General features: G+C 42.3%; 11 protein-coding genes and 1 non-coding gene across 28 annotated transcripts; 4 read left to right on the top strand and 8 right to left on the bottom strand.

Moving 5' to 3' along the window:
* Positions 1-16,304: 16,304 nt before the first annotated feature.
* dhps (deoxyhypusine synthase) lies at positions 16,305-25,318 on the bottom strand. 2 transcript variants are annotated; one of them, XM_086185565.1, is made up of 11 exons: positions 25,194-25,318; positions 23,828-24,027; positions 23,588-23,734; positions 23,365-23,486; positions 22,207-22,303; positions 21,975-22,061; positions 21,508-21,613; positions 21,319-21,422; positions 20,800-20,925; positions 19,718-19,816; positions 16,307-18,236 (listed from the first exon to the last, which is right to left on the bottom strand). In XM_086185565.1, the coding sequence occupies exons 2-10, from the start codon at positions 24,020-24,022 to the stop codon at positions 19,721-19,723; spliced, it is 1,080 nt and encodes a 359-aa protein (XP_086041691.1). In that variant the 5' UTR covers positions 24,023-24,027; positions 25,194-25,318; the 3' UTR covers positions 16,307-18,236; positions 19,718-19,720. The 2 variants fall into 2 exon arrangements, with proteins under 2 accessions (XP_086041690.1, XP_086041691.1); XM_086185564.1 differs by having other exon boundaries at positions 16,305-19,816.
* A 728-nt stretch (positions 25,319-26,046) lies between these two features.
* fbxw9 (F-box and WD repeat domain containing 9) lies at positions 26,047-32,597 on the bottom strand. Its single transcript, XM_086186093.1, has 8 exons — positions 32,200-32,597; positions 31,782-31,908; positions 31,549-31,690; positions 30,404-31,415; positions 30,093-30,241; positions 29,489-29,692; positions 29,338-29,403; positions 26,047-29,088 (listed from the first exon to the last, which is right to left on the bottom strand). The coding sequence occupies exons 2-8, from the start codon at positions 31,886-31,888 to the stop codon at positions 29,014-29,016; spliced, it is 1,755 nt and encodes a 584-aa protein (XP_086042219.1). The 5' UTR covers positions 31,889-31,908; positions 32,200-32,597; the 3' UTR covers positions 26,047-29,013.
* On the top strand, positions 26,496-27,211 carry LOC147245243 (guanine nucleotide-binding protein G(I)/G(S)/G(O) subunit gamma-12-like). Its single transcript, XM_086186094.1, has 2 exons — positions 26,496-26,705; positions 26,789-27,211. The coding sequence occupies exons 1-2, from the start codon at positions 26,613-26,615 to the stop codon at positions 26,912-26,914; spliced, it is 219 nt and encodes a 72-aa protein (XP_086042220.1). The 5' UTR covers positions 26,496-26,612; the 3' UTR covers positions 26,915-27,211.
* A 624-nt stretch (positions 32,598-33,221) lies between the features above and the next one.
* On the bottom strand, positions 33,222-48,150 carry LOC147245240 (transportin-2-like). Of its 3 annotated transcripts, XM_086186090.1 has the most exons (26): positions 48,007-48,150; positions 46,498-46,597; positions 45,980-46,055; positions 45,314-45,463; positions 45,001-45,107; positions 44,102-44,235; positions 43,742-43,823; positions 43,530-43,652; positions 43,172-43,290; positions 42,885-42,945; positions 42,471-42,642; positions 42,214-42,366; positions 41,588-41,813; positions 41,232-41,403; positions 41,038-41,124; positions 40,845-40,952; positions 40,582-40,740; positions 40,404-40,491; positions 40,193-40,291; positions 38,304-38,339; positions 37,424-37,519; positions 37,226-37,301; positions 36,965-37,064; positions 36,778-36,852; positions 36,429-36,564; positions 33,222-36,220 (listed from the first exon to the last, which is right to left on the bottom strand). In XM_086186090.1, exons 2-25 carry the CDS (start codon positions 46,594-46,596, stop codon positions 36,457-36,459), a joined length of 2,706 nt encoding a protein of 901 aa, XP_086042216.1. In that variant the 5' UTR covers position 46,597; positions 48,007-48,150; the 3' UTR covers positions 33,222-36,220; positions 36,429-36,456. The 3 variants fall into 3 exon arrangements, with proteins under 3 accessions (XP_086042216.1, XP_086042217.1, XP_086042218.1); XM_086186091.1 differs by lacking the exon at positions 38,304-38,339 and having other exon boundaries at positions 40,181-40,291; XM_086186092.1 differs by lacking the exon at positions 38,304-38,339 and having other exon boundaries at positions 33,224-36,220.
* LOC147245241 (small nucleolar RNA SNORD41) lies at positions 46,703-46,770 on the bottom strand. The gene has a single exon (XR_015110276.1). It is a non-coding gene; the product is annotated as a small nucleolar RNA SNORD41 (small nucleolar RNA).
* A 253-nt stretch (positions 48,151-48,403) lies between the features above and the next one.
* On the bottom strand, positions 48,404-59,555 carry il12rb2l (interleukin 12 receptor, beta 2a, like). 4 transcript variants are annotated; one of them, XM_086185758.1, is made up of 15 exons: positions 59,423-59,555; positions 57,739-57,837; positions 55,350-55,497; positions 55,115-55,266; positions 54,789-54,931; positions 54,151-54,295; positions 53,967-54,043; positions 53,028-53,265; positions 52,491-52,679; positions 51,605-51,709; positions 51,357-51,491; positions 51,097-51,261; positions 50,873-50,942; positions 50,193-50,298; positions 48,407-49,648 (listed from the first exon to the last, which is right to left on the bottom strand). In XM_086185758.1, the coding sequence occupies exons 2-15, from the start codon at positions 57,809-57,811 to the stop codon at positions 49,319-49,321; spliced, it is 2,076 nt and encodes a 691-aa protein (XP_086041884.1). In that variant the 5' UTR covers positions 57,812-57,837; positions 59,423-59,555; the 3' UTR covers positions 48,407-49,318. The 4 variants fall into 4 exon arrangements, with proteins under 4 accessions (XP_086041886.1, XP_086041884.1, XP_086041888.1 ...); XM_086185759.1 differs by having other exon boundaries at positions 49,605-50,068; XM_086185760.1 differs by lacking the exon at positions 59,423-59,555 and having other exon boundaries at positions 48,404-49,648; positions 55,436-55,497; positions 57,739-57,839.
* A 1,641-nt stretch (positions 59,556-61,196) lies between these two features.
* On the bottom strand, positions 61,197-61,735 carry rln3a (relaxin 3a). 2 transcript variants are annotated; one of them, XM_086184916.1, is made up of 2 exons: positions 61,576-61,735; positions 61,197-61,471 (listed from the first exon to the last, which is right to left on the bottom strand). In XM_086184916.1, exons 1-2 carry the CDS (start codon positions 61,733-61,735, stop codon positions 61,197-61,199), a joined length of 435 nt encoding a protein of 144 aa, XP_086041042.1. The 2 variants fall into 2 exon arrangements, with proteins under 2 accessions (XP_086041042.1, XP_086041041.1); XM_086184915.1 differs by having other exon boundaries at positions 61,197-61,480; positions 61,582-61,735.
* A 2,483-nt stretch (positions 61,736-64,218) lies between these two features.
* rfx1a (regulatory factor X, 1a (influences HLA class II expression)) lies at positions 64,219-76,742 on the top strand. 5 transcript variants are annotated; one of them, XM_086185274.1, is made up of 19 exons: positions 64,219-64,359; positions 66,156-66,536; positions 68,023-68,132; positions 68,227-68,322; positions 68,584-68,850; positions 69,030-69,127; positions 69,218-69,599; positions 70,297-70,478; positions 71,229-71,348; positions 71,448-71,581; positions 71,797-71,915; positions 72,133-72,239; positions 72,345-72,496; positions 73,515-73,612; positions 74,145-74,294; positions 74,633-74,841; positions 75,734-75,887; positions 76,002-76,047; positions 76,130-76,742. In XM_086185274.1, the coding sequence occupies exons 2-19, from the start codon at positions 66,176-66,178 to the stop codon at positions 76,288-76,290; spliced, it is 2,946 nt and encodes a 981-aa protein (XP_086041400.1). In that variant the 5' UTR covers positions 64,219-64,359; positions 66,156-66,175; the 3' UTR covers positions 76,291-76,742. The 5 variants fall into 5 exon arrangements, with proteins under 5 accessions (XP_086041400.1, XP_086041399.1, XP_086041398.1 ...); XM_086185273.1 differs by having other exon boundaries at positions 69,218-69,650; positions 70,303-70,478; XM_086185272.1 differs by having other exon boundaries at positions 69,218-69,650.
* A 1,967-nt stretch (positions 76,743-78,709) lies between these two features.
* On the bottom strand, positions 78,710-87,174 carry LOC147245236 (far upstream element-binding protein 2-like). Of its 4 annotated transcripts, none has more exons than XM_086185118.1 (18): positions 86,861-87,174; positions 86,218-86,320; positions 86,067-86,126; positions 85,857-85,893; positions 85,652-85,704; positions 85,462-85,533; positions 84,756-84,813; positions 84,467-84,638; positions 84,218-84,316; positions 84,041-84,139; positions 83,742-83,844; positions 83,409-83,530; positions 82,842-83,126; positions 82,627-82,742; positions 82,449-82,537; positions 81,899-82,096; positions 81,475-81,677; positions 78,710-81,291 (listed from the first exon to the last, which is right to left on the bottom strand). In XM_086185118.1, exons 1-18 carry the CDS (start codon positions 87,152-87,154, stop codon positions 81,283-81,285), a joined length of 2,172 nt encoding a protein of 723 aa, XP_086041244.1. In that variant the 5' UTR covers positions 87,155-87,174; the 3' UTR covers positions 78,710-81,282. The 4 variants fall into 4 exon arrangements, with proteins under 4 accessions (XP_086041244.1, XP_086041246.1, XP_086041245.1 ...); XM_086185120.1 differs by having other exon boundaries at positions 83,430-83,530; XM_086185119.1 differs by having other exon boundaries at positions 81,487-81,677; positions 86,861-87,173.
* A 2,362-nt stretch (positions 87,175-89,536) lies between these two features.
* On the bottom strand, positions 89,537-95,025 carry LOC147245235 (GTPase IMAP family member 8-like). Its single transcript, XM_086184861.1, has 6 exons — positions 94,914-95,025; positions 92,516-93,238; positions 91,730-92,443; positions 90,835-90,956; positions 90,048-90,738; positions 89,537-89,974 (listed from the first exon to the last, which is right to left on the bottom strand). The coding sequence occupies exons 1-6, from the start codon at positions 95,008-95,010 to the stop codon at positions 89,688-89,690; spliced, it is 2,634 nt and encodes an 877-aa protein (XP_086040987.1). The 5' UTR covers positions 95,011-95,025; the 3' UTR covers positions 89,537-89,687.
* A 1,335-nt stretch (positions 95,026-96,360) lies between these two features.
* atad5a (ATPase family AAA domain containing 5a) lies at positions 96,361-109,070 on the top strand. The gene is made up of 21 exons (XM_086185429.1): positions 96,361-96,777; positions 97,446-97,509; positions 97,618-99,317; positions 99,428-99,500; positions 99,597-99,758; positions 100,469-100,598; positions 100,674-100,934; positions 101,045-101,193; positions 101,424-101,574; positions 101,820-102,198; positions 102,289-102,368; positions 102,446-102,582; positions 103,081-103,258; positions 103,335-103,502; positions 103,576-103,809; positions 103,893-103,957; positions 104,407-104,596; positions 104,690-104,853; positions 105,960-106,789; positions 106,950-107,108; positions 108,337-109,070. Exons 2-21 carry the CDS (start codon positions 97,459-97,461, stop codon positions 108,413-108,415), a joined length of 5,340 nt encoding a protein of 1,779 aa, XP_086041555.1. The 5' UTR covers positions 96,361-96,777; positions 97,446-97,458; the 3' UTR covers positions 108,416-109,070.
* Positions 109,071-109,572: 502 nt separating this feature from the next.
* Positions 109,573-116,054, top strand: adap2 (ArfGAP with dual PH domains 2). 3 transcript variants are annotated; one of them, XM_086184180.1, is made up of 11 exons: positions 109,575-109,794; positions 110,710-110,834; positions 110,927-111,018; positions 111,212-111,300; positions 111,439-111,551; positions 112,616-112,765; positions 112,854-112,937; positions 113,112-113,174; positions 113,975-114,052; positions 114,143-114,371; positions 115,267-116,054. In XM_086184180.1, the coding sequence occupies exons 1-11, from the start codon at positions 109,716-109,718 to the stop codon at positions 115,293-115,295; spliced, it is 1,131 nt and encodes a 376-aa protein (XP_086040306.1). In that variant the 5' UTR covers positions 109,575-109,715; the 3' UTR covers positions 115,296-116,054. The 3 variants fall into 3 exon arrangements, with proteins under 3 accessions (XP_086040308.1, XP_086040305.1, XP_086040306.1); XM_086184182.1 differs by lacking the exon at positions 115,267-116,054 and having other exon boundaries at positions 109,573-109,794; positions 114,126-114,348; XM_086184179.1 differs by lacking the exon at positions 115,267-116,054 and having other exon boundaries at positions 109,574-109,794; positions 114,143-115,191.
* Positions 116,055-116,463: the final 409 nt, after the last annotated feature.

The raw sequence follows: 116,463 nt of genomic DNA, 5'->3' as shown, positions 1-116,463 counted from the left end.
GGTGGTCACTTTCTGATTAGCCTGTTTGAGTCCAGGCAGCCATTTCTACTTACTATTGATGATAGATGATTGCTAATCTTGCACCCCAGGTTTTTGCACAACATTTTCAACAGTTTTCAAACCTGTTTTTATTGTTTTTTTTTTTGGCGGTCTCGCATTTATTCTTTTTGTGTCTTTCCGTCTTTTTTACCACTCTTCGATTTTTCCCAGTATCTATGACCACATCCCCACCCTTCCTCCACTATCCCACCCAAGTTAGAGTGCCACCCATTGAACGGTGCCAGGGCTGCCCAGGATGCAGCGGTGCCCGCAAGGAGCGAGAAAACCAGAGTCTGACAGGGAGGAGGAAAGAGAGCAAGAGAGAGGGGGAGAAATAGAGGGGGGAGCGTCCCCATAGCAACTGTATGTTTTTGTTAGCGCTCGTGAGTCAGACAAGCAGTGACTCACAGTCAGGAGGAAACACACACACACACACACAGTCACATTCATACTCACACTCTACTCACTCAAAGGGAAGCCAAATAAGGACAGTTACACCAACACGCACAGACAGTGTACGCGTGAGGGCAGAGAAAATAAACCAGAAGAGAACGAGTTGGATAGTTTGTACCAGAAAAAGCAAGAAAGAAACAAACAAAAGGAAAAGTTAGAAGGAGGAAAAGAGTAAAGACCTGGAATAGAAGTGGATCAAAATGGAGGGAAGCCGAGGAGCCAGAGGGCACGAGTGCATGTAGACACATACCCTTTCCTAAGAGCACCCATCGCATGGGTGGGGGTAACGGAAAACACACACCCAGTTTGTGCACACCTAGGCTTAACATACTTAACCACCCATTTATTGTCTGACGCCTACGCCTTCACAGAGGCCACCTGGTTTTGCTCAACAAACAATGCATTTGTTTGATTTTGCACATTTTTTGTGACAAACTAGAAAGGTGAAGAAGTGTGTGTCTTTAAGAGTTCGCTGACGAGAGCTGGTCATGATGGTTGATTATTATGTTCGTCATCTCGGCCCCTGCGGACCGGTGGGTTTATTTTCCCGCAATTTGTTGAGTGCTACACAGCAACAATCTTGGTTCGCAGGCTATGATTAACCTCTAGTTATGACCTGCATGTCATGTATGTTTTGGCTACTGTTGACCCTGACTAACACGAGAGTGTGTGATTGTCAGTTTACCACATAGTGAGTATTATACATCAGCACAAACCCAAGAAGACCCCTTTACCCCCCCCCTTTCCAAATCTTTTTATGCCGTCGTAAAACACTGCCAGTTGTCACCGCTGCACTTCAAATCCACTCTATCATTTAGCTGTAAACACCAGCCCCAATTCAAAATCAAACGTACAATGGCAATCAAATTTTTTCTTTGCTTGGTGCTTTTTTCTCTTCTCTCTTTACATCCCTAGTGGATTAAGTTATGTTCAAACTGGCCAATCAGAGAAAAGTGTTTATTACTCTTCTTGTCAGGGTTATCACTACAGAGATAAGACTAAAAAAATATCACCTGTCCTCCAACGGCTGCAGGTTGCTTCAAGCAGACATGTAAGAGCAGACTTTGAGACTTGTCCTCCCCCTGTACAGCAGGTGAGCTGCAGGATGCAGGTGGAGAAAGCGTGGCTGTGGCTTAGAAGGGGGAGAACGAGGAGAGTCAAAGGTCACCGTTAAGCAGGCCGGCAGCTGGGAAACAGAGGTTAATGCAGGAGTCGGGAAGCTAACGAGGGAGGGCGGAATGTGGTGGCGAGCTGTAAAGGGTGAAGGAATTGGGGAGAGAGTGTTTCTGTGTGTGTGTGTGTGTGTGTGTGTGTGTGTGTGTGTGTGTGTGTGTGTGTGTGTGTGTGTGTGTGCCTGTTAACACACAAGTGATTAATGAGTTGGAGGAAGTCACTTGGCCATGTGTCGCTCCAGATGATGTCAGGAGTTGAGCAAAGGAACAGAAACGCCATGTGGTTACAGATAGGCTTCCGCTCACATTGATCACCACATACACAGACAAAAACATACAGTGCGTAGTTTTGGAGGTTTATTTGTTTTTGTTTAGTTCCTCAAACAAAATTTTTGGACTTCATTTCATTTTCAATTACGATTCCTCTTTTCCCCTCTCTTCCTGCTCTCACCCCCCCCCCCCCCCCCACCCAAACCGCTCAAGGCAGATGGCCGCTCACTTTGAACACAGGACGATGTTTCTGCCTGTTAAAAAGTTTTGTTTTTTTGCCACCACTGTTGCAAAGTGCTCACTCAAGGGGGAACATGGTCATTCAGTTTAAAAAGAGGCCAGTGAGTGGTTCATGTCATGTTTTTCTACAAATATATCCAGCAACACCCTCTTTTCCAGTGCACATCCCCACATACATGCAGGTTTTTAAAAAAAATAACTGACCCGCTTACCGTTGTTGTACCAAGTTGCCCCTGATTGATTTTTTTTCTTAAGGTGCGACATTGAAAACATGGTAACCCACAGTATACTAGCAAATAACATGGAGGGCAGTGATTGTGTTTCCGTGGTTACTATCATATATTGCTCCAGTCTGTTTTTCATACTCAAGGCCGGCTGAATATTAGAGAACACGCATCATAGCATCATTCCAAATAAACTCTTTCCCATTGCAGACAAAAGCCAGATGTTAACGGGTGTTAGCAGGTTTTTTTGGCAGGTGGAAAAGGGGTTTAAGTGTTGCTGCCATCAAATTCAATTTTCATGTTCCTTCTGACAAAAAGATGTCACTTTGCCATCTTTTTTTAAATTCTCCCCGATTCGTCTCTCACCCAAATTCACTATGAGCTCACAGCAAGAAAATCCACCTCGCTTTTGTTTGTGTGTCCTGAGAACTCATCTGTTCGCTGTGTTTCACCACCAGCCACATCCCGATAGCTGGATAGAGCGCTCTTCATCTGGCCAGCTGGCCGGTCTGCCGGCTGGGTGGTCAGCTGGTCGGTCAACAGACTGGCTAGTTGAAATGTCTGACTGGCTGCCCTAATGGAAAGGTAGATGGATGGATGATGGGAAGACTGGCTGCCTATATCAGCAGAAATGCCAAGCAGCCTCGGGGGACTGGGAGGAGGCGCCACTATCAGAGACAAGTGAGGGTACATAGGAGTCAAAAAGACAGAAGACAAAAGAGCCACATCACATCAGAGAGTTGAAGAGGGCTGGATTATGCTGGATAACAAAGTGGCGACGAGTGCAAAAAGTGAACAACTGAGCTGGAATACGGTGAAGAAGTGAAGGGTAGAAGAGAAAGAAAAGCAAGCGGAGGGGGGGTGTAAAGGTGGTCTTGCCTGGGTATTTTTAGCATGTGGAGAGGGAGAGGGCGGTATCTTCTCAAGGGGTTTTTCCAGTGGAGTATATTTAGAGTTTGGATGTGTAAAAAAGACAGAGGGAGAACAGGAGGGATGTGCACAAATGCCAGTCTGATGTAAGAGGCTGCAATAGGACCACACACATTCCTGCTGCTTACTCATTTACCTGCTGACACGCTTTATCATAAACAGAACACACGCAGTATGTATGTCATGCCCCACCCGTATATATGTATATTCTCATCCCCAATGCTCCTCCTCACCCTTTAATTCACATACAACACACTCCAAAACATACACACGCATTCTTGACCTAGTTTTGAAACATGGGAACAGTGACAGTGAACGCCCTGTGGACAGGTCAAACACTGAAACGGTCGATGCTCAACATCTTTTCAGCACATCAACTAACACCAGCCCCTCCAGACACCGCAAATCAGACAGCAATTTTCCAAATACAGTTGAAGAGGGAGAGGGACACAGCTGAAAAAGCAATGCTAATAATAATGAGAGAAATGAGAGAGAGAAGGAGAGTGCAGTGTGGTCTCCATATAGCTTGCTAAGGATAATAGCATGCACGCTGGCTGGAGCAGACACAGATCGAGAGAGAGAGGAGAGCGAGAGCAGAGCCGCAGTGACGCCATTGTGGTTCCACAGCACTTCCTGTCTACCGCCACAGTGTTTGTGTGTCTTGTCTCCACAGTAACTGCCAACACATAAATACCAGAGAGAGAGGGAGGGAGCTGGGAAGGAAAAACAAGGACAGACCAATCAAAGTAAAGTGGATCCGTTCAGAGTCTCCAAGCCGGCTGCACTGAGCTCTGAGAAGGCGTGCATATCTTTTTGTGGACTTTATGACCAATATTCTGGGTTTGTTTCTTTTGAAATGCTCCAGGATGGATGACGTGTAGAAAAGTCATGACCTCAAATATCCCAGTACTGGGTCAATGGGGGCCTGGGGGAAGACGAGGCCAGAGAATGGGACTGCTTTTGCAGGGTGGAGCTGAAGATGAGGAGAGGGATGAGGGGTTGACAGGTTGATCTGCAAGGCCACCTACTAGCTGGAAGGTTGCTGGTTAGAAACATACTTTTAACATCAGTTTGTTCTACTGAGTGTCATAAACTATTAACTGTAAGGAAGATCAAGAATGAGAGAAGGAGCACTCAGTAAAATCTTATTTTGAAATAAACACCTGAACCGCTTTGCTGGCTGCTCTTAAACTGAGTAGTTTAAGCAAAATGCTAAGACTAGTAGGGTGATATTCACGTATTCTGATGTTAACCAGATATATGTTATTTAATCATGACCATGGTTTTTGCTAAGCATGGTTGTATGCTAAAATCTGCTAATTAGCACTAAACTTTGAGGCTAATGAAAATTTTTTAGGAAGTGGAAGTAATGGAAGATTTGCAGGTATTTGTTAGTTGTAGCTACTGATGCTACATCAACTAGCTCAGCACTGCTAGCAGGGATGGTTAGCTTGCGGCTCCTATTTTGCTTGAAATTTTGTCCCCATGTGGCGCCCTCAAATGACGTCGTGTTTACTCCCACCAACACTACCACCTGCCCCTTAATAAAATTGCTTTGAAAGCTTTGAGTTCATCAGTTGTAATGTTAGTGGCGGCACGGCTCAAAGGTAGTGTGGCCGTCTGGCAACTGAAAGGTCGTTGGTTTGATCGTCACTTCCCCTGGTGACCACGTCCAAGTACCCTTGAGCAAGATACTGAACGCCTAATTGCTCCTGATGGCCCTGCGATGGACTGGCGACCCGTCCAGGCTGAACCCTGCCTCTCCCCTGCGACCCTTGACAGATAAGCGGTGCAGAAAATGGGTTGATGGATGAAAGTTTTGATGTGTTTGATTAAGTTTTTAGGGACAAGGGAGCTCATGGACTTCAGTTTTTCAGAGGATCAATTGATTTTCTTATGTTACTTTGTAAGATTTTTATGGTGAATGAAAATGTTGATTCCATGAACGGCCTTATCTTTTCATTTGCCTTTTATTTACGAATTTATATTAATATTCCGTGAACAACAGCGACTTCTAAACTCCAAAAATGAAATTAGCCAACTTAGCTAATATGATCTTTTGACCAACATGGCCACCAACTGTAATCTGACCTCAAATATTTTATATATTTACAAAGCAACATTTTGGCTTCCATGTTTCCTTTGCCTAGCAACCGTGTTCCGCGGTTGCCACTTGAACACCAAGACTTTTTTGTAGAAGACTTCAAGAGTTCCATTTCAAGGCCACAATTGTCTGACTCATGCTGTCTTTGTGCCATTTTGAAGTCAGGCCAAAATCATTAATGTTAAAGTTATTTAGCATCACCATTATTTACTTAGCTGCAGCCATATGTAAATTTGCCTCTAGCTATGACGTTGAGACGTTGTGCTTTAAAAAATGTGGCTTCTCTAACGGAAATCTCTGTAAGATCAAATATAATTCATTCTCAAGGGTGCTTGCGTGAAAAGGCTCAGAAAGAGAGCACACTCCTGGCCCACAACAAACAGACGTCAGAGCACCCTGGGGTAATGCGCTGGAAGAGCTTCTCCCTGATCAGCAGCAGAAGAATCCTGTCAAACTTGGGAAGTGTCAAACCGTGGGAATGTTTCGTGCTGCTCTGCCTCTTCTTGTAGAAGCAGTTGATGTTACTGTGAATTTGCTTGTAGCCAACATGTGGTCAAATAAGGGTACGGCTGATACCTCCTAGATCAGCTGGCACAACCTGAAGCTCTGTCTCTCCTTTTCCTGCGTTTCTTGGTCCCTCCAAACCCATTTTCCACTGCTTGATGCATAATTCGATCTGACTCTCCATGACAACCGAATGGAAGATGATTTTTTTTTCTCCCAGACCCTGTGGCCCAGAATAGAGTCACTTACTGTTGTCTGACTCACTGTCTAAGATGGTCACTCAGCTGAATATCACATGTGACTGGCTGACACACACACACACACACACACACACACACACACATGGAATACACACAGTAATGTATAGCACAAAAATACAACAGAATAGAATGTATTCATATACACGCAAACACATCCTCTATCCAAATGAAGTCTTGAGTAAAGCTGATCCAAGCAGATCGTGATGTTACAGTTTTACCCACAATCCTCTCTGGGAATTGTGATCAACTGATTTTTATTAATTCAGAGATCATGGGTGCAATGCATGACTTACAGTAATAGCGTGAAGCACATTGTTTTTGTAGGCCAAGGCGGCCTCGACCTAAACCAGTGGGATGTGTTGATTCTGTTCGTCACAATCATCTGCAATAAATCAACCCTGCTTTCATGAGTTTAAAATCATAAAATATATCGTTAGAAGCACAAAGCTAACATGTATGAGACGGACAAACTATAACGCCAATGCATGACTTCAGCATCACCACAACTTGCTTCACGCTCCCTCAGTTTTTGGTGTGATGACGTTTATTGTCGTTGGCAACCTCTATAGCCTCGTTAAGCTGTTTGTTAGCATCTACTGTTTTTAAGACACATAAAGGCTGCTAAATTCACAAGTGTGGTACCTACTGATGTATGTTATGCTGGGAACTTAACTAATTAAATCCGAGACGAGTGAATCGGACGCTCGTAAAATTTTATTCATGTCCAGGTTTTAAGACTCATCACAAGATCTTAGCACACACATGCACCTGATGATTCATGCAAATGCAGAAACAGATGCTGCTACAGGTGCACTTGTCACTATTATCTCCCAAAAATAGCCTCATCCTTTGAAACACTATCAGTGGGAACATTCACAGTGATGCTCGCATCTCACCATGCTTTTCATGGAACAGATAATATTTCATAGAACCTTCAAGAACAGAGGCCTTAGGCTAAGTAGAAGCACAGAGCTTTCTTTCAGCACCATTTTTCCAAATACCACTACGCCCACTGCCAGGAGGAATGATTGCAGAACACTGTGCACCAAAGCTGACACTCAGTAAACTGGCATCACTGGAAAAGTTGCCTCCTTTTTTTTTTCTTTGCATATTTTAATGTAAGGTTTATTTGAATCATTCTTCACACAGATTGAAAGTACTGCTATAAGCCCAAACTGGGAGTTGCCTCAAGTGTTCTCGTGACGACAAACTTTGGAGGCCATTTTGGTTTCCACTCTGTGTCATCTGGGTATTCACAGTACTGCTGATTGCCATCTATGAGGCTCAGTATGAGGGGAGTGTGTACAGCATGCATCAGGGTTTTGGCCACACAATGGAGATGGAACCTTTTTTTTTTTTTTGGTTTTCAAATTCACCAGTGATGAGTTGATAAGATTGACAACTGGTTTAGAACTCTGTGAGTTCATCCAGTATCGAGTCTCATTACTGTACGAGATGATGAGAGTTCACACTGTAATTCAGACGTAAGAGTGGTTATTCATCACATGTCATGTAACTGCGGCTTTTTTGCAAAGCGGTTTAATCCTCTTTGAAGACAACATAGAAACTGAGCTCCATAAACAAAACACCACCATCCCATCTGAAGATAAACACATCGCGGTCATGTGTGTTCCTGGCATCGTTGATTCACTAGGCTTAGATGCATGTGTTGCTAAGAGACGCTTTTGTGTGTGTGTGTGTGTGTGTGTGTGTGTGTGTGTGTGTGTGTGTGTGTGTGTGTGTGTGTGTGTGTGTGTGTGTGTGTGTGTGTTTGGGTGGAATGTGTGACGTCCTCTCATTTGCAGGGGCGTGATTGTCTGTGCGGGACTTTGTTGCTCACACACATACACACACACACCCAAAGGCTTCAGGGAAAGAAGGGGAAGTCGTAAAGCCTCTAATGGCACCTCTCATGTTGCTGTTCCTCTGTGTGTGTGTGTGTGTGTGTGTGTGTGTGTGTGTGTGCGTGTGTGTGTGTGCGCGCGTGTGTGTGCGCGTGCGTGTGTGTGTGTGTGTGACAGGTGCAGATCAAACTGAAGCTTGGATACAAGCATCTACAAACACAATAGATTTACTCATATCTTAACTTTCAGAGGGTATAACGATGCCAGGGATTCGCGGACACGTTGCTGTTGGGTCACCTGACCCCTCACAGTTACATACATCTCAGTCAGCAAGGTGACGACATCCTGATCTCATTATCTCAGATCTACACTTTCATACACACCTGTTTATTCATGCCAGTGGCTGTCTCTATGTGAAAGTTACTTCCAGGCTTATCTGGAAGAACTATCCATACATTCCTCTTCTCTCTGTCACCAGAAAGTTTACATTTACTTCTGAACTACTGAACTGATCATTCCAGGGCTGTAGAGTAACCCGGCTGTATCTTACAAAAAATATTTTGACTTGTCTCTAAACCTTGTTAGTATATTTTTTTCTCCAGTGTTTTTTTAAAAGTACAAAACAGGAAGTACTCAGGGAATCGTCAACCTGGTTCTACATGGATCCAAAATGATCAAAATCCCAGGACCACAACACGATGACCCATTTCACACGGCTGCACGGGATCAACACTTTGATCCAGATCATCTCCAAAAGTTGTGTCCTAGAATATTGCCAGTCTTTCCACAGTATCAATATTTGAGTTATCCTGCAAACAAACAGACAAAACAGGTTATCATATTAGCAACCTCATAAAAAAAACATGAATACACTCCCACACACATAATTTACAGATTTCGAAACAAAAAAGTTACAAACATTCCCTATCATTTTTACAAAAGGGCACTGAAAGCCTTTTTTCATCATCATCATCATTGTCATCATCTCCCACATACAAGGCAGCGTACCAGTGTGTTTGTCCATTGAAACACTGCACATTTAGCTCTTCCTGTCTGCTATTGACTCAAACGGCCTCTGCTCATTTATTAGCAGCTGTATGGCCAATTATCCCCCTGCCCCCTTTCCTGTGTTCTAGCAGCAGCCTCAGCCATGCACAAGGGACGGGACGGGAAGGGGGGGGGGGGCTGGAGGAAGGGGGGGGGCAAGGAAGGGGAGGGCTCCTCTCCCTCTGACATCGTCATAAAGGAATCCCCTGGACTGGGCTGGGCCCGCCCACTTGCTTACTCTCACCCTGTCTGGCTCCCAGACACACTCGCGTTCACACACACTTCTGTCTGCACAGCTGAAGGAGAAACAGACTACCAAGAGAGACAAAGAGAGAGAGAGAGAGAGACAGTGTGAATGTGTATCTGTGTGTGTATGTGTGTGTATGAGAGAGAGAGAGAGAGAGAGAGAGAGAGAGAGAGAGGGAGGGAGAGCCAGAGAGAGAGAGAGAGAGAGAGAGAGCACGAGGGACTGGCAACTGTGAAGTTCAACTAGAAGAGCATAAGGAGAATGAAAAGGAGTAAAAGGAGTATTAAATGTCCTCTCAGGTACGTCCAACACTCTTCTGAGAATACTTCCATTGTTTTTATGAGCCAGCAAATTTTTGTTCACACTTTGACTTTTTAAAAAATCTTTTATCTTGAACCGCTGGTCTTCCACAGAGCGACGCTTCACACTTGCTTCCCAGCAACTCCTGCAACCTGTTGATCAGGAGAGACACTCGTGGCGAGTGACAGTAACCTGTGCCTGCTGTTCAAATGTACTGTATTACTGGAGTATAGTTGGAGGTCTGTCACTGTGGACTGGCTCCATTACAAAGGTCAGACGTAAATAGTTTCTTTGAATGGGATCTGACTTGTCTGTCTGCCTGTTTCATTTAGGGATTATACCTCCACCCGTCTGAATAACTTGTGCTCTGCCTTCTTGTCTGCAAACACTCCTGTGTTTGCGTGTGTGTGTGTGTGTGTGTGTATGTGTGTGTGTGTGTCATCTGTTTGTCTGTCTGTCTGTCTGCACATCCATCATTCTACATGCTTCTATGTGTGAAGTGCCACCGGCAGCAGAGAGCTCATAAAAGTGGTAGAAAAGCAGGCACGAGATGTAATGGTAGAGGTGAAGCGAGGCCGGAGTCACTCAAACATTCCTCTCATTGTTCAGAGGCCCTGTAAGTCTGCAAGTTCCCAAACCTCCATGAAAGGAAGGGAATCCAGCTCCGCTACTGTTGCTAACCCAGTTTCAGATGCAGCTCGGGGCCGCTGTCTCGGTCTTCCTGTCCGTCATCCGGTCTGATCCCCGAGCCCTCCAGGAGTGTTTTTGTTGACTAAAACAAGCAAAGTGACGTTAAAGGAGGATAAGATGAAAGTGAGGAAAGAAAGATGAGATAACAATGAAATCATTTGTGACCAACTTGAGAAAAGCTGTGAACCAGAGGAGAGAGAGAGATGTTGTGAGGAGTCATTAAGGTTGGAAATCTTGCAGGTAAAAACATATGATGGAGGGATGATTGGATGGATGTAGGAGAGGAGGATATAGAAAGAGGAGAACCTTGGCTTTGGTTGGTGTTGCTGCTTGTGCCCAGCAGCAATCTGTAGGAATGGGCACAGACTCAGGAAACCATGGCGTAGTGGAATAAAAAGTGTGTGTATATGCGAGCCCAGTTTCTGCATCCATTTGTGCATATGTGGTTCAGTGGCAGCAGGGCGGCTGTGGACTAAGTACAGGGCTGGTGGTGGTAAGGGTGTTTGGCAACGAATGGGACTGGGGATAGGGTTACACACACTGGGCTACAGGGAGCGAACCACGAGCTTGGGCTGGGCTCTTCACTGCTGAGGCTAGCTTTACAACCCCAAAAAGACTTTGAGTTTTTCCTCTCTCTCTCTCACTCACTCACTCTCTTTTTTTCAAAATCTGGAGCTGGAAATACTTTTTTCTTTCTCTTTTTTTATAATCTTATGTCCCACATGTGGCACGTTCCACTGATTTCAAGTCAGCCAATGAACATTGGTCTTTGATTGAGGGAAAACTCCAGAGAAGGCGTATAGTATATAGCACAAGTCCTTGTTTGAATGTCAGTGAATGTCACAGCCTCAGCAATAATTACAGCCTCACACGCAACATGAAACGAATATAATCTCACTCACATGCGCACACACATACCCAGACACACTCTGTCTGGCAGCCCAGCCGGCTTGGGTGTGGTATGGTAAGGTGTGTGGGTTCAAAGATCTTTGTGTGTGCGCATGTGTGTGGTTTTGTGTGTGTGTGTGTGTGTGTGTGTACAAGGTGATTCTCAACTTAAATAAAATCAGATATGACTTCATCAGCATCCATGCGGTGGATTTTAGAAGTAAAAACATGCTACTGCTGCACTCGCAACACTGTTTTGAACAATCCCTTTTTTTTTCTTCTCCTCTTCCAGCCATTTATCAGTGTTTTTCAGAGGTGTAATGGATACGACAGCAATTATGAAAAGCAAACACGAGGGAATTCACATGATATTGTAACCCTTGTGCAATGTTGACATAATGTCTCAAACTATTAGACCTATTGATTTCACAATGGAAAGCTATAGGAGCAGCACATGCTTGCATTTGATAAATAACTATTAATAAAGAGCACAATAGCAGTGTTTGCTCTGCACAGCACCTTCCAGCCTGTAGGTGTCAATGATGTCAGATTGGTATGTATTTGCGCTATTTCTGGTTTATGAGACAGAGTGAGAACCCGGCAAACGCACACGCCGTGTTTGCCCAGCAGCCTACTGACATAACTGTGTTTGTTTATTGATAGTGAGCATATTGTATGCACGGACAGCCAGACTGGCTTGCGTGGATTTCTTAGTGTGCTTCTGTGTATGAGTGTGTGTGCACAAGGACGCAGGGCAAGAGAAGATATGTGTTGAAACAACAAGGGCTTGAGATCCAGCTGTCTCAACAGAGGCTTTTCCACTTAACCGTGTGCCCTTGTATAAATGGCAAAGTCAATTCTGAGCTCACAAGAGGAGAGACGGTTAGAGAAAACAGCCAGTGGCCACGTCTACACTTGAGTATCGACATAGTAGAACACACACATAGCGTAAACCATAAAGTCTCGGAAAGAGGTTTAAAAACAGACCCACTCGGCTGAAACACTAACACACAAAAGCCATGTGTGCACTTTTTAAATCTGCTGGTGATCGTCACTCAGTAATATTCCTAATTCTACGCCTCCGTCAACACGTCGGCACGATTACCAGCCAATAGGTCACAGCCATGTGAGTATTTCTAACCATTTTGTGAGTAGCTAATGCGTCACTTTGCTCCAACCAAACAAACAAAAAGAAAAACACATGTAAAAGTGAAAAGACATGTTGAGGTCCTTGCAGCGAGCGTTTGAGGTGAGGTGTTGGACAGCGTGCGTCAACCAGAATGCCGTCATTACAGGGGGAGGGAAGGAATGAGCCCATAGACATTAACAGCTGCGGGTTCGACAGGGGGAACGCGAAGGGGAAGAGAGAAACCGATGGAAAAGATGAAAAGGCAGAGAAAATAACACACAAGATGAGCCAGTGGTAGATGAAAGGATGGCGGGATGGAGGGTTTTAGGTTGATGGAGGAGAGGAGTTAAAGAGGAGTTAGCGTGTTGTCTTTGATGGGTGCTGGGACCTTAAACGACCTTCGTTCTTAAGACAGCGTCTGTGATTGGGACCATGTGGAGACAAGAATAAACTGCATGTCCCATAAAACCCAACAGCATTCACAGGCACGAGGGGAAAAAAAATCAACTTAAATTTAATGTAGAAATGAACTTTTAAAAAACTTTCTTTCCATAAAAAAAAAAACACCTTGCAAATTATGAGCGGGGGGACAGAAACTGAGTAGAAATACTTCTGTACTTTACTCTCTACTTTATTATATTTGCCTGGAACTTATGGATTGTCATGTATTATTTCTTCCCTTAAACACCAAGGTTTTGTGAGAATATAACGTACAAATACACACCATATGAAGTAGGAGAACTGGAAATTATTAGATAATACACAGTTAAATGCTACCATCAATGCTAAAAAAAAAAAAAGAAAGATGTACTTTCACTTGTACTTCCAACTTTATGATTGTCAAGAGGCTAATCCTTTCATTTAACCTTGCAGACACTCAGTATTTTGTCAATATCGAGTTATAAAAGAACTTCTGATGACCCGGGCTTTAACCGTGTTGGGCCTCTAAAGGCCTCTTCGAGAGTGAGAGAGAGAAGAAAGAGAGAAAGAGTTTTGTCATTTCCTCGGTGAAATCACTTCTTGATCTTCACAGCTGTAACTTGGTGTTATTGATTGATTGAACCACAAACTGAGAGAAACCAGGGGGAAAAAAAAAGTTCTTTTGGCACTTGGTCAAAGTCTTGCAATTGGCTTTTTTTGTTGTTGTTTTTTTTAACAGAGAACATCAAATAAGATGGAGGCGGCTTTAACTATTTTGGGGATGCATTTCTAAACTCACAGTCTTGGCTGCAGCATATTTGTGATACAGCGAGGGGAGATAGCGCCCAAGTTCACAGTGTCCCTGGCGCCCTACATCGACAACAGACAAACTTATTTAGACTCTGGACTTCCCCAAAAGTGACTCATACCTTGTACATGGAATATTCGTGGCTGCTGAAAATAAGATGACTTATTAAACGTGGATTCTGGAATGACATTTAAATGTATCCTGTCCAGACTTGTAAAAATTAGACTGAGGAATTCAAAATTCAGCTCCAGGGGGCGATGAGTGTATGTGCTCGCTTGGAAAGTCTTAACATACACATTAACATTAAAATACAGCTCCGGTATGATAATCCCTGTCAGTCCCATCAGATGTTTAGTTGCAGTTAACCACCATCCCCCTAAAAAGGAAGGGGTGGGGGGGGGGGGGTTGCCAGAGAGATGAAGGGACAGAAGCAAACGTCTTTTGAAGGGAGTGCCACTTGACTGGCCACTTCCTCCTAACCTAATTCTCCATTCTGTCATTGAAAAGCTATTTTTGTAAGAGGCCAAGGGAAGTCTGGGAGTGGACCAGAAACACTCTCATACAGTACAGACCAGGCCAACCTGTGATACTCTTTCAAACAATTAGCTCACAGTAATTTTTACTACATGAAGTACTACAAGTGATGCTGGGCGGGGAAAGAAGTGTGTGTGTGTGTGTGTGTGTGGGGGGGGGGGTCCTATTAGTAGCCGTCTCAGCACAAACTGTCTCTGTTGACCAGGGGAATTCCTGGCAGAGTGATTTTTGAGACTACAAGACTGAATCACATTGCCAGGGATTTCCAATGGCTGACATGAAGAACGCAACACTTTCTCGCAGGCACACGGTCACACCCAGGTTTCTTATTTGCATGCTGGCACACAAATACGCCCGTCCTGCTTTCTGTCAGCGACAGATGCTGCTAACCTGGCTGTGCGGCAGCAGGACTTAACCCACATGTGAACAGTGAGTGTCGGCCATGTTCACAGTGGTTAAGTTCTGCCGCCACAGGGCCACAGCCTGCAGGAGGGAGAGGGTTGGGTTTGGGGGGGCGGGTGGAAAGGTCAGAGAGGGGGCTGCTCTTGAATACAGAGATGTTGCATTTCACAAAGTTATTTAGCTGCGAAAAAGTGCTTTTGATGGACATTTAGAAGCCTGGCGAACCCACCCTTCCCTACGGAGTGCATGTGTGACGCGTGGTTAACGGATGAGTCACTAGTGTGGCACGAGATAGTTGGCGTGATGGTCCAGAGAGGTTTCTGAGAGCAGGTATCAGTGTCTGTGAGCTTCTGGTAATAACTGGTAATCTGTTGAATTGGCTGAAATTGTGCGGCGTCGGTGTGTCAGTGTCTGCTAAATGTCAGCTGTCTCATTAGTGTCGAAGACCTCCACTGCTGCTCCTGCGGGGGGGTGGAGTTACACACCAGCAGATGTCATCATTTGTACCCACGGCTGCCTGCTTCTTTATGTCTGTGTTTGTTTGCTTTTCCTTTTTTTAGCTTTCACCTGTTGATTTCTGCATGAGAAGCAATGTTGCATCAGTTTGACTTGACTATGCATTTATCTGTGTATGTGAGTGTATGTGTGTGTATGTGTATGTGTATGTGTATGTGTGTGTGTGTGTGTGTGTGTGTGTGTGTGTGTATTCATCTCTATATCTACCGACTAACCCCCCCACCCCACCCCCACCCCCACTGGGTCAGTCTCCTGTGCCTGCTGTGCTGATAATCAGTGTGTGACGTTGGCTGGCTCAGTTCAGCAGGAACAGGGGACTGGTCTCATTTCCACACACACTCTCTCGCTCACACACACACACACACACACACACACACACACACACACACACACACACACACACCTAAACACAGCTCACTTGTTATCACTATAATTTTATATGCATGTTTGGACTAATAAATGTGAAATATGAATTACATTTACAAATGTTTGTGTAAAGGATAAAATACATATCAGATTATATAGATTTGCTGTTTTTTGTTTTACTTTAAATTGTATCTTAAAATAGCACATTCCCAAAATGTCAAGGATATTTTTAAATATTTTTTTTCAGTAAAATATTACCTGTATGACCTAAAAATTACTGCTTAACTCGACTTATGTATCTGTACCAGGCTGAATGATATGTTCCTCTGCCACAAATCAGAGTTCTAAGTTTTTAGGGCTTGTTTTGTTCTTTCTTTTTTTTTGGTCAAACTTTTACTTTGAAATTTTTTTTGGACACGCAAAACACCGATTTCAGGCTCACTGATGAAAAGACGCTATTGTATTTCCTTCAGTAATTTTTAAAACAGAATGCAACCCATAAGACCGCCTGATTAAACGTGAGTGCATAATAAAATAAACTTTTTTTTGGAAAAACAGTTTGTGCCTTGGACTTTTCTCTTTTATATCTTTTTTTTTTGGGGGGGGGGGGGATAAACCTTTTCCATGTGCTGTATCTTGTATAGCTGCAGTGTATTGTGATGATTCTGGTCAATAAACACACTTTTATTCTGATGATAAATCACTCACTATGGTTTTGTCTTTGTTGAGGTCAGAAAAAGGAAATCAAATGAACCGCAAGACACAAAGTCCTTCATCTGTGAATAAAGACGACTTGTGTTTCGCTGGAATGCGTACAGTCATGGCGTTTGGTTGCGTATTTCTGACCTCAATTTTTGATGGTCAAATCAATTTTCACAACTGTTTTACATTGTTGAATCACATAAAACAGATGAGGCTGGCTGGCTCCACATGTACAACTGAAAATCCCAATACAAATTGTTGAAAAAAAAAAAAAAAAACCCTGAAAATAATCAAGTTTTATTGTACTGTTACTGTCTATATAAATAGGTTCTATTTTAGGTGGCTGACTCGTGGGCAGATGAAAAAGAAGAGAATTGAAAGTCCCACAAACACATAACTCATGTATTTATTTTCATTACTATTATTACAAAGAGTACCAATAAACCTCTGCGCACACGAACTAGAACAGTTGTGACGTTGGACCTGGGGCCACGAACGTTTCCATGGAATTCAAATTAGACTTCTATCGAAATTCATGCGAGAAATCAGCAACAACAACAAAAAAACGTGCATCAAGTAAAGGAGGAGGTATTTATAGGTTACACACCATACAAGAAGTTTTCCCTTTTCCCGTTAACTTTTCAGAAGTGCATGTGTATTTTTTTTTAATAATGTTGTCATCATTCTCATATCATTCCTAAAAAAAAAAAAAAAAAGAACCCTCATGTCTGGACATATGAATAATATGCCGGATAATCCGCCTCTATCGAAGATCCACCTCAGGGAAAACAGATGGAAGAAAAAAAATCCGCCAGAAGAAAACCTCAGCGTGACATTCATGCACCTGGAGCTGTCACTGCATTTACTGATTTATTTTCGACAAGTTCTAATAAATACGATTTCATGGGGGTTTTTTGTAAATGGGATCAAGACGGCAAGTCAGCCGGATGTTTGTCCTTGCTGCATGGTTCCTATGGCAACAGTGACACATGGCCATCATCAGCGTCAGACAATGCGTCAGAGGAGGAGATGGCGGCTCCACAGACGACTTCCTGTTTCTCGGAGAGCAGCAACCCGTTTCACTCATCCCCTCTTCTGTCTTCCATTCAAAAGTCGGTCCTTTTGTTTTCCCTCCATATCTGAATGTTTACCTTTCAGCCCCTCCCCGCAGCTCATCCCCCCTCCCTCCCTCCCTTCCCACATACTTCCTCACCTGGCGCTACCTCTTGAGCAGGCTAGCCAATGAGGTGGGAGTTACTGTGGCAACATAACAGGTAAACAGAGGTGGAGATAAGCAGGACCGATGTAGAGGGACTCGCCCTTCCACAGTCACACATTAACCTCATTAGAAGCCATACAAGTATTCAAATCTGCACAAACGTATTTTCTCTCTCTCTCTCTCTCTCTCTGCATGTGTGCGTGTGTGTGTGTGCGCGGCAGGTCAACCCTCTCTCTCCCCTCTTCCTTCTGTCTGGCTCTGTGCTTCTCACCATACAAAAGCTGCCAATTTGGCCGGGAGAAGACATAATTGCCATTATGACTGCTGCGGCCCGGCACATCACACAGGGTACTGATTGTTCCGCACAGGAGGAAGGGGCAAACACTGTCTGCTCTGTGCAGACGCCACACAATATTATCATAGCGTGACTACAGCTCAGACACACACGGCTCTTTCTATAGTTGTGAGACATTGGTACATTCCCCAGACTCTCACACACTCAATCTGAACTTTAAAACTACTCCTCAGACAGCTCTTTGAAGTTGTCGAATATCCTCATCATGTAGAAAGGCCCTGGTGGAGATACTTTCAGTTTGATTGCACAAATATGTAAAGAACACACGCACACAGAGGTCGATCTTTCCATGAGGTACATTTCTATAGAATGATAATCCATACATCATCACAACAGAAGAAAAAAATCCTGAGTAGACACGCACAGTGCCACCACCAATAGGAAATGATAGAAGGAGAGAATGGAAAAGCAGTTTGTACCGAGACAGGAACGCCCAACTCCTGTTAAGTGCGTGTCGCACACGGGACTCAGGTTTTGGGAAAGTTGACCTTATCCCGGTTCCAATTCCACTTCTCAATTTCCGTTTCCAAAAACAAAAAAATGGTCAATATTCCCACTAGAGGAGACGTAACTCTGGAAAGAAAAAAAAAAAAAGAGAGACTAAAACCAGCAGTTTAAATACACGACACCCACATTTCTCCTTCAAGAGGATAAAATTACAAGGTCATAGTTCTGACTGGGTTGTGAACGGTGATGACGGGAAAAGTGATTAGCCACAGGGAATATCCAGTGACAGGACAGCAGACCACTGATTTACACTGGGAGACGTCGTCATCACCGTTACTAGATTATGTGGTTGATTCAGCCAAAGGCGGGCGGGCGGGGGGGGGGGGACGTTGTCTGGGTGGGGACACGTTCTTGTGTCTGCATATGAGCAAGCAATAACCACATAAGTTGTAATGCTCTTGTATCGCCTCTGGCCTGGGGGGGGGGGGGGGGTGGTCAGGGTGCTCTGCAGACACAAATATTTTGCCTCGCGGATTATAGCGCAGCAACTTTGCCGACACTTCTATATGGCGTAGCGGGGTGAAGCTACACAAAGAAGAGTCTTGTCCTGTTAATTAAAAACAGAATTTTCAGAAAAAAAAAAAGTTTCAACGCCGAATGCAAGTTTATAGAGAGATTACACAAAGAATACGTCTTGTTTAGGAATAAAACATATCTCCATCTCATCAATTATGGTTTATGTTTACACTGGCACAAAAAACATGAACAAAGAACCCTGATTAGCCCGCTAAAAAAAGGCCCTGAACTTTCGCACCAACCGTGATACCACTCATTTGGAAAGTTGAGCTCTGTGTTCTTAAATGTATATTTTTAGTATGCTGTCAAAGGAATATTTAGTTTGCTTTCTACATCAGCATCCTTTTTTTTTTTTTTTACACCCATTTCAAATACGACTGAGTTTTTCAAAGTATTTCATGTAATAAATATCATTTTTCACCGGTTCATTTTATACCAATTCAATTTATACCCTTCAAGACAACAAAAATAAGATCCCAGATGTTGTGAAATGAATCAACGACAAACCAAATGTTAAAAACTTAAATACAGAAGAAGGATCCCACAACAGTGTCTGGCTCATATACAAGCTGAGAGCCAACAAGATTTTTGCACATCTCCCACGACAATAATAAAAACAATACCTGTCACAGCTAATAAGTTCAAACTTGTGGTTAAATAACATTTCTTATGAAGTGTGTGTGTTATGTATGTGTGTGTATATGATCACACACATACTCAACAGTCTCTTTGGTACATGCTATAGCATGCTACCATGCTATTAGAGCCATCTGAATGAGAGAAAACAACTGCACTTGTCTTAACAAGTAAATATCGGTATGGAAAGCATTAAGGAAGGAATCCATTGACGCTCATTCACAAGGTTTTCAACTGCAGCATTGTTCGCATGAGAGATTTTCTGGCCTCAGCAGTGAGGGTTTATAAAAGAAAGGTTCAGGGGATCAAACTTTTATATTCAATTAAAAAAAAAAAAAAACAGGAGAAGCAGCAGAGGAACAAGGCTGGTTCCTGTTCCTGACAGAGTGGTTCACCATTTAATCGGTTTTCTTGCCCGCAGTCAGCTTGTCGGCATGGAGCGCGAAGGTCTCAGCCACGATCAGAGGGAAGACCAGCGTGGCGTCTGCGTACACCTGAAAATAACCAGGACAGTGGAACACTTATGAAATATGGTGTTTCAGTCATCCGCCACTAAGAGTCCACTTAACTGAGGCCAGGCTGCTTTTCATTTACATATTTGGTGCTTTGATGCCAGGAGTTCTGGCCCCAGTTACATCCTTCTATTTAATAAGGGGCAAATACTGCCGCCATGAGGGCAAAGATGGGTACTACAACTCCTGGAGACCACTCTTATTTCTTAAACCCAGTCCAAAAACTCCCACTGAGCCCCAAGATCCTGCTCACAGTGCACAATTAGAAGGAGAAATGAGGGCTTGTGTGCTCAAACGTACTCAAGGACACGATCATGTGGTAGTAGCAGAGTACACAGCAAGATTATTCAAAGAAAACATTTCATGCGTGACGGTTTTTCTTTTCAAAAATACATGAGTATAGATTTGAAATATTTTCTTCTCCATCTTGTTTCCCAAAAGTTGCCATTCTTTGCTCTCCCTCCATAGGATCGGTTCACCGTCTGAAACGCCGCTGTGATAAAGGGATTCTGGGTAATAGCCATCCCTGAATGCTTCAGAGACGTCCAGGGACAGAGGAGGTTACCGCCCCCTTTAATGTGGTTTTAAGAGAAATTTTCATATCTGTAGGTGAGGCGGTTCATTCAACTTGGACATCAAAACAACAATGTGTGTGTGTTTTGATGTCCAAAATAACCACGAAAGAACAACTGTCTCTTTGTCAGCTGACTGTGTCTGATGACCATGCGGGGAGAAAAAAAAATCCACATCTGAAACAGTTCAGGTGCATTAAGTGAGAAGTGATGTGGAACGGCATCTGTGAAATTCATGAAAAGACGATGTGAAGCAGAGGAGAGGAAAAAATACTCAAGAATAAATTTTATTATCTTTTGTGTCTGTGTGTGTGGATAGAAAAGCAATAAAAAGAACCTTAGTGCTAATAACACGCTCGTAAGGGTCAAGACTGCTGGGAGAAATACTGGTACCTTGACGGGATTGGCATCACCTCTGATCTTGCCCCAGGACACGGCCTCATCAGGTCTGGCCCCGGAGTCAGAGCCATCAAACTCCTGACCCGTGTTCACGTACACAGAGAAATCAGCGCCATTCCTCTGGAACGACACGGAAGAGGGATGATCATCCAAAGAGAACCGAACCTGTGTGACAGATGAATTTTTTCCATTCGTGCGTGTGTGTGTGTGTGCGTGTGTGTACGTGTGTCATCATGGCAAAATGCGGTCCTGGACACAGTACAGAGGCCTTGTGAGCACTTTGGCAGGTGTTTCTCAGTCTTGTCCCAGCTGCAGCACCACAACCATTCAAGATGGGTGCTGTCCGACACATGAACACTGAGCCCTCATTCTCTCCTGCCATGTTGTAGTTGGACTGTGAGGAAGTTGGTTTTATCGCTTCCACATGAAAACTGTCAGACTGCATCATGTATTTTGATGGCAGCTGTACTTCATCATTCTAGTGATCTATGATGCCCCAAAGGGATGAGTTACCATCAGATTAGCATTGGCGATATGATGCTTCACCAGGCCGCCTCCCAGGATGATCATCCCGGATTTCTTGGCAAACACAGCTTGGTTGTTCATCCTGCGGATATCTGATACATATTTTACATTTATGAGACGACAAACTAATAACACTGAGACAAACATCCGTGCCCAGGAATCTGCTGCTGGTCTCACCTTCCACGATGTCCAGGATCAAACCGGGGTTCTTATAAGAGTGGAAGTACATCATGTCCCCCAGAGAGCCGTCTGTCAGCGCAGGACTGAACACTGGAATATCATTCTGAAACACAGCAACTACACAATTATAGACGACACCACATGCAAACACAGTAAGGACGGGAGGCATCACAAAGGGCTCGTTATCACTGTTATTGCGTTGTCAGACTTGACAAGACGTTCAGGTTTGAGACCACGACTGTCAATGATTCAGTTTCATGAAAAACCTGGTCTTTATTTTTTAAATCAAATCCCATTTTCTGACAAAACATGCGTTGGTTTAAAATTACCAAAAATGTTAGAACTGTGTCTGTGTAGCTTCACGACAATAATGATGACACATTCGATTCTTTCATACTGCAATATCGAAATGTATAATCATAACCAGCTGATAGAACAGACGACCTCCACGAGCCAATGCCCACCTTGTATGCCCAGTAGTAGACTGATTCCTCGTTATTGATCTCCTTGCCCAGCCGATTGATCATTTTGGAAGGAGTCCAACGAACGCCCTGAAACATTTCATTGTGATCGTTTAAAGCATTCCAACTTTACAGCTTCACAATAAATAAGCATATCAGTCTTATCGCTACCATCATTATGACCTGAAAAGAGAGCTGGGTGTGATACACAAACATGCCAAAGGGTGAGACGCACCTCTGTGTTCTGCTCCAACAGCATCTTGTCCAAGATGGGTAATACCCAGTCTTCAAACTTGCAGTAGTTATCGTTGGGCACTAACAGGTTCCCTATCCTGGGTGGACAGAGTGAGACAGAGGTGAACATCAGTGGGTTTAGGAGCGACCAGAACCGAACCTGGACTTGAATTCTTGTCAAGTCCCAAGACAGCTGTTCACCGGGATTGTCTGTAAAAGGAGTACTGAAGATATGCACTTTTTTTTGGCCATCATCTTTGGAGCCAGGCAAGAAGATAGACTCAGTTCAGAAGGGACGGCAGAAGGGAGCTGAGACCCACAGAGACTAGCTAGTGGCTAGTTAGCTTAGCAGACTGAATGGTCGTGGATGCAAAGTGTTAGCTTGCTTCCCTCTTGCCTGCTGGGTTTACCGTAGCTCCTCCTCTGTATATGCCTGTCCAAATAGATCAGGTTCAAACAATCCTCCTCATCCTCTCTAATAAAGTCAGCCATCGCTCGTAGCAGTAGGCACTCTTCCAGTTATCAAATATTTTGTTTTGTCTCAACTCGCCGTGCCCAGTCAGGAAAGTAGTTCTGGTTATGTGTCTTGATTTTAAAATCGCGATGCCTCATAATGTTATTTCATAGCAAAGGTTCTATACAACCTCAGTTCTACTAATACAGAAAAAAGATTGTACTGTGTATTTAATGACTTCTGAGAGTGATATACTAACATTTCCCATTCACTACTGTTCCTTGCGCTAAGCTAAGTAGCAGTCAGCTGGACTCCCTACTACACCCAGAAGAGTGAGGAGTATTCCTATTCTTGTCAGGCTCAGGGGAGTATGGACAACACATGTACTTCCCCAAAAAAGTCAATTAAAAATTAAGCTGCAGACAACAGTGGGTTAGCCAAGCACAGTCAGCATGGAGACTGCGTACAGCTATGCCTGCTAAATGGGCAACGTCAAATAGCTGCATTTTCTCAAAGATTTTAACCATTACCGCACAAACTGACACACACTGATGGCAACGAGTGCAGGCGTCATTGAGAACAGCCTGGGGTTCACTGACTCTGGGACAGACAACAAATATTTAGTAGATAAGTATTGTGGTATTGATGCACTTATTTAAATCTCAGCAAACTGCCCTTAAAGCAGCACCTCATGTCAATGCTAACCTGTTGATGCCATTCTGACGGAGCTCCTTCCCAGGCAGGGTGAAGTCTCCCAGGTATGTGTTACCCAGACACTTGATTAAGTCCTCCTCTATGCCTCCGGCTGTGGTTACAATCACATCCACCTAACAAAAAGCAGCAAAACAAACACGTCAGTAAAGTGTCTGTTTCAGATATTACATGTGAAACGATGGGAACCAAACATGGACAGTTTATGGTTGTGTACCATTTTGTGCTGAACAAGGTAGCGGATACTCTCCCTGACTCCAGAACTGATGAGGTTGGAAGTGTAACCCAGGAAGATGGTGCAGCCCAGGCGGGGTGAGGACTCATCTCCTTCTTCTGCTTCCACTGGCTCGAGGCGCTTCTCTATCTGTGGGTACAAAGTTACCAGACAACGGTGGCCAACATTGGTTTTGTTGCCCAATTACCTCCACAAATCTGTATAAAAATTATAAAACCACACCATGCGGTTTATCTCCTGGATTGCCAAACCCAAGCTGCTGGCCTGAAAGCCTGAAGTGAGGTAAGACTTCAGCACCGCCTGGAGATCGATGCCCTCGTTGAAGTCGTAGCCTTTAATCTTCAGCAAGTCCTTTGGGACGTTGCAACTGGCCTTGAGGACGGCATTTCTGGCAAGAGAGTGGATGTTGTCTGCCATTCCCTCTGCAGAACCAGAAAGGTGTTACCATGGTGATATATTTGTGGAACACTCCACCCCTTCCACAGAACTGAGCACTGTTACTTGTCGGAACAAGACTCCAGACACCAGTCAACTGAACTTGTCTTATTGAGATTCCCCATGAAACGATTTGGCGGAAGAATATGACCTTTTTAATAATAAGTTTTTTTAAATCAATGAGACAAACAAATCACCTCATATACACTTTCCCCCCGCAGCGAAAAATTACCTTTACATTGTAAATCCATCACAATAACATTTGGGTGTCATGTGAGAACAATTCGTTTTCAAACTAAATCTACGAGCGATGCAGACCAGTCAGACCAGCAAAACACACACACACCCACACAGCGCCCCAGCAATTAACTTTTGATACTGTGTGAACGCATAAATAAAACTTAGAAATATATAATCCTGATGACATTATTCCCCAGCTGATGTCTCCTTTTGCGATCCCTCGGACCAGACTGGAGCACTCAGGTGACATCACACAGAAGAGTTGAAAGGGATTACAGAGGATTTGTTTCATGATCAACATAAAGTCAATGAGATCCAGCATTTAATTTGTGGTTTCTTGAGTGTGTTTAGGTCTACTGGCATGAATGAACAAATGAAATGCCTTCAGCTGCTGGGATACAGAGAAATATCGAGAAATATTCCCTGAGACATGATGATACTGAAATGTGGTTCTAATTTAGAGGGAGAAATGTGTTTACTGTGGTTGTAGCCTGTGTCAAGTCCTTACTAGGAGGTGCATCAGCTAGGATGCCTGACACCTATGAACATTTTCCTGCATGACACCCTTTGATTTGAAAGTCTCAAACATGAGCTTTCTAGCTTTTGAAACCTTTTAACAACACAAACTCTAGAGTGAGACTTACATTTCACAACAGAAACAGTTCAGTATGAATATTTGCCTTATTATTTATCATGAACAAATATCCAGTACATAATAATTGCAAAAAAAACATCCAGCAATCTAAATCACTCCCTCGCAACATAGTCAAGCTAAATAAAGGCAAATTAAGTGTTTTAATCTGTAAACAACCTATAACAAAACATAACAAAACATGCTAGCAGTGAGCCGGTTTTATCCTTTCGTCTGGCTTAAAATATTTACTAAACAATAAAAGCAGACGTGAAAACGTACCGTCTTTTAGCTTGGTGATGGGTGCGGAGGGCTGCTGAGCTGTAACTAACTATTAGTAGCGACAGGTTAGACTGTTGGCTAGCATTCCTGCAATCAACACATGGATGGCCGCGAGGAAGTTCTACTACGGAAAGTGCGATGGAACAAAATTAACCAAACTCAATTCCATATCTTACAAATATTACCAAATGAAGGCCTGGATGTAATCTTCAAAACATAAAATCTAAAATATGGACATATATCATGTAAAATGTCTCAAATATGTGAGCGCTTAAAATAAACCTGTATTTATACACCGACTGACCCATACTTACTAAATCGTTTCTGACTTATTTTACTCGTTTTTGTCTATTAAGGCATCCTTGGGTTATTTTTGGGCTAGGGTAATCATTGGTATTGGCCTAGTAATCACATCAATTGTATGTGTTCATTGAATAAAGATAATCCTGAAAAAGATTACACACAAATTTTTTTTATCTTTATATAAAATAACATTTAACAGATTTACAGTTATTCTGAAATGCAAAATTCATGAAATTGTAAAGTAAATCTTGCTCATTAAAAAAAAAAAAATCAAACAAAAGTTATCGAGTGACCCTGTTGGTCTAGAATCTACTGAGTAATGAACTGATTTAGTTTAAAGAAGCAAAAGAATTCCCAATGAGAAAGCATGTGTCTGTCACTTATCACCAGTGGTAGTAGCAGCCTTCGGGCGAGAGGCGGGGTTCACCCTGGGGGTCGCCAGTCTATCGCAGGGCCAACACACATTGACAGACAACCATTGTTGGTATTATCATATACCAGTTGTAATGACAGAAATATTTCTTTGCAGTTCTTTTCATTTTATTTTCATTGTAGGTAATACACATGCCAGACATTGGCAAATGAACTCTTGAGTGAAATGAACAAAAATGACAATAACAATAATACATGAAGCTCTACACTCGCAGCGGTTTCATCAAGTTTAGAAGGTAGATGCCGCTATGAAAGAAGCTTTGGGTGGAGCGAATACATTTCTGCTGATCTCCACAAAATATATTAGACAAAAAAAAACTCAGAATGAAACATTACATCACCAGGAAAGTTTTGAATTCAAGTTTTTCATTTGTAGCTTGACAGAAGGCAGCACAGAATGTTACTTTCACCAATGATCTTTTCATCAGTGGTGCAGTGAAGTGTGATGTTTGTGACATTTAAAGAACTGGAGGATGACCTTTGATATCAGGGGGCCTTTGAACTGCTCCAACAGAGAATAAAAAGGGGTCAAAAAGGGGGAGTCAGGAGCTTTTCTGACCAGATTCACATCCACAGCCTGAGCTGGATCTTTAAAATCGAGCTCACAAACCTTTTCTTTTCACTCTTTGGAGGATAGTGAATAAATATTGGAGGATTTTCTTCTGAGTCTTTATTCAAAAAGTAATGTCCGGGAAAATGTGCAGCAGTAACAGTGTTCTTCAAGCGCAAAAACTGGTGGAGCAGCTTCGTCTGGAGGCGAGCCTGGAGAGAATTAAGGTGTGTATGACTCTCAACATCTATGTGCACGCTAGCTAGACCCGTTTTCTTAACTGTATCCTGTTAATCCTTGGTCCAAGAAGATTTCCCTCACAGCAGCAGACCTGGTCCAGTATTGTCAGGACCACAGGCGCAGTGACCCTCTGCTCACCGGCATCACAGCCTCGTCCAACCCGTTCAAGGAAAAGAAGACATGTGCGCTGCTTTAACAGTCCCGGGTGGAGACGACAGTAAACCTCTGATTGGAATTCATCGACACAAACTACAATCGTCTTCTTTATTTTACTGTGCATAGCGCAGCTCCTGCGTTAGAGCGGCAGCTGACAATTATTTCAAATCACCAAATGTCCCTATGAATTAATATGATCAACCGATTGATCAGTTTTATGATAAAATGTCAAGAAAAGGTGTCAAGTACTGATCACATTTTTCTTTTTTCAAATGACTTTATTCGGCGATCCAGAAGTCCAAAATTTTCTCTCGTAAATGACCAGAAAAAAGCAGCAAATCCTGGAGTCTGGAACCAGCAAATGTTTGATATGTGAACAAAAAAGGACTTAAATGATGAACCAATGATCAAAATAGTCGATTTGTTTTGCTTTGATTTTTTTTGAACTCATGAAAGAGTCGGTTAAGACAGTGGTTTTCAGCCTGGGGTTCAGGACCACCAAAGGGGTCGCAAGATCCGTTCTAGGGGTCACCAAATGGTTGGGCAAAGAATTTTTTACATGGAAATACTCAATCTGTAACGATGCCATTTTTCTGGGTATACTTTTTTTTTGGGGGGGGGGGTGAGAGTCAAATGAAATCTATGAAAATATTTCTTTAATGGCTGTAAAACTATAAGGCTTGTGTTTTTCTCCCAAGTCCAGTTTTCCTTTCCTATATTGATTTGTTTTAGGCCAAATGTACGCCTCGAATGTGACGGTGAAGTTATCAGAACTAATCTATGAAACCCTAAAGAAGAAATGGCATTTATTATTCTGTCTGTGGGGTCATGAACACCAAACTAATTATTTTAGGGGTTTCAACTCAAAAAGGTTGAGAACCACAGTGGTACAATTTGATTTGATTTTGCTTCTCAAACTCGACTAAACAGGTGAGACATGTTTGCGTCTTCAAACTTTTACTGAAATATTCAATAGACGGTTTTGTTAATTGAAAAACAAAGTGGATATTTTTTAAAGGGGTAATCAATTGAGAAAAACAGAATCTGAAAAAGACTGAGACATTTATCTCATCAACCCAGAAAAACAGAGATTTCTTTTTGCCGCAAGCTCCAATTCACCAAAAAGTACAAGCGGTTTCTTCACACATTCTGACGTGTGTATTTGCCTTAAAGAATACCGCTCTGAAATCAGCAGAAATTCTTAGTTTATGTAGACTTGCGATGTCCAACAGCGATTGAAGCTAATAATCTACTTTCCCGTGGTCATTTATGTTTTCATACGTGCGTCTGTGAATTTATTAGACACTAAAACACAACTATCAAGCTTCATGGTAAAGGTAGGGGAAGAATTCAGGACCTGTTGACTGATCCAATAAATACTTCACCAATACCATGGGAGTGTCACAGAGGGTTTATTTCACTGTGCATGACACATCACTAATATTGATCAAATGTCAGTTAATATGAAGTATTGAGTTAGTTCTCTATATGCAAGAGGAATATAATGTCTTTTTAAAGGGTTGTGTACTGGTACGCAAAAATAAAAAGGAAGATGAGAAATAGGATTGAGTGTTATTCTCAGCATATTTCTCACAAAAGTTGTGTGTGTTTTTTTTTTAACAAGTGCATGACACGGGGGGGGGGGGGGGGGGGGCTGCCGTCTATTAGGAGTTCAGGGTTCACTCCACCCCGTCCTTGAACCCGGGTCAGAGAGGTACCAAACATGGCAGCTAGAGTGCAATGACATCCTGTCACTTTCGTACACTTTCAAAATAAAACCAATAATCTATTAAACTTGCAAGAAAGGAGCCTTTAAAAAATAAAAAAAAAGTTGAGGTTGCTTGGCTAAGATAAAATTCAGAAATCATTTTTAACAAAAAAAATAGTAGAACATGAATAAAATTTCCACATTAAATTCTCTCAAAAATTCTCCTTTAAGAGGAGCAGGGTCAGTGCAGCAGAAACAAGGACGGCAACAAGGGGTTCAGTTCTGTTCATTTTCCAGAACGACTACCAAGTGTTCACGTTAGGAACATCTCCTCAGATGTACAGAAATATATCCTCCAGACAGGTATGGCGCTGGTGTCTCCTCCTCTGCTGCTTTACAGTCTTCCCAGAAAGTTTGCTGGTCTTGCTCTGTCATTTTCGAGGCCTCCAGATTTCCACACACGTATCACCTGAGGCTACAGCGAGGACTCCGGCGTTCACACTCAACTGGGCGTGAGAGAGAGAGAGAGAGTGAGTGAGAGTGAGCGAGTGAGTGAGTGAATGAGAGAGAGAGAGAAGCATTTCAGAAATTTAACCTGAATTGGGGAAAAAAAAAATACCTTGAAAACACTTCCCTAAATTTTTATAGATAAAGACTGAATTTCATTTTTAAAGTTACATCTCTTAAATTTAAAAAAGCATAAACAATATTCAATATGTTGATTGTCCATAAAATGTGGTGAAAAGAGCACGAACCCCACTGACTCCACCCTGGTGACGTAGGGTGCATAAAGTCTTTGGAGGTCCACAGGGGATGTGAACCTGCCACAGGTGAGAGAAACACTGATGGTTAAGGGCTCAAACTACCACCGGAGATTATTGGGAGTCATCAGCCGTCTTGTCCTACCTTGACAGTACGATCAGATGAACAGGTGTACAGACACCCAGGGGACCTGTGGATGCCAGTGACCAGAGCCGTGTGTCCCACGTCGAACTCAGACAGGGATTTAAAGACCCCTGCCCGCATGGAAAAGGAGTGGAGCATGCCTTTGTTGTCTCCTCCCCAAATCTCGCTGTCACTGTAGCTCATGGACAGCAGGTAGGAGCTCAGCTGCGAGTGTGCGTGTGCATGTGTACGGGGGGGGGGGGGGTGTTAGTTCTTGAGGTGAGATTCACTTAGAGCCATTTCCACAAGTTTTCTTTCTAAATTACAGAACGCTACTTGCTGTGTTCCTCCTTTTTGGTTTCATTTATTATCGTGCAAATAAAAAAAACTTTTTTTTTAAAAGTTTGTTTGATATTACAGAGCTCTGGAGTGGCTTTAGACAGTTTTATCTATTGTGGGCATAGAGGAATCATATATACATTTTTTTTTTTAACTCTCTCCCCCTCTACACCCACAAAAACTTATCTCCCTCCAGGACACAGTATGATATGTATCATTTCTATTTTCTAAAAAAAAAGAAAAAGAAAGAAACGTGATAAAATGCAATCTGTGTGTTGGCACCTACCCGCAGCTTACTGAAGCCTTTGTCTGCCCTGCGGTCATAGACAGCCACTGTGCAATCTTGACTCCCAGAGATTATGTACTTGTCATCTGCAGCCAGGCACATAACTGCATTACCATGGTGACGGAGGCTTTTCACGAGGGGTTCAGCAGCTGTGAACAAAATTATGACAATCGACCTTAGAAGCCTCATGAAATGCCTCTGTTTATTACTGTAAGCTAAAAAAACCAACAATCCTGAAGCTTGCAGGGAACCACTGCTACACACTTGCATGCTGCACAAGTGAAAGCTGGAGTGAAATGTTGCCCCCTCACCTCTGGTGTCATACATGCTGACCCTTTTGTCGAATGTACCAGCCAGCAGCACATCTCTCTGAAAGGACAGGCAGAGGACAGCAGCACCGGCCCTGATCAGTCCCCTCTCGGCTCCACATGCCTGTAGGTCCCACAGCCTCACTGTACTGTCGAAGCCCCCCGAAGCCAGCAAGGGTCCCTCAGATGCTAAACACCAGACCCATCCTAGATGGGTGCTGAAGTGGCCCTGTGCCCCCAATGTGTGTAGAAGCATGCTAGCACAGTCTGCCTGCAGATCCCAAAGTTTAACATTCCAGTCTCTGGAACCTGTGGCACAGATTTTCCCCCCATCCCCCACGAGGAGGACTGTGTTGACCTGGGCGATGTGGCTTGAAGGCAGGGTGGTACACTCCATTGCTGGAGGTGGGCTAGGACTTCTGGGGGGTTGACACTGCTGAACAACTACATTTCTTCCATCACCCTGTAACCTGGGGTTTGCAAAGTCTTCTTGGCGATTAAGATCTTGGTGAGCATCATCATCATCATCATCATACACCACCCTGTGGTCCCTTTCTCCACCCAGTAGAGCCTCTGCATTATCGTCTCGTCTCTCCTCCAACTCCTCTCTCAATCTTGCCAGCTGGTCTCCACCTTCAGCGGGCTGCAAGTCACCATCCTCACCTTCCAATACCACCCCCATCCTTCCATCAGCACCATTAGCAACCTCTTGAACTGCCACTCCCCCTTCGTCTATGACATCATCTGCACCATCTTCCTGTTGGTCTGCCACTGGTTCCCTTCGCCGTTCCCTCCCTCGCTCTCTTTCCTCCTCATCCACTTGGGTCTGTCTGTCCAAGAGGTGGACTTGGCCCGTCCAGGAGGTTATAAGCTGCTCCATCTCCAAGCAAGCAGTGGACCAGTCAAAGTCCTCCTTTGGCCCCACTGGAAAAGTAGCTCGAGGTCCTACTAGTCTGCGTGCACGGACCTGCCAAGCAGTTCTGTCCTTGTCCACATTACGTAATGCACAACAGACCTGAAAGAGTTAAAGAAAGCAGTTGGATTATTTGATATTATAATCAAGTCACAGACAGCTACACGAAGATGTATTGCATGTACAGCCTGAGGCATTCTATGGAGACGATGAGTCAGCATGTTGTTAAACTAACCTTTGGCAGCACGTTGATGACACAGTGAGCAGGGAGGTGCGAGGCAATGTGGGTCACCATCTCCCAAGGTAAGGACAACAAGCCACTGGCCTCAGGAGAGGGAGAGGGGCTGATACCTGCCAGCGATGCTCCTGGCACAAGACTGAAACGAGGGGAAGACAGGGGCTATGCTTATTTATCTTTTATCCCAATGAAAAAACCCGCTAATAATCGAGAATGGCAGAACGCCTTACCCCTCTAGGTCTGGCTTGGAGGCTTCCTTCTTCACTTGGTCAAGAGATAATCCTGCTTTTTCCCCAACCGTCCCTTCCTCCTTCAGCTCCACCCTTTCCTCGGACATCTCCTTACAACCCCACACCACTGAACCACGCAATTTATATTAGCATGACATTACCAACACGTCTTATCGGTTGCTGTATGTTTTTTCATACTCGCGCCATTAACCGCTGCCTCCTTGCTTTATCAGCTGTGTAAGAGCAGCTACATTGCTAACGTTACAAATGCTACTTAACCGAACAGTCTCTTTTTACACACTGCTGTGTAAGAAATATATATGCTCCAGACGTTTTCTCACAAAAAACATATTCCAGTATAAAGATAGCTTACACGATAAGATAGCTCAAAGGACATACTAATAAATATTAACGTTACCGAGAACAAGTCGAGACTTTCACGGTGCTAGCTTCGTGGTTGAAAGTCGTCGCTTCAGTTAGCGTAAATAATCAATAAACGTTGGACACGGTGTCAGTTCCCCCTCCAGAATAACGCGGATGTGTATATTATGACGGTAGCCAGGGTCGTTTTATCAGCTGATACAAAGGCTGCTGTGGGGCGATGTGAACTACAAATTCAAAATACCGCTTCCGGTAGCAAAAGATGTCATCAGTCTGCGCAGCGAGACAGCGCCGCAGCCTTCACTCGTTTAAATTTTCCATAAAATAAAGTTAACTTTTTGAAACCAAGTCCAAAAATATATATTAATTCAATATTATTAAAGAAGCCATCAAAATAATAGATACATTTGTCGTGTTGTTTTTCAATGCAAACGGATTACTTTGATTTCTGAAAAACAACAACAGATGAACCATGGACGGTTGAGAGAAGACTTAATACTGTAACTTCCGGGAGAAATAAGTCTGGAAGACACAAATCAGAATAAATGTACTGAAAGTACCTAACTTGAAGGTTTACAGTCCAGGAGTTTTCTACACAGAGACCTGGAGTGGCTAGAGAGGAGGAAAACGGCCACAGGCTCAGTGGACTTTTCCAACAGTGAAATCTCCTGTATTTGCTACAAATTGGGAACGAATGCTCAGCGGACAACAGGCTGGTAATGAGCCCCAAGGACTTTGGCCCGTGGATGAACACCGCACACTCACGGTGAAATGGGAGCGTGACAAGCGCCCCCAGTGGGGTAATAGGACTGAAATGATTTAGGGTCATGGTCTGAGCTCAGAAGCTTCTTCAAATTCGAGTTCAGCGTTTCTGGAGATGATACACCTTATTGTTTCAGTTAGATGGGCGCTTGTATCCATTTTATTTCCCATACTCCTACCTTTGATACATGATACAAATCTCCAGTGTTTAAAACTTCCCTTGTACATTTTTGCCAAATATATATATTTGTTTTAATTCTCAATATACAAGGAACATTCCAAATGATGTTATTTGTAAAATGAAGAAATTATTGGATCTTTTCCAGACACATTTCTGTGCAAGCACTGAACAGCCAACTCAAAGCTTAATAGAAAAAACGTTTATTTTCCCCTATTCACAAAATTAAATAAAAATGAGTACATTATCAGATAACATCCCACCTGCACCACAGTTGAGCAAAAAAAAAAAGGTACTACATCAAATTCACTTGCCAGCCTTGATATCAGATAGAAACAAAGTGATGAATTTGTTTTCTTCCCCAAGGTATGCACCAAGCACTGACTCCTTCAGTCCAACCACAACATCAAATGGTCCGCTATAAAACAACGAAAACAAAAATTTCTTTAAAAGAAAAAAAGAAAAGAAAGGAAAAAAAACTTTTAAAGTCCGAAAGATTTTGTGCGATAGAGCACAAAAAATATAAAGTAAAAAAAAAGTTTAAAAAAATAAATAAAAATGTCACCAGCATAAAATATTAAAAAAAAAAAAAAAAAAAAAAAGCTTGGACAACTTTTGTATATAACTTAGTGCATCCCAACATGGCAAAGAGTGGTAAAGCCTCATTTTGTTACTCGTTCTTTGTGGCTGCATTCTTGTCTTCTCAAGCCCATGAATCCACCCCGCGAGTGGCCGCCTCCCATCTCAGTGCTTGCCCACCAGTTCAACACAGAGATGATGTCATTAGCCGTCACCCTTAGGCTCGCAGCAGCTTACAAAAGATCTAAAAATTGCACATTTGTGCTACAAAAAAAAAAAAAAATTGAGGAGAAAACCCAGATAACGCTTATTCTATAAAATACTTAACTCATAAAGCTAGAGTTGATACTGAGGAAAAGACTTTTATTACTCAAGCAGGACTAGATTGCAGTATTTTCCTGTCTTAGGACCTTGGAGCACCCTTGGTGTGATGTTAACTGGCAGGCAAATGTTGATACTCGCAGTGGCCACGAGGGCATAAACCTTAGAGTAGGGCTGGTGCAAAATTACATCACAGCAGTACTTGGGTGCACAACTTTATAACAGGCCAGCAGCCATAACACACATCCATTACAACTGTCCACTATGGACAAATGCCTAAATGATAAAGCTGGATAAAGACCGTCACTCTCAAATAAGCTTACCAGTGTCAGGGGGACGATTACTACTCGGAACTAAGAAGAATCAGTGTTTTCCAGGCTTAACCTACACAGTATCAACGGGTGAAATCTATGGCGGCTGGCAATGACAGTCACTAGTTTGATCAGACGCTTGAGAATGGTACCTTATTAGTCCAGCACAGTTGCATTGCCTTCGACAAAGCTCTTAAGGTCGATCCCTCTTAAGGGACCCATTATAAAATGTCTTAAAAAAAAAAGAAAAGAAAAAAGAAAGGAGTAACACTCATTGAAAAGCATGCAATGTTTATGACATGGAGAAGCCTTTATCTTTCATTTGCAACAGCTGTCACTGAACACAGCGCTGTGGTGAAAGAGACAAACATGATTGACAGCTGCACTGGGGCATGAATGCAAAATACTGTAATTACTTGGTTTATCTTTTCTTACACCCACTTTAATCCATTAAGGAGCTAAATCATGAAATCATGATACTATGTTAAAGATGCCTCAAGTCTTACCTAGCCATTTTTACCATTGCTTAACATTATGCTTACATCAGCAAGCCACACAGTCCTAAAATCATTTATAAAAAAAAAAAAAAAAAACCTATATCTTAACATCAGTATATTATCACTGAATGTCTTACATTTGAAATTCTAAATTTCTTACAAAAAGAAAAAAAAGTGCATTTATACCAGTAAGAATCTATTCATTCTTGGATGTCTTATCGCTCTCGTTATGTCAGTTTGGTAAATACTCTAAAAGGCGGGAAAACAGCAGCAGAAGTATTCTCAACTTGCCTGTAGTATTTGAATTTCTCGTTGCGGTGAGTGACTCACTGACCGGTCAAACGCCGATTCCTGTATTAACCTATAGTGGGTCTTCATGTACAACCTCCATACAACAGGGACACCGATGACACAATATGTATGGATGTATGGGAGGACGACGGAACCAAGCACCTGATAAGTCATGGCGGCCTCCTTATACTGATACTATAAATCAACTTGCACTGGAGCAACAAGACAGATACCCACTCAAACATGCGTCACTGAAAGAGGTGATCATACGCCATGCAATAACACGGTACTGCAGTGGTTTAAACCTTAGCGAACAGACCTACTGCGACTTTTTTTTTTTTTTTTTTAATTTTTCAATCCTCGAATGAGGAGCAAAAATGATTCGAGAGGAATTCAGCAACCGAGGGGGAGAAAAAGGAAGGAAAGGAAATCCAGCTACATGTACATGTGAAAGAGTGAATAAGACCCACGTTTATGCACTCCACAGCAGTTTATGCCATTTGCTGTAAAAAGGTGCAAAAAAAAGTGTGAGCATGTTTCCTGCATTATTACCAAGTAAAAGCGTCTTTGTTTAGCCTCTGGTACGCCCGGAGGTGACACGTAATCGTTAAGTCACGCGAGCATGTTTCAACACATCATCATGTGTGTGTGTGTGTGTGTGTGTGTCATTCTACAGACTATGTGCATTGTGATTTTTGGGATGATGGCACCCTATGCTGGTTCAAATAATTCCTTTTTATGTACCTATCTGCCACCCCCTCCCCTCCCAGCCGTCAACTATCTTAACAAAATAATCGAATCGAGGAGGGGGAGGTCAAAGCCAGCCCCGTTTTTGCCCTCACCTACCTAGGATCCCTGCGGTGCAGTTTGTGAAAGTCACTTTTGAGTGTGTTGGATTTAGTGAGGCGTTAAATCCAAGAGGTATATGTATATCCCTAGTTAACCCTCCCTCACCTCCCACCCTCCCTCACAAGAGACACACAGGGCACAGGGGAGGGGGGGGAAAGCAGGCCATCCACTCTGGGGAGGTTCAAGGCCCGTCACAACCCTCCAGCTCTCGTTTCTCCCCGCGATCTGGGCAGTGCAATGAGTTCCCCAGTAACCCTTCCCTTCGACAACCTGGGGAGGAGACAGACAGGAGGAAGTGTTGAGCTGTCAGAATGAGGAAGAGGCCACAGGATCAACTATGACTGAAACATTCTGGATCAGAAAATATCATTGGGAACAAGATGTATCACTGCTTTTATCAATGAGCTGGGAGTGTCATCATCTCCGGGGGGGGGGGGGGGGGGGGGGTGTTATTGCTTATAGACTTTTTTGAACGTACCTTACAGGTCGGTCCTATGAAGACTTGTTTAGACGCCATAACACGCAGACAGGCGTTCCTTCAACAAAGGTGGGAACTGCTCAGAAAATTGCTGCCAGTTCTCCTCCCCGACCTGATCCTTGAAGCCATGCAAGATCTTTGTGGAGAAAAGAGAAAAATCTAAATGCCGAGCTCCTGGTTCAAGTTTGGAAACTGCTATAACTGACCAATCAGCAAGCTCCACCACACTCAGTCGCTAATCATCCGCACTATGAGTCAGATTTCGAATGTCTAATAAACTCATCATCACAATGTAGCGAGCCGGCTCCGCACATCAGACCAACGCGTTTGACCCGAGATCACCACTGACCTTATAAAACATGTCTCGGAGGTCATCCTTAGGGTTGACCCAAGAGGCCACAGCATCACAGAAGAAAATGAAGTCCTGGACACAGAGGACACATGGAAGTCTGAGCTTCACATCATAGTGAACCGGCAGGACAGTGGTGTGGGCTAGAAGATGACACGATGGACAATAGTCACAGTGAGCTACTCACCTGGACCACTCCCGCAGGGTTCACTCCAATCATCACGCAGATTCCCCGGAAGGCTGAGTCCTTCTCTTCGTTGTCTCTGATATTCCTCAGCGAGGTGCACCTGAGAATTTTCACATCAATTCAGTTTCTCCTCATCAAATCAAGCTTCCTCTTGTGTTAAGTATTTCCTCATATAGCACAAAGGAAGATGGCTCTGAACCCGAAACATACAGAGACTGTGGCGTTTCAATCAGTGCATATACCTCCGCACGAGTGACTCACCATGGTCTGATGAAATTCTGAAGCTGTGGTGCCACTTCCTGAGGACAAACGTAACCCAGTCTACCAATGGTAATGGCTGCACATCAGGGAGGAGAAAATCCACTGAATGCTTCATAACACCCAACGACCACTACCTAACATTTGCAACAACCAACGCTGACTTATTGTGTGTGTGTGTGTGTATAAAATCGTGTGTACCTGTGTTTTCCAGCAGTGTCTTGGGTGTGTTGGGTCTGTTGATGATCTCCACGAGGTGCGGCAAAACCATACCCACGTATGGCTGCATCTCTGCACCTAGACACACACACACACACACACACACACACACACACACACACAAAAGAAAGCAAAAATTTTAATTGGAAACTTGTAACAGGTCTGACTTAAGCTGCCAATGAGGTCAAGCGCTTCAAGGAGCACAACAACAACTTTCTTTGCATACTTGTTCGTCTTGTACTGACTTGGTTCTAAAATTCTTTACAACAGTTTGTCTCCAACCAAAACCAACATTAAACTGGTACGGCATGTAAAAGGAGACCAAAACTACCTCTTTTTGCTGGGTTGACGGCAGCAAAGAGGATGTTCTCTCTTTACTGGCAACCACCACATCCAGCCATAATTATGTCGTCATTGCACATGTAAAAATAAACAGCATTTGCACTTTAATTCACCCGATGAAAACGACTGATCGCAACATTCAAAGAACGTTTAAGGTCCCAATTGTGTCCAGACTTGGCTTTTGTCACCACATCTAAAACTTAACTGTTATTGTAACCAACTTTCCTTTCTATACTCACACCAATCATTGTATAATGTCTTCGTAAATTTGAATCAGATTTTTATTACAAGTTGGTATGTTTTGATCAGGATTACTATATACACTTGCTCATGTGAAGCCATAAGACTAATATTACGTTGTTTGTGTGTGTTGGTAAAACAGAATAAAGGAACAGTGTATTAATCGATTTGTGCGTTCTGGAAACAAGAATCCTAAAAATCCACGACTGCCAGGTTGAATTTCAAACTATTTGACACTCTTTGGTCAACATGATGTCGTTTCCCATGACCCTACGCTCACCTTGACTTTCCTTTGTATGCTGATTGACACTTCTGCCTGTGAAGATACCACACAGAGGGTCAATGGGCAAATTGGATCACGCACAGCAGCTTGTCGGCCATGCACTCACTGGCACACGTTCATGCAACGTGCAGTCATTGGACTGATATAGGCTGCGTCCGAATTGCCAAGTGGCAACCTACATCCTACTGCTACGACCTACCGCTACAGCCTACTCTTACAACCTAAACACGGTGGTACCATTCAGACACCCTAGAAGACTGGTGGTGGAGCACGACCTCTGCTGGCAGAGCACAAATACCACTATTAGGTAAAGAGCACCAACGAAAGCCCCACCTGCTGGCCTGACTGTCGTACTGCACTCCACTCTGAGCGCACCCTTCATTCATTCTCTATTATTAAGCACATTAACACATCTGTAAAGATGTGTTCACACTGCGTCGCATTTGGTGTGACCACACCTTTAGTCATCAACAATGACTATAAATGTTCGTGTCGTATAAGAATAGGAGACTGTTGGTGGCGCAAACTTGGCTTGCGGGTCCACAAGTTTTTAGGGGACAAAGAGGAAGTCGGCGATGCGTTGTGGACCATAGGTTGCTCTTTAGGATGCACCTGAACCGACCTACAATGTGGGCGTGTTTAGGCTGGAATTTAGGTTGCGAAGTAGGTCGCTACTCGCGCCAGTTGTCGTTTCGGACAGCCTACAACCTACGATCCGACCTACTTGGCAATTCGGACGCAGCGATAGTCTGGGGTTGCTTCTCATGGCAAAAATGTTAGGAAATGCTCACACTGCCTGGTTGCATTTGAGAAGGATACACATGTACTAGATGCACAAAATATTCTGCCATTTGTTAACTGAAGACAATGTGCTGTCAAGATGTAACAACCAAGGTTAATTGTTAAAAAGGAAACCAATCTGATGGTTTGGTACATTTTTCTTTGCCCACATCAGTCCCAATTATTGATATGAATGAATATTTACATGGAAAAAGTGACCCCTGAAGTTGGCATGATTCTATCGACGAGAGAAACCGTCACGTTACTTTAGAAATAAGGAGTCGTGAAAGATCCAACTGTGTGAAAATGTAACGATTACAGCAACTAAAATCATCATTATGTCAGTATTGTTAAAACAGTCCGAATGTACCTGCTTCATCATTTCATCAGTCGTGTTTTAGTGTTGTGGAGCCGTCCCCAACTGGCAGTGCCGTCCACCATGCGTTTAACTACAATCTGACACAAACCCATGTTTTTCATGGTTTATCATGAGACCAGGAACCATTTTATTCCCTAAGAGACACTTAGCATTGGTGTTAGGAGGGAAGCATCAGCAGTAACATGATCTGTCACAGGTTTTAATTTTAGCCAGCCAAAGTGACAGTTGGTACCAGTTGAAGTGAGAAGCTGTGAGCAGAATGTTTCCTAGATTGCTATGCTTTGCTAATTGGAATGTTTGGAGTTCAAAGTTTGTACATTCTGTCCACCAAGACATCAGAGTCACTAGCTCTGATGTGCACACAATTTAACAATCACATACATTCACCCAATGTCAGTTGCAACACTGGCACACTGAGGGAGAAACACTAGTAATAATCATAGGATTAGAACAGATTTAGCCAGTACTGATCCTTTGCAATTTATCTGGTGTCACCCTGACAAAGACTAAGGACATTCTTTGTTGCACAGAATCACACACAAGCCTTCACACACGGACTTGCAGACATGAGCCACCTTAACCTTTGAGCAACTGAGGCCTGCTGTATCTGGATCAGAATATATTATGGGAACAAAATGTATCATTTTTGGTCAATGAGCTGGGTGTTTCATCATATCCAGATACTGAGGCAACCAAATTACAAAAGACAAGGCACCTGCTTTCTCACCCATTTGCATGGAGATTTCACCAATGGCCCAGGTGGCGTTGTTACACACAGAGATAAACTCTGGATTGAGGTTGAGCCCCAGGATGGGCATGAATTCAGCTAGAGGGAGGAGAGAGAGCATAGAGCACTGGTTACAAGCGTGGAGTGGCACCTGGTCTTACTGAAGAACCATCTGAGCGTCTATAGCTACAACAGGTATCCTTTGACTCACCGATGCAAGGCTTCACATGGAGGAAGCAGGCCTTCGTCAGATCACCCAGCAAAGCAAAAGAGCTTTGCCTCACTTCAGGCATCGTGTCCTGCAACACAACCAGACATCTTATTACAGCTGCACAGCAAATATTTCACGACCACTCTGGACTAAATGTAAAATTAACAGTCCCTCATACCTGCATGCACTGGAATAGCAAAGTCATGATGTTAGAGCGGGCCACGAGCTGTTCCACATGGGCCCCCAAACCCTCGGCCAAACCACTCAGTAGATCCAGGGCCACAATCATAAAATCCTTGTCGGGAGCCTCATACTGGTCCGGATGCTGGTTGTACATCTGAAAAGACAGGACAGAGCCATTCGCTTGTCTTCATCTCTGCTACAAGATAATCAAATAAACAGCTTTTTTTTTTTTTTTTTAAAGTATGTTAGCATTCTCACCATAGCCTGAGCTAAGGTCTTCTGGACTAGAGTGACACAGCGCTGATAGACTGGCTCACAGTAAGGCAGAAACCCACTCTGCAGGGCAGTGGCTACAGACGACAGACACTGGGGAGAAACAAAGACGTGAATGTATGATTCATAGTTTGTGTGTCTTTTCAGGCACTCCTCTAATAAAAAGTAAGTTTCTTACCTCCAGTAGAGGAAAAAGATCCTTGTCTTCATCCTTCAGCTCATTCCACTTGGCAATAAGGGGGGGCATCAACTTCTGAATGTACTCCTGAGAAACAAATTGGAAACTTCTCAGGGTTTCGGACGAGCTTTGTTGTACTCCTTCAATAAATGAGATGTAGTGCTTCAGTCTGTCTCACTTTCTGGGGCACTTACAGGCTGATTGAGGTGGTGACCCACTGAGTCTGCCAGAGTTCCTATAGCATCGTAGAGAATGAGGAGATTCTTGTGTTGGTACTTTCCAAAGGCGAAGACCAGCGTGTCTAAGATAAAGCTCAGATAGGGAACCAGCTCCGTACACGCCTCCTCCTCCAGGGTGGCAAACGCACTAAGATGGAGGACAAGTGGGTATCAATATCTATTCTAAGCATGTAATTCAAACAACTTGGAAGTGATGAATGAAATGATGTGGATCAGAGAACAATATGGGAACAAAGTGTATCATTGTTATTCAATGAGCTGGGTGTTTCATCATTTCCACATTAGAATGGAGGGAGTGTGAAGCTGCTCACCTGCACGCAGCCTCCTGCACCCTCTTGTTTCCATCCAGGATGCGTTTAAGGAGCTCTGTCATCAGGGGTTTGAGGTAGGAGTCGGGAGGCTGGGAGACCACCCAATGTGCATAACGGCTAAGGGTCCAGCAGGCAATGGAGCGCACCAGAGCCTTCTTGTCACACAGACACTGGATGAGGTGGGGGATGAGCTCAGGCAGGTAGGGCACCATGCCCTGCATGCAGCCTGACACACATGACAGAGGGATAATCACCTTTTTTATTCTCTCGTGTGACAGTTAGGGATTTAAAGCTTTTACACACCAGGGGAGAGACAAATTAATAATGCAAAAATGCTCACATGGAAACTTATATGTTTAGTTAATTGTGTGCTGCATATGCAGCTGAGGGGCCAAACAGGGGGAAAAAAAAAACACCCTTCTGGCCTTTTAGCTGACAGAATCCAACATAACAGAGCCCAGATCTTTACTGATATTAAAGACAACTGTGCTTTAAACATGCATCAGTTTGGGATATTTGTATATTTAGTGTTCTGCCTCTCAGAATTGAACTACATAATTCTGTCGTCAAAAGGGGAGAATTACACTGTACAATAGCTTAGGTGTTAATCAATCTGCATCTCTTACCCTCGGCTATTGCCCCCAACACCAATATTCCAGACTCTTTGATGACCCAGTCAGGGTGGAAGAGCAGGCCTTTCAGGAGTGGCAGGAGGTGGGGCAGTAGCTCATCGCGGAAAACGTTTGCCAACACGTCAAGTGCCGCAGCCGAACACTTACCTGCATTGAAACAAAAGGCTCTATTACAAGCATTCCAAGACCTAGCATTTCATCAATAAGAGTATGTGTTGGTGAAAGCGTTACTGCATTTGTTCCCCACTTACGCAGGTTCCAATCAGACAGTGTGTCATCGTCGTCATCATCGTCGTCCTCAATGTCCTCACCCTCCTCTCCTTCCAAGCCTTCATGCTGCAAAGTGACAGTGCGCGACTTGTGGAAACGAGGCTTGATGTCCTGATCGCTGTCTGGCACGGCCTCATCCTCCTCCACATCTCCCTGCCAACACACGCAAACATGTACTCACCCTTCAAATAAAACCCACAACACTACATGGCAGCAGGGCCAAAGTTTGGGATTAAGTCTTGTTTTATTGATGGCGTTATCTACTAGTGGCAAGACTGTGCTAAAGCATCTGACAACATGGTAGACTTGAAACTGTTTTATCAATGAATTGAGTGATATCTGGGGCACTTCTTTATCATGCGCTGTTTTGAAACTGTCCAACAAAAAGAGCTCACCTTCAATAGAATGATGTCTATCTCTGAATACTTCATTCCATTCACCAAGATAGGGATCAGCCTATGGGAAGAGGGGAAGAAGAGGAATTTCTTGGTAAATATGGCCAACAAATAACATACTGAAGTCATTAAGTGATGACACTGTATCAAACAGAATAAAAAAACGAGGAATTTCATAGCTGGTGCAGAACTACACATAAATAAAGCAAATCATACAAATGATTCCAAAACACACGGTTCTTCAGTCTTTGGCATGATGGGGGGGTCAACTATTATGAGTTACTCACTGCACCAGGTGTCCAGACAGCATCTCTTTGCAGATGGGTTGCTCTGCCAGAGTCAACCAAAACTCACAGGCCTCCAGTGCCACGTTCTCATCTGGGTCCTGGGTCCGCTGAAGCATGTACTGCAGGAGACCAGACAAGAGGTATTTGAGCACAAGACATAACCTTTAAAAAGGCTGGCCACAGAGCCTTAGCAATTCTGGATCAGAACATATAGGAACTTTAGGTATCATTCTAAGTCAATGAGCTGGGTTTCTCATCATGTCCAGGTGTGATCAATCATTTGTTATGCATCTAACTGTGCACACGCGTGTGTTCCAGTGGCAGCACACAGCTGACAGGCCAGTTGTCCAACACTCACCTGGATAATGCTGTGCATGTGCGGAATGAGACGGTCGATGCGGACCTCCAGTAACATGACCAGAGCCCGGCACACATTCTTCCGGACCTCAGGATCCTCGTCAGCAGCCAGTGCAAACAAGCTCTAGTCAGGGGGAGAAGAAATAAGATAAGGCGACTTGCAGAAAAACAGAACTCTTTAGTAAAATCCTTTTCTTTTACTCAAACACTAACCTCAATGAAGGTGTCAATGTTGTCCATCAGGGCCTGGGCTCTGCCAATGATGAATTGGTTCACACAGGCAATGGCATGGGACCTGCAGGGATGAAAGAGGACCAATCAGAGCGTAGTAATGTGGGATGAGCAAGAAACAAGCAAAAAAACATCAACATTGGGGTCGGTCCAACAAGGTTCGAAAATAGCGCAGATTCTGTTTGGAAAACCAAACGTAGACCAATCCAGTTGAGCTAAAAATATTCGGGTAATGTGTCAAGATGTGTGTGGTCATAAGTAAGGGTTACAGTGCAACAGTCAGATCTAACGATATGTCATGCTTTATTGCTAACAGACACAAAAAATGAATCCTTCTTTTACCTAATTTTGGGACTGCAATGCTTGAAGAACTGAAGGAATTTAGGTATCATGATATTGAGCGGCCTGTTTAAAGCGTCGCTGTCCAGCAGCTCAGACGAGTCCTCGCAGATCTTCTGTAGTGCTCCAAACGAGCCCTGAGACACGGACACACACACAGAGAGGCTGTCAAATCAAACGCAAACGTACAAGGACACAGAGGAGAGAATGAGACTGCATCAGAGCAGACAAAGGCAGATTTCCACATGATATTTAGCAAAACTATTCTATTTCGCAACTGCAGATGCCATCTATGTGCAGTCAACGCATCAACTTGCGGTGACTTTCATGCACCACTGCCATATTGCACCATCACGTCAGGGTTGAAGACTCACACAAAATTCACATCCCAAAAATGTTCGTAAGAAAGTACAATTTTGTGTTTTACTCCAAAACATTGGTGTAGCTGCAATACGGTGTAGTTTTAAGAGTGATACTCAGCAAACACTGATACGTGAACAGATCAGTCAATGCATGTAAATAACCCATTTGCGCTAGCAGAATGCATTAATGAAATTTACTTACATCTGCATTCATCCTTATTCTGACTGTAAATTCATGAACTTGTTATCTTTGTTAAGATGTCTAAAACTGCGAATCATCTGTTAGGATAATCATTTTGAGGAAGTTATATCAATAAAAAAGGTTTCTAACTTTTTTTTCCTTTTTTTTTTTAAATCTCACCCCACTGACAAAAGGACTATTTTAAAGTTCCTTGACACTCGCCCTGACTGTAAGTGTATCCATGATGCAGCCTGAGCCCTTATTCCTGTCGTCGCTGTAGTCAGCTATCAAACACATGAAATACGCCCAAACACCTTAAAAGCAAACTTGTACGAGGGCAGATCAAAGCAAGTGCAGACCTCGCATGTGTTGTAATCTTCTGAGTTGAGCAAGTTGCAGAGCTGGGGAAGCAGCTCGGGCCATGTCTGTAGCTCTCCCTTGGAAGCAATAGTAGTGATCAGGATGCCTGGGGGGGTGGGATGACTTAAGTTAGTAAATGACAAAAGGACAGTGAGCATTTGTCTTTGCATGCTGTGCTCAGGATCAGACAGTATGAATACAAACACCCTCACAGGCAGTCAGATGTTTTTTAATGCATCATCTCCAGAGGTTAACAGAAGGTGAAACGAGTAGGGGTGTGCATTCACCCACTCCCTGAAGACAGAAACTCACCAATGGTGGCACGAATGAGCGGTGAGGGGTCTCCAATGTTGTTGAGACATTCCTGCTTGATGAAGTCAGCAACAGCTGAGGGGAAGTTCTGGTAGTGGGCCTTTACATTGTTCTTCAGTATTAGACCACTCAGAGAGCGAGTTGGCTCATCTGTGCAAATGACAATAAAAGGAAAGGTGAAAAAAGTAAAGCGCTGAAAATAATGTTTACGTAGCTGAAACATGATTGCCATGTTGTAAGAAAGCAACATCCGGATTTGACAAGGTACGCGTCTAAATATTTGATTCACTTAAAACTCAAAATCTTTGGCATCACTGTGTACAGGTGATGGGCATACAGGTGATGGGCATACTTGGTAGACAAGATAACCAAGGCGTAACGAAAAATACAAATAACACTCCAACTTTAACAGAGTACAATCCTCCAGTGTTGGGAACTCTGATACATCAACACATTTGGATGTTATGCGGACATTATGACACACTACATAGCACTATTTTCCTACATTTGTTGCCAGATTTTCAACTGCAACGTTAGAACTGTACTTGGAGCAACAACTTGGGACACACCCAGGTACACACATTAATGCCAGGTCTGGACAGGGCCAGTTATCGGCATGTCATGTGTGAATGAAAGATGGAAAACATCTACACTGTATTAACCCACCTTCAGTTTTGAGTCGTGTCAGGACAAAGATGAGATAGTTGTTGAAGTCAGGGAACTGGTTAAGTTGTTCAAGTTTCTAGAATGGTGGCTAAGGAAAATATCACCTTGAGCTTCAAAACCAAGCAGCTCACTTACCACGGGTTGATCGTTTTGCAATTGTCAGAAAACACACAACTGTAAACATTGTTTTCCCTAGATTTGCAGCAGACTAAAATATGAATACCCAGTAAATACTTTATTTTTTCTTCCCACTTTATCTTTTAAATGGTGCTTAACAGTGTAAATGAGACAACTGTTATTTCAATAGTTTGTTCAAAATCTGTTCAATCCTGGTTTTGCATGCCTTTTGGGTGCCCTAAATAAAAAGAACAGGTAACAGTCTGTGACTCATTCAAATTAAAAATGTGCAATGAATGGAAACTCAAGCGCATTTTCACAGAGCCAGTTGCTATTTTCTCTAGCAGGACCTTGCAACACTGCTTGCAAAGTATTGCACTTGTTACACAGTAGTAGGATACTTGTTGGACAGCTCTCTGCGTGACGGTGTTTGGTGACTGTGAGTCCTTAAGCAGCTGGAGGACCTGCTGAAGTCCCTGCTCATCTGGCTGCCACTCCATTCTGTGAAACACACAATTAATCCCATTTTACAGTCCCATACAAGACTTCCGATATTTTCCATATCACAAATTAGTTAGTTAAACAAAAAAGGTGAGCAAGTGGACTCTGGATCAGACAGTATGAATACAAAAACCATCAGTGGGAGTCAGATGTGATTGATGCATCATTTCCAAAGGCCACATGTATGTTCAATAGCTGTCTAGATATCATGTTATATATGGAGCATGGTATGTTTTATCAAACAATCTAATCTGCAATGCTTGTTAATCATTTACACCACTCACAATCCAATGTGCAACAAGTAGATCAATATTTCATGGACCTGCGCTATGACTTTTAACATCCAGGTAATATAACAAACTTCTCACCTGTTCAATAGTTTAAGAAATTTTAGAAATCATTGTGTTGACTTGTGCAATTAAAGGCTAACCGGAAAAACATAATTAGGTTAAAATAGCCTTGGATTTCCTAAATTGGGTTATGTGACATTGAGTAACAGATGTACCCCCTGGTGCCAGGATGCTGGCATCTAAATACCGATTAAAAAAATTGACTTCCGGCCCAAAAAACGAGGATATTAAAAGACACGGCCAGCTAAAATCGTCATGACCCGGCTTAACTGCTTGAAGTTAATCCTGTCCCCACCCCCACGCCACTCGGTAACTTAATCGAAAATGCAAAATTACTTTGTGACCGCATGTTTATTGTTAGGATCATAGCACCGCACAGTACTACACGTGGGCTTACAGCTCGTCGTTTACTTGTGGGGTCACGCTCCGCAACGCTTTGTCAGATTGAGAAAAAATGTCAGATCAACTGAGCTAGCAATGTAGACGTACCGCCTTGTCTGGCTCTGAGTTGGCAATCAGTGTCGTTGTCTCTGCCCACGAGTAATAACGATTATTCTACACCTAACTTTAAATAAGCACAACAGTAATTTAGACAATGCAAAATATATTTAAACAAGAGACCGGTTGCTACTTCAGTTGTCCTCCTTTCCCAGGCCTGGTCGACAGAGCAGTTTTAGGGGAGGTTGTCACAATGTGCCCGGAATTAAAGTAAGCAAATACTGCCATCAACTTTGCTTTAAAAATGTCTAAACCTAGTTAACATTTTAGTGACACCCCACATCTGAAAACCCACGAAAAGCATCGCGGTGAACACCTTATCGTTAGTTAATAACAGGAAAAAAACTTGGTGAACACGTTTTGCAAGGCAAGTTAGCGTTAGCCGCTAAACCGCCTGGACATAGCCTGTAGCTGACATTGCTAATGATGCTAGCAGGGCTAATGCTAAAACACCAACACTTGTTTGATACTCGTCAAAGAACGCCTTACCAAGCGAAGCAGTTTAGTCGATTTCAAACGTTTTTCCACTTTATTTTCAAAATACAAACCTACTGTACGTACAATATTAAGTTCAGAGTTGAATTTTTGGTGCTGGGCCGCTCTTCTGCCGTGCCTTGTAGCGGTTCTTCACGTTCAAATGAGCACGCCGATTGAAATTGGCTTGCGGCGGCTTCCGTTCGACACGAATTTCCTTAACTACGCGAGATCACCACTGACGGGATTTCACGCTCACCGTTCTTCCGTCGTTGGTTGCTTAATGATAAATACAAAGGAACATCCAAGAAAATGATAGAAATTTTAATTGAGATTTTCATACTAATTAAGAATAACAAATTGCAAATGAAATCGACACCAAACATAAAATCACAGACACCCTCAATTACTGTGATTTTTATCATGCAGTCAAAAACGAAAGATCTAAAAGGTCTTAGAATTGGTTTCAAACCTTCTGACTTAAAATAATTAGGGCCTGAGCCCGGAAGTACTCCGGTATGTATGTTGCTCGTTTTCTTTGTATTTCCTAACTATTGTATTGCAGGTCTAAGGTGATTTTATCTATATTTATGCACTTTGACCGGCAAATTTCATAATGCATAGCCTATCACATTATATTTACATACACACTCTGCAACCAATCCTTTTTAAAAAATGAGTTTGTTTATTTCATCATGATTTATAATTTGCATTTTTGATGTCTATTTAACATATCAAAATATAAAGTTCAAGGTAAAAAAAAAAGTCAAACAAAAATCAAATGTGAATAAATTGGTCTTGACAAGGAAGCTATTATACAAAAAACATCCCATGTTATATACTGATATTTACTTTCAGTAAATTTAAAAAACTAAGTATTTCATACATTGGTGTTTCCTTTAAAAAGGTTATAAGCTCCTTTTCTGTTTCACACCTATATACATTCAGTAGCTAATCCAGGAGTTCATGATTCAAAATATAACATTAAACACAGGATTAGGTGCTAATTTCATGTCCCCTGAAGGCATTTTTTTTGTAAAATTCAGGATACTTATAGAAATACACGTGGATTCAAATCATTCCATTCTCTGCATTACTAATAAACTAAATTCTTCATTAATGTGTGGATTATAAAGAAACTACATTCAGTTTGATGATGATTGATGAATCAACGTAACCTAACTGCCAAAGTGCCAAGCGAAAAAGGAAATATGAAAAATAAATGAAGCATTAACCAACTGTATTCAATCAAATTACAACTAAAGAAAGTTACAGCAACACCAGAACAATCCAGACAATAATCTCTACTCATACTACTGTATCACAATGACAAGTGCTTCTCAACATTTAAAAATACAACATACATATGAATGGCCATGGGCCGATTGTGAATATACTATCAAACCCCAAGTATTTCCAAAGCAGTGGGCATGAAGTGTTTTTCATAACCTGATGTGAGCTGTTCTTCCTCTGATGAGCAACAAGAGTCCTCATCTGAGTCGACCATTCTGCTGTACGCTTCTTTAAATCCTGTCCTATCACGCTCCTGTATGACAGCATCTTCCCCCTCATTATGTTGGCAGTCTATCTGTGAGCGGCGATCTTTCACCATTGGCCTGGTTGGTCCTTCAGGGTGGGAAGACTCATCTACCTCAATTATCTCCAGGACAGAGATCTTGGGATGTGGCTCAAAGATGGGAGTGCAGATCCAAGATAAGGGGTCATTCATCTACAGGAGGAACACACACAGAAGCACAAGATCAGTTTTTGTTTTTGTTTTTTTAATTTACGGCAAATTAGGATTTTGGAAGGCGGCACAGTGGTGCAGTGGTCAGCACTGTGGCCTCACAGCAAGAAGGTTCCGGGTTTGAGTCCCGGCTCCAGCACAGGATCTTTCTGTGTGGAGTCTCCATGTTCTCCCTGTTCCTGTGTGGGTTCTCTCTGGTACTCCAGCTTCCTCCCACAGTCCAAAGACATCAAGAGGGGACGAGGCTGATTGATACTCTAAATTGACCGTAGGTGTGACTGTGAGTGTGAATGGTTGTCTGTCTAAGTGTTGGCCCTGAGATGGACTGGTGACCCGTCCAGGGTGACTGAACCCCGCCTCATGCCCAAAAGCTGCTGGAATGGGCTCCAGGCCCCCGTGACCCTTAACAGGATAAGCGTAAGAAAATGGATGGATGGATGGAAATTAGGATTTTGAGACATGAATGAGTGTGTAGCTGTAAACAGGATGAGTAGTTCCCAGTAAAACAGTCAAATTCCCCACTTACCTGATGCTTCATCTGTCTAAAGATGTAGCTGTTGTGGGGATCTGGCACTTTCTCAAAAAAACACTGAGGCACCAGTGGACACGTTTTGCTCTTTCCTTGACAAAACCTGACAGACACATACCAATAAGACCAATAAACACAGTCTCCATGAGTATCCACACATACAGATAATTTTGTAAAATATTTTTATTCAGAATACACCAGAATATTATTAGTTAAGTTAGTCTGAGGCCATAAAATAAATTTCCCTCAATTCACTTATTTTAAAGGCCTTAAGGGAACCAGTTATTTTGAGGGTATGAGATAAAGCTTGTTCCCTCATCTTCAGCCAGGATAGTACATAATATCTCATTCCTTCAATGCTATTAGTTTTTTGCCAGAAAATACTATACGACAAATTGTTTCCTCAATGTTGTGAGGTCTCAAGATATAACTTGCTCCCTCAATGTAATTCATTTGTAGACATGAGATATAATGTGGTCTGTTAATTTATTTAGAAGCTATGAGATATAACCTTTTCTTTAAGCATCAACGTGTGTGTGTGTGTGTGTGTGTGGGGGGGGGGGCACAATTCTTTCATGGTAGTCCATGTATTGACCCACTACAAAGAAATCAACTGTGATCTCTGAAACTGTGAAATATATGAAGTACAACACAGGTTAAAGACATGATTATCTCACCTGAATAAGAAAACAAGACAATATATTATGAGCACTAAACATGCTGGGGGCAGGATTTTAATTAAGTACCCTAAGAAAGAGAAAGAGAGAGAACTGGGATGAGAGAAACATCAAATGATTTGTCATATGAGAAGATTACACACACAAAAATGTAAATTCAAACATTTCATCATACGTCTCATGCTAAGCTCCAAAGGAAAACAATATAGGATGTGATGCAATACCCAAATGTTCGGGGTGCTTTGTTTTCAATCTTATGGTGGTATTGGCTCCAGGCCCGGCTACAGTCACAGCATTTATCCACACCTCGTACTCCTGGCCTGGACTGAGATGCAGGAGCTCAAATGTCTTATTTTCCTGCTGTTGGGATGCGTTCACATTGTACACTACTGCAAAGAGAGAAATGGTTCAGAGGGAAGCACATTCATCAAAGCACAGCTGACACAGACACACTATTGCACCAGGATGAGCACAACCGTCTTACCATTTTTTCTGTTTACCCCTATTTGGTAGTACAGGATCACCCCATTCTGCATGGACAAGGGCACAGGTTCCCAAAATAGGGTCACATGTGTGGCCGCAATGGAATACACCTTGAATGAGCGTACTTTGCTGGGAGCTGGGGCGGGGCAAGTTGAGAAAAAGATATGATGATTTCCAGTGAATTTAAGGAGAGATTATTAATTAAACATGACCTAAAAGAAAAGTCTGTCATAATGCATCGGTGCTTACGTCCTTGGAGGGAGTAGCCAATAGCAGAGGAGAGGCAACGGCTTGTATTGTTTCCCAACACTGTGAACATTGACACCTGGTATGGTGTGTACTTTTGAAATTGACCTGCAGGTGGAGACATACAATACAGTAAAATAATCATAGTGAAAACATCAGGTACGATTCAAATGCCGGAGGAAAAAAAAAACATTAAAAAATGAGAGTTATTTTAAAGGGGCTTTGGAGTAACAATTTAAAAAGTAAGTATTGTTTATCGAGGGATTTTAATTCCAAGATTGGTAAACTGGGGGACATAGTTAAGTTACTTCAATCAAACTTTATTGTTCCTGAGAGGGCAAATTGTGCATGGTAACAGAAACCAGAGCAGATACAACAGCACTAAATCTGATTCAATGTAGAATTTGTAAAAAAGAGTGGAGTGTTGCAAAACCATCCAGTACGGGGCTAGAACCACGTCTGATAGCCATGCCCAATCATGTCAGTTGTCTTTTGATGGAACACAAGGTTAATTATGACACTAAATAAATAGGAAAAACTGTTAAAAACAGTCATATCTTCATATAATAATCCTCCGTCATACATTTCTTTCTTTTTTTTTAAGTAGGTTTACATGTAACTTAACATGGTCAAATGTTACATCATAGGAGAGTTTTCTGAGGAAGTAGAGGGGTACACAGTGGGAGGTTGAATGTTTCAGAAGTTACAGGACTTGAACTGTTTGAGAACCAGTAATTTAATTAAAACCTGATACTTTTGTGGAATTAAATTTGTAGTCATACGAAATATTCAAACATTTCAAGCTGTCAATTTACTTAATACTTGTATTTGTTCAAACATCTACAAAATACCATCTGTATTGTTGCCAAAGAATCCAAATCAAACAGACCTTTAAATGTCTCTGATTGTTTTTTCCTCACTCTGGTCCAATCAAATCCTTGGCCCAGGGGACGTCCTATTTGTTTGTATTGCACCACATATTCCTTGTAAGTGAGGCTGTCGGGGAGCTGAGACCAGGAGACAGTGAGGTTCTCTGTGTTCACCTTGATCTGAATAGCACCGCCATCTTGCTCGTTCCCTTAGCAAGTTAAAAAAAAAAAAAGCCTTTTTTTTAGTCCTGCTAAGTCATAGAAAAAAATATAAGAACAAAACTTAGGAATACCAATTAAGTATCAATAAGAAATATAATAAACAATTACACAATTATTGCAGCATTCTCATTCAGAGAGAGAGAGAGAGACCATAAGCTTTAGTAACATTTTTCACTTAACATAAAGTCAAACTTGGTAAAATAGTCGGATATATTATGGGTAGCTGATCAAAACAAGCTAACGCTTCAAATTGTACACTCCAGACCAACAGAGGGAAGCATGTTTCAAACATCACACTGACTCAGTACTGTTAGAACAATCTAGATGACTGGTACCTGGTGTTGGGAAAGCCACATGAGCAGGCACTGTAGCACCACGGGAGTTGTAGGCTGATATGTTGGCTGAGGATACACCCTTTAGAGAGAAGTTGAGGTAGCACTGCGTCTCATGACACACTAAGCGGCCCAGCAGCTCAGCTGCAGATACATTAATTAGCACAGCTGTGCCGTTATGGTGGGATAGTCTGACTTCATAACCTAGAATGTGGCCACAAGCCTGAGATATAGGAAGTTTCTGGATGGGACAAAGAGAAGAGAGGATAGCGAGGGGTTAGTCTCCATAGTTCCAGGATCAGGTTACATGAATTTAGACAAACTTCAGCAAAATGGTGTCATTGCCTACAACTATCCAGCGTCTGGCCCCAAAATATAAATATGTCTTTAGCGTTTGGGATGTACCAAGACATAGAAAATGTTTACTGACTAGATTGATATGAACAATGTTTCCATTGAGGTTAAGATTTTTTTTTCCCCCAAGATTTCTATGGTTGTGCAGTCTCCAAAAACTGCAACGGTAATTATGATTGCAAATTAAAATTTCTTGGTCCTCCTCCACTAACAGAGACAACTAATCAAGGTCCTACTGGTAGTGATCCCACCCAACACACGGCAAGAATTTATGACACTATATAAACTAAATTTGTTTTGGATTCATGGCGGGGGGGGGGGGGGGGTCATGTTTTGTTTTATTCAACTATTTATTTTAATTTATGTCAAAAGGAGAATGACATCTTATGTTACTACGTATTTTTGTTGTCGTCTGAATGAAAGGGGCATTTGTTTTGAATATTACAGTATTATTACTTGTGGCCTGACCGACCTCAATCAATGGACCTTAAGATTTGTATTTGAGTACCCCTGGTGTAGTCTGACCATGGCATAAAGTATCATTATTCTTATCAGAACATGATAATGTGAGGGAGTTTTTTAACCTACCTTCCAGATCATGACACAGTTAAGACTTGTGGGTGAAATTCCACAATCCCTCCACACATCCAGTTGTCCTACAGGGGCTGAAAAAAGAGGACATGAAGAAAAATGGGAATGAAACCTCAAGGTGGTCAAGCAATCTGCTTGAAACAATCAATGATCTTCTCCACGTCACAAAACGAGGACTCACTGGTCTCTGAGCTCTTTATTTTGTGGACGGCACTCCAGTCACTCATCAGGCCAGTGCAACAAGCACAGCGAACCTGAAATTCATAGACTATACCAGGCTGGACAGGACCGTTGACTTCATAGCTGATACGTGATCCAATCTCTACCTGTTTGGGAAGAAAACAGAGAGATTGAACACGCTCTTCGCAACCAAAACATTTCGATATTCAACAATATACTTTTTTATGTCGCGTCATTTAGCAGACTTTTTTTTTTTAACAAAACAACTTGGAATAGAACAAACAGTAACAAAGCCGCCTGTACACCACAGTCTTCATCGCACCTTTAAGAGGAACGGGAAGCTGTTTTTGAAGTAGTCATTTGTTTTGTTAACAGGATATCTCAGGAAGTATTTGAGAGAATTTCTTCAAATCCAGTCCAAACGTTCAGCGGGACTCAAGGATGAACTGAAATGATTTTGGCAGTCAAAGGTCAAGTTCCCTGGTCATTGTTACAGGTTCACCTCACTGAGGCATACGACTGCAATGCCCTATTTTCTAGTTTCTTGCAAGATTATTTTTCTGCACTTTATCCTTAAATTAGTCTGAACTGATTTAATTATAACGTGGACCATTTTGGGGGGCGGGGGGGGGGGGGTACCTCAAACCAGTCTTGGTCTCCCTCACTACGATATTGGACAACACAGGGTCCAAAACAGAGATGGAGCAGATTACAGGGGTGATTCCAGTTTATCTCCAATGGTTCAAGATAGCTTGAGGTGATTTGGGGTGGAGGTGGCATGACTACAGGGAGACACAGAAAAGCAAAGAAGAAATATAGAAACATTGACTTGAATATAAATTCTATCAAGCTGAATTATTGTTGAATGCTTACCAACAGTGTATAAAGAGCACTTTGTGTTAAAAACACAGATTTAGATGTGATAAGAGTTATGTTTTATAGCTGCAAAATCAGGACAGACTCACTAATGTCTCCTGTGTTGAAGACAATTTCCTCAGATTTGGCAGAACCATACTGGTTCTCAGCTTGGACCCAAACACGAAGTTCACTGTGGCTGGAAAAGTGCTCACGATGGATAGACCCATTCATATTGGTCCCAGTGGTCACATGACTCTGTCTGGAGGTGAGAGGAGAGATGGTCACATCACTAAGACCTAGACTGAGTATTTTCTGATCAGTGTCTGGTTGCATTTACTATACTTGCTATCGGTTGTCTCCCAGTGCAGGCTGTAGTTAGTGGGGATCTGGAGATCCAGGATATGATCCCAAACACAGTGAATATTTACCCAGTAGCTATCTTCATCACATGGCATGTGGCACTTGATATTAAAGGGGGGAGCAAGAGGACCTGGTGAAACAAAGAGAAAAATAAGCCGACTAAAAAGAAGAGGTGATTGTTTATTCAATTCCTTAATAGTGCGATAAGAATTAACAACTCCTACTTTAACCCACTTGACCTAAAATAAAACATGGAAGTGGCTTGAATTGAGCACTGTAAACAGTACAATTTGTTACTCCAAATATCTTGTAAAAAGAATGGGGAAGGCATGAGTGATTAAAACCTCGCAGTAAGTTCGTGTCATTGAACGTCCTCTTCCTCCCTCTCAAAGTCAACAAGACTTTACAAAGGTTGCATTCAAGATATTTGAATGTTTTGTTCTAATGCGCAAAAAAGTCAGGAAATACCATGCTGGATTTTGAAATGTTTATGTCTTAAAAACTGCGGAAACTAAGAAGTGGCTAAACATGAATACAAAGGTTATCTTAGACACCTCTGCAGACGTACAATGTAGCTGGTCCATCACCTAAGTTTAGCTCCCGATGTTTGCATTCGTGCTCAAGAAATAATAAAAGTAGTTTTATTTCGTGAAGTTTATCTTACTGAACAAAATATTAAAGTCCCATAAACTTGATTTTTGAAGTGTTGTATCCTTCAGTCACTTGCTAGCAACCGCTGTTTTTAAACACAAAAAGTCAATGCAGTGTTTGCTGTCCAGTTAGATCAAAACTTTACAATATCTCAAGCTAGTGTTAAACATAGGCTTTATTTCACCATTTTTCACAAACCAAAAATCACATTGATTTTAAGATAGGATTTTAAGATAGATTTTAGGACTCATTCCTGAGCCACTCTATACACATAAGTATATCTTGCATTGTCAGTAAGTTTAAAATCCAACAGAAAGAGAAGACTTCTTTTTTAAGTGTTTCAAATATCCATTTTGGATTAAAAAAATGAAAACCACTGCAGCACACAAATGTGATTTTGCTTATCTGACAACTTTGCTTTGAAGTCAGAGAGGAAAATTATTATAAGAAATATAGTGCTAATCTGCTGGATGTTCTGTTCAAACTGAATGTGTAACTTAATCCCTCTCAGTTAAAATACATTCATTCACAGTAGAAGCAAATGGACAAATGGAGAGGGAAACAATGAGTTTTTGAGGGAGAATATTTTAAGTCTAATCAGAACCAAAAGGAAAGAAATTGTGTACATCCACATACACGAACATACACACACACACCTTTTCATGCAGTTCTTTTTTTTAAATTCAACACGCCTGCGACTGGAAGTCACACGCTTTACTCATTTCTCATAAACCTCTGCACATTTAACAGACATCAGAGAAGACCATAACAGGGAAGCAAGCTGGGTAGCAATAACAGGAAGTGAGCCCTTCAAACAGTCTAGGTCCAAATGACTTCATGCATCCTTCCTTTGTAGTCACTTCCTATTTGATGCAAACAGTAAACCCATAGTATTATTCTCCTTAAAAGAGGTCACTACGAATGTGACCTGCATAAGACGGCACTCTTAATCTGAATAGTTTACAAATTTTAGCATGTGCTATACACACATTAGCCTGCACATAAAGAAAACACCCAGCTGATTTGCACCTCCATAAAGAGGGGGTCATGTTTTTAGTGCTTTATCATGCAGAACTCTATGAGGCTTAGTTTCACTAAATGTGGTGTAGGAGTGACGCAAAAGCTGAGGAAGAACCCATTCACATTAGGAGTAGATTATTTTAACATAACAAAAAAATAGTTAAACCCACCGGTTCTCAGTCTCTCCAAATTGGGAGTTGCTCTAATTTACATAAAAGTACCATATCATCAATGCCTGAAACATCCATCCATCCATTTTCTACCGCTTACCCTGTTAAGGGTTGCAGGGGGCTGGAGTCTATCCCAGTTGCCTTTGTGGGAGATGCAGGGTTCACCCTGGACGGGTCGCCAGCCCATCGCAGGGCCAACGCATACAACCATTCACACTCACAGCCACACCTACGGTCAATTGAGAGTATGGATTAACACCAGCCCCTCGTGCATGTTTTTGGACTGTCGGAGGAAGCCAGAGAACCCACGCAGGCACAGAGAGAACATGCAAACTCCACACATAAAGATCCTGTGCTCGGGCCAGGGTTTGAACCCAGGACCTTCATGCTATGAGGCGACAGTGCTGACCACTGCACCACCCTGCCTGAAACATCCACAGCATATTTTGCTGGATGGTAGTTGTGTGATTACATTATCTTACAAGATAAAACCCCACAAGATTTCAGCAACACATACACAATGAGCCTACCTGTTGCAGTAATACACTTTGGTAGGTTGACCAACAGGATGGACAGAAGCCACCCTGACGCAAGTGTGGCCATTACATTTGGACACAGTGCTCTATTGCCTGTGGAATGTAAACAAACACACAAAACATCCCACATTTGTTGGCATTCAATACTTCTCTCTATCAAAACATGTTTTTGCATTCTACAGTTAGAATGCACAGTGTGATCCTTTTGCATTTGTAGCTACATGACGCAGCTCAGGGTTAGCTCAGGATATATTATCCGACATTCGTAGCAACCGGGTGAATGTCCTGTTGTAGAAGCCTACAAATATGCCCATAAAGATGTTTTGGAAGGATTTAAACTGAATAAAGATTACAATTGTGTTCATACAAAACTTATTTTGGACATATGTGCAAATGAATATCGGCACTAATACATGAGATGTGATGTTATATTTCGCGTTCAATCAAGCAAGAAAATTCAGTTCCTTAAAGTTTTTTTAGCAAGTTCCGTGAAGCAATTTGGTCTGGTTCCAAACTCAGTTTTCTTCAATTTATTGTTGAACTCGCACTGTTAAACATATCGTCACCTTCTTAAAACAATCGACTGTTGTTGTTTTTATAGAGGATTCGATCGGAACCTCAACCGGTCACCAAGTGACAAAAATGTAAGAATAGACCAGAGGAAGAGATAGAGTACAGCCAAAGGGAATTTATTCTCTAGGTCTCACAGTTCTAAACACAGACTGACAGAAGTTGTCTATGTCGAGAAAAGCCCCCCTCTCACATCTCACTAACCTATCTTTATAGCCAGAGAGGCGTGTATTTTGATCACAGATGTGTGTGTGTGTGTGTGTGTGTGTGTGTGTGTGTGTGTGCGTTCTGGTAATCGATAGACACTTGTTTCCGTCTCGGAACATTAACTACTTCTTGGTGCCATAAACATCCTCTCGGTAACATTTCCAAACACGGGAGTAATATCCGGGACATTGATATTCTTTCAATAACAACTCCAAACACAGAGACGATGATGTTGTAATATCTCTTGGTGTTTGCATAATCCAGCCCTTCCCTTAGCCTTCTTTAACCTTACAAAGAGAATCATAGATTTTGGTATATAACCATACATTACGCTACCACATTTTTTTCCCAAGTTTTTCAGAAAACTCACACACACACACACACACACACACACACACACACACACACACACACACAAGGAGACAAAACATCATAAGGAGTTGGTTAAGTAAACAAAAAAGGCAAAAAAAATGACTGAATTATTTTAAGAAGGTGACGATATTAAGAGCTACAAAGATGTAAACATTAATTTGAACACTTACACGACTCAATAGGTGGATTCTGTACTCCTCTGAGTTTAAAGAAAAAGCTGCTTTAATGCGGAATTAATTCCTCTCGTGTGACAATCGACAACACGATTTTAGATCAGGATAGTTTAAAGGCTGCACTGTCACACTCCATATGCTCGTACAACGACCGTTTAAGACCGTAAAACTTCCTCGTAAAATTATAGATTTCAATAAATCAATGCCAATAACGGCTTAACTTTAACAATTAATACACTGTTGTGGTCTGAAAGCGTCTCATCTGAACACTGTTGGTCTATCATGGTTTAATTAAGCTGTTAAACCCGTCAAAGGACTTTTAGCTAGCTGTTAGCAACTAACTGTAGTTCATTTACCTCATTACGGGTAATCCCGAGGTACCTTTCTTGCCATGATGCGGCGTATAGTTGGAGTTTAAACCTTCTATTACGACGAAATTCTCTGACAGCGTAAACGTCCGTTAGCCCCGCCCATTGCGCGAATGACGTGAGCACCAACGTGGGGCAAAGCCAGCGCGCTCGTGCGGTGAGCTAGACTGGGTTTTCAAAACAACAAGCGCAAAATTTTAGTGAAACTACGAGGTCTTCACCATAAGGAGGTCTCCTCAGAGATGTATTTGAACTAAAATGTATCTTTATAAAGTTATTGATGCAGGCATTGATAAAGGAATATACCTACAGACTAAAAGGAAACACATCATTTTCCTAAAACGAAGGATTAACCAGCACTTACGTGATTAAAATTGACCTTTTTGAGTGAGACATGTCCTCTTTTTCTCAAATTGTCTTCATATTGATTCTCTCTCTCACCCCCCCCCCCTCTCTCTCTCTCTGGCACACACACGGCCATGCGAAATAATGCATTCACAGTACAATACCTAACATTATCTCATAAACAAGGTTTCCTCCTCAGACGTTTCCATCTGTCTACCACTTTAGCCACAGCAGAGCATGTTGGATCCTCAAGTATTGTAAACAAAGTTACACTCACCAGAAGTCACACTCTTCTTTGCTGCATGTGCAAAAACCTATTTGCAAGATTTTTTCACCAGAGAAATCCCCCTTTTCTTATGGGAACCATTACAAAAAAATCATGCTGGATAAAAACATAGCATTTGTATTTATTGTATGTTCAGACTGTTGTACAAACCTGTATGAGGGGACCCTAAGAATTTCATGATGCATATGCCACATTTGGAATTATTGTATATTTTAGCCCAAGTGAGACTATTTTCGGCTCAGGTAACGGAGGAAGTATCAAGTAAACATCAACAAGTGTATGAAGGCATGCATACATCAGGTCTTAAAACTTTTATGTGTTTGAATCTTAAACCCGTGGAGTTCTAAGAGTGCAATAAAAAGGAAGTAAAATCTGACTATCAGCAAAAATGATGAAGAGCAGCATACGTTTAACTTCATTTTACCAGCTCTATTTTATTTTAATAAGGTTGTGTTCATGAATCTCATCGGTTATATTCCCTAAAAAGAACTGAATATAATTTAAATGAATGTATTACAGAATCCAGTGGCATACAGATGACTCATTAGTGACTTTTCAGGCAGCTTTAAGGTTTTATGCCCTTGAGCTCTCAGTAAACGACTCAGAAATCCAGCGAATGCAAAAAAAAAAGCAAAACACCTTTATTAAAATGTATGACAATACTTTTGAAGGAAAAATGGAAAAAATCTGACTTCTTATATTTTTAAAAAGTATTTAAATAAACATTTGGAACACATGACAGCCCTGTCCTCACACTCCATGTATACTTATTGAATTAAAACATTTCAAACATCTGTTACTACGGCTTAACTGAAAAAAACGACATAGAAGTAAATATTGTGTGTGGTTTTTTTTCATGTGCGAGTACAGTAATGTAAATTGTGTCATGTATACGTTTTCACACAACTCCGTTTGGTGCTTTTAACCCTGCCAAGTGACTACAGATGCAAATTGTCTTGCAGCTATAATCTGGTGTGGTGCATCTAATGGTGACATTGAAGTTTGAACTGTAAATCGTCCCTTTTGAATCAAATAATCAGTTAATTAATAAGGTTCATAAGAAGTGAAGAAAAAAAATTAGGTACAATATACGTCTGTCTGTGTGTGCTCTCGGGTGCTGAAGGTCCACTCTCAACAAAGGGAGCTGATCTCACTCTTGCTGCAGCCCCACTTGCAGCAGGCGTTGGACAGACCCACCACCACATCCCGGCCCTTGCGGTCAGCCTTGCGCAGGGCTTCCAGGATCTCATCAGAGATGAAAGATCGGGCTCTCCGGCTAAAGATTCCTTCTTGGTTTTCTCTGGATGTGAAACCAAGATCTCTGTCTCTTTGGAGGAGACGCTCCACTGAACTGTGACCCAAGAAGCCCTCTGAAGAATCTTGCTGATGGGAGCTGAGTGGGTCTTCTGAAACGTCTGCTGCAGTCAAACAGGTAAGTGAAGTACGTCATGTAATTTCTGGCTGTATGACAGCCTGACAACGGTACGTTACTGTCGAGCCAACATCTCACCTGCACTCCTGAGCGACCGTCTCCACCGCGAGCCTCCACAAGTGAAGATGACAGCTCGGATGAATTCACGACCACAGAGTTTGACACCATAAATTGGGTCCTCCATGGGTCGGACCCCGGCCACCAGCAGACCCACAGCCAACACCACAGCTTTCCACATGGTACCCCAAGGAAATAAACCCAGTGATAAAATGACAAATTCTTCACTCTGAGCAGCACCAAGCTCTCTTTCCAGCTGTTTGCAAGAGCTATGATTTTCTAGGTGACCCAGGCAGGGTTTATAAAGGGGGTTGAAACCCTGAATAAGAAACAGGCAGATTGCGCAAGCAGGACGACTCTGAAAGAATGGCAGATTCAAAAGAGAGATACAGCCAGAGACCTTTGTGGGAAATAAAAAGCTGACCAAAGGTGACATAATTAACAAATACGTCAGAGGCCTCTATGAACTAATTGGGTTTCAGCAAGAATATTTTATCACCTTTATTTTCCCTTGACTTTTCACCCCCCCCCCCCCAATATGTAAAACATCACATTATCATGAATCATGAGTATGATTATGAGGAGCATATTATCACCAATTAATAAGCTCAGTACATTTACATGTTTCTAGTAGATCATGTTCTTTGCAGTCTTGAATTTTTTTGGCTCTGTTTTTGGGCAAAATCATTTTATATTTCTTCTGTACTTTATAAAAATTGTTTAAAAGAATGTTGAAGATGTCACATGACCCCACCACAGCCCTACAAGAGATGCATTGTAAAGGCAGTATCTTTTGGAAATAAAAATGATCAGCATTGCTAGTTCAAGTAGACCTTTCAAATCGAATTATGCAGGTGGCCACCGATTCCTCTGATAAAGCACCTGACACCTCACTGACAGCCCTACATTTGCATATACATAAATATACAACGTAACCGATATCACTATTATTTACATCACTTTTGCTATTGCAGATGAATTTAGTGTGATGAAGGAATTCATCACACACAGGAAACAGACTGGAGACTCAGAAATGGCTTATGCCGGACCACTTTACTGGACGTCCACGACAGATGTACAAGGTTCGCTGTGTGATGAGGTTGAGTCAGCTCCCCCAGAACAGCTGAGTCTGACCCCTTGTAAACAGTCGTACGTGTAATGTTCGGTACTATCCAGTATCACTGATTTAGAACATTTTGCACTGATGTGACCTTCACGTAGTCTAAACACAGCTATGCATACAGTATAGACAACGTTGGCGCTATGTCAGCTTTACTATCAGGAAATGTCCTGACTACAAATTTACAATTATGAAAGAATCATGAAAGGCACCACAGGTTCACTCCCAGACTCAGCTCAAAGCTTTGGGGTCAGACCAGCTTTTAACCTTACAGAAGAATTAAGAGGATGAGGCACAAGAATTTTCAAACAGAGGATACAAGATGAAATTCCTTATCAGCTATTTTTAATCCAAACATGACCCTTTATGACTTCCACGTGCATCATTCTCCCTTTTCTCTTGAAAACTGCTTATTTAGTCATCTTTTTGCCAAAAGGTGAACAGGCAGGGCTGAAAGAGGGCCAGTGACATTTTCCGAGTCAGATAACATAGTCGTATTATGAGACAGTCAAAAATAAAATACATTTATCTCTGTATCCGTATAGTCAAAGGTCACTCATTTGGGAAATTACAATGGGGATGATGAATTTGTAATTAATTTGACAAAAACAAGACAACAAAGTGACATTTTAAAAGGGTGTCCACCTTGACATTCATTAATACAGTGTGAAGGGATGGAACTGTGGAGGTCACTGGGGCAAAATGAAAATGCTTTGGACTATTCAGTGATATCCATATGTGGGGAACAATGCACCTTGTCTATCTATGTGCATGAGGGAGACCCACAGAAGCCATCCAACTACTAGTTTGCTTAGCATCATGAATGGTTAGCAGATAGGCACGTTAGCATGTATCTGTCTCGGATGCTCATCTTTCAAAGTTGGTCATGATAAGAAGCAAAAGTCACTCTTTTAGCGGTCAACAAAATTTTGAGGTGCTGAGTCAAATCACTGCCTTCAGCAAAGGAGTTCTGAATACGTTACTGAGTCTAAAATTACATTACATCACAATTTTAACACTCCTATCTTACAGAGAATCTCTACACAACCTGTTATAATATTGTAAGCTTTAATATACACTTTTCTGTTTTGGAAAAAAAAATGTATTGGTGACTTTTGACTGAGCCATGCTACACAGCCCATTCACTACCATTCACAGCACTAAGCTAACTAGTGGTCAGCTTGTCTCTATGGTTCTCAGCTCCCCACTGCATGTACAGAGGAAAGAATTATATGTATCCTCTCTATTTCTGTTTGGCTCTGGGAAAGAAACCAAGACGACATATTTCCCAATAAATTGTCATCCTTTAATGCCAAAATACTGACTAACACAAATGAAAATAGTTCCTCATGTGTGTCATATGTTACTTGCATTGCATCCTTCTGTAGTAAAAAAAAAATGCCCTGACAGACAGAGATTTTCTACAAATGGGCGTGGGACGCTTTGTAGTAAAATATGTGCTCGTCCTGTCACTTTAAGATAATTTGGCCAATCAGAAGCAGGAGGGGGGAGGGAAGGGAGCGGGTGGGTAGCAACAGTTGCCCTGGTGAGGACGAAGCGCCATAGCCACGGTAGCCCTGGCGACAAGAACCCAGCAACGAGAATCAACAACAACAACAATCGAATCGGACATAAATATAAAAGAAGACATTTTATCGTTGGGAAATACACACGTGGAACTAGAGGTGAAGCTCTTTATGTATAGGGAATATTTTACGTCCATTAATGCTTCAAGTGAACTGTGCGGTTGGTTTTTACCCTTGTTGTATCAGTAGCCATAACAGGCAGCCAGGTTTAGCTTGTAAGCTAGCAGATGTACAGATATTCAGTCGGGTGCGTCTCTTGCGCGGGGGTAGCCTGTACCCCCCACTCATTCGGGTGACACTGAAATGTGCCTGCCATGACGACGTAGTCTCAGATGCATACTCAGGCGCGCCGTTGTTATGGCGATGTCAAATGCAAAAGAAAACACAAAATGGCGGTTGTTGAAATCTGTTAGCTAGATAGTTAGCATCAGTTCTATCACGCCAGTCGATTGCTGGCTAAGGCTCCCAGCCATTAGAACGAGTTTTATTGATATATTTCGGATATCATGTTGGTGTTTGACACATTTATCCTTTTTAGTAATCCGACTCGACCTAAAAGTCAATGGGCACATAACGTTAACTGCACAAAGGGAACCCTAATGAGGAGATTCTGTTTATTTAGTTAGCCTGTTTTGGGTTCGTGTCGAGGCAGGGCAAGGCTGGAAATAAGATTGCTAATATAAGTGTGTGCCATGTAAATAGATGGTTACACCGAGGGCAGGTGGCGTATATTGAAGATTTAAGGGGCGTGACAAAAGAGGGCGTTCTTGCAGGTGCTTTGTGGCTCACATGAAATGAGGTGAAGTCACCTTTCATCTCATGAACTATTAATCTAAAGAATAAATTAATGTATGAGTATAAAACACAGGCGGCGCGTGACTGCCCGTTCTTCTTTTCAGACACTCAACGACAGACAGGTGCATGAGTCTTATGTCTAACATATATATACGTAGGACACGTTGACGGCTTCATGTACAGATCAGTGGGTGCGACCGAACGCGTTGCACCTTTATTACGGTGACATGGAAGTTTACCAGCTCAGGCTGTGCGGTCACACAACGTGCAATAAGACACCGACATGCGTGTTCCCATCAATGCTCCACCCCCGCATTTCACTTGTGTGAGCTGCATTGCACTTACATACGCTGTCTTAGAAATTAATTTGTATTCAGGCAACAAATGTGAACGTAGAATTACTCCTTATGTCTTGCATTAATATGAATTCTATGATCTATTGATTTACTTCAAACATTATGCTATTTTTTTCAGGTGTAGCCAGAGAGAAGGTTAGGACAGTGTTGTTAACCTCAAACTTAAGTGGTATGATAGGAAACAGCATCTACTGCATGTCCAACAATTTCTCATGTCATTTTACAGCATGGGCTCCCAACTCTAAAATAGTTAGAAATTGTTCTCTACTAGTGCTGCACAATTTATTGAATGCAATATCAGCCTGTGCAAGTATATTATCCCAGCTAGTACAAAATAAAAAATCCCTTCAATTATTTTTTTAAACTTTTCCGCGCAAATGTCGATGAAATGGCTATGTTCTCAGTAGTTGTTGTTTTTTTACAGCTATTTATTCAACTTCACAATTGATTTGTTTTTGTATTTTTTTTCATGCTGGTTTAAGTGTGTATGTTTGAATTGAGAAATACACATTTCAAAATTTTTAGTTATATGTGTAAGGATCAAGGACGTCGATTCATGGTACTATTTGATTATTATATTGCTAATTGTGATATTTAACACAAGAATTGCAGTTAACTAAATCATGTTAAATTCAGTAAAATTCTTAGTTATCTGAAATGTCTAGTTTCCCTTCAAAACTCATAGCATCACTCTTACGCATTTCTGTATTATTTACAAATGTGTTACTTGTTTCTTTTGGCTAGGGTGCTTCCCAGCTCATGTAATGGCCACCTCAGGCTACGTAGGTGAGATCCAGCCAACAGCCCAACCCCAAGGTGCTGGTGTTACTGTTACCCCTGGGCCAGCTGATGCCACCTCCACCACTGCTACTGCCCCTCAGTTTCTAGCTGAGATTCAGACAACTGTTGCAACCGCCACTGTTGTTACACCCACTGGACAAACTTCTCCCACTGAACAACCAACTTCTATCACCACTACAAAGCCTGCAGCTGGTAGTCAAACCCCATCAACAGCACAGGCCCAGCCAGCTCAGACACAATATGTGACAGCAGAAATCCAGGGCTCCCCCACTCAGTCTGGAAATGGTCAAAGTGCTCCTCAGTACATCGTGGTTACAGTCACAGGTAAAAGCTGACCACCACAGCTACACAGTGTTATACACTGCTAGCACCTACTCAAATAAGCTGAGGGCTAACCCCAATGTATTGGTCTTTATTCAAAAACATATAACTAACCTGTAACAGTATGTAGGCATCAGCAATCTACTAAAACTAATCAGTATCGATGCTTGTTTATTGTAGACAACAACAATTTTCACAGTGAAGTACAGAGGTGGAAATCATTAGTGGTAAAGTTGCATGACTGTAGATGATTTAGCCTTGAGTTTTGACTCTCATGAACCTGAAACTGTATACAGTTTTCAGGGGGTCGTCATTCAGGCATAAACAACCATGAAAAATGACAGCATTCTGAAGTGGAAAAACTGAAGAAAAAAAAGAGGTTAAGTAAGATTTTTTTTTGGGAGAATTTATAGAAATAGGTTCCATAAATATGTGCTTATCACCTGCAGTAGTTCAGCTCTAGTGAAAAAAAAACTCTTTTGGTTATTATGGGCTTTCTTTAATACAGTTTTATTATGGTAAATTTGGACATGGATTTCTTGGTGTAGACATTTCAGAGAAAATTGTCCTCAAAGGCATGAAGAGTTACATTGTTAGCGATTGAAATGTTTTGGAAAAAATGTGTATGATCCTGTAAACGGCAAATATCGGAGCAATTTTTTTTTTTCCATTTTGGAAAATATTTCACCACAACAGGAACTGTTGTCACTCTAGGTTTTACAACTTTGCCACAAAAAGGACCAGTCTGAAAACACAGTGCTGAAATACTGTTAGATACTCCTCATGTTGACTGTTTTAAAACACTTAATATATACAGATTATGGTGTGATATGTAGTACCTCACTGGTGGTTTACCAGACATCGCTTGGCATTTGTTTTTTACTGGATTACAGGGGATGTTTCAGATTATTCAAATTGGTATTATAAACTGCTGCAGGGATGAGGAATTTTATGTAAACCCACCAAGAATCAAGCATCATCATGCGTTCGCCTGGCCAAATCCATTAGGGATTTTTATATTGGATTTTCATTCCTCGCCAGAAATAATCTTCGAGGCAAACAAAAGTGAATGAAACTTTTTTCTTTAAACCACAAGAACCTCTTCACATAATCAACCTCAAATCATGATGAAGAGTTCACAAGGGCTGTTACTACAATATTTTATGCCGCGGAACATAATGTTGAAATGTCTCAGACTTGTGTTGACCGCGGTCCTAATTTCTGACATTTTACCAAAAAGCCAATTGACATTGAGATGAGGGAACTCGACATTCAACTATGCTAATTTATTTCTGGGTTATAGGACTCATTCCTTTGCAACCCTTTGTCCCTCAATCAATCAATAATGTAACGAGTTGATGCTGATCCTAAAAGTGGAGTTACATAATGGATTGTGTTTTGCAACTACATTGGATTTGTTTACAAATTTAAAAAGCTGCATCTGAGTAAATCAGAATGAACAATTGTACTTTATTTCTTGGTGCCTTAGAGGGCTCCCTTCACTCAAGTGACAGTGTGTCAGACTCCAGTCCTCCTCCAGCTGTGGTGCAAACTGGAGTTCCAACACAGGTTGTGCAACAGGTCCAGACAGCCCAGCAGGTAGAATGTGCACACCCATACAAACACCGTATGAAACAATGTCTCTGTCCACTCCTAAAACATTTCTGTGTTAAATGTATTTTCTTTCTGACAGAGATCTGTGGTGCAGGCCACCTCTCAGATAGCAAAGACCGAGCCAGATGCCCAGCTCAGTGTCACCAGTCTACAGCCTGTTCACATCAGCCCTGAGGTAACACAAAAACACACACACACACACACACACACACACACACACACACACACACTCTCTCTCTCTCTCTCTCTCACTCTCTCTTCCTCTCTTTCTCTCTTTCTCATCGAGGTCATTGGTGCCGACACAGACCAACCCACATACAAACCAATACACAGCTTCCTACACGTGACCTCTGACACATGCAAAACTTTTTATAACTTGATCACATGTTGGCTTAGTCGGCTAATCATATCTGTGATCAAATCTGCTGGCTTCCAGCTCCTCTGTAGCAGTGAGATGACAGCACTAGTTAGAGATAAGACTCCAGCAGAGTGGCATCATAAGACAGAGCAGCCAGAGTTCCTGGCCTGGGCATCCGCAGCAGAGGACAGAGGAGACAACAAAGCACTAATATTCCCCTTGGGCGTCCTACAGTATAACGAGTCAGTGTACCTTGTCTCTGTGGTTGTTGAGAAAGACTACCCAGCAGTCATCAACAGCTCAGACCTCGATCAGCAGCCGCCGCCTACAACTAGCATTTTTCAAGTAGGTCAGGGACACAAGGGAGACTACTGCTCTATACTGAAGGGAATGTAAATAAGTTATAACTTTAGTTATACCTAGAGAAGATGTACATGTGAAAGATCCTTGGATTCTCTGTTTTTGAAACATGAAGTGTTCATTGGATTTCTGTGTGTATGAGTGTTTGTGTGCTCTGTTCTTAGGTCCAGCAGCAGCTCACACCAGTGCCGGTACAACATGTGTATGCCAATCAAGTGCAGTATGTAGAGGGAGGAGACACCAACTACACCACCAGCACCATGTTAGTATAAATTTGAATGCCAAATTTATGTTAACTTCACCATCAGCTCACGCACACTCTCTCTAACATGTCTTTCCATTTCTTATCCAGTCGTTCCAGCACCTTCCCGTACACTGATGCCACCCTGTACACCCAAACCACTGCTGCCCAGTACTATGAAGGTCAGCCAACCTCAGGCTCGCAGGCTTCCACCCCTGGTACACCACTGACTGTTTCTGTGACTGCTGGCACCACAGGGGGTGTGTCCATGTTTGTAGCCCAGCCCACCAGTGCAGCAGGGGGAGGGGCCACAGTGGTATCCACAGGTGGGACCACCAATGGGGCAGGGGATGGGGCAGGCACTAATGGTGGTGCCACAGGAAGTTATGTGATCCAGGGGGGTTACATGCTGGGCAGCAGCAGCAGCAGCAGCGGAGGGGCTGCTAGCAACAGTCAGAGCTACTCACACACCGCCCGCGCCTCCCCAGCCACTGTGAGTATTACAGAGGGCGAGGAGAGTAGCGTGCCGTCGGCAGACAAGAAGGTATGCAGAGGCGCCAAGCGCAGGAATTTCTTTTTGTTTTGTATTCATCTGCACAACTCCTTTGGTGGCGCACACTGATGATGTCATACTTGAGTTTTGTGAAGTGGAAAGCACAATTAAAAATGTTGAGATCCACACCTAGAGAGATTTTTAAGGTAATTTTTTGTGTATTAATCAAAATTAAAGCTATTGAAACATTTTTACTGTGATTTCCAACTCAAAGAAAACAAAACCATGACCTCATCAATTTCATATCATTATGGTGCATGTGATGAGGAGCATTTTTAATCTGCTGAAATGCCCCAACACTCTATTTTCATCCCAAATTCATCATATTGAGCCCCATATGATAATTGTGACCAACCTATGTTTGGCCAACATTCCATCAGTATTCATTAATTCATTGCATACCAAAGTTGTATGCCACGGCACGCACATAAATATATTTGTGTTTTTTCATTCCCGAGTGATCAACAAACTGTAAATATGACTTGTTTTTGTTCTTTGTTATTTACTGAACAGAAAAATGTGTGTGCATGTCATGTATATAAAGCTGTGATTAAAGTGAGCATATTCATGTGTGGTTTGCATATATTTGCTTTGCTAATTGCACCAGCCTCTTTTTTTTTCCTTGCCTGCGTGTCAGGTACAGTGGTTGCTGGACAACTATGAGACAGCTGAGGGAGTGAGTCTGCCACGTTCCACCCTCTACTGCCATTATCTGCTGCACTGCCAGGAGCAGAAACTAGAGCCTGTTAATGCTGCCTCTTTCGGGAAACTCATTAGATCTGTGTTCATGGGGCTGCGTACACGACGCCTGGGCACACGGTAAGATGGGCCATTAAATTCAGGGGTAGAAAACAAACACACAACCCATGCATATCCTTTTTGTACAGTCTGTGGTCTGAATAAGAAAAAAGAATATTCACTGTGCTCAAGACAGACAGACTAATTGAGTGCCACTCAGTATGGTTGTAATATACTAAAATAATTCAAACAGTAATTATTTATTATAATGTAGAACTGTTATATTTCACGACATATCATCAAACTTCATACTACATGTGCAAGATACATAAACTCAAGATATTAACATGACATCATCAAGAGAGCAGGGGTACTTCTCTCTACCTAAACAGAATACCTCTTTCCGGACATAATCTCCTGTACTCTTGATGCATAATAAACCTGAAATAGTAGACACACATGTTAAGCTTGAAACAGGAAAAAAGAAAAGTCTGAGATTTTCCTTGGAAAATCTGTAGCGCTTGTTAAACCGTGTGCTCGGTGTAGGAAGAGACGTGGGTAGAGATGAAGACAGACAGCATGTGTGTGGGTGGTTGAGTGAGTGAGTTTGACACAGGAGGAAAGAGTGAGCAAGTTTGACTAAAATGGTATGTTAAGTTATTTTATTTTATGAAATTAAAGACACATGCTTTGTATTTCTTATAAATTGGTCTGTACTGAGACTAGCTCTGGAGAGACAATATAATTGTGTAGACAACATCTCCCTCACTCTCTTCTATTAAAGTAAGAAAAATATGCTAATATAGATCAAATGTGAACTATTTCTCACAGGGGTAATTCGAAGTACCACTACTACGGACTAAGGATCAAGGCAGGCTCGTCTCTTCTCCGTCTAATGGAAGACCAGCAACATCTGGCCATGAGGCAGCAGCCCTTCTCACAGAAACAGAGGTACACATGCTCAACAGCTCTTCACACTGCTGTAGCTCCCTTTCCATCTATCTCTCAAACTATATTATTTTAGATCTTCTCCTATCTTTTATCTGACAGGTTGAAGCCTGTGCATAAAGTAGAGGGAATGACCAATGGGACGGCATCAGGAGCCGGCCAGCAGCAGCAACAGCAGCAAGGGTCTGGTCATGTGGACATCAGCACCCAGGTTCAGCAGTACCAGCAGTTCCTCGGTGGGTTCTTCCTCATTCAATTGCAGGGCCAACTGTGATCAGTCTCCAAAACAAGTGCTGTCCTGTCATAATAATGTCAGACATGTCCATTCTCCTGCCCTTGGAGGATGGCATAATTACAGAGTATTATTTTTGCTGCTAATATAGATCTCTTTCCACACTTCAACTGTCTCTCTCTCTCTCTGATCATCGTGTGTTACTTGTCCTGTGTCCAGATGCATCCAGAGCTCTCCCAGAGTTCCCAGACATTGACCTGCAGGGGAAGTCTTTACCAGAGGGCATTGAGCTTGATCACATAAAGAGCTTTCAGCTGCTCTACAGAGAACACTGTGAGGTAACCAACTTTGATGGCTGGTTTACTTCTGGACTGGCAGGAGAGGACTGCTTTGAATGATAACAGTAAAGCAAATAGAATTACTAGGTTGTGACGACATTGATTGGGGAACAAAAAATCTGGTTTTGCCCAGTTGTGCTGCATTGAAATTATGGTTTTATTGCTCCATTTTTCCTAAGTTAAGTGTAAAGAGTTTGGTGTGTGTATGTTCTGTCAGGCTATACTGGACGTAATGGTCAACCTGCAGTTTACCCTGGTGGAGACCTTGTGGAAGACCTTCTGGAGGTTCAGCCAGAGTCAGGCTGGAGACGCCACATTGGCTGTGTGAGTGATTGACACAACTACTGTCCAGTAAACATGTTAAGAAAGTTCTCCCATCAATGCAATAATACTAATTTATGTCAAATATTTAAAATTCTGTCTTGGCAGTCATGACGAGTCAGAGAAGCGTCTCCCGAAGTCCTGCCTGGTGTTACTGTGCAAGTATGAGCCAGTGCTGCGCTGGAGCCGTGACTGTGACAACAGTCTGTACCAGGCCCTGGTGGAGATCCTCATCCCTGATGTCCTCAGGCCTATCCCCAGTAAGGCCTTTCATGAAATATGGCTGTGTAGCAAGATGCTGATATCTGTCAAAATATGGTGGAGAGTAATATAGCAACACTTCTCTCACCATTGACAAAAAATGATCATGTGTGTTAGTCCATTTTTGGAACATTGGGACCGATGGACCTGCAGTGAGGAAAAGCAGAGGGTGTTCTCCACATTCTGCCTCCTGCTCTTTTGTCATAACAGATTTGTCTTATGTGTGTTCTTTATTTCTGACTTTCACTTTCAACTTTAGCTAGACTTTGTCCACTGACTTGTATACTTGAGGGATGATCTGTCCTTAATCCCAACGTACTGCTGCCTGCAATATTTTCCATGTCCAGGGTCATTGTCATCCAAGTTTAAACCCCATGGAAATTTTAGTTATGTGAATACATGGTCAAGAATCCTGGACTTTCCTGGGAAACTCCATGAAGCTGTGTTATTCGTACAGCTTAGTACTTGCTGAGGGGGATGTGAAAATGAGCTCAACCAATACAGCCCTTAGCCCTACATTTTAACCCTACCAGTCTGTTTTGTGTGTCTGTAGGAACAGGGCTGCCCTAGTTCTTCTTGGATTGAAGGATAGAGTGAAGTAGTGGGGCTGTCTGCCTCCCTGAGCAGAGATTTTTTTTTTAGAAGTTCAGTCTAATCTCCCAAAATGACTGCAAATCACTGTTGGCGGCTCATTCTGCGCCACAGAAAAGAGAAAACCACAATGTTTTCATTTTACCATGTTATTTAAACATTAAAAAACAAGCAAAAAACAAACAAAAAACCCCAAATCCCATGAGCTTTCAGTTAGTGGTACAACTGGTGATGAGGTATCAGTGTCTTGAAGCACTGTCCTGTTCCACAGGGGAAGATCGTAACAAATACCCCTTGTGGTTTTGCTCTGAGTGCCCAGTCATTGGAGCTCAGGCTGCTTCAAAAACAAGTGGAGGGGGTCAAATTAAAAATTAGGAGCCAGCGGTATTCTTACCTTAGCGGATCCTCTTTCCCCTCTGACCTCAGGTGCCTTAACTCAAGCCATCCGGAACTTTGCCAAAAGCCTGGAGAGCTGGCTGACCAACGCTATGATGAACATCCCTGAGGAAATGGTCCGCATCAAGGTACACTCCCCCATGTCTCCACTGGAGTTTGTGTTCTGATCCATGCAGCAGGTTGTTTTGTTTTTTTTTAGACCTGCAAGACCAGCCATTATGGAAACCGCTTTGAGAGTGTGTAGTTAAGAAATAGGAAGATGGAATCTTTGCCAGCAGTGCAACACAAAAAACATTTCTGGTCGTAGACTCAGAGGAGGGTTCTTTTTTTTCAAACTGCTTCGTAAAGCAGCCTTTGTGGAAACCAATGCATCAGTGCTATTTGGATAATGTACAAGTCAGACATTTTCTTAAGTTTAAATGAAATGATGGACAACTTGACAGATTTCTTATCTTTACAATGACAATATTGCGGTGAGGATGCAAAGCTATGGTGATCAATATAGTAGTCACTTAATACTTGATCGGTAACGGGCCACCACCAGCCAAGCTTGAGCCAAACAGGAATTCTGTATGTATTTACAGCTATGGAAAATATAGTTTTATACCTGACAGAAGAGACACATATGATAATTCATTTACTGTCGGTTTCTCCTCTCAGGTAACATCAGCCAATGCATTCGCCCAGACGCTGCGTCGCTACACCAGCCTGAACCATCTGGCCCAAGCTGCCCGCGCTGTCCTCCAGAACACAGCCCAGATCAACCAGATGCTCTCAGATCTCAATCGTGTCGACTTTGCTAACGTTCAGGTTAATTTAGTCTCTGAATGATGTGACCTTCCATGTCAGCTCACATGAGTTTTGGTGCACCTCTGCATATTTCTGCTGGAGCTTGTGGTTAACATTTGTCACTGTCAGTCAGGCTGTCTTTTCTTTGACCTCAGTACTCTGGAAATGTGAACCCATCCAGATCTGTGGTTAGAAGCAGATGTCTAAGACTGGTTATGATTTATTTTTAATGTATGTGGAGCAAGTAGTTCACACTTCTGTCTGCGTCATCTGTTTGAAGGGTAATCCACCTATTATTGGGAAACTAAGTGTGACTGCTTCTTACTGACTCATGGCCTCATCCTGTCTACCACTTGCAGGAGCAGGCTTCATGGGTGTGCCGGTGTGAAGACCGTGTTGTTCAGCGACTGGAGCAGGACTTTAAGCTGACTCTTCAGCAGCAGAACTCCCTCGAACAGTGGGCTGCTTGGTTAGATGGCGTGGTCTCCCAGGTCTTAAAGCCCTACCAACACAGCCCCACCTTCCCTAAAGCAGCCAAGCTCTTCCTGCTCAAGTGGTCCTTTTACAGGTGATCAGTTAAATTGAAAATGTGGAACAAAACCCTCTTTCTTTTTTCATGTACTGGCCTAAATGAAAGCAACTTTAGGTATAGTTTTCCAACATTGTTCCTCCTCCCCTCTTGAAGGCCCAATGACACAGAAGTCAAAGTGCTGTTTGTTTCTATATATTTACTTCTACACAGCAGAAACACTAAGCACACTACTTGTCATGGACACTGATCGGCCTTTACATGAATTCAGTAAGGCTGAATGTACATAATACCCCTGCATGATAACACATGTACACAAGAGAGCTACACCATTAGCGCTCTGCTAACAAACGCTTATAAATAATTCAGTTGTGGGCTCCTTCAGATTTTCTAAACCTCATCAGTGGAACAACTCATTTTATGGGGTTACATGACACTCAGAACAATCCATCCACTGTTTTAAATTCGAAACCTTCTGTGCAGGAGTTGAAAGCAGAGCAAGCTGCCTCTGGTTAGCCTGCTGCTAATTTGAATGTGGGTGAATAATTTAGGGAAACTTGCACTGTAGATTTTTAAGAAGTGTTATCAGATCAGATTAATCACATTGTGGTATTGAAAGAAGTAATTTTACAGGGGTTATCTGTCTGATGCTCTAAAGAATTAAATTGTGCAAGGCTTCTTTTTCTTTTTTTACAAGAAGAGAGAAGACAGATTTTGGAAGAAAGATATTCTTTTATTTTTTGTGATATATTTGACCTATGTCAAGACATAATAATTTACAAAGGGAGACCAGATAAAAAAACTTTGAATGAATATTTTTCATTGCGAATAAATAAATATATACACGTGTGTATGTTTTGAGTTCCTGACCGCAGTTCCGTCTGTAAGACAAAGCTACAGTGTCTGAATCTCTACTCTGTCTGGGCTCCAGCTCCATGGTGATTAGGGACCTGACCCTGCGGAGTGCAGCCAGTTTTGGTTCTTTTCACCTGATCCGCCTGCTGTATGACGAGTACATGTACTACCTGATTGAGCACAGAGTGGCCCAGGCGAAAGGAGAGACCCCTATCGCTGTCATGGGAGAGGTACCAGCGCGCGCACGCACACACACACACACACACACACACACACACACACACACCTGATTAAATCAAATTCATATTTACAATAACAGTAACACAGTCCCCTCTCATCTGTAGTTTGCTAGTTTAGGACGAGGCCTCAACCTGCTGGATCCTGACAAAGGTAAATATTATGTATTATTGTCATATCTCTCATTAAAAACAGTCCTCTACTTTTTTTTACAAATCCCTTTTGTCTGTCTCAGAGGAGGAAGAGGAAGAGGAAGAGGAGAGTGATGAGGAGGGTCAGGAGTTGTCCCTTCCTTCTGACGGGGCCGTGTTAGGGGAGGAGTCTCTGGAACCGCCCGCCAAGCTGGCCAGGACGGACCAGAGAGTCCTCTTCACTACGGGATCAGCTGACAACTAACACTGCTCCCCAGTTGATTTTACACACATACACACACACACCCAAACACACACACACAGATGTACAAAGAACACTTATTTATACACTTGTATATACCGTAGATCTTGTAAATGTATGTGCACAGTTTCTCTGCAGTCTGTACTGTATTCCTCCCACTTGTTTATGCACACACGCGCACACACACATACAAACACAAACACAGACACAGTTAAAACACACACTCACTCAGTGTTGCTGCTCCTAGATGACAAAAACACCTGTTGATGCCACTGATTAAAGATGAGTGGAAAACCCTTCATTATCCGTAAAGAGGAACTTCAGTCAGGTGTCTGCTCGCTGTCCCCTTCCTGAGGAACACCTCCTTCCCTGTGACCCTCCCGAAAGTGTCACTGCCGAATCAAAGAGGTCATGATGATACTGTGATATGTGTGTGTGTGTGTGTGTGTGTGTGTGTGTGTGTAAAAGTAATGTCTGCATTGCTGAATAGAGTCGTTTTAAGTCAAGGCTGTATGTTGTTCACTGGGGAAGAGTCAGAGAAGACACCAAGTGTGTGTGTGTGTGTGTGTGTGTGTGTGTGTGTGTGTGTGTGTGTGTGTGTGTGTGTTTCATAGTCTCTGAATGCTTTTTGCTTGAATGAAAACTAAGGTCAAACGTCTCTGCTGTTATTTCTGGAGTGTGTTGACGCTGTGTACATGTGATCGTGTGTTACTTTCTGTAGATATTTTTTCTAAGATCAAATTTTGGGAGATGACAAGATAACCGGTTGTGATTTGATTTGCCCGTAAAGAAACCTTCTTGTGTTCTGGGAGTGCCTGTCACAGCTGCATCATACACATACTTGTAGAGAGAACGCTGTAGAACAGGGACTCCCGAGAGTTGCTGCAAAAATCCTCTCTGTTATCAATCTGGTTCCATGAGCGAGGTGCTGTTTGTGTCATATATTCATCTTCTAAGCCTTCATCCTTTTCCACTTAATAAGTTCCTGTGGCCTCATTTTCCTTTCACTTTATTTCCTTATCCTGTTTTTCTGTGCCAAACCTCTTTGCTTTCATCCCTTCATTATAATGATTTTTTTTCTGTGCCTGAGTAAGAACAGCGATATATTCTACTGTATATTTATCCATTGTTTTGACTTTCGTTGTCACTAAGTGAACCTCTCGTGCAGTGTATGGTGCTGTGTTGTCACACATTGTAAGCAACCTTTGTGTGCATTATTGATTTCTTTGTGATTTTTTGTTCGGTCGATCATATCTGATGACTTTTCCACTAACAGGCTGAGCTCCAGCCTCTTTGCACATGTCGACTTATGTCTTTAAGACTCTGTCAGAGTTCTATGAAACCTTTTTCTTTTAACGGTGGGACGCAGGTGTCATGATTTAACACAACCATCTCGTGTAGCTCTTTTTTCTTTTTGAACAGTTCGATGAGAGATCTGAAGCGCACGCTCTTCCTCATCTACCATAGTCATCTCAAAAGCATTTCGCCTTCCTGCAAATGGCTTTGTTTTGCTCCAAACATCCATGTTCTTAAACACTGTTAAGATCGGTTGTTATAAATCAACTCCAGATTTCTACATTCGTCTCTTAAATAGCCGCAATGTTTTAACCGGGCATTGCAAGCCTCAAACCAGCACATTATCCTTTATTTGGGAGTCCAATGCTACAGCAGCCGAGTACATATCACTCCAGTCTTCTGAAGATCTACAGCATATAGAATGGTCATTGTTTACCTGGTTAAAAATGTCAAGTCATTTTTATAGTGCATTGTTTCTTATGTACAAAACAAACTGAGAAAAAAAAAGTTGTTTAGTGGCAGTGTTTTATGGATTTGGTCTGCTATAAGTATGACTGTGCCTTTGGAGGTGGTAGAATGCAATTCAGATGTTTTTAATTTTAAAGATATAAATTAAAGAATTTTTAAAATTGCACGTGTATTCTTTCAGCAATTTTTTTTTTTTTTTTTAACCAGCAAACTGATCTCGATATGTTTCATCCTTGTGGTTAACAGTACAGGCTTGTGAGCTGTGACGCATGACTTCCTTGGTTACATTCACACTTGTTACTTTATAGGCCTCTGTAGAAACCACAAGTACCTTCAGTTTTAGTCACTTGGTGGAAAAAAAATCACATCAGTACACAAATACATTAGAATACTGAATATCAATACTGAAAGAAAAAAAATGGTAAAAACACCTTGATGTTTTGATTTAGGAGTTGTCGTTTCATCTAGTTTCCCAAGCTATCAATTTAAAAAGTCATATTTTTCTTAATTACCGTCTCCTCTTTGCAATATTTGATGACTCTGAGGAAGGTTATTACTGCCATCTAGAGGTGGCTTATGTCAATTGGTTTTATATCCAGTATTTTATAAAGGAGCATCATCAAAACAAAAAAAGAAGCACACACATTTAAAACTCACATTTGCTTCATTTTATTTCACAGTCTTCCTGCTGGTGGTCATTTATTCACAATATCAACACTGCTGCTCCCAGCTGCCGTTCAGAGTACAAGAATCACTTGATGCATCTGTAGGTCAAGACCAACAGCTTTATATTGCTGAAAATATGTACACGTAGAATCAAATAAGATGTACTGGAAGACTACATTTCATTCCTTTTACAATGTGAGCTTCATTCATGAAATGAGTTCATCAACCCCCAATTTCACCTAACAGAGAGGTAGCAAAGCCTATTTTCTATTATTGCCCCTGGCATGTACTGTGTACCTCTTCTACAGTTCTACAATTTCATTTGGCAGACGCTATTGACCAAAGCAACGTACAACACAAGCAAGAATTCAGACTGGAGGGAAGCCTTAGTAGGTACAACAAAGTGCTTCAAGTTTAATTGGGCATAGGTGCTGCCATCTAGTGGCAGAAGAAATTCTTCACCCAGGCTGGCAAATACTTCAGTTACAACAGACACACGGTGGATAAAAGGACCACGGAGTAACAAGTAGACGTCAGGCTTTGCTTCCCGTTTATAGGACTAAACTGAGGGGCTGAAAAAATCCTGCGGTGAGTGACAGCACTTCATGAATGAGCCCTAGTGTCTGCAAGAAGATCAATGGCATCAATATAAAAGATTTTAAAACAGGTTCATGCAACTTGAAACAAAATCACAGAATGGCTCGCCTGCATAAAAACATTACTGTCGTGTCAGTTTCGAATATGACCTTAAATGACATGAACAGGCAGACAGGGAGTTTCCGTTGGGTCAGTTTGAAGTGAGTGGGCAAAAAAGAAAGCAAGAAAGAAAAAAGAATTCACCAAAAACTCGACATAACAGCTACAAAGACAGATATGTAGTTATGTACTGAGGCAAACAAAAATTAGCAGTATGTTTCAAACAGGTCTGACAATCACTTAATCCCCCCCACCCCCACCAAGCAATGTGAGGTAACGAATTATTAAATAAATTTGAAAACCATTGAAGTTTTCCCAATCAACATTGCAAGAGGCAAACTAGAATATAAGAGATGTCTCAACTGATTTTCTGTGGAGATTGTCTCTCACACATGCACACACACACACGCACTTATGGCTGTTCATCAAAAGCCCCCTGCATCTCGTCACTAACCACAGTTAAGGACTTGCATATCACCAGTTTGAGGCTGACAGAATATTAAGGGGTCCAGCTCCCATGAGGTGCATTATGTTAGGCTATAAACTAGTGTTGATCATCCCAAACTGGCAGGACTCACCATCAAATGACTATTTTCTTTTTACAGAACAGAAAGATTCGAATTCTCACTGAACACTTTCATAGACAGAAACATAAGGTCAAACAGCTCAACCCCATGCAATCCCAAGCATGAGACTACAGACAAAACAATGTGCAAATCAATTGAGTTTTGAAAAGAATACACCAATTTGTAGGGAAATACACTTACTGTCCATCCTCCCCACAACCAGAGAAGAAGATAGATACCCTTCTTTATTATGTGAGTGCTTTGGGGAGCCGAGACCCACTGACAAGCTAGTTAGCTTAGCACGATAAATGGTGATGGATGGGCAGGTTAGCATACCTCATATCAAGACTGTCTTTGTCAGCCTTAATAGAACTGGGGTTCTGCATCACACTTACATGTGAAATAACTATTTCAAACTATGAGTTGTTGTAGTTTTAGAATCAGAAACATAGCCGGAACTACTTTCCTGACCAAAATTACTGGGGGCAGTGATTTCCTGGAGCAACTCAAAAGCCCCACTGTAATTTCAACCATGGGTGCTGATATTAATATATATTAATATCAGATATTAACCAAGTTCCTGAACCTTTTCTTATGACTTTAGACTGAGGTATGTTAACTTCCCATGCACTACCATTCATTATGTCATGCTAAGCTAACTGGCTGTCAGGCCGCAACTGCATGCAGAGGGGAGAAAGGTATCTGTCCTCTCCGACTGTAGAAGATGGCAAATGAGCGTTACCCCCCCCCCCACACACACACACACACACACACACACACAAAAAGTGCTGTGTTCCTTTGAACCGCATTTAGCTGCAATATCACCTATTCCAGGTACAAAATATCTTTAATATGATAATAGCTGAACCTGCTCTGCGTGTTTAGAACAAGTTTAATACTGACCGTATAGTTCTTCACAGAGTGGGTCTTAAGAGAATAATAAAAGAAAGATGACACTGAAGTATCTCCATGTTCACTGCAATGAAACACACTTCCATGATGATAATAACAGTATACTGTACAGTATGAGTAGGGGCACTGTGAATCTTTGTGTACCCGACAGGAGTGTCCCTCTTCTTCATCCCCTCAGCAGAAAAGCACTAAAATGTTTGTTCAGTTCACATTTTAGTATTTAAAATTATCCAGGTGAGATGTGTGTATGTGTGTGTGTGTGTGTGTGTGTGACAGAAGGGTTTCATATCCCCTCATATCAAATAAATAATACAACTGATGGCCTAGACTGTGGCCTTGACTTCTTCGTCCTTCGTCCATTCCGCCATCGCAGACCTTCTACTATGAGCTTTCACTGTGTCTGCAACACAAATGTTTGAAAAGATGTAAAACCTTCAAGCAAAAAACATTTCTCTTTCTTACAGTAAAGCTGTAGATAGCTTAATTCCAAATAAATTAAAACTTCCATGTGTGACTCAGCAGACAGACTGACACTACTGAAACAGTGTGTTTTTTTAGCCTGTGATAGAAGCCTTATTATTACCTCTGTACCAACCTGTCCTTGCTGTGGAGTAGCTGGCTGAGCGGAGGCATGTCCTGTCTGGCCGTAGTAGGCAGCCTGCTGTCGGTAGTACTCAGCCCAGGCTGCGCTGTAGTCCGGCTGGCCTCCGGTTGTGGACGCTGCTCCCCCTGCTGCTGCTCCTGAGCCTGCAGCTGCCGGCCCAGAGACAGAACCACCTGTCTGGCCTAGGAAGACATATAAGGTCCTTTAGGATGTGGAACTGAAGGTGACAGGCTATAGTGAAGCCTTATGTAAGAGGCTGTCCTGTGGCCAGATTTGATCAATGTGAATATTCCTCACAATGTAAAATGTGAGACCAGAAAGGCCCTCTAAATGGTAAAAAATAAACTTTTATTGACTGTCCAGCTCAACTCTACAACACAACAGTGTAAGTTAATAGTCTCACCCATCCTCTTGTAGTACTCCTCCCAAGCCTTGGTGTAGTCTGGCTGGCCCCCTGTTGTGGTGGTGGCCTGGCTCTGGTCCCCTGAAGTTTGGGCACCTCCAGCTGGATTTGTGGGGTATTGAGCCCCCGATGGCTGCTGGTAATACTGAGCGTAGTAGGCTGCCCAGGCTGCATTGGGGTCATTGGCTGCTGCCTTGCCTAGAAAAGATGTAGGGTGGAGGGGGTGAGGTCCTCATAGGGTGAGGATGAGCCCCTGCTACTGGCCTGGAGACCGGGCTTGGAGACCAGGGGGGGAAACAGAGATAGGATTAGCCAGAGCTGCTGAAGGTAAATAGTCTCATCAACACAACTCCATCACTAACCCTGTTGACCATCTCAGACCAGACATGCCTAGGAGTGGTGTACAGTAGGATAGTACATAGAATATTAGTATATGCTATAGTCTGTAGTTTAGTCTGGGAGGAAAATATAAAGAGGGCCAACATGCTGACAGGTATAAGTGAACAACATCAACCCCTGAGAAGCAGCAGTGAAGTCAAAGGTGACTCACTGGGGTCATGGGGTCCCTGGGGCTGCCACTGCTGGTAGGTGTTACTCCAACTCTGAGGGTTGTACTGGTGACTACCCGGAGGACCCCCACTGAAGAGTGAGGAGGGGTTTTAATGTCTTGGCACTATTGACTCAATTTGATGAGAAAAAAGTGTGAAGCACTACATGCAGCTACTTACTGTGGTGGTCCTGGGGCACCAGGTGGTCCAGGACTGTAAGGGTTGGGATTGTACGGACCCATTGGACCACCAGGAACTGGTCCACTTGGCCCTGGACCTACAGGACATAAAGGACCCTAGTGCAAACAAAATATTCATAGAATTATCCTTTGTTTTTTGTTCAAGTGAAGCGTCAGTCTGTTTGTGCACTTGCCGATGACGACAACACGCAATACCTCAATCTTCTCCTCGATCAGCTGCTTGGCGTGATCGATCTGCTGTGGTGAGCCTCGAATGATAAACAGCTTAAAGTTGGGGTCTCCATTTGGGGGCGGCTGCCGTGAGATCTCCACAAAAGCTCCTGTCTGCTGGTTGATGGACTTGACGCTCTCTCCTCCCCGGCCAATCACCAGGCCACACTTGTGAGCAGGAAGAGAGAATGTCATTTCCCCTCCAGGGGGACCCCAACCCCCTTGTCCTCCACCTCGACCCCTGTTACCTGCAGGCATACCTGGAGGACCCTGTGGATGGAGGAGAGAGATTGGTTGTCCCATACTGCGATATGAAATGTTTCTCAAAGAAATTAAGAGGTCGGTACTGAATCAAGACTAATAACCTGCTAATGGCAACCTGATATATACGAGCTAAGTTTCACTGATGCAATAATAGTGACGTTTTAAAGCTGGAAAAACTCACCTGAAGCCTGCTGGAATACATTTGACACACGTACAAATACATTTCTTACATTATGTGGTAGATTTATAGTTGGACAAAGCTCATGCAAGTGAGAGAGCAGCCCATACCCCCTGTCCCTCCTCCCTGACCCTAATGCTCTGCAACAGGTCGTTGATGATCTGGGCAGCATGTTCACAGCGATCCATGGGACCACTGATGTGGGCAATCTTATCTGGAGCTGTCCCGTCATCTGAGGGAAAGATTGAAATCTAAATTAAGCAATACTTCTGGTATTAAACATCATTACTAAATGAAAAAGTCACCCTGTGAATATTGACACAAGGAAACATGTCGAGAGTTGTTTTAGCACTCTAACTAACGTGTCTGTTCATATTCTTGAGATCGTCTTAATGACAAATGTACAGCTCATGTGAAATGAAGCTTGGAGGTTAGAGGTCTACCTTGTTTGAACTGGATCTTAACGCCAGCATCACTCTGGATTTTCTTTATCATCTCTCCATTGCGTCCAATGACCACACCAACCGAGTGCCGTGGTACTGTGATCTAATGGCGAGAAAAAAATCTGGATTCAGAGGAAGGACGGGCGATAATTTAGTAATATTTGAATATTATTGAGAAAAGGCATCGTATAGTTTGAGCGACTATTTTATGCTCTTCGAAAACATATCTTCTCCTGTTATTGTTCCCTTGTATTAACACCTTATTACCGTATTCCCTTATGAGTCGCACACAAACTCACATCCATGCCTCCTCCCATGCGAGAGCCATAATCATTCCTTTCATTGAAACCACCGTGGTCTCTCTCCCTCAAAATCTCCTGCACCATTTCCTGGGCTTGCTGAAAAGGACAACACAGTGATTACAAAGAATGGTGACACAACATTTAGCTTGTTTGAACTTGGTTATATCATCAAACCTGGACTTTGTATGGATCTCCAATAATCCGCAGCGGCTTGTCAACGTTTGGTCCCTGAGAAGCATCCTGGATCAGAATCATCTTCACCCCTGCTCGCTCCTGGATTATCACATCACAAAATAAAACATTAAAATCACGTACCTTATCCTCTACAATATTTAAGGACAAGAAATAATACATACACAATCTAGATTGAATCTGTCAAGATACTTATGGTATCTAAAAAAGGCTTTAAATAACCATGCATACCTGGAGCTGCTTAATGGTCTCTCCTCCCTTGCCGATGATCAGGCCCGCCTTGCCTGCTGGGATCATCATCTCATGACATGAGCCATTTTGCCCATTGGTGGACTCATGATAAGAGGAGGGCGGCGTACCCCTCCCTCTTGATACAATGTCATCCAAAAGGCTTTTGGCTTTCCTAGTCAAGGAAAAGCTGACCAGTTACCCCTAATGATGCTAGTTACACAGCAGATACAATTCTGATGCTTTCATATAAAACAAAGACGAGCCAGTTTGCACAAAGTCTGAAACTCACTCTATGGCTTCATGGGAACCTGTGAGGCAGACGCTCCTTTCTGGAAGACCTCCGCTGTCTGGGATCAAGCAGAGGATATGTGTAACTCAACAGCGAAGGGAAAATTGTACAATAAAACAACAATACACACATTTAGACTTGTCAGCTACATTATTAGGTACAGCTTGCTAGTACTGGCTGGACACTTTAAGAATTTCCTGATTTCTTTGGACTGATTTGAAGACTGGCATGAAATGATGAACCATACTCACGCACTTATGTCACGAGTCAAATGCGAACACTAAATTTCCCGATTCGAAATGCATACAAAGCTAACGTTATGCTATGAACGTGCTAAACCACAGATTCATGTCTCATCACACTGAACGTTGTGCTTTTTCTCACGTGGAGTGATTTCAACACAATGCGTGAGTTAAATTGAAACACGCACACGCGTAGCTACGCTTGTGAATTCAACAACACAATCATGCAAGGGAGCTGACAAACAAATGATCATTTTTGAGTAGAGTCTCTTTAAACCACCATTCTTCCCTCTTCTGATGCTTGGTCCTCATGGGAATCCCTGCATGCTTCAAACTAAGAGCTTCTGTGACGGGATTGGCTGTTTACGGATAATAGCTTACATAAGCAGTTGAACAGGTGTATCAGCTAAAGTAGCCGGTGAGGGTTTAGGCTCAGAATAACTTCATAAGATCATGAAATATACCTGCAGCTATCTGAACTTTGCAACCTGACTCCTGTTGAATCTTATTTATCTGTTCACCTCCACGTCCGATAACTGCAGGCACAGACAGAAAAGGTTGTGTGTTGTTAGAGGATCACACTCACAGTAATGACATCTATTTGTGTCTTATATTACAAAGATGACTGTGCTAAAAAGAATAGGCCTCACTCACTGAGTCCCACCATACTGTCTGGAACACTGTAGTCTTCTGTGGAGGAGGCAGGCCTGGCACCATGAGCAAGCCAGGATGAAAAAAAGAGAACAAAAGATGATATATCAAAGTTTTCTTAAGGGATTTTGGTTTCAGTTCCCTGTACTGCAAAGACACAAAAAGCTTTATAGTTTTGAACAATAAAAAATGGACTTGATAGCCTCACCTTTGTTGTGAAAGAGCAGCTAACTGTGCGCCAATAGCTGAAAGGGGACAACAATAGAGAGGATGGGTGTGAGAAAACAGAGCAAGGGAGAGGGCTACTGAAGTACTCGAGCAAACTAGTGAAAGAGGAATACCATCGACAGAGAACTGTGAGCTGTACACACCACTCAGCAAGAAGTAAACAGACCAGGAAACATGAGACGAAACTTACCCAACGCTTTGGCAGAATCTAAGTCATTCTGTGCAGCGAGCTTCTTGCTCTCCGGTTGGTCTGTCAAGACAGGAGATATTAACATGTGACACAGTGATAATTTTAACATCTTTTAGGCTAAAATAAAGTACTGAACCCTGGGTATCATTACCTGCATCCTCCAGCTGTCTTTTCTGCGTGGTGAACGGAAAGCCATCAGATGCACTGCTGCTGTTCATGGCAGGACCCGCATCACCACCTATCTTGGCTGCAATCTGAGACACAAATCACAATGACATTTAAACTAGAGTTGTTCTGATACCAGAATTGAAAATGAATTGGTAAAAATGCAGAATTGTTGTCGGCAAGTGTGAGAGCCTAAGCATCAATTGGAAACCACGTAAACAATTAGCCACTGAACGATATCCCTGCTACTTCTCAGCTAGTGAAATAATCTTTGAGTGTTGAACACACAGGAAAGGATGCACTGCAGTTAAATGTATTGTCATCATGTCCGCATTTCATGTCACTTTTTGAGCATATAATGGTGTTATAATCCTGGACGCGCTATTAGCGTCTCTTACTTATTATGACACAGCTCGTGAACAGATATTGTGAATTTGTTGTTCTAGCACTTTCAACTGGTTCCCAGAGACACTACTATAAACCGTACTATGCAACGAAGTTCATAAATATGTCAGCGAGGATGTTAACTGATGAAAAACATTTGAAAAATACGAGACTCAAACTGATGCTAGCCCTGAAGCGAGCTAACTAGCTAGCTAGCTAGCCCTCCATCCCAAACCAGCTGTCACCTGCCGGGCCCTCTGCACAGCGTCCGCAAATGCATCTTTATTGACCCCTCCTGCTCCGTTCCCAAGAGCTGCTTGTCCGCCAAGGGGGTCCACGGGACCGGGAGGTGGCACGACGTTATACTCCGACATGTTTGCCAGAGTAACAGCGAGGAAAAGGGAGAAAACCGACAGATAAGAGCTGCCCAAGATTGGGAAGAAAATAGAAGAAACTGATTGGAGAAGGAAAACGCTAGAGATTCGACGGCAGCCGAGAAGGTTCAATTTGGTTACACTTAACACAAACAGCAGAAACATAAACAGCCGAGTGTTTGCAGCACTTTGTTGTTTCTTGTTTAGAACCAGGACATACCATTTTAATCCATATCACACACCGATTAAGAATTCATCTTAAGGGTTAATTACAAGTGCTGTTTTCTATTTTATTATTATTATTATTATTATTATTATTATTATTATTATTATTATTATTATTAGGGCCTGAGCCCAAAGGGGGGCGAAGACCCTATCGTATCTGTTCCATTTCTTTCTTTCTTATTATTCCACCATTTTAGACCTCAATTTGCTTGCTCAAGAACTCACCAAATTTGGCAGGCACATCAGGTCTGCTGAAAAATTTGATACAATGTAAAAATGAACCCCCAAAGTGCCAAAATGTGCTCCACAATGCCCCCTAGGTATCTAAATAGGGGCGCCATGGCCCACAGGAATTTCATAGAGACCTCGAACCAAAACTCAATCTATTTGTCTCATCAAGGCCTACAATTATACCCCTGACCTAAATCCAACAGGTCGTCCACAATATGCACATGAAAGAATGACTTCGCGCCAATTTTGGACCCTGAACAAATGCTCCTCGAAGGGCGTTAATGGTATCACTTTCAAACTTTAATAAATGACTTATGACACTGTGCTTAACAAAAGTTGTTAAAAACTTTGAAATAACGCAAACAGTTTGGATTACTGTATGTAAACCCCAAAAGTTGCTGTGCCACATTGCACCTTACAATGTAAACCAATGGGGAGGGAATCTCTGGACATATACTTTGTGTCAAACTGAGACTTCTGACATCCAAACTATAAGTCTGACCACTTTCCAACCTGTATCAGTGGATTCGGGACAAATTTTCCTACAAAAATGAGAATTATTCTGTAAGATTTGGCCAAAGTCATGGGATTTACAAGGATATTTCACAAGGAGAGCACTCTAAAATCCTCATCAAACTGACAGGGCACAGAAAGGAAGGATGGGGGGGGTAAAGTCAGAGCTGTCAGCCCAGGTCTGAAAACATCTACGCACTGTGACAGAAGCACCCCAACACACGCAAGCATGTAAAGGCCCGTTCAACACTGCTTAAATGCTCTACGCTCCTTGTAGCAAAAATAATGGACAAGTTTTAAAAAGGAAAAAAAGACGACAAACGTCGTGCCGACAGCCCCCCCCCCCCCACACACACACACACCAAAAAGAAAGACTACATTTTTGCGTAAATACAATCCCAACTTCATCAAGTGCGGTTTCGTAAGTAGAGGTAGCGAGGCAGTGCCGAGAGCCCAGTGTCTGCGGCGAGCGTGGGCTGACGCTGTCCAACGAAGCACTGAGGCCCTCAAAACTGCAGCGGCATCTGGAGACCAAGCATCTGACACTCGTGGGAAAGCCGGTGGAAAACTTTAAGTGAAAGGAAAATGGGCTGCAGATGCAGAACAGTTCCGTCGTGTCACCAACTGGCAACTCTCTAATGTGCATTGACAGCCTTGTTGCCAGCTACCTTGTCTTGATGTGTGTGCAGGTTTACATTCACATGTTCAATAAAAATCTTCATGATGATCCCAATTTATCATTTTATTTGACAAGGTTTTTGCATGTTAAACAGCTGTTGGGTTTATTGTTGAATACAAATCAATAGACAGGGTTAATATCTAATAGGCCCTGGGCCGCTTTGCCTCTTCACTACGGGATCAGCTGATAAAGAAAACTGGTCCACAGATGATTCTACTCACACACATGCACACAAACACACACACATACACACTCAAACACACAGGTACAAAGAACATTTATATATTGGAAATGTATGTGCACAGTTTCTCTGCTGTCTGTACTCTATTCCTCCCACTCGTTTATCCACACACGTACACACACACACACACACACACACACACACACACACACACCTAGTTAAAACACACACTCGCTCAGTGTTGCTGCTCCTAGATGACAAAAAAAAAAAACCTGTTGATGCCATTGATTAAAGATGAGTGGAAATCTGGGCAGCACGGTGGTGCAGTGGTCAGCACTGTTGTCTTGAAGCAAGAAGGTTCTGCGTTCAAGTCCTGACTCAGGCACAGGATTTTCTGTGTGGAGTCTGCATGTTCTCCCTGTTCCTGTGTGGGTTCTCTCTGGTACTCCAGCTTCCTCCCACAGTCCAAAGACATCAAGAGAGGATGAGGCTGATTGATACTCTAAATCAGGGGTGTCAAACTGATCCAGTAAAGGGCCAGTGTGGCAGCAGGTTTTCAATCCAACCAAGCAAAAGCAACACCTGATCCAACAAATGAGCTGTGTGGACACAGCTTGATTGATTTAAGCTGAATCAGGTGTTGCTTTTGGTCAGTTGGAATGAAAACCTGCAGCCACACTGGCCCTTTACTGGATCAGTTTGACACCTGTGCTCTAAATTGACCGTAGGTGTGACCGTGAGTGTGAATGGTTGTCTGTCTCTAGGAACACCTCCTCAGTTGTGTCACTTCAAAAGTGTCACTGCAGTATCAAAGAGGTCATGATGATACTGTGTTGTGTGTGTGTTGAGTGACACTGCATTTATTGCCCTTAACAAGAATGTCTTCGCAGGTATCCTTCAGTGTCACTGGAGACCCTTGGATGGAGACCTGAAGACATTTTGTCTTTTTCTGTGAGGAGCCATTTTGCTGCTTGATCATTGTCTTCTGTCATGTGATCCAACTTCTCAGTGTGACTGGTGGAGGAGGTCATGCTGCCAACACCAGAGGTGATCCCACAGCTCCCAAATCTAAAGCTCAGCAACCATTCAGACACCCTAGCACGCGCTTTTTGGCCCCACAGTGTGCTTCCTACCTCTGATGGAACATGTCCGCTCACTGAAAACAAAAGTTAGTTATTAATAAAAGCAGTGGACCTTCAAACTCAATATCTGAATCACCATGGACTCACTGCTCGGAATGAAGGCTCCGTCGATGCTAGCCACCATCCTCACAGGTGGTAGCGTAGGTTCCTCTGGTTCTTGTGTGACAGCTTTCATCATGCGGTCTATGAGGTCAAGCTCCCTCCTGTCCCACTCCTCCTCTGTCAGCACTGCCTGTCTCTCTTGTCTTGATGGCACAGGCTGGGATTTCCCCACTTTGTCTCCAGGGGTAAAGCAGTTGCCCTTGTTCCTTGTCACCATGTCAATAATTTTCTGGAACAGTGCTATGACTGGAGAAGCGTCAATAAAATTATTACAATTAAGCTCATGGTATCTGTTCCCACACTTTTCTACAAGCCACTGGAGGGCCTTGCCCTCTCTAGCGACGTATTCCTCCACGGACCTGTCCACAAGCCAGTCTCCCCAAGTGAACAGTATCATACAGTGTCTCCAGACTCTTTCACTGAATGGTGCCAGAAGTTCTACTATTGATTTACGGTCATCCTCTGTGAATGCTTGGCACACTGAAACAACCAAGACAAGAGCATGAGGACCCGGAGCACACATGGAGACACTGCGCAGGACTTCCTTCTTTAGCCAGTCAGGTTGTCTTGCGCTGGTATCCCAGCCTGGAACCTCAACGACTGCAATGTTTACTCCGCCAACATTTTGTTGTTGATGTAGCACTGATGTCATGTTACCTCCAGAGGTTTTGAATTCCTGCACATGAAATATAAATATACTGTGTGTACTATATATATATAATTACAAAAATAGTGGGATCAAACCTTGTTCCTACAATATTTTCAGTCTTACCTTTTTGGACCAATCAGTTTCAAACACTTCTTCAAAAAGTATACTGTTTCCTGCCATACTCTTCCCAGAGTGTTTTTTGCCAAGAAGGACAATCCTCATGTTTGAGAGCGACTTTATCTCTCCTGAAAAAAAAACATGCTTTTATCAGACCAACAGTTTTGGCAATGCAATTTCACCTGAAAACTGCAATTTAAGAAAAGACAAGGAAATAGATGAAACACAAGCAAATGAAGAAAACCTTAACCTGAAAATGCATGAGCAACATTTAGAAAGTTCACAAAATAAAACGTTAACAAAATAAATGCAGGAGTGCTGTAAATTCCATTTAACAAAAACAGAAGGAATTCTTTCAGTTAGCTGGAGCTTATTCCAACTGGCACTGGGCAAGAGGCGGGGTTCACCCTGGTCGGGTTGCCAGTCTATAACAGGGCAGGATTTAGCGACTAAATTTTCAATTTATTTCTAGTTTAGTTTCAGTTTTTCAGAACCAGAACTTGTCCAATAAGCTATCCATCAGTGGCATTGAGAAATTTGTTAAATGTATGTTATTTTCTTTTATTTATTTTTTTTAAATATTGTGATCACCAAAATAAAATACAGCTGATAACCAAAATGAAATACAAGCATCATCCAGATGCGGTCATCACTTTTAAGTGTCCTCTGGAAACACTTCTGTTCTCTCTAGACAAAATTTCCTACTTTGTTCCTGGAATGTGCCACTTTAGTTGGTGGTGGGATTTCTAAATGTTGCCCATGATCGGTCACATAGATGAAGATGGTTTCCTAATTTTTCTTGTGTTTTGTCGATATGAATGATTGTTATTAAATTAGAGTGTGCGGTAATTTAAAGGCTTCCATTAAAATAACTAGATCAATAGTAAGTAATATTCTTTACCTCTGAATAACTCTTTTAAAACTCTGGATTGCATCTCGGTTGTCCGCCTAATCTTTTTCGCTATCCTGTCACCAGCTTCTTTCTTTGCCTCTATCTGCTCTGCGCTGGCCAGGTCGATCTCATAATGAGAATTTGTGTTTCCTGCCCACATTTCTTCAATCTTCTCCAGGAGTTCGGTTACCTGCTTCTCATCGTCGTAATTCATATTGTCGAGGACATGATACCTGTTTCCACACTTCTCCACCAGCCAACGCAGACCTTTCTCACTCTCTATACGTTCCTCCACACTCTTCATCCCCAGCCAGTCGCCTCTACTGAACAAGACAAGTGTGTGGGCCCAGATGTCCTCTGAGAACAGACCCATGTGCTCCTGGACTGCTCTCTGGTATGATGTGTTGAAGGCGGCTGCAAGGCCAACAACAAGGAGCACCGCATGGGGTCCCGGGGGGCACATGTACATGCTGCTCTCTATTTCAAGTCGATCCATTTGGCACGTGTCGGTGAGCGTGTGGTTGTAGGCCCAACCGGGAGAATCGATCACCGTGAGCTGCCTGTCAGCTACAACGCTGTGGCTCAGTTCACAGTACTGCGTTGATCTTCTATGATGAACAGAAAATGATTTTTTTCTCAAAATGGTGTTCCCCGAAGAGCTCTTAGCGGACCACTGCGCACCAACCATGACCAATCGTAGATGTGCTGGGGGGGATTTGCCACCTGAGGAGAGTGACAACAAAAATAATCAGATTATGGTTCATGACAATGATATCAGAAAAGATTACAACTTACCCTCGATCAGTGCTTTTACTCGCCGTCTTTGTGTTTGCACTTCAGCAAACCTCTTTGAGGCGCTTTTATTTATCCATTTCAATTTCTCTCTCAGCGCTTCCCCAGCTGCACTATTGACACAATAGTGACTGCCGCCATTTTCAATGACTAAGGCGTCTATTTTCTTGAAAAGTTTTCTGACTTGTGCACTATTCTGTCCGTCGTTGACATTGAGGATATGTGTCCTGTTTCCACATTCTTGGAGAACCCACTGAAGTGCGGGCCATAGAGTGATTTCATCCTGTAAATCTCTAGCAGCGACTGGGGTCTCTGCAGTGAACAGTACAATGGTGTGGTTAAACATTCCTTTATGGAAAAGTAGCAGGTGCTCCTGTAATGATGGTTTGAAGATTTTAGGAAAAGTCAGATATGCAGGAATGACAAGGAGAAAGACGTCAGGTCCCGGGTGACACAGATGGACACTGTTCATGATCTCTAACTTGTCCAGCTTTGGGGTATTTTTTCGCGGGTAGTGCCACCACCAGCCAGGGGTATCAACCACAGTGACCCGTCTGCCATGTACCTCCTTCTCCCTGGCAACACTCTGGGCAGTTCTTCTGCTGGTGTCAAAAACAGTCTCACCCAGTATGATGTTACCAGTTGCACTTTTTTTACTGGAATCACCGTTTAATTCTCTTCCACCTATTAACACGATCCTCAGTTCTGGAAGGCGGTGATGTTTCCCTGTAAGAGATGTTGAAAGGTGTTTTTCCTCTTTAATTAACGGATTGACCTGGATATCATCTTGGCAAGATTACAGTATGTGCAGACTCACAACCAGGGATGCACCGATCTGAAAATTGACATCGAATAGCAGCCTGACACTGACTCAAACAGCTGGATCAGGTATCGGTGAAAATGCAGCTGATCCGTTAAATAAATCATCATGAAAGAGTCCTGAATCAGCAATGTGATGGCCGACGTTAAGGCCTGCTTATCTATTCATTACATTTCGTTTTATCATGTTAGAAATAGAGATGCACAATAATATCAGCATGACTTTGGTATTGGCAGATATTGGTAACTTCTTAAATACATCGGTCCGATTGCTGATATTAAACTGGCCCAGCAAATCAAGATGAGTTTGTTCACTTTTGCTCATTGTTGTTAATGATTAAGCAGCATTTAAAAAAAACTAAGCTTTAAATGTTGTAGAAAGAAAGAAAATTGAAATTTGTCAGTCAACTTACTTAAATGTGCGTTGAATAAAATGTTAAATTAAATAAATAAATTATATACTTTTTTTAATCCAGAAATATCAGCCAAATCACTAATTATATATATATATATATATATATATATGTATATATATATATATATATTCAAGTATTATGCATTCCTTGTCAGAAAAGCAATATTTAAATTATGCTTGACGGTGCCTTATGCATATAAGAAAGATCCAAGCCTCTTCCTAAAGCTCTACAGCTAATTAATTAAATATTGGTATTGGATGAGTACACACTATCGGGCGATACCAGAAGCACAAGTATCTGTATCAGTACTGGGAATGAAGAGGTAAATCAGTGCATCCCTAGGAACAACATCATATTTAAGTCACAGATATCTGATTGGACTCATTAACATTTGCTGCTTCCAAATAGAACTCGCGTTTGGAAAGTCGTGTACAGAACTTTTGTCCTCTCAAGTCTTCAGCCAGTTTCAGTGTATGAGACTCCTGAATATTACAAGAGGGGGACTCTTATGCACTACTTTCATGACTACAGAGCAGTTTCCTCAATAGATTGGTCTTAAATTTACATTTCCTCCCTTGATTCACCCCTCAGTATTTATTAGTGTCAACTCTAGTGTTCTTTATGTATTTTTAAGAACCTAGATAATATAGAAAGTACTCAGGTGAAGTGCTGATAACATATGCGTCCAGTTCAAGTGTTTTTTTTTTTTGGAAAAGATTATTTATTTGCATTTTTAATGCATTATTAGATAGACTATAGAGAAGAAATGACAGGAAAGGGGGAGGGAGATGACTTGCAAAAAGGCACCCTGGCTGGAATCGACCCCTATTTCTCTGCACAGCTTTGACCTGAATGGAATTCCCCACCCAGGTGCCCCCTATTCAAGTGTTTTAATTTGGAGTTATGCCATGCATTCAGCTAAAATTATCTTTGCTGCCAAGTACAATATGAAGTAACCCTACCCTCCCCCTTAAAGTTTACAGCAAACATACACAAGAAACAAAGTGGAGGAACTAGTTGAGATATCTTGTAATTTATATGGTGAAAGCACATATTACAAGCAATTATCTTCAGCTGGTAGCTTCAGCTTTAAAAAAGAGGAGTTTTGTATAAATTGATGCAGTAGATCCAGTCCTGAGAAAGGAGAGTAGGAGGTGATCACTTACCGCTGGAGCTCAAGCCCTCATCAGACATTGTCGTCAAAAACCTCTTTTCCCCTCTCCAGGATCCAGTTATGAGGAGAACCAGTTTAACAAGACACATCAGCAACAAACTGAAGCTCACACCGGTCAGAGAGGAATGATGACACTGGGAGGGCTGGGCGGTGCTATTAAAAGAACAAGACTCGGTACTCTCCCAGTGGTCATAAATCTTTCTAGATACGCGAGTGTCTGTGCGCCATGACTTTCAGAAGCAGACGCTGGCTGTTCATCCAAATAGGCAGTTTCCTTTCTAACCTTTACTTAACTTCTCTTTTACTATAAAGACTCCAATAATTAACCGAAGAGAACGTAAAAAGTGGTTCTGTGCATGAAAGCTTTGTTTGACCAACCCGCAAGGATTGGAACCACGGGCTTACCCTGCTGAAAAGACCTTTAAGAACACTGACGTTAAAATATAGAACACCATCACTTACCGGATGTAATATTCCTGATAACATACAGTTATAATCAAAATATGTCAAAGTACAACACTGTTTGTCAAATTGAAGTACTCTTCTGTAATTTCTCAAGATGCAATGTCACATAAAATGGGAAAAAAAGGTACCAGCTTCATCTCAAACAGCTGTAAGAGTTCCATTTGTGTGGTGGGTCTGTTTTTATAATCTACTTTATTAAATGTAATTGATTTATTAGTTAGGACAGCACGGTGGTGCAGTGGTCGGCACTGTTGCCTCACAGCAAGAAGGTTCCGTGTTCGAGTATCAGCCAGCATCTGCTCTGTTGTACAGGGCTTATATATTTTTTTACATCCATCTATCCTAGTTTATTGATATCTCCTATGCTTATATATTTTTATTGGCTGTACAGTGGTGCAGTGGTTAGCACTGTCACCTCACAGCAAGAAGGTTTCGGGTTCGAGTCCCGGCTCAAACACGGGATCTTTCTGCATGGTGTTTGCATGTTCTCCCTCGTGTGGGTTTTTTCCGGGTACACCGGCTTCTTCCCACCATCCAAAAACATGCAATTGGGGACGAGGCTGATTGATACTCTAAACTGACCATAGGTATGAGTGTGAATGGTTGTTTGTCTCTCTATGTTGGCCCTGCGATGGACTGGCGACCTGTTCAGGGTGAACCCTGCCTCTCGCCCGTTGACGTTGGAATAGGCTCTAGCCCCCCCGCGACCCTTAATGTGTAGAAATAAGCGGAAGACAATGGATGGATATGTTTTTATTCTTGAATGGGAACAGTTGACACCTCCCCTCAGGATCAATAAAATGTCACTGGTTATGAAATGTGACTTCAGAATTTTATTTGTATGTACGATCTTTATTTGGTGTCCGTTTCAGATATATTTGTGCATTTGTATTTGTGTCGGCGTACCCAATTGGGGTAGCTGTTACTTTATCCGTCCCATTAACGTGACCACTAGGCGCCGTCTTTGTTTTGGGTACGCAACGCTAAGCGATGACGAAGCAGGCTTCTCTCGTGTCATTGGTGGAACGCGTTGACGCAAAAGGTCACGTATGTTTGGCGCTCTTCGTTCGCCAGTACTCTGGCGCGTTTTTGAAACACTCGTCTAGAATGTTGTATTTTCAGTTGTAGCTCTCAACATTTTGGAGAACACCCGTTCGTCATTGTACCTTTCCATTGGTGTATCCGTGGCTGACATGCGGCAACATGTCGGACCTCTTTTGGGACCTGCTACTTTGAATTTAGCTGCTAATGTTAGCGAATGTCACTAGCTTGTTGTCTTTCAGTGAATCGACGTATCCGCTGGTAACTAACAGACACAAGGAGCTTCTTTGAAGGATGAAAGTGAATGAAAAACCGCAGGAAGACCGTGCCTGAAGCTGCTATCGATATCGGTGAGTGTTTTGGTTGTCTTTCGTTTTGTCTATGTTTATGATAGTTTGTTCGAAAGCCAGTTGTGCTAACTTACTGGGCGCCGTGTCGGCAACGATAATAACTTTACTATTACTTTTTGTCCCTGTGGACATTTGGAATGACCCATAAAATAGCAGTCCCAGCTCTTGTAAGTGTCTGTGTCCACTTCTGTAACCTAAACAATGGCGATAATTTCGCTCTGTATAGCACAGTATTAATGCCGGGTTGCTGTGTGATGTTTACATGGTCAAGAGTGTATTTGACGGTGACTTTTGAGCAAACGACTAGACTAGAATGTTTCTGTTGGCAAATTAGATTGGTAGAAGGCCATTTTTATGTTAAAGGTTGTTACAGGATTGAATTTGTTCTTATTCAAAGATGGTATGGGTTGAAAAACTTTAAATAAATTTAGGTGTTTTTACTTATTTTCCCACGTTTATTTGGTACAACAGGCCCTAATAGAGAGCAACATGAACAACAAAAGTTTACATAAATTTGCTCAAATAAAAATCCTGTTTGTATCAGTATGTTCTTACTAGCGTTTGTATTCATTCTTGCCCAGAATTCCACAATTAGTGCGTTTCTTTTTTGATGTTGTTGTTTTTCCATGTTTATCAATCTGTTTTTTTATCATAATTCTTTCCCTCAGGTGACTTAAAATTATGGCTGGTGTCGTGGCTATGGCATCTGTCATCGAGGACTTTGACAGCCAGGTATTTTTAGAAGTTGGATTTGATAGACTGTGATGTACTGCATACATACATATTTTTTGTTTTGGTCTTGTATGTTCTTTTTTTAATTACCTCTGACTCTCATTACAGCCTTGCAAAAAATCTCGCAAAGATGGTGGCAGTCCTGTTGTCAAGACAATCACAAGTTATTTTTCTCCTGTGCCTAAGCCTGCAGAGAAACCCTTCTCTCCTCCCCGCTCCAACAACATCATGGACTACTTTAACCGGAGGAGTCTGCCCTCTAAAGAAAAGAGCAGCTCAGCAGGACAACCTAAAGTGAACTGTCAGAGGTCACCTCCTGCAGAAAAGCGCATCAGCCCTGAGGTGCCAGTGAAACCACCATCTCAGAAACGGAGAAGAAAGGCAACTAAAGCTGCAAGGAAACTTGTGGAGGCTGAAGCTGTTATCTTAACAGAGGAGGAGAGCTGCTTTATTGTAGAAGAGTCAAATGAAAAGGAAGACATAGCTGCAGAATCAACCAGCACCTGTGGTTTCCTTGGCAGTGATACAGCAGCTCTTCTGGCCCAGCTTAGTACCGAGACCTCTAGAATATCAGAGAGCGCCTCTAATTCTGTCAGTGTTGAGCTGGCCAAAGAAGAACATGGTTCCAAATGTGGCAAATCTGAACCAGCAGTACTCAAAAGCAGTACCCCGTCAACAGTTTTACCCTTAAATAACAAATCTAACCAGATTAGAATGTCCGCCCAAAACTCTAGGAGTCAGCAACAGGAGGCAAAGCATGCAGAACCAGAGGAGAAAGAGGATTCCTTGTGTGAGGTTAGCATGGAGGTCAATGTGGATGAGGACTCTAAGTTGAATAGTAGCACAGTCATGATCTCCTTTGAGGATTTTGTGCGGAGTCAGAGCCAGGACGAGGAGGAAGGAGAGGAAAATTGCAAAGGAGATGATAGTAAAATCCCTAGAGAGGCTGAGGACATGAATATGGACCACACTAATGCGGTTAATACTGAGGGAAATGAGGCTTCTGGGGAGAGCTCTCTCTGTGTCTCACCTCGAACTGTCACCATCCAGGCTGAAGTGCATGCAATCTCACTTAAACAGGCTATGGTGAAGCCTGTGGGAAAAATAGCTTCTATATTCAACAGGAGGAAGGGGGTGGTAATCCCTGATGAAGAACCTGGAATCTCATCTACCTCTGTGACTGTCAAACGTAAATCCAACGTGGTTCTTCAGGAGGAGGATCTCGAGCTGGCTGTGATCGAGAGCGAATCCACAACCAAGTGTAGTGAGGCTGAGAAGAAGCAGTTCATGTCTGCCTTCAAACAACCCACCCTGGATGGATCCAAGTCTAAGTCCGGGAAGAGCCAAGGCAAGCAGAGGAACTCTGGAGAGAGGATTCTGGATGCTGCTGAAAAGATTGCATTGGAAGACACTGCAATTCAGGCAAACAAAGTAGCTGCAAAGAAACCAGCCAGAAAAAGCAAAAAGACGGCTGGGGCAGAAAAGGAGGCCATCTCTCACTCACCTGCTGGTCCTCTTCCTGCAGAGGAAGCAGGGGCTGTAGTTTGTGAAGCTGACGATAAAAGAGAGGAGGCTCTCAACGCCACCGTGACAGCTTTGAGGAGGTCCCGAAGAGAAGTGGCTCCCAAATCCTCCCCAACAATTTCTGTGAGGAACACCAGGAAACAAGACATGTCAAAGGATAGTGCTGCCGCTTCACCTCAGGACATCCTCAAACAGACGTCCACCCCTAGGAGACTCACATCCAAACACGGGGTCTTTATAGCAGAGATGGTGTGTCCACCTGACATAAAGGAAAGTCCAATCAGGTGACACATGCATATTATGATTTAATACTATCACCATGTCTGTATGTGTGTCACGGTCTTTTGAAGGTTGTAATTTTGTTCTTGCAATGAACTTTTTTGCTTTTCATCAGGATAAAGTTTAGAAGAGTCCATCCAAATGTGTCTATGGCTGGAAGTGACATAAACCCTCTTTTGGCTTCTAAAGTACGTATGAATGTTCAAAATGTTACCATGAAGGTCTTCCATACCATTAATAATGCTCACAGGATGATGACATACTCTTCTGATTATGTTTTCTAGATATCAAAAGACTCTAAAAAACAGAAAAAGGCAAAGAAGCTGGTAGAGAAAGCCATAGCGATTCAGCAGAGCAAGAAGGCTGCCGCCATTGAGGGGAAGACTACGCTAAGGCGTTCATCACGAACTGAAGCCTCAGTCAAAAAGAGTTACTGTGAAAACGAGGTACAGTTGTCGGCAAAGTACACCTCATTTTACTGTTTCAAGCGACTCTTCCTTGTTTTTAATGAGATGTTATTAATATGTTCAGAGAAGGATGCGATTCATGAATTGTTGGATGTTATACTTGGTCCAGTTTTATGAGTTCTCTCACCTAATGTTGAAGATTTAATCTTGTTGGGTGCTGTCTGTTATGCCGGGCACTCACAGGATAAATAGGCTGCTTTGGGGTCTGATTCGGCCTTCCTGACAATCACCAGGCCCTTCCTGACTCAAGATGGTCATGTGATATGATGGAGTTACACATCCAAACTTCATCCTTTCTATTTGCTCACTGAGTCACCTGGACCCCCATCTCAAACATGTTGACATTTTAAAAATGATTTTAGAAAGGCATTTTTACATCCATAAACTCTGAGAGAAAATATATCACAGCTACCAAGAAAGCGGTCACAAGCAGCCAACAGTGTCCCCAACAAACTGTAAGCTAGTATACAGTACTACTTTTGGTGGATATTAAAACTGACTTTAATCCCCCCGGTTTTGGTGGTGCACTAAATTTAAACCTGTGGTGTGTTAGTTGTTAAGATTTTCAAATATTGTAGTGCGTGAATGCATATGATTGTCCTTTATTGTGTGATGTGACCACCATATGTCACAGCTGAAAAATGAATGGAAAACTGTAATATTCAAACTAAGTCTACATGGTTTGTCAGGATTCTATTATTTGCTTGGAGAAGGACAAAGCAGAACCAGAAAAATGCAAAGCCCAGAAGCCTCTACGCTCTTTAAATGATGTGCTGGGCAAATCAACATCTCTTGGTAAAGAGACCAGGGCGTCTCCAGGTAGTGTTTCCTGCTACGAGTTTGTGTTTTTGGTGTGAGCTCCACCAGTCTGATCCTGTACTTCCTATCTGACAGGGTCTAAAGTGTCCTCACTAAACCAAGAAAAGATTGCTCGAAGGCCGTCGGCAGTGGTGTCCATCTTTGATGAGAGCAGCCACGAGGGCTCTGAAAACTCCCAGGATGGTGTGCTTTTCAGAGCCCGTAGAGAGTTCTTGAAGAGTGGCCTGCCTGAGTCCTTCAGGAAGCAGATCGCCAAGGCGGCTGCCACTAAGGAAGCATACACCCTCTCCAGTTCCTCCTTCCAGCTGGTCATACACGTGATGCAACCACCAAACGGTAGTCTATCTTGTTATCGAAACAGTGTCCTGATTATGTTTTCAACAATGAAGTACTGATAGAAGCAGATCAACCCACACAATCAAGTAAAATATGTTTTGCATTGATAGATTGCCCTCTTTGGAGCCTGCCATGGCCGGAGTCTTCCTTTCTGTCTTGTCTGAAAGACTTTTGGAGCCAAACAGCCAATCCAACTTTCTCTGTTACTGGTTCTTTGGGTATGAAGAAAGAACCAGCCCATAGGGTCCTCCGTGAAAGGGTATGTTGAGAATTAACATGTTGAGGAAAGTATCCAGGATCAACCATTGACTCTTGCACATTATCTTGCCAGTGATTTGATTACATGTTCATCCAGGTGTTTAGACAGTATAATTATACTGTATTGAGTATTTTATCTTAAATCTACCACCAGATAAATGTGATTAGAAGACGATATGATCTCTACAAGTGTTTATCTGCTCACAGAATTTGATCATTTTTGTCCTCCAGGGTTCTGGCTGGAGGCCTGAGATTTCTGAAGCTGTTCGTCAGCTTCTAGTGGAGGAGGTCAGCTTCTCTAACCCCTGCTTTCCTGCTCAGACGTTTATGCGTCGCTTTGTGGCGAAACGTTCTGATCACCAGCAGCATTGCCTAGCCTCAGGTTTGTATATTCAATTTCCAGGACAGTTTTATTCTTGGTGATATTGAAAGTCAGATTTTTTTAAATTAATCTCATTGTATCTAGGACTAAGAATGGATTTATTTTGTTTACCTTTAAGAGGAGAAATTAGTTTACAATTCATCTGCCTTCCAAGCACAAACGTTAGGTCAGAATTTCAATTAATAAGCCCAAATAAAGACCCTAACTTTGCATTTTTATAATTTCATTTGACTGTGTGTTACCAGAAGTTGTAACCGGCGTCACAAGCACCCCAGCATCAGTCGAACCAGTTGGAGGGAAGAGGAAGAGGATGGGTGATCATGGGACCAACGTTGCTAAGAAGCCCCGGGCCTCCCGCTCTGAAGAGAGCTCTCTTCAGCCAGAGCCAACAAAACGAGGAGGGCGTACAAGACGCAGCCAGAGAGCAAGGCTGGAGAAGGCAAAAGAGGAACCTTCACCCAGAAGTGCTGCCATCCTACATGAAGACGATTCAGTAGTTATAGTAGATGACTTGCTTTCGAGAGTAGATGCAATAAAGGAAGACGTGTTGTGGACGGACAAATATCAACCCCAGCATGCCAGTGACATCTTGGGGAACAATGTGGCGGTTAGGAGGCTGCACAGGTTGGGAAAATCAAATTAATTCAAAAAAATGTTGACTGAGAAGTCAGACATATGGAAACAAGTTCTTGAAGTTTTCATTTTGTTGTGCAGTTGGCTAAGGGAATGGAAACTCCGTGCAGACAGAGACGAGAGAAATAAGAAAGACAAGAAACACGAGGAAGGCAGCAATGGTGGGAAATGAAAAAATACAAAGTTATTTTTTTGGCTTGATGCATGTTTTGTTTGACTGTTTGATTATTATGTCCAGACTCTGACTGGGATTGTGGAGAGGAGAATTCTCAGTATGCAGAGGATGCGTTGTGTAATACAATCCTCATCACAGGGCCCACCGGAGTAGGAAAGACATCCACGGTCTATGCTTGTGCTCAGGAGCTGGGCTTCAAGGTATAAAAAACATCGCACTTCCTTGAGATGCTCATTTGTTATGTAGATAGCTGCTTAAGGCAATACTTCACCCAAAGAGTATTTTTTACATCCCCCTCATGCATGACTTCCAGAATGCAGACAGAGCCAGCCATGTGTATTTAGTTTGAAGCTAATGACTAGCAACAGCAACAAAATGTTCACTGCAGCATTTCACCAGAAGTGTTATAGTTTGTTTTTAGTTCAAATCAAAGAATTTGTGGATTACTGATCATATAGCTAGATAAAGAAGATGTGGACTGTACAGGATGATGTGTTTGAGAGTTTGTAAATTGATGATGATTTTTGTACAGTTTTTCTGCTAATTGTTGCCATTAACTTCAAGCTAAATATGTAGCTGGCACTTTGTGTATTCTGGAGTTCCAAAGAAGTAATGCAGTGGGTGAACTATCACTCTAAGTGTGGCATTTGTGTAGGATTTGTAAACCTGATGTACTAGTTTCCCTTTGGTCGTCCTAGGTGTTTGAGGTGAACGCTTCCTCTCAGCGGAGTGGGCGCCTGATCCTGTCCCAGCTGAAGGAAGCCACTCAGTCACACCAGGTGGACAGTCAGGGGGTCAACACCCACAAACCCACCTACTTCAACAGTTATGGCACTAGCAGCAGTGCCGGAAGTATCAGACATGGACTCTCTCCAAGTATGAACGCTTCAGAATCCTGACATTGATTTGTTACATTTAGGAATGTTACGCTAAGTTGGAATTCTTTTTTCAGGGAAGATTAACTCTCCTCGTAGGGTGGTCTCCTCCCCAAGGAAACAGCCCCAGTCACCGAGAGGTGCTAAAAGAGGAGGCCTTGCTCCCACCTCTTTAGCTAACTTCTTCAAAATGGGTCGACCCACCAACAAGGAGCCTCCAAACACTAAGAAGGATGAACAGAACGGTAAATACACTTCCATTCTGTCATGTTGCTGTTTTTATCAACTTCGTAATAGTAGCTTTATTGTTTTGTTTAGTTGCTCCCAAGAAACTCAAAGCAACTGAGGCTGCCAGTAAACATAAAGATGCCGCTGTCAAATCACCAGCAGCTGCCACCTCAGAGACAAGTGAAGAGCTGAGCAAGAAGACGGCCACTTCACTCATCCTGTTTGAAGAGGTGGATGTTATTTTTGAAGACGATGCTGGGTTTCTATCTGCCATAAAGACATTCATGACCACTACCAAGAGGCCAGTCATCCTCACCACCAGTGGTTGGTATCAGATGGACTGTTTCATGTTAGATTGTTTACTGCGACTGCTCTTTGAGTCTTACTCATGTGTTGTGTGTTTGTAGATCCTACCTTCAGTACCTTGTTTGATGGCAACTTTGAAGAGATCCATTTCAAAACCCCATCAGTGGTGAGTGGAACATTTCAAAACTTGGCTCTAACACTGTTTGGAATTGGTTGAGAATCTTTGTGGTTAGCATTAGTCAGTCCTTGTTGGCAACTTTAAAATTTCGGGCCAAGACAGAACTCACTCTGATTGGTTGGAAAGCTTCAGCAAAAGAAGGAAAACTGAAGTGAGCAAAGCAGCTTTGTCATGGCGACAAGAACAAAATGTATACCGGTACTATTTTTCAACCTCATCTCATCTGATTGTTCGTGGCAACGCTAGAGCCATTTGCAAAATTTTGGCTAACAAAAAGAAGCAGTTATATATTACCAGTGTGACCAGGTTCTCTGTTTTTACTCATTAACTGAATGGCTTGTGTAAGGTTGTTTGATATTGTGATTCTAATGAAGTGTGAGAGACCGGTTATCAGATGAAATGATTTCAGTTGGGTTGTTTGTGTCTCCCTGACATAGTTGGATGTGAGCAGCTACCTGCAGCTGTTGTGTCTGGCTGAGGACATGAGGACAGACCTGTCGGATGTCCGCTCCCTGCTGCGACTCAATGGCTGTGACATCAGGCAAAGCCTACTGCAGCTGCAGTACTGGACTCGCAGTGCAGGGGGGCGGCACACAGCCAGGCCGTTGCTGCACACGGACAAAACTGGTATGGAGATTACACACATGGAAGTATGTATAGATGCCAAACATTTTAATCACTATTTGCAGTATTGTTATAGTATTTTTCCCTCTGTCGCAGTAAAAGCAGAACTGAAGCCAGAGACTAGTGGAGAAGCAGCAGATGGGTCACCGTGTACAGCGACTGTCCCGCTCAATCTACCGCCCTGTGACTCAGGCTGCACCGAGACTCTGCTGGGCCTGACGAATACTGAGCCTAAGAAAGATATCTGGGAGCTGCTAAGGGTAAACTGCTAATTCACAATACTCACTGGTCAGAGTACGGCCACACAAGTCGTTAGTGAGCGTTGCCAGATATCGTACCCAGATGCTTAAAATAAGGACCAGAACAACACATCACTCATCCTTTATCACAGATGCATTGTGTCAATATAAGTGCTTTCTGATACGCACTTTTACAGCACATAAAACGCAGAGACAACGACCATGCCGATTTAAAAACGGTATCATGTAGTTTTTCCAGCTTGAGCACTGTGGCACCTAGCCCCTTGTTTATTTTACTGTTTTATTTTAGTCTTTATGATCTAAATTTAAATGTCTAATTACTAACTAACAATACTAGAGGTTTATTCACATGAAAGACGTCACAATGTCTAAACACAGATGATGGGAAAGATTCTCAAGGACAGAAAGAAAGCAGAATATCCCGTTCATATCTACATCTGCCAAAGATTAACTTAATGTTTCCAAAGAATTACTTTGTTTCGAAATGCAATGCATTAAATGTTTGGTTTTTCCTGTCATGATTCCAAGAACTTGCATTAAAGCTCTAGTGCATCATCTCTGAAAGCCCTCCCTGAATGAGTTGACACTGCTTGTTAAGCCAAGTGCAGCCAGGAAAATCTCTGAACAGCACACCAGAATGCATTCTTGTACATGGTGAAACAGAGGAGGCATACTGCACGCCAAGGCAGGCTACTTCCTGACTTGAAGGTGCATAAATGATTATTTGTGCAGCACTTACAGACTTTCTAAGTGGATCAAATTCCAGCAATGAAATAAGTCATTTCAAAGGAGTTTCCACTTTTATTTTAAAAAAAATCAAAACTGTACTGGCCGAACGACTGCTTGTAGTTGGCCCTTTGCTAACTTGAATATGGTTGAATCATTCAGTTGTGCAGATACTAGATCTTTTTAAAAATGATAAGCCAAATGGATCAAATTGTGACAGTGACACAAGTCATTTTGGGGGTGGGGGGGTGCAATTTGCCACACAATGTTTAGTCTGTTTTTATGGCAAACATATTTTCATTGGAGTAGCCTACAGTAGAGCCTATGACATCATGTTCTGCTCCCTAGCTTTGAGATAATGACATTTTTAATATCAACAGAATCACCTGACTGAGGTGGAATCCTGGGAACTGCTGATGGAGAACAACAGGCGGGGATGCAATCTTCTTTACTCCAACATGGAGAACCTCTTACCTTTACCCCTCACACGGCTGACCTCCACACACAAACCGCTGCAATGTGGGTCCGGTCCACCTGACAAGTCTTCCGTTCATCGTTTGGATGCTCTGCCATCCCACGCAAGGTTATTGTGCTCTGCAGAATCAGCTTATTGCTCAGAAGATGGCAGTCCAGTTAAGGTATCCCACAGAATGAGGAAGAACAAGAGGAGGCACTGTCTACCCGACCAAGATGGACTGCACTTGGACTCTGACACAGAAGAGTGTTCTCTGACACCTCCCGAGCAGCATGGGGCTCCTCAGGCAACGAGGGAAATCAAAGAGAGTTCAGTTTCACAGAGGGTGAATCCGCTGACTCCTGATGAGAGAGCAAAGAGTCTCCAAGTTTCCAAGTGTCTTGAATCAATCGCAAACTTTTTAGAGGACATGTCTGAGATGGACTCCTCACTTGTTCATCAGGCAGGTGACACTCGGAGAGGAAACTATGCAGTGATGAAAGATGGGATGATGGACGAGTCTCGAGTTGAGATTGACAGATTAAGCTGGGTGATGGAAGAGCGTGTGCTGGAGGTCCAGGCAGCAGTGGAGGCTCTGAGCTTCCACAAGTGTCAGCGTTCATTGGTGGAAGCCTGGGACAAAGCCCAGCAACTAGAAGGGGAACTGGGAAAGGAGGTTGCCGCCGAACTCACCCTCCCTGTAGCCTCTCATCGTCAAGGTTGCAGCTTCACTCAGGACAGCCCCTGTCAACCTCAGTGAGTCTCGCGAGTGTTTCATTACATATTTGGGACCCATTCTCAACATTTCGAAATCAAGCTGTGCCACTGTCACACAGCAAACATGGTCCCAGAATGAACAAACGTTCACCAGTTAAACCAGTTCATAGAAAGGTCACGTTTTAATCATGTGTTACAGGTTAGTGCATCGGAGGAAAGACGTTCTGGAGTGTCTGATGTTCAGAGGAGGGTTTGGGACTCTGGGCAACCGATCGTCAGCTGCTCTGGATTATTTACCAGCCCTGCGCACCATCTGCAGGTCAGAGCAGCTGAAGGAGCAGGGCAAGCTGAAACGAAGGTGAGCGCACAAAAACAAGCCGGTGTGTTTTTAGCTGACCGGCAACAGTAGGTCTCAGTTTTGGCTGTGGTAAAGTTGTTCTTTGAGCAGGTGGCTAACTCTGAAGATGTTTTTGTGTTGACAGCAAAAGTGTTATTCACAGGCTACAAATAAATGTGTTGAAGTATTATGCAGCAAGCTGGTCTCCTCAGCTTTAATCTCATTTTGATGTGTGAAGGACAATGGCACCACTTTTGTTCCTCCTCTGTGCCCTCAACCCCTACTCACCTTAAATCTTGTACCTTTCACTGGAATCTTCCACAATTTAGTCATTTGGACCACGAATTCAACTTGTTGGAATTAAAGCAGCGGCTCTCTGATATCATTCAGTCTGGGTTAAGACAGAAAAACAAACTGGAGCATAAAATGCGGCAGAAACACCGTCTCTGTCCTCCATGCTGCTTTTACCACAACTACCAAAGATTGAATACACAGCTGGGATATTACACTCTGATACTGTTTAGACAGTTTACTTCTGTCTGGTGCAGGGACTGCATTAAAGAATATGTTGCACCAGGGAAGGAAGGAAGGAAAAAAGACAGGCCAAGCGGGTTCACCCAGGCTAAAAAAACAAAACAAAACCATTTGTACATGGGTGTGTGCTGCAGAAAATGGTATGACTGGAGCTGGTAGTGCATGAATTTCCTGCTACCAGAATTGGCTCAGAACCACACAACAGCTCAGGGTGTTTATGGAGGAAGCTACAAGAGTAAAAAAAAAAAAAAAAAACCTTTATCAACACCTATTTTCTATGTAGCCTTCGTAACATCTGTGGGTCTGTGGCACATCAAAACATGAAATGTCACGGTGGAACCTTAAGTGTTCCTTGTTGTGCAGTTCTCAGAACAAGCACATTAGAGGCCTCTGCTTGCCCAGCAGGCTAATGTGTAGTTAGCCCTTGGCTAACTACACGGGGGATTATGTGATTTAATCTTTGCAGCTCTTGAGGACTTTTCAAATGTTATTTGACACAACAAATCAGGAGTGAAATGTGTCAGTTGATGGGGGGCTGTGCTACTTTCACAATAAAAGCTTATAGGAAAATGTCCGTTGAGGCCAGTGTTAATAATATGCTCGGCCACCTTATAAAATTGGCTTCTATCCCTGGTGCTTATTCTGGGGTCTTTATATTAGACTACATAGGGCCTCTCATCTACAGAAATCTCTGAATGTCTTTGTCCTCCCCCAGGTTCCTACACTATCTGGATTCCATTCATCTGGGACTTCAGAAGGACATACTCCAGCACCTCGCTGAAGACTTCTCCTAAACCATCCAGAGGACCACACCTGTCCTCATGACAATGAAGATGCCTCAACACAAATATTCCCTTCTGAGCAAAGTTCTGACCGTCAGCCAGGCACATGCTGACACTGTGTTTAGGACTAGCAACAGGAGGAGTAACTCTTGCCCCATGGCATTGTGACTGACCTCAGCGTGGTCAGATGACCTGGTCAGAGCTGTGTGCACTTAAAAACACCAAGTGATTTTTGCATGTATTTTCCCCAACATGGACTGAACACAGACATTTTATAAAGGTAAACAACTACAGTGTCTTTGTGTGTGTGTTTTTTTTGTACAGTAGTGTTCCATACTTTGTAGCAACTTTTTATGAATTAACTTTGCATTTAGCAAAGTGGGCTTTATAAAGTAGAAATTGCTTTTGAAGAGCAAGCGTGGATGATTAATACTTGTGAGAGATTAACGTGAAAATGGGATTTGCGTGTGTATTTGTAAAGGCAGTGTATTAATGACATGTTCATGATATTTGCTCCCATTCAAATTAAAGACCAGCGCCTTATAACAGCATTCATGCTGTGTTTGTCTGCCCCAAATATCACCTTCACCATATCACCTTCACCTTCATCACAGTGCATTTTGAAGTTTGCCACTTGTTTTCTCCATCCTAATTTGTATACATACTCAATGGGTTTGCTGCAACCTAATAAAGTTTTATTCAAAAAAAAAAGTCACAAAATTGTGCTCTGTTAATTTGCAGGAAGTAGATGTTTTCTTAAGGCATTGGTATGTTTTCGTTGTGATTTGAAACCACATTTCATCAGTGTCATTTTTGAGTATTTATTTTTAATTCAGTGCTACAGTGAATGTTGAACCTGAAAAGGCATTATATTTTGAATCATATGAACGGATTGGTGAGCTGTCTACTGACATACAAGATTTCAATCGTTTTATTAATGTGTAGTGCTTGCTAAACCCCTCATGAGTTTAAAGCACACCAAAAATATATAGTGCAACAACAGCTCATAATAATTCTATTAAGTTATACATCACAATATGCATGTGTGCACGCTGAGCTCTTCCACAGAAATCTCACCAGCTGCCGTTTATGTATTCAAATATATTCAATGGTATTGAAAAGGCGCCTGTGGTTGGAGAGCCAACACCCACAGACGAACAGGAGGAAGGACAACCGCCCGTGTTGCGTCATTCACAACGTCCCTCTTGCAAGTTCCACTTTTTTATTCCAGACAACTGTCTGCTGTATTCCTTCACGCGTGGGACGATGTAACCCCCGTGGAGAGTTTTTTAACTGTGAACCCTGGACCAGCATGGAGCGCAATAAACGGATCTTACTGGAGCTGCTGAAGCAGTCGGACAACAGCCGATGCGCTGACTGTGGCGCGACAGGTGAGTAAACGAACGTGTGTGTGTGTCTGTCTGTCTGTCTGTCTCTCTCTCTCTCTCTCTCTCTCTCTCTCTGTCTCTGTCTGTGTGCGTTACGATGAATACGAGATTATCAACAATAAAAGTGAGGAAAAGTGCATTGCGTAGAGTGTGAAGTTATTTGAATCGTTTTGCAGTATAAAGAGTAAAAAATTGAATGATTTTCAGCTCATTTAGCAGTGTAGTGAGTGTCCAGAGCGACAGGTACAGGCTGCTGACATGTTTGATTGTATAATGACGTTGTTGTGTATGATAATCTATCAGCCTAAGAGACTTTACATCTCTGAATTGGTACTTCTGTACAGTATTCACATCCTTTACGTCAGTGCCAACACGGAGATCTGAATTCTTCCTCCACGACTGGCCAAATCAGGATCCGATTCAGTTTTAGTTCTAACCTAAAAAAATATATATATTTTTCTTCACCTTTAAAATACTCAATACTGTGGTCACAATCCTGCCTGCTTGTTCTTGACAACACCAAAAATAGACTACAAAAAGTAATCCTTGCAGCTGATGTATTATAGAGGACAGCATACGACCAAATTAGTTTGATAAAAGTACTATAGTTGTCTGGGTTTTTGTATTATGTTAATATGGGAAATGTTTTAGCTTCAAATGACAAAATAAAGACAGTTGGAGAAGGACAGAAATTATTGATTTGAAATCTTAACCTGAAAACTAATCACAAAGCTGTAAATGCTCAGTAGTGTACACAAGTATAAATACTCTAGTACATTTACAAGTAATACATTAGTAAACGCTCTAAGTTAGCGTCACTGACTGTATTAAAATAATCAGCGAATATTCGAACACTGCTTCACCTCCTAATTTAATCCGAGTGTTACATTTGAACCCGTCACCCCCTGCACTCCTCAGATCCAGTCTGGGCGTCCTCTAAACTGGGTTTATTTGTGTGTCTGAACTGCTCCGGCATCCACCGTAACCTGTCCAGCCGGGTTAAATCCATACAGTTGGATTTCTGGGAAGATGAGCTTGTGGAGGTATGGATGGTTTTATCATGTTCCTTAAGAATTCAGTCATTTAAAACTGAAAATAAAAGGGGGGGGGGGCTTTTATGTGTGTTTTTACACAGTTCATGAAATCCAATGGTAACGCCAGCGCCCGAGCTTTGTATGAGAAAGCTGTTCCACCGTACTATTACCGGCCTGAGGAAAACGACTGCGCGTACGTAGTTTTCCAGCTTGTTGACATGCTGACATGCAGAAAACTGTCCAAATGTGGGAATAGCAAATCTAGACACCTCAGTTTTACATAAAGAGAAGTGCAACTGACAGCCAAAACATTTCTGCTTCTAGATCAGAGGCCAAAGAATCCTGTCTGTCTAAAAGGATTTCATTTTTTGCCTTTAAAACCTCAGGGTCTTGAAGGAGCAGTGGATTCGAGCCAAATATGAACGGCTGGAGTTCACAGGAGAGATCAAGTATCCACCACTGGCTTACACATCAGGTGATGGTTTCATGTACCGTTTGACATCAGTGGGTTGTTCCTTAGATACATGGAAACAGAAAAGCGAGGCACTGACAACAGAATGGCCACGTTACCTAAAAGCATATTCCCATTTCGGTTTTCTTAAATGGATTCCAGGTTTCTATGAGGGGATGCTGTGGAAGAAAGGGAAAGACAACACGCATTTTCTGAAGAGGAAGTTTGTACTGTCTGAGAGAGAATTTACGCTGAGTTACTACAACAAAGAAAATGTGAGTTCCCTGCTGCTCTCCCAGAATTCAACTGAAGTGTGACAGATACTTTTTAACCCATTCCCACCAACCAATACTGAGAAAAAGGTATCATTTTTGTAGAAATTTGAATTGTCAGCACTCAGTAAAACCTTGTTTTTTCAGCTGCAGTTGATAAACAGGACTTAATTTTTTTTTTTTTTTTTTTAAAAAGCCTTTTCTAAGTCCAATTTGTTCTACTGTTCATTAAATGCCATCAAGTCTGGAAAGTCTGGATGGGACAAAGAAAATCATTCACTACAAAATGCAGCTATAGCAGCAAAACATGGTATGAACTTTACCTCCTCCCACATCCTTGGTAGTAAACTGTCCCAGGGTGGAAGAGTGAATGTCATTAGTCATGTGTAACCTCAGTTACAGCGTTTAATCTATGGTTTCTTATATAAATCCTTTTCCATCCATCCATCCATTTTCTTCTGCTTATTCTATTAAGGGTGGGGGGGTGGAGTCTATCCCAGCAGCTGTCAGGTGAGAGGCAGGGTTCACCCTGGACGTGTCACCAGTCCATCACAGGACCAACACATAGAGAGACAGACAACCATTCACACTCACAGTCACACCTACGGTCAATTTAGAGTATCAATCAGCCTCGTCCCCTCTTGATGTCTTTGGACTGTGGGAGGAAGCTGGAGTACCAGAGAGAACCCACACAGGAACAGGGAGAACATGGAGACTCACACAGAAAGATCCTGTGATGGAGCCGGGACTCAAACCCAGAACCTTCTTGGTGTGAGGTGACAGTGCTGACCACTGCTCCACCGTGCCACCCTTATAAATCTTTTTAAATTTCTATTAATTTTCTATTACGTATTTACTGTTGCCAGGTCTTGCAAGAGCATTTGGCTATGGCAGACTGCTCTTAAACAATTGCTTCATTTTCTCCTGATGTGTATGTTAAAAAAAAAAAAATGCTGTTTTAGTGTCGGAATGTGCAGAGGATACCTGTGAAAGCAGTAAATATGGCGCTGTTGAGCTGAAATAAAAAAAAAAAAATCCTTTCTACTGACACGGTTTTTATGATGCAGGAATCTAAAGGCCCAAAAGCTGTCATCTCTATCAGGGACCTGAACGCCACATTTCAACCAGAGAAGATCGGTCACCCTCATGGACTCCAGATCGCCTACCAAGACGGCAATCACACCAGGAACCTCTACGTTTACCATGAGAGCCCTGAGGTGGGACTGCACGATCCACCCCAGAACAGATAACTGGTAGCAATCGTAGCTGTGGAGAAGCTCAGGGTTTTTTCTTCTTCTACTCTAGGAAATTGTCACATGGTACAACGCCATCCGTGCTGCTCGCTATGCCTACCTGAAGACAGCATTCCCAACTGGTAGCGATGAAGAAGTGAGCTTTGGACGAATGCTTCAAAGTCAAATATACAAGCAAAATGGGGCTTTTATTCACTGTTACTGCAGTTCACTTCCCTTAAACTTGATAATAATAATAATGACAATATTTAATAATTTTATGTTACATGTTTTAAAAATTAAGATTTGAATCTCTCCACCCTCTCATCAGCTGATACCAAAGATAACAAGCAACTACCTCAAAGAGGGCTACATGGAGAAGACAGGGCCGCTGGTGAGTCCTCAAATAATCATGTACACATACACGTAATTACATCATTTATCAATTATCACCAAGAAATGTAAAGAAAACGACACGTAGAGCAGCAACTAAACTAACTTAAAGAACTTGAATGTAATGATCTGGTTAACTTTTAAATTGCTCAATTATGTAGTTATGTACGGTGTCCATTGTTCCAGATGAGAGGAGGTAAAGATGACTTAAGAGGAAATTGTGTCTTGTAGAAGCAGGTGGTGAGAACAAACGCTAAAGAGGAGAGCAAGAGGATGAGTGAGATGTAATTTCTGTTTAAAAAAACACAATGTCATTTATTGCAAATAGATAAGAAAAAGAAAAAGGGTTAGGACTGGAGAAGTTTGTAGTGGAATTTTGATTGACTTCACATTTGCTGAAGATTAATTGAACAAAATGAAAATAAAATTTGCATAATTGCAAAACATATAATTAGTTACAGTGGTTTTTTTATCGATTGCTCAAATAACTAAAATAATCATATTATAATAAGATAAATAAAAGTTATATTTGTATTTATGCACATATTTATACAAATTTTGTATTCGGTATTCCAATTTTCAGAGGCTTAACTGTTTGTTTACAATGAATGTAGAGACTGAAACATTTTAAATATGTTATGAATAAATCAGACTCTGATGGTGCAGTGGTGTATTGGATGTCTTATATAGAATTTGGTTTCAAAGCTGTTCAATGGTTTTCAAAATTCCAGAAGCATTGTAATAATTGTGAAAATGTGGAATTCAACATCTAATTTCTCATGTGTGCACATGCCCTTCTAGCAAAAGGAGCCATTCAAAAAGAGGTGGTTTATTTTGGACTCTCAGAACAGGAAGTTGTTGTACTTCAAAGGCCAACTGGTGAGACCAAAAACCTCTAATCTCTCGTGCAATCTCAGAATGAAGAATTTGAGATATGAGTCCTGTCTAAAAGTGCTTTGGTGAACGCAGGATGCGGAGGAGTTGGGGGTCATCTTTATCGGCACGGAGAAGAACGGTTACTCTGTGAAGGACTGCGTCCCAAAGCACACTCGAGGAAACAAGTGGAAGTGCGGCGTGACAGTGGACACGCCAGAGCGACAGTTCGTCTTCATGTGTGAGCAGGAGAGGGAGCAAAGGGAGTGGCTGGACGCGCTCCGACAGGTGCTGTCCCGGCCTATGGCACCTCAGGATTACACTAGTAAGCAAGGAAATAAACAAACATGTCAACCATCATTAGCGTCCAACATGTATTAGTAACTCCTGTCACCTGAAACCTGAAGCTTTTTTGGATGATCACGTACCAAGGTTACTCTTACGCTTCCATATAATAAGAGGCACACTGAAAAGTCTAACCTCATCTTAGTTCTGTCTGTTTCTGATGATGAATGCACCATCAGCCTACCTGAGGTAGAGGCTCACACTGACAAGGCTAACATGCTAATGTTTAGCAAGGGCTGAGCACCATCTCATTCTAGCGTATTAGCATTTTTACTCTGTTCACTTAAAAGAAAAAAATCATGTTTGCCTGTTTTTTGAAAGCTGTGTGTTAAGATGGATGCTAGGTCTTTTCAATAACTGCGAAACAAAAACCCAATCAAGTAACCTAAGCTGAGCTAAGCTAATCCACTTAGCTCCAAACCCAAAGGACACACAGGCGGTTAGGAATTTCTCATGTTACCTGTGATTTTTTTTTTATTTCAGTTTTTGCATATGCAATTAATTGGGCTACATGACACATAATAGAATGATTCTAACATATACATAAGTACAGCAAATAAAGCTTCTAAAAGAACCAGACAAAATGTCTCATGGTGCTTCAGGGCAAATGACAGAGATGCTATTCACATTAATGTCCATGCTGGGCCTTATTGTTCTTTGGAAGCCTCCTAAGTTAAATAAGTTACACCAAAGTATTGGATAACCTAATTTCTTGCTCAGGATATATCACGTGAGGCATTGAAAGTCTGCACAAATGTCAATCAATCAAATTATGATATTTGAATTTGAATTCTCACCTCGTTGTTTCAAGGTTAAATATGTGTTAAGGGTTAACTGCATTATGCTTCTTTCTGACTCATTGTTTCGCTGTGCAGTTGAAGCCAACATCAAGTGTAAAAGATGAGCGATAGAGATGTGTGAAAGCAGGATGATGGTTCGAGGACATGTGAAAACGCAAGTGACTGAGCAGCAGCAGCAGCAGCAGCAGCAGAACCGTCCTGCTTTCACTGCACCGCCACTCATCGTCCGTGACGCTGTGAAGCACCTTGAAGCTCATGTGCTCTGGGACAACAGTGTGGATCTTCCTGTCAGTAATTACATTGTCATTGTAAAATCCCTTTCTGTTACCAAATATGCACACGCCATTAGATCACCATGGTTATGTTGTAACAGAAGATAGTTCACTATCAATCATGCTATTTTTTTCCATTGGGTTTCTTTTTTTTAATTTCCAAAAAAGGATTCCTACACACACACACACACACACACACACACACACACACACACACGCACGCACACACACATATATCCTTGTACTTATATCTTTGTGAGGACTTTCATTGATGTAATACAATCCCTAGCCCCTCCCCCTAAACCTAACCATCTCAACTGACTCCTGACCCTAATGTTGACCCTAAACTTAACCAGAACCTGATTCTAACCTCGACCCTAAAACCAAGGACTGGCTAAAATGTCCTCACTTTCCAAAAATGTCCTCATTTTCCAAAAATGTCCTCATTCTGTTGGTTAAATTCATATACTCGTCCTCAATATGTAGCAAGCACAAGAACACACACTGACACAAACACACACACACACACACATATATTTTGAATGACACTGCACAGGAAAAATAAATGGTGGTTGACTTGACAATAATAAACACGTGTTATTCATATTTCATTTGCATGCTGGATATTATTATTGTTGTTGTTGTTGTTGTGTTATTTTGGTGGCTTTTATAGTACAGGCACAAAAGAAGTGTTTTCCTTGAAAACACAGGAGAATTGTCATCACTGCCCAGCAGGTTAGGTAAGCAGCAGGTTTAATTTAATAGTTGATGCAAATGGAACCTAAGTTGATTCGATATAGTAATAATGTAGTTTATGTTTCCTATACAGCGACAGAAATCGTATTTAGTTGTTGAATTTACACTCTAATAAATAACATGGCTTCTAAACAGTAAATTAACAAGTATTTTGAATGAAATCATTAAAAAGTATCAGGTAATCTAAAACTCAGTTCGATGTAGGCACATGACTTGAAATGCATGCAGTTCCTCTCTTTGCCGC

The sequence above is a fragment of the Aulostomus chinensis genome, chromosome 18 (genome assembly GCF_037954235.1).
Source record: "Aulostomus chinensis isolate RoL2024-O1b breed Wild chromosome 18, RoL_Achi_v1.0, whole genome shotgun sequence".
In the NCBI taxonomy this organism is placed as follows: Eukaryota; Metazoa; Chordata; class Actinopteri; order Syngnathiformes; family Aulostomidae; genus Aulostomus; species Aulostomus chinensis.
Note: the sequence above shows the minus strand (reverse complement) of the source record. Positions and strands in the feature narration are given on the sequence as shown.

Bases quoted from the DNA above. Each gene is read 5' to 3' on its own strand.
- adap2 (XM_086184179.1), top strand. From the start codon at position 109,716: ATGGAGCGCAATAAACGGATCTTACTGGAGCTGCTGAAGCAGTCGGAC. The intron at 112,766-112,853 runs GTGGGACTGCAC...CTTCTACTCTAG, and splicing joins TTTACCATGAGAGCCCTGAG to GAAATTGTCACATGGTACAA. The intron at 113,175-113,974 runs GTGAGTCCTCAA...ATGCCCTTCTAG, and splicing joins TGGAGAAGACAGGGCCGCTG to CAAAAGGAGCCATTCAAAAA.
- LOC147245236 (XM_086185118.1), bottom strand. From the start codon at position 87,154: ATGTTTCTGCTGTTTGTGTTAAGTGTAACCAAATTGAACCTTCTCGGC. The intron at 85,705-85,856 runs GTGAGGCTATCA...TCATGGTGCCAG, and splicing joins GCTGCTCTTTCACAACAAAG to GCCTGCCTCCTCCACAGAAG. The intron at 84,639-84,755 runs GTGAGTTTCAGA...TTCCTTGACTAG, and splicing joins GGTTCCCATGAAGCCATAGA to GAAAGCCAAAAGCCTTTTGG.
- rln3a (XM_086184915.1), bottom strand. From the start codon at position 61,735: ATGTGGAAAGCTGTGGTGTTGGCTGTGGGTCTGCTGGTGGCCGGGGTC. The intron at 61,481-61,581 runs GTGCAGGTGAGA...TGACTGCAGCAG, and splicing joins GTGGAGACGGTCGCTCAGGA to ACGTTTCAGAAGACCCACTC.
- LOC147245243 (XM_086186094.1), top strand. From the start codon at position 26,613: ATGTCCGGGAAAATGTGCAGCAGTAACAGTGTTCTTCAAGCGCAAAAA. The intron at 26,706-26,788 runs GTGTGTATGACT...TGGTCCAAGAAG, and splicing joins CGAGCCTGGAGAGAATTAAG to ATTTCCCTCACAGCAGCAGA.
- LOC147245235 (XM_086184861.1), bottom strand. From the start codon at position 95,010: ATGTGTCTTGTTAAACTGGTTCTCCTCATAACTGGATCCTGGAGAGGG. The intron at 93,239-94,913 runs GTAAGTGATCAC...CATCTCTTACAG, and splicing joins TGAGGGCTTGAGCTCCAGCG to GGAAACATCACCGCCTTCCA. The intron at 90,957-91,729 runs GTAAAGAATATT...TTTTTTTTTCAG, and splicing joins TTTAAAAGAGTTATTCAGAG to GAGAGATAAAGTCGCTCTCA.
- il12rb2l (XM_086185758.1), bottom strand. From the start codon at position 57,811: ATGGCCACACTTGCGTCAGGGTGGCTTCTGTCCATCCTGTTGGTCAAC. The intron at 54,044-54,150 runs GTGAGTCCTCGT...CTCTTTTTTCAG, and splicing joins AATAAAGAGCTCAGAGACCA to CCCCTGTAGGACAACTGGAT. The intron at 51,710-52,490 runs GTCTGTTTGATT...CTCCACCTGCAG, and splicing joins ACAATCAGAGACATTTAAAG to GTCAATTTCAAAAGTACACA.
- rfx1a (XM_086185272.1), top strand. From the start codon at position 66,176: ATGGCCACCTCAGGCTACGTAGGTGAGATCCAGCCAACAGCCCAACCC. The intron at 72,240-72,344 runs GTGAGTGATTGA...CTGTCTTGGCAG, and splicing joins GGAGACGCCACATTGGCTGT to TCATGACGAGTCAGAGAAGC. The intron at 76,048-76,129 runs GTAAATATTATG...TGTCTGTCTCAG, and splicing joins CCTGCTGGATCCTGACAAAG to AGGAGGAAGAGGAAGAGGAA.
- LOC147245240 (XM_086186090.1), bottom strand. From the start codon at position 46,596: ATGGAGTGGCAGCCAGATGAGCAGGGACTTCAGCAGGTCCTCCAGCTG. The intron at 42,946-43,171 runs GTGAGTAACTCA...CTCTTCCCATAG, and splicing joins CTGTCTGGACACCTGGTGCA to GCTGATCCCTATCTTGGTGA. The intron at 40,953-41,037 runs GTAAGAAACTTA...GTTTCTCCCCAG, and splicing joins ATCTTTTTCCTCTACTGGAG to TGTCTGTCGTCTGTAGCCAC.
- atad5a (XM_086185429.1), top strand. From the start codon at position 97,459: ATGGCTGGTGTCGTGGCTATGGCATCTGTCATCGAGGACTTTGACAGC. The intron at 103,810-103,892 runs GTTGGTATCAGA...GTGTGTTTGTAG, and splicing joins AGTCATCCTCACCACCAGTG to ATCCTACCTTCAGTACCTTG. The intron at 106,790-106,949 runs GTGAGTCTCGCG...CATGTGTTACAG, and splicing joins GACAGCCCCTGTCAACCTCA to GTTAGTGCATCGGAGGAAAG.
- fbxw9 (XM_086186093.1), bottom strand. From the start codon at position 31,888: ATGTCCGAGGAAAGGGTGGAGCTGAAGGAGGAAGGGACGGTTGGGGAA. The intron at 31,416-31,548 runs GTTAGTTTAACA...TAACTCTTTCAG, and splicing joins TCATCAACGTGCTGCCAAAG to GTCTGTTGTGCATTACGTAA. The intron at 29,089-29,337 runs GTTCGTGCTCTT...TCTCACGCCCAG, and splicing joins ACCAGGGTGGAGTCAGTGGG to TTGAGTGTGAACGCCGGAGT.
- dhps (XM_086185564.1), bottom strand. From the start codon at position 24,022: ATGGCAGACAACATCCACTCTCTTGCCAGAAATGCCGTCCTCAAGGCC. The intron at 22,062-22,206 runs GTGCGTCTCACC...GAAATGTTTCAG, and splicing joins TGTTGGAGCAGAACACAGAG to GGCGTTCGTTGGACTCCTTC. The intron at 21,423-21,507 runs GTGAGACCAGCA...AATATGTATCAG, and splicing joins GATCCTGGACATCGTGGAAG to ATATCCGCAGGATGAACAAC.